Source organism: Varanus komodoensis, unplaced genomic scaffold, assembly GCF_004798865.1.
Source record: "Varanus komodoensis strain SLA01 unplaced genomic scaffold, ASM479886v1 scaffold40, whole genome shotgun sequence".
NCBI lineage: Eukaryota > Metazoa > Chordata > Lepidosauria > Squamata > Varanidae > Varanus > Varanus komodoensis.
The window spans coordinates 2609864-2754042 of NW_025335942.1; the positions used below are offsets into that span (position 1 = coordinate 2609864).

At 42.3% G+C, this 144179-nt stretch overlaps 4 protein-coding genes across 7 annotated transcripts in view; 2 read left to right on the top strand and 2 right to left on the bottom strand.

Moving 5' to 3' along the window:
• Positions 1-12390: 12390 nt before the first annotated feature.
• LOC123029638 (carboxymethylenebutenolidase homolog) lies at positions 12391-19014 on the top strand. Its single transcript, XM_044442818.1, has 5 exons — positions 12391-12605; positions 13760-13867; positions 16338-16480; positions 17136-17227; positions 18731-19014. Exons 1-5 carry the CDS (start codon positions 12391-12393, stop codon positions 18914-18916), a joined length of 744 nt encoding a protein of 247 aa, XP_044298753.1. The 3' UTR covers positions 18917-19014.
• Positions 19015-22412: 3398 nt separating this feature from the next.
• LOC123029724 (carboxymethylenebutenolidase homolog) lies at positions 22413-39808 on the top strand. 2 transcript variants are annotated; one of them, XM_044442955.1, is made up of 7 exons: positions 22413-22654; positions 26904-26967; positions 27487-27701; positions 30826-30933; positions 33849-33991; positions 35469-35560; positions 38453-39808. In XM_044442955.1, exons 3-7 carry the CDS (start codon positions 27487-27489, stop codon positions 38630-38632), a joined length of 738 nt encoding a protein of 245 aa, XP_044298890.1. In that variant the 5' UTR covers positions 22413-22654; positions 26904-26967; the 3' UTR covers positions 38633-39808. The 2 variants fall into 2 exon arrangements, with proteins under 2 accessions (XP_044298890.1, XP_044298889.1); XM_044442954.1 differs by lacking the exon at positions 26904-26967 and having other exon boundaries at positions 22415-22654.
• Positions 39809-48105: 8297 nt separating this feature from the next.
• Positions 48106-108781, bottom strand: NFX1 (nuclear transcription factor, X-box binding 1). Of its 3 annotated transcripts, XR_006415966.1 has the most exons (26): positions 108729-108781; positions 106094-107092; positions 104579-104740; positions 104273-104350; positions 99966-100071; positions 98828-98899; positions 96188-96327; positions 94922-95003; positions 94607-94824; positions 93725-93822; positions 91836-91866; positions 90137-90219; positions 88091-88199; positions 84290-84409; positions 83420-83499; positions 81660-81890; positions 80899-80972; positions 79075-79176; positions 78233-78274; positions 76358-76456; positions 74766-74832; positions 74308-74453; positions 72958-73059; positions 65450-65571; positions 51048-51398; positions 48106-50190 (listed from the first exon to the last, which is right to left on the bottom strand). XR_006415966.1 is itself a non-coding variant. In XM_044442859.1 (24 exons), the coding sequence occupies exons 1-24, from the start codon at positions 108754-108756 to the stop codon at positions 65499-65501; spliced, it is 3342 nt and encodes a 1113-aa protein (XP_044298794.1). In that variant the 5' UTR covers positions 108757-108781; the 3' UTR covers positions 62813-65498. The 3 variants fall into 3 exon arrangements, 1 of the variants encoding a protein (XP_044298794.1); XR_006415967.1 differs by lacking the exon at positions 65450-65571; XM_044442859.1 differs by lacking the exons at positions 48106-50190; positions 51048-51398 and having other exon boundaries at positions 62813-65571.
• Positions 108782-115778: 6997 nt separating this feature from the next.
• Positions 115779-144179, bottom strand: part of ANKS6 (ankyrin repeat and sterile alpha motif domain containing 6) — a 30329-nt gene continuing 1928 nt past the window's right edge. Inside the window, exons 2-16 of the mRNA XM_044442960.1 lie at positions 142791-143287; positions 137231-137275; positions 136406-136610; positions 134452-134558; positions 133720-133868; positions 133082-133286; positions 132143-132192; positions 131123-131326; positions 128503-128665; positions 125342-125511; positions 123848-124037; positions 122485-122552; positions 120564-120680; positions 119654-119747; positions 115779-117517 (exon numbers count right to left, since the gene is read on the bottom strand). Coding sequence (XP_044298895.1) covers positions 117468-117517; positions 119654-119747; positions 120564-120680; positions 122485-122552; positions 123848-124037; positions 125342-125511; positions 128503-128665; positions 131123-131326; positions 132143-132192; positions 133082-133286; positions 133720-133868; positions 134452-134558; positions 136406-136610; positions 137231-137275; positions 142791-143287 — 2314 coding nt within the window. The 3' untranslated portion in view covers positions 115779-117467. The remainder of the gene's footprint in view (positions 117518-119653; positions 119748-120563; positions 120681-122484; positions 122553-123847; positions 124038-125341; positions 125512-128502; positions 128666-131122; positions 131327-132142; positions 132193-133081; positions 133287-133719; positions 133869-134451; positions 134559-136405; positions 136611-137230; positions 137276-142790; positions 143288-144179) is intronic.

A 144179-nucleotide genomic window follows, 5' to 3' on the forward strand; every position in this document is an offset into this window, starting at 1 on the left:
GAGATCAAACCAGTCAATCTTAAAGGAAATCAACCCTGACTGCTTTTTAGAAGGCCAGATACTGAAGATGAAACTCAAATACTTTGGCCACCTAATGAGAAGGAAGGAGTCCCTGGAGAAGAGCCTAATGCTGGGAACAATAGATGGCAAAAGAAGAAGGGGATGGCAGAGGATGAGGTGGCCGGATGGAGTCCCTGAAGCAGTCGGTGTGAGCTTAGCTGGACTCCAGGGGATGGTGGAGGACAGGAAGGCCTGGAGGAGTGTTGTCCATGGGGTCGCGAAGGGTTGGGCACAACTTTGCGACTAAACAAAATTTGAATCAACATACATAGAGAATGACCATATAAAGCTGGCACATTTCTGGACCCTCAGACCAAGGAAATATTAATATGATGAACATAAGTTATTTTTCATTTGTGTACCTTTATTCAAAGAACTTCTATCTGGTTATGCCAAGTCAGCACACCATCTCTCAATACAGTCTCATACTTTGGACAATTGACAGCTGCAAAATGTTTCAGTTAAGCAAATCCAGGCAATAATTCATGATGCAGAGATGAGCAAAAATCTTGGAGATGCTACAGAACAGCACAATTTGTTTTGTGATCACCATCTTCAGCTTAGTCAACTGACTATAAAACAAAACAAAATGAATGGAGCCTCAGTCAGAGCACAAATACTGTTTGCTCTCACACTTAGATGTCTAGAATTAAAGCTTTGCTACCTTTAATGCCATTCTAAACTTAGATCTACCCAAGCAAGGGCAAGAATGAATTCACCAGGCTGCATGAGGAAAGAGCTCACTAAAGGGTTTAGCGAAAGTTCCCTAGCTCCTTTGTAGCAGCTACAATAAAATATGGGGCAAGCCCTTGAGTGGACCTTCCCTTTCTTCTCTAGAAGGGAAGTAAAATACAGTATATCTGGCCAGCAGAGCGTAATCTTATCAACGGAGCTCATTCATATCAATATTTGGGTGTTTAAGTGGGAGCCCATAGGACAATGTATTTCATCTGGAAGGGTGTTTTGGATTGTCTAGAATCAGGGCTGAAGAAGGGGGTGGAAGGAGGTTGAGGCACAAGTCATTGGTCTCAGTCTTCTGTGTTCCCTATGCTCCAGCATCCTTTTCCAAGATAATTTCCGACCTCAGCAATGCTGCCAGCATTATTATCTCCCGTAAAGACAATGTTAAAGAGTAGAGGTGCATTATGAAAACAGTGTCTGGGTGTGTGCGCATAGGCTTCATAATTTTTGAGAAACAAAGTTATGCTGAGCTATAAAAAGTGCTTGGTACTTAACTTTTGCACTGTTTACATCTGCTGATCTAGGAGGAGTCTTTGACTGGAATGGCCCCAGTGGCTAGAGGATCTAACCTTGAGAAAGGGCATCTGAGTATTTTGCTTGCAACAATTCATTCTGTGTGCATGAAAAAGCTCAATGCAAGACTGATAAAAAAGGAAATGTCAGAAAACAAGGCAAGATCTCTCTTAGATCAGATGCTTCCTGCATGGGTAACAGATTCCCTATTAAAATGGGATGCATACTCCTATAAAATGCATACTTGCTATAGAGTAATTAGGAAAGAGGTACTGCAATTCAGAATGGCTATACAGAGCAAACATGTAATAATTTTCTTCCATACAAACAGACAGTGACTTGCTAGTTCTTGATAATTGCTCTGAAGCCAACAAAGATAAATTTGGCATGAACCAGCAGCCTGTTTGGTAGATGCTGCCAAGTTGGGCGTTTCTGCCATAAAGTGTGATCAGGCCACTAGTCCTCACTTACGTCCAGCAAATACCAAACATCTTTCCACAAAAATCCTACATATGGTCTTAACCTTTTCGCATTATTCTTTAAGATTATTGAAAGGAAGATGTAAGCCAGGGTTTCCAAATGGGACCACCATATGTGACTTGGTATTTACATTAGTCAGTATTTTATGTGCATGATGCTTTTTGGCTGTACAGGTTCTAATATATAACAAGAACACAAGAACCAAAACAGTAAAAAACTGTCATGGGTGCAGGATCTGGCTCCTCATGTTCCAGAGAGTAGTAGGAAGCAACTGAGAATGAGTGCAAATAACTCTAGATGCCTTTACTATCTTGGAAGAACAAGACAATGGAAGAGGACCCAGTAATACCTGTACTTCTCCAATCCAACTCCACATCTCTTTCCTCTGCCTCCCATCCAGGAGCCCTTCTGGAACCACGTCTTCTCCATCAGTCAGAACTAATGGCTGTTAAATCAAGCTGTTCTCCTTAAATTGGAAATTGATTCAATTGCCAAAGCTGGCTTTAGGAAACCAGATGGAAAAGCAGTCAAGTCAAGATGTGGTTTGGAGTTTAGACCTATACTTTCACTTTGTTAAGCTAACCCTAAATCATAAGATAAAATAGGGCTGGCCATAGAAATAAATAGTGGGTGACCTCCTTAAAATATTTGCCAAATAAATATGGACCTGTAATAGCCTGATGTCTGATCGTAACATTTAACATAAGGAATGGTTATAATTTTAATCATTCAAATGGCTGAAGGTTGTTAAAACATACACACTTGAAAGGGTAAACGCTTACTAATTTGTCCAGCTGTTTGGGCAGAAGTTGGTCGCCTGTTGCATTTGCGCTCAGTCTGATGCAGGCACCCCCAAACTGGTGCTCTCCAGATGTGATGACTACTAGCACCATCAACCCCAGCAGTGACGTATATGTACAGTTCGACGTGCAGGCTCTCATGTGAGTCCCCACTGCCACGCCCTGAAGGAGAGTCCAGAGTGTTCAGTGCTTTTAAAACTTAGTATTCTTTTACTTGCTTCCGGATTTATCTTAATTTTATTATGTGTTTTTATTCAGTGTTGTTTGCGTCTTATATTTTAATGAACTGTACACTGCCTGGAAAATGTAAATTACTAGATTAGATTCTTTAAAAGCCCAATAAAGAAATAGAATGCAGCTGTGTTGATCTATATCTGTACATTATTGCAGAGTTTCTGTACAGACAGTCCCCGGGTTACGAATGAGTTCCATTCCTGTGAAAATGGAAATTAATCCTTAAGTGGGATTTTATGCAAGCTGGATCACATACAGTTGGCCCTCCATATTCACCTGGGTTAGGGGTGCAGGACCCCCATGAAATTGGAAAAAATCTCCAATATCTCTAGGCTGTCCCTGCACTGGAAAGATTGCCCTCTTCAGATGGGCAGAGCAGGAAGGCATGTTTTGGAAGCCTCCCTCTCTCCCGTTTTGCTTCCTCCCTCTCTATGGTGATGCTCTGGAGGTCTCCCTTGCTCTCCTTTCACTTCCTTTCTCTCCATGGTAATACTTTGGAGGCCTCCCTCTTTCCCCCTTTGCATCTCTAACTATGGAGATGATGGTTTTTCACAGTAATTTGTTTAATTTGCATGGCAGTTCATCTGTAAGTGTGAGTTCGTAACTCAGACGTTTGTAACTTATGGACTGCCAGTATATTGATGAACTTACACATAAACACACACACCCCTTCCCCAAACAGCAACAGTGTAATGGTACAATACTCATCAGCCAGCAGTTAAGAATACCAAGCTGGCAAAGGATGATGTAGTGTTGGACTTTGGCCAGAGAGACCTAAACTTGCATGAGAAAAAGGGAAAGGGATGCAAAATATTCCCAACCTGACCAACTTCATCAACCAGGTCAAGCACCAGCCAACTCAAGTCTTGGGTGGCAAATGACAAAATTGTCCCTATTGCTACTTGAAACATCCAGGCGCTTCACCCCGGGAGCCTCACCCCATGACACCACTGATCTGAGTAGTCCAACAGATCTGGAGGGTGCCAGGTTGGGGAAGGTGATTCTCATCCTTCAGAATGGAGCAAGGACCTTTCTAATTTGGGAGTTATTCTGCATCTTGGTTGACGCAGACTAGATGTCTAGGAAAGAGCCTTTTGTAGTTGGGGTACTGACCGAGTCCACAGACAGACTGGGGGCTGACCAGATGCTTGGCTACCCAGTCATGCCATCTTCATTAAGCCCCTCTTGGTGGAGTGGCAGCAGATGCAGGAACTTCTACTGTTGTGAGTTGCCGAAGCCCAAGGTGGACGGGGCAGGAGACCACTGTACATCAGTTCCCTGGAAATCCACCTCCCGCCCCACCCCCATGCTCCAAGACTAGAAACCAGCCTCCAAAGTTTTGCCAAATTTCAAGTTCCTTCTACAGCGGTCACAGGAAGACACACTGGGGATTGCATGTCCTACAGGAACATCATGTTGCAGGGCTTACTTTCCTTGCTTAAAGAGAAACAAGCAAAGCTGTGGGAAGAGAGGAAATTTTTTATTGTGTTCTTCTTGGCATTTCTGGTCTGGAAATTATTTCCACTCTGCCAAAAGAAAAAGAAAAGCACCAAGCTTGGGGAACAAGAGAAACTTGCGTCTCTGAATCATGCCTTCTTCCCTTTCCTGTCTTTCTGGATCAGGCATTTAAAACAGCCTCCTCCCCTTCCTTGGAACAACTTATATCTCCCAGAATATCAAGAGCAGAGCAGTTAAAAGCGGAGTAAAGAACGACAGAGTGCTTACTGCTCCCTTTAGCATCACTTGATCTTGTGCATGTTTCACCGATCAGCAACAAAGATTTCCTGGATTCAGATCAGAGCTGCTCCAATCCAGGTAAGTACAGGTAGGGCAAACACACTATCACACTTTCCTGAGGGAGAGAGAGACTGTGGGGCAAGTTAAAAGAAGCTGATCCAAGCAGTGGCAGAGGTTACAGGTGAAGGTCTGGGCTTTAAATGCCAGCTCTGCCACAAATTCATTAGGTGACCTTAGGTGAGTTACAGTCTTTTAACTTCAATGTGAAATACGGAGATAATACTGGCTTATTTTACAGGGGTGTTGTGTTATGAGGTAATATATCAGGTTAAGCCCTTTGAATACTCAGAAACGCTATAAAAAGTAATAATTCTTGAATTCAGTGGGATTTATTTCCAAATAAATATTGATGTGATCAAGATGCTAGCCTTTAAATATTTAGGAGTGAGAGTCGAGATATATTTATTTTCACTGGTATACTTTCTACACATGGGAAGGTTTCTAGAGTTTTTCAAGACCAATAAATGGAGTATTATTATTATTGCATATTTTAATAAGGAAAGTGGTCCCCAAAATTCAGAGATATAGCTGTGTACGTCTTCTGCGGTAAAACAATAAAGAGGCTCGTGGCAACTTTAAAGACTACCAAATCTATTACAATAGAAGCTTTTGTGGATTCTGTTCCACTTCATCAGATGCATAAAGTAGTATCCTGAGCTATGAGTATATATATATTCATATGATTGTATGAACAAACACTGCAACTCTCTAACCGCCTTAATTTTAAAAGATCGTGAACCCCTATTTTTACTCTATTCTCTCCCTAGCATCAATCCCATATGTGGGTTACTTTCTGCAAACAAATGATCCCTGACATAATTTAGATATAGCATGTTCACACACACACCCCATGTTGAGGATGGAAAGTGCAACGTTGATAATTACTTTCATAGAACAAAAAATCCAATGCTGAGTAAGGATGCAAACATGAAATGTGTCAAATGTTGCATCTCCTTTACGGAAGCTACTCTAGAGAAGGTACCATACCTGCCTTGGTGCTAGTTTTAGGTGAAGCCTAAAAAACCAGAGCAGGTATGATTATTCTATGTTGAAGTACAAGACAAGCTGCCATGCGCAAGGAGAAATAACAGAGGGAAGCCATCAGAAGCATGCTTTTGCAGCTATCGGTAATAGCTGGTGCTTGCATTAACTTGCTACAGGATGGCATAGTACTGCTCGCCAGTTCTATGGAAGACAAGAACAGAGGGAGAACGGTGGACACGTCTGAAGAGAGAGTAAGGATTAAAATGAACCAGCATTCTCCAACCTCATGCCCCCCAGATGTTTCGGTCCACAGCTCCTAGGGTTCCAGGGTGTTGCCCATGCTGGCAGGGGCGGAGGGGTGTGGAAGTCCACTGCATCTGGAACGCACCAACTGGGAAAGGCTGGAGCAAACTGGAACGCTAGGGATGACAAGAGCATTAAACTCCACCTCAACGTATATAAAATGGACATTTATGATGGTGGAATAATTTCTGAAAAGCAATCTGTGGGTTCCATGAGGCACTTATTGTTCACTGATGATCACCCATTTATGGGGCCTTTTCATCATGTTGTCTCCCCAGGACCTCCCTGTGTTTTGTTGTCTTCTTTGAGGGGGCATTTTAGAGCGAGCAAAGAATGTCTGGTATTACATTTTAAAACATCACAAGCTGGAGCAAAAACCATATGTATCATCACAGACTAGGACTGTACCACAAGCGCCACCTTGTGGCTAGTTAACAGAATAAAGCAGAGAACTACATATAAACCCCAGTCCTAGCAGGTCATGTGAATCTGCCCAATGTCTGAACACTTGAAAGTTCTACACAAACTGTAATGTAGCATTGCTCTAGTTTTTCGTTTCTGTTAGGGTTTCTAAAAATTATTATTCTGTTTTTCTTCCCCTGGCGAACTAAAAGCAAGTAGCATCCTAGAGATACAGAGAGAAGATAGAGTATAGAGTTTACCAGTAGAGCAACACATGAGATGGGCCACAACAGAAAAGGCCCTGCCCCTGATTGTCACCAGGTGATAGGACAACCAGGAGGCCCACGATCTGGAGATCTCAGCATTGCTGATGGAAGGTGTGAATAAGGAGGAAATAATGGTTGGGATGACGAAGAGGAAAGGGTGCTTCCAATTCTGGTACAGATAGGGCGAGGCCCGGGAGAGCCCAACAGGCTAGCACCAAAGTTGCCTAAATTACAAGGCATGGCTAAATTGCTTGATGGAGGCCAGATTAGAGTCAGCTGACTAAGACCCAAAAGCGGCAAGGACAAGGAAATGCAAGAAGAGGAGGGCACCCAAAGCCATTTCTTGTTGTGTCAGGGCTCTGCCATTTCCACAGGAGCCTCTCTGGACAGTTTTAAGCCAAACAAACGCTGATTTGTTATCTACCTGCCTCGAATCACTTATGCATCTGCGGCAGCCATTCCTTTGTGACACGAACCCCATTGGTCAAGCACTGGAAGCAGCATCGTTTTTGTAACTGCCCACAGCAATATTGCACTTCCAAGTGCGGAATGTCAATGCCTGTTGGCTGGAACAGCTCTGTTGTGCGCATGACTGTGTGCACCCTTGTGTAACTTCGGTTTTTAATCTTCTTCCAGTGCAAACCCACACAGGCTTATTCAGAAGTGAGTCCCATGGTATTAAATGTGGCTTTCTCACCAGTGAGCACATTTAGGACTGGGACTCTAAAGACTAAAGCCTTATGGTCCCAAAACAGCACCTGGGGGACCATCTCCTCCACACCCACAGAGAAAGCAACAGCCTGGAAGAGGAGACCCAAGCACGGCTGTTCCTTCTACCACACCCTCCACCCTCCGACCTGCCACAGAAAGTTTCTCTATCGTGGCTGCAACGGTGACCTTCTAAGAGGAGCCAGAAAGGGAGAAAATGGTTGGGTGAGGAGAGAGCAGAGGAGAGACCAGGATATGCAGGGAGAGAGGGACTCTGACTCCCCTCAAACCTGCATTTTAAATAGAGAAATGGAAACATGATTGCTTGCCCCCATCCTCCTCGTTCTCTGCCTGGCTCCTGCAGGCCACAGGGAAGGTGGGGAGCTTCAAACACAGAGCCCTCTGATGACTGGGAGTGTGATCCGTGGTGTTAACGCATTAGACATGGAGCAGGCGACTTTTGGCCCGCCAGATGTTTGGCCAGCGAAGCACATCATCCTTCACCATTAGCTCTGTTAGCTAACAGGGATGGATGTAGGCCAAAATATCTGGAGGGCTAGACTTTGCCCATCCCTGCTAAAGACAGTGTAGCCGGTCCTCAAGAACATCAGGGAAAGGTTGCTTCCATGTATTTGATGTAATACTTAAATTATGACTTTGCCTGATAAATGTGGTTTTCCTGGGAGCATTATCAGCCCTGTCCACACGCAGGCATATATGCACATTTGTAGCATTAGATGAGCACCAGCCTGGTGCCCTTCAGGTGCTTTAACTTCAACTCCCAGCAGCTCCAGTCAGCTTGGCCCACCATCAGGAATGCTGGTAGTTGTAGTGCTGAACTTTTGCGGGGTTCAGGCAACATACCAGATGCATGGGATGAGCAGAGGCAGGTGAGATACGATCTTACAGCCCCTCTATGTATTTGATTTACTAAATTAATCACATTTCACCCATGCATTTTTTGACTTCCTTAAAATCCTTCTGCCTTAACTACTTGCCTCAGTGCTGCTCACAATGAAAACTGCAATGACGAGGCATCGTAAAGCAAAGTAGCAGCCGCCCTCAAACAAGGCATGGATAAGCCTTCCTCCAGTGTTGGTTTCTCTTCAGCGCAAGCAAACGCTCTGTTGCCTCATATTCCTGATTTGAATTTCCTTTATCAGCTCCAAGATATTCCTCATAATAATTGTGCCTATAATTAGATGACATCAGCATTTCCAGGAGAAACCTTTTCATCAAACTTGCTGACTGGAAGTGGTTGAATAATAGCTGTGCACCAGACAATTGCAATAGCTCAAGTTTTCACTCAGCAGGACTCCTCTGGCTTGGAAGCTGAGCCACACCTTTCTGTGTCAAAATGAAAGGGATTTTGAGTGACTGTCTTTGAGATACCCTGCCCTCTCGCTGCCCACTCCAGGGATTACAGCAACAGTATTCTGATGTATATGTTGATTGTAATTTGTAGCTGCTATTCATTTTGTCTATTCCCAGTTTTTTAGTGTTGTTGTGTGCCGTCAAGCCACCTCCAACTCATGGTGGCCCTCCAAAACATCCTTTCCTTCACAACCCTGCTCAGTTCTAGTAAGCTCAAGGCTGTGGCTTCTTTTATGAAACTGAGGCACCTCATACTTGGCCTTCCACTCCTCTCAGCGTTGATGCTTTCTCCAGTGAGTCTTACCTCCTAATGATGTGCTCAAAGTATAAACACTTCACTTTCATCCGTTTTGCTTCCAAGGAAAGTTCAGGCTTACTTTAAGACACACTGGTTCATCTTTCTGTTGGTCCAGGGCATTCTCAAAGCTCTCCGCTAGCACCTCGTTCCAAACACATCAGTTTTGTTTCTGCCAGCTTCCTTCACTGTCCAGCTTTCACACGCACACGCTGTGATCAGGAATACAATAGTGTGGACGATCTTGGCCTTGGTCTCCAGAGAAACTTGATGATCTTTTCTAGTTTCTTCATTGCTGCCCTTCCAAGTCCAATTGATGACTGTCACCAAGGCATGCAAAAACTTTCACTATTTCAATTTCTTCACTGTTGACATTAAAGTTCTGTCATTCTTCCGTAGTCATGATTTTTGCGTTCTTAATGTTTAACTGCAGTCCTGTTTTTGCACTTTCTTCTTTCACTTTATTTAGGAGCCATTTCAAGTCATTGCTGCTTTCTGCCAGTAATATGGTATCACCTGTATATCTTAAATTTTGATGCATCTCCTGCCAGTTTTTACTCCTACTCTTTCTAATCCTAATCTGAATTTCCTTGTGATCTCTTTTACATACCGATTGAACAGATAATGAAATATAGCACATCATTGTCTGATTTCTTTGCCTATAGGAAACCCACCATCTGTCTTTTCACCATCTGTCCTGACACTCACTTCCTGTCCATGATATTCTTTCTTGCAACACCTGGAGCATCCCTTATTTATTTTTTATTTCTTAAAACATTTTTATGCCGCCCCATTCACCGAAGCCTCGGGGCGGCTTACAACAATAAATTAGATCCACATTGCTTGCATGGGGAATTAGTGCAATGGTCTACAGTTGTTACCCACTTTTGCATCTCCTTTCTTGGGGATTGGAACGCATATTGACCATTTCCAGTTCGTTTTCCATATTTGTTGGCATATTCTTGTTAGGATCTGGACTGATTCAGTCCCTGCAGCTTAGAATAGGCCTGCCGTTCTCCTATCTACTCTTCATGCAAGTGCTTTCCAAGGAGTTTTCCACTTCACTTTCTAGTATTTCAGGTTCTTCTTCATAGGATTCCTCTTCATAATAGACTGTTATCCTTTTGCCTCTCTGTATCATTCCTGTGTGTATTGTTTCCACCTTCTCTTTATTTTATCTAGGTCAGATAACACAGTCCCCTGTTGGTTTTTCAGCATTCCTAGTCTAGGTTTGAATTTCCCTTTGGTTTCTCGAATCTCTTGAAAGAAGTCTCTTGCTTTTTTTCTTTTTTATCTTCTTTTTCTTTGCACTGGCCATTCCAAAATATCATTTTGCCTCTCTGTGTTAGGTGCTGGAAAGCTGCATTCAGGCTGTTGGCCCTCTTTCTGTCGTCTATTGCTCTTGTTTCTCGTCTGTCCTGAACAATTTTGTGCACTTTCCATTGTCCATCTATGCTTTTTTTTTCCCTCTCTCCACCCCCTTCTTTTTGCTGTAGGCATCATCTCTTGGCAGCCTTCCCTGATAAAAGCTTTGATTTCAGTCTGTAGTTCCTCTTGTTTATGGACCATTGAGTCCAGTAATGCAAATCTGTTCTTTATGTGGCCTTTAAACTCCTTAGGAATCTCATTTAAGCTGAATCTTAGCAGTATGCTTCTGTTAGTGATCCTTTTCGGCTTTACTCAGATTTTTGGTATTAAAAGTTAATAGTCATGACTGCAATCTGCTCCTGGCCTTGTTTGGCAGTGAGAATACAGCTTCTCTATCTCGTCTTTCCAATGCACTGGGCTGCTGGGTATGGCCATGGCATGCACACACCAATTCACAAGCATATACACACGTGCCTGCACATGTACATATGCATAAACACATGCACAGCTCTGCACATGTGTACATACAGAGGATCACTGGACAGTGCGAGCTGCTTTAATTTCACTGCCACCTCACGTAAATTAAGATCGCTGTTTCCTGAGCCTCAGGAAAACAACAGTCACGCACCTCTCGCAACCATCTTGTGGGAGGTGATTGAAACCCCATCAGTGAGGGAGTTCAAGGATAGGCTGGACATGCACATGGTAGGCATGTCATGAGCGGAGCCATCTGGAGCCAGGGGTCAGACTAGATGGCCCGGGAGACCCCTTCTGGCTCGCTCAGTTTCTGTGTTGTTGGGGGAAAACAGCATTTGAAGGGAGTCATCCTCAAGCACCCCGTTTCCTAGCTGAACGAGCTCCCACTAACTCACCAAACAGCTGTTGGGAGCCTTGCTTTACTGGGAAGCCAGGTCTGTAAGAAAGTGCACTGACAGCTGTGGCGATGGGAGAATTAGTGCCAGTGCGCCCTGCAGTGCTTTTTTGGTTTAAAAAAAAAAAAGTGCCGGAACTCATGTCTTGGAGTCACACTTTTACACTAAAAAAGATTTTCAATTCACCAACTTTTTTTGAAATAAAGAACTTATTTACCTTTTGGACGTAGGCAGTCACTCTACACACACATAAACATAATGGTCGCTGCCGGCAGTAAGCACTCAGCGCGCGACCACACGACCGATCCCAAGCCGAGCAGCGCCCTAACAATCAGCACGGACACACAAGCAGCCCGCAGGCAATTCAAAATCACTCCATTGGAAAAATCCGTCAAAAAACGGTGCCGGAACGCCGTTCTGGTGCGTTCTATGACAAAAAAAAAGCCCTGGCGCCCTGGTTGAGTAGGTCAGACTCCCTTCTGATCCCACCACAGCATGTCTGTGCAGAGACAGCACGATCTGCCAAATATTGGCTGTTCTGCATCTATAAAAGGTAGAAGAGTCCTCCGTGGAGATGAAGCTGCAACCCTATCAAGCAAATTTACGAAAGGGGGACCTCCTGATAAGGAGGTCAACATCTAATGGAAGATCCTGCCCTGCAGTGAGATACAGTCTACCCCAAATCAGAGGGATGAGTTTGTGACTGTCCCTGTGTACAGTTACGTTGCACAGGTTCCACTCCTTTCAGGGCAGGAAGGGAGGCCAAAGGGTTGACTGATGACTGGCACAAATGCTGATTCTGGGTGTTTAAGGCTGGCCTGCATTCTGCATCTCACTCTGTTTTTTTTATTCAGAAAGTTGCTATCATCTTATGATGCTCTGAAGAGGATTGCTAGGTGCTTGATCATCTAAGAGCTTTCATCGCTTTACAAGTAGCATGCATGCAAATATTTTGGCAGGTGTGGCTGTTCCTTTCAAAGTAACACTGAGATACGATAATGTTCATCTGGCAAAATGTTCCCTTTTGTGCAACTTTAAAGGGACAGGTCTTGACAAGTCTGATAACTGCCCTCAAAGTTTCAGCTTAATCTCATCTCTCCGCTGAGTGGCTTGGCACTTTTTACAAAAGCCTGGATTTTTTTAAACCATTCAAAACTTATTAATAGGCTTTTGTTTCCATTTCAGTTCTCTAAATGACTAGTGAAGATTTGTCTTTCCAATATGATATTGGAAGGAGAAGCAATTATGTGGGAAGCGGCAAGGAAGTGCAAGTCGAGCGCATCAATGCTTATATTTGCAACCCCACTTACAACACGAACAAAGCTTTGATTTTGGTTCATGATATATACGGATGGCAGTTCTCAGACACCAGATATGTCGCCGATATTCTTGCATATAATGGATATGTGTAAGTTGCTGCTTTTATTATTACTATTCCAAGTATTTGTAGCTCTTTTTGGAATTCAGTTCTTACTAACTAATGTAAATAAATGAAACAAATGTCAAATCATGGAAATTTATACTAGACACAACAGATGTAATGAAGAAGCTGGTTCAGCTCACACAAGGCTTGCTACACAAGGCCTTTATTCTGCTACATCTGCTTTCAGGTCGGTCAAGAAACTAGCCTCAGAGAACTGCACAAGGAATGTACCCTTTTCTGTTTTTCCACTACATAAGCTCTAGGTGGCACTGTGGTGTAGCGGAATAGCACAAATGCACAAATGGAAACAACATGTTCTTTCTGCCTTCCAAAATAATTGTTCATTTTTCTATCATCTAAAAACTCACAGGAAGTGGTGTCTATAAACATAATCAAAATCAAAAGATCAGAACCCATAAACAACCACAAGCAGGAAATGAAGAACACACAATAGAAAAGCTTTTCTTGTGTAGAAAAGCTTTCAACCATCAATTCTCTTAAAGAAATTAAGCCATTTCAAGGCCTTGTTAAAGGTCTACTCTGAAGTAACTAAGTAAATGTGAATCTGTTCTTTTTTACTCTCTTCAGCTTCTCTGTTCAATACGATTGACCCGGCCCCTAGTGGTTTTCATACATAATGGTTATTTGTGAACTTTGTCCAGATGCTCTATTGAACGCAACCTCTGTTGAACTCCCCCAAGTACATATCAGGGAAGATTTCCTGCAAGTCCCAGGTGTTTAGTACACTGTTTGCACAAGCCCATAGTATGTCTGAAAATGAAATGGCTTCACAATGTGTGAAGCAGAGTTTTCTATCATAAAAGCTGTGCAATCCTATCCATTTCCCAGCGAGGGTGAGTTCCAAAGGGTGAGGCATCATTGGTAAACTCCTGGGTTTTGGCTTGCAAAAGCCCCTTTTTCTCAACCACAACACTGTTCTTTACACAGAGCATGCAAACATTCAAGAGACATTGCCTCAGGATGCTTCGTGTGCATGCACCACATCTTCTAGGCAAAAGAACGGAGGGGGCTTTGCCCAGTGACCAAACACCCTCATCAAGAAGTAGCCGGCCCTCCTTGGTACTAGAGTCTGAATTGCACAGAATTGGCTAGTAACCTTTTGCTTTTGCCCCATACAGAACCATCTGCCCAGACTTTTTCCTGGGAAAAGAACCTTGGAAACCCACTGATAAATGGAAGGATTTTGCGGACTGGTTAAAACACCGAGATCCCACGAAAGTGAATAAGTAAGGCTAATATTTATTTCAAAAGTATAAGAAATTGCTAAGTGTCAAATGAAGAGATTACTTAATTAAGTAATCCTACAAGGACATACCTAGAAAGCAATCCAGTGATGAAGCCTATAATATTTCAGACATGAAGGATTACAGGTGTCCAATGAAAGGCAGAAGAAGATGGAGGTAGAAGCTGATGACAGATTCCTTCAACCCATCCTGACAGATTCCTTCCACTCTTAGATTCCAGCCATCTAAGCAAACACCTTCAGGATAGTTCATATGCTGGCAGAACCTGCCTCCCCTTCTCTCCATCTCCTGGGATGCCCCCAGAAGGATGCCTCTGAGTTTGTTGTTGTGAAAGCTCAGCCAGCACAGGTCTTTCTGCAGCAGGTGTGAGGATGGAGGGAGTCAGAGCAAGTTTCTAAGGTTGGAGCTGGAAGACCAAAAAGCCCTGTGACCAGTTAGAGGCTGCCTGGTGGCTAGAGGATTGCCCTGTTGATGGACTTTGGGTTGTGATGCTTCATGTTTCAGCTGGTCAAAAAGCACAGGTCTGCAGCACCTCAAGACCAGGACACCCCCAGGGATCCCCAGAGAGCCATGCTGCTTTCTACTGGCTCCACTCCTTTTCCCTAACCATTGACTGTTGGCAGTTTTCCAGCTTTTGTACAATATTTCCCATTCTCAAAGGCTGAAACAAGCCTTCAGCTACAATGTGGTGGCACTTTAGGTATTTAGGACTCTGCCCCCACCCTTCCCCTTTACTTTCAGCCACACACTCCCCTAAATTGCGGCCCCTGAACGTTTTCCAAAGGGGAATGCAGCCACTGAGTTGAAAGAGGTTCTGCACCCCCGATGTAGCACGAGCCTATTTGCCCAGAAGCTGACGCTACTGAGAACAGCACAGCATCATCCATGTTCTGTAAGAAGCCTGCACCTGTGACCTATTCAGCCAAACTCAATCCAACAGCTGCCAATGTGGGTACATCAGCTTGGCCAGGAATTAATTACATGAAGAGCAGAGCTGTCAAGCACTTGTTGGTGGCCTACGATACCTGGTGCCCGCATTGATCTGGGATGCTTCCAGACTGGGGACCAGTCATTGTTCTGCTTCTCAACTCCAGGTACAATTGCAGCTGGCATTCTACACTTCTGCAGCTTTGGGGACAATCTAATGGGAGTTTAGACAGAAGCAGCCCTGCAATACCCAGCATTCCCTAGTCTAAACATGCACGGTCAACATGCCTCTATGTTTTGCTTTCGCTAGCAGTTTAACATAGTATGGTAGAGAAGGGCCATTGCATACAATTTTAGCTGTATGTTTACCTGTTTTCATCCATTTTAAACACATTTTCATTTCAGTACCACTTATATAGAAATATACAAATCTGCATTTTCTTATGCAAAGTGCAAATGAAAAAGTATTTTAGCACACAGTTTTAAAATCGATCACAACATTTGTTTTATATTTGACTACAGTGGTGCTGACTGGCAACCTAATAGTGAAGGTGCGGCAAAGTGAACATACAGAGCTAAAGGTTCCCAACCACCCAGTACAGCTCAGCCATCAGAAATGTCACTGCGTCTGTCAGAAACATGTCTCTTTAAAAGCACTAAGGCAATCTACATCTTCAGAGATTGCTTGCCTGCTGTTCTACCTTTGTTTAAGTCAGCTTGTCTGGGCTCCCAAGAGAAACAGATTCAGAGAATATTTTTTAATTTAGGGTAGTTTTATCCTGTCCTGTACCAATTGTCTCTGGACGGCTTACAATGTAATAAATAAACAATCAATACAGCAATCAATAACAAGATAAAATACAACTGAGGATGTTAATAAAACCCGATTAAAATATTTAAACTTTAAAATATTGGGTAAATAAAAAGGTTTTAACCTGGCGCCGAAAAGCATATAAAGTCAACGCCAAGAGAACCTCTCTGGGGACTGCACTCCAAGTCAGGGTGCCGCTGCAGAGAAGGCCCTTCTCCAGGTGTTCACTCCTAACCTCCTTCAAGGAGGGTTCCCGGAGCAGGGCCTCTGCTGCAGATCTTACAGGGTGGGAGGGTGTACAGGAAAAAGACATTCCTTCAGGTATCCTGGCCCCAATCCTGGTCACGTGTCCCTACCATTCTTCCATACTCATTTGTCTTTCCATGTGTGCAAAAGGCGGACCACTCTCAGATATTCCTCCCACTTGTTTGTTTGCATGGACTCTGACATGGCGTCTCAATGCTCTCCTGCCGGCTGCTTCTTCCATTTAGTATAGGGAACCCCAGACATTGCAAATGCATGCAGTTGGTTTCTGAGGACACAGTATTCAGTCAGTCTGAAACTGTCTTCTGACAAACCACATGGCAGAAATGCAGCAGGACAGTGTGATAAAAAAGTCAGTAGGGAGGGGTGCAGGAGCAAGTTCTAATAATGTTGTGATTTCTTTTTGGACATTTGCACCAATGTCTTAGTTCTCTTCTGTTTATGTCCTAGGACAACTGCTATTTTTGTGAGGTATCTAAAGGAGCAGTTCAGTGCAACGAACATTGGTATCGTTGGGTTCTCCTGGGGTGGAATGGCCGTACATCACTTGATGCTGACAACCCCTGAATTAAAGGCTGGGGTATCCCTCTACGGTAGGAAAGAACACCTGCTAATTTGAGCCGGCTCATGTGCTTTTAAATCTTTAAACACTTCTAGACGAACTCCGCAGAAGGGTAAATGGCAAATTTTAATCTGACTTGTTCTTTTCTGCTACTACAACACTGCTTTGGCCAGGAAAGAGCAGGATTCCCATACATGCTTGTGTGTGACATACTTCTTGGTGCAATCCTATGTATGTTTTAGAATGAAAAAGTTACTCGAACTCCCTGCCTTCCCCAGTCAAGCTTACTAGGGCCTTTTTTCTGTCTAAACATGCCTAGCATTACACCGTTAGGGAACTGTGGCTTCTGGAGGCTGTGAAGACTGGCACGAAGCTATATTTGCATAAATAAATATTAAGGAGGAAATAAGGGACTTCGCTAGACTCAGATTTCATGCTTGCTGAACTTTTGAGTCACTGCGTGTAGCGTTGTACATTAAGCTGATCCGTGGCTCAATACATATTTATTTATTATATAAATATTTGTTTGAACAGCTTTAAACCTGATATCTTTTTATACTGAGACCATGTGGCATAACAGGAATACATGCTACTGAAGTAAGCAGAAGTCTTTGTTCTTTGAGTTTTCAGCTCACCTTGTGCATCATCATCACTTCATGTATGCGCTTTGTTCAAATCTGTTTTAGGAATCATCAGGGACTCAGATCAGAGGTATGACTTGCTGAATCCCACCTTTTTCATATTTGGCGGAAAAGATCACACAATTTCTCTCGATCAGGTAAGCAGCTGTATTCCTTGAGGACTGATAGGCCTGCAGGGCATAAACGAGAGAGGATGCAGTACCCAAAGCACACCGACTCCCTATTCTCATGTACTACTTCCATTCCAACATCACCATTCCATTCGGAGAAGGAAGTGGCAGGATCTGTCACCAAGGGATCTTGCAGAGGCGGCCAGTGTGTGTAGACCCGTCCTTGCCCACGCTTCTTCGCAATGCATGACTAGAGTTATAGTAAGCTAATACCCTTTGCCATTCTAAGAAGTGATGAGAATTTAACCAGGCATCAGGTGCAGAGAAAGAGGTTAACATCTGTGGGAAAACCACCATAACCTGTATGCTTAAAATACTTGTCGTAAAAATAATTAGCCTGTCTGCTTAGAATACTGTTGGGAGATGTCTGCAGGCTGCCTGAGAGCCATCTGCCTTGGAACCTTCTCCATAATTCTACATCTTTGCGATCAAGCTGCAGCTGCTTAGTGGAGAAGGACAGAACATCCCCGGAGATACTTTTCTTATTTAATATCATTTTGCATGTGTGTAAAGAAGGATCATCATCACAGATGGGGAAAGAGTATCACCACAGTGCTGTGGTTGGTTGGTTGGTTGCTTGCTTGGTTACTTTTCTATACTGTCCACCAAGCCAAATTTCACAGGCAGTTCCCATCAAGTAAAGTAGAGGAGCTCCAGCCAGAAGGAACCTACTGCTGTTTAACTTGAACTGAATTTAGCACTGGGTTTTCAAGCTTCAGTGAATGCTACTTGCAAGCCTATAAATAACTAGGAAATTTGATTTTTAACTTCCTGTAAGAAACTAAGATCATGGCATCTGGTCCTATCACTTTCTGTCAAATAGATGGGGAAGACATGGAGGTAGTGACAGATTTTATTTTCCTGGGCTCCAAGATCACCGCAGATGGGGACTGCAGCCAAGAAATTAAAAGATGCTTGCTCCTTGGAAGGAGAGCTATGGCAAATCTAGACAGCATACTAAAAAGCAGAGACATCACCCTGCCAAAGTTCATATAGTCAAAGCTATGGCTTTCCCATTTGTAATGTATGGCTGTGAAAGTAGGGAAGGCTGAGCACCGAAGAATTGAGGCCTTTGAATTGTGGTGCTGGAGGAGACTCCTGCGAGTCCCTTGGACCGCAAGGCGATCAAACTGGTCAGTCCGAGAGGAACCAACCCTGACTGCTCTTTAGAAGGACATATACTGAAGATGAAACTCAAATACTTGGGCCACCTAATGAGAAGGAAGGACTCCCTGGAGAAGAGCCTAATGCTGGGAACAATAGACAGAAAAAGAAGAAGGGGACAGCAGAGAATGAGGTGGCTAGATGGAGTCACTGAAGCAGTCAGTGAGAGCTTAGGTGGACTCCGGGGGGATGGTGGAGGACAGGATGGCCCGGAGGAATGCTGTCCATGGGGTCGTGATGGATTAGGCACGACTTCGCGAATAACATAACACCAGAAACAACCTATGAACTGGGTTTATCTTACAGGTGACTTTGCTGGAAGAAAAACTGAAAGAGTACTGCAGGGTGCCCTACAAAGTTAAGGTGTATCCTAAACAAGTTCATGGTTTTGCCCAGTGTAAGCCTGAGGACATGAAGCCGGAAGACGTGCCTTACATTGAAGAAGCAAGAATGGATATGATGAGCTGGCTGAACAGATACATGATGGTTTGAAGCCACAAACAGCCCCTCTGCTCTGTTCTTGACTCTCAGAGTTGAGGAGCACAGTATTATCCATCAGACTTTGAAGTAGATAAATGACGTCGGAAAGAGCTTGAGATGATATATATGAAATTATTTGTACCTTGCTGTCCTCAAATATTGTTGTCATTGTCTTAGGAAAGCACTAGTTAAAAGCTTTCATTAGTTATTGAAAGCTTAGTGAAGCATTCAATACTGGAAATCTTTTTCTGATGCCGCACATCTTATAACGAAGTCAACCTTTTAAAGGTTGCTCAGTTCTTCTTGGTTCCCCACCCCACCCTGCATGTATGTGCTGCATTATCTTTCTCTGAATGTGTTAAAATGTTCAGAATCTCGACATGCATTATATACAAACGAAATTTGGGATTTTAATCAGGGATCCGCTTTTGGGGGAAAGATGGACATCCATGGAAGGCATGAGGCATGCAGAAGCTCCCCTTGTCTTCCAAAACATCTGGAGGGTCAGTTTATTCCCTCCTCAAGAGGAGAGGCTGAAATACCACTGGGATTTCTTGGTGGATGATGATGACTGGTTTCACCCCACCCCACCTCCCAGAATGCTCCCCTCCCCTGTGCCAGCTGGAGATGGTCTTCCATTCTCAGAGCCTAACTAGCTTTGAAAGACTCATGTCCTCTGTGAGGGTGAAGAGGGGCCTCCAAAGTCAGTCATTTCCCAGGTTGGAGCCGAGACTCTGACCTATCGGATCCTCCCTCTCCAGACAATGTCATTGCACCCTTGATTATTTTTTTCTTTAAAAAATTCTGGGGCTCTGTGTGCCTTGCAGCCATGCTCTATTTCGGAAACCCTCCATAAGTGGAGTTGTCGTGGTTATTCCTTGCAAGTGGAGAAAATTACTTTTAATACTGAAGTAAAGTAATAATAATTAGTAATACAGAAATGCAAAGATGGATGATGGTTCATGTTAAATCCTGTCAGTTCTCATGAAATGAAGATATTGAATTGAAGATTAAAGTAGAAAGAGATCAAACATGACACCCAAATTGCAAGCTTGGAAGGAAAGAGAGCTCGCGCTATTGTCAAAAAACAGTGCAGAGTCTGCATGGCACACATCTGAGACAGCTTTTCAGGAAGATACGGGGACCGCTCCCGCCCAGTGAGACAGCTGCGCCATGCAGAGAGACATCTCAGAGAGTCGAACTGACTTGTGGTCATGAACTCTCCTCCCTCCATTGAGAGAGCTGTGATTAGAAAGCCTAAAATTGCACAAACCTGTATAGAAGAGATGGAGTACATTGCCTTGCCTTGACGTAGGGGTGTTTACTTGAAGACAAAATGGAAATAAAGTGTACTATCACACTAAAAATCCTGAGCTTTCTGAAAAGAAATGATAATTTCAGGCTTCCAAAGAGGTAGAGAATAAGGTTAGATCATTTGTAGTACTGGGAAAGAAGGAAGGAAGGAAGGAAGGAAGGAAGGAAGGAAGGAAGGAAGGAAGGAAAGAAACTAGATACATCATAAGAAATGAAGTTCTCTTTCGCAAGCTTCTCATGGGTATAACATTTCCAATTTCCTCTCTCGGGTCTCCTTTTGGAGATCTGGATGGGAAAAACCTCCAAAGAACTCCAATGTTCATGGTGTTCCCAGATATTCTGGTTTGTGAGTCTACCATGGTTTCAATTGGGTTTCCAAATTTCCAAGAGAAACCAGTTCTTCCCATTTCCAACAAAGACGACCAGTATAGATTTCAGATTGGCTAGTCCCTGCAGCATTCATGGACCCATACCTCCTACTTGGAGCAGAAAATTACTTTCTTTTAAAAAAATGGATCGATAAGAGCCTATGACGTTGAAGTTCTTAATTAGAGACATTGTATGATCCATCATAACAAAATATTCTCTGGGCAGTATATACTAAATAAGCATAAAAACAATTTAAACACAAAATAAAACTGTAATATAAAACATCATAACTATTTCGTGTAGAGTGGTAGTAATACCTCTCTTGATCTAGAAGCCACGCTTCTGGCTATGCAACCAAGGGTGGCGTTCGCCCTCTTGACTGCCGCATCACACGGCTGGCTCATGTTCAGCCTGCAGTCAACCAGCACTCCGAGGTCCCTTTCACAAGTGCTGCTCTCCAGCCACTTATCACCTAACCTGTACTCATGACACCTATTCCTAGAACCCAGATCCTCTGAGCCACATCTCATGCTCTTAGCCACTCCACCACACTGGCTCTCTACATGCTCTGTGAAATGATCCGCTTGCTTTCTGGAAGCTGAGGGAACAAGATGTTCACTGCACCCTTCTAAACGCTAAAAGACTGATATTACAAGATTGGAAGGATAAATGGTCGCCACCTGTAAAGAGATAATTATTAGGTTTGTTCTTGTTTACATACTTCACAGAAATCTGCACAAAGACACATACACGTTGAAACGGTTATACTTAAATCATTGTAACCACATTGTTCTTCCCTTCTTGTCACTGCTGACTTTAAGTTGATTTACGTACTGAGCCAAGGTCAAATTTTATTTTGTATTGTTACTTTTACCCTGTATTGTTATTGTATAGGCAGAGCAGGCAAAACAATGGTGGCTACACAAAAGTTGAGAAAGAAGGCTATTTATTTGGAGAACTGACAAAATGATCTATGATATATAATGTATTGATTTTAGTATATTATACAGAATTGAAACATAGAAACAGAGTGAGTCAGAAGGGGCCTCCTGGGCCATCTAGTGAAAGAAAGCATACTGGTTTCAATTCTGTGAATTCCAGACTTGCTTTATAAAGTACAGTATTTTCAATATTTAATTTAACAGGAATGATTATATGAAAGCAACTCAAGTGATTTCTGAAACTCATAAAAAAGAAAAGGCAATGGTGCAGAAGAGCATAGCTTAAAATCTCATTTAAAACACCCCCTTCCTAACATTTGGAGAAATATTGAGGAGAGCAAGGAAATTCCATCACTGAAGGAGCCCAAGCACATGGTCTTTTTTCTCCCAGGGCTTTTTCAATAATTTATACAGTCTGCACCTTTCACTATTAAATCTGTGTTTTAACTTTGCCATCAGGTTTTTTAATGTTATATTTCTTTTGATCTTAATGTTTTATCGAGATTTTTCAGCAAAAGAAAAGAAATAAAAAAGGAAAGAAAAATGGGGTTACAATTATTCTGATTCTAACAATTCAATGATTGAATTCAATGTTTCTAACGTTTATTTATTGCTAATAGAACAGTGCCACATTTTTTCAATCTGTGTGATTTGAAGAAGACTGGCTTTAACTGTAAATTATGTGCACTATATAATAAAGCAGGCAAAAGACCTGTGCAAGAACAAAATGCAGAACCGCCAAAAGGAGTTGAGCAACAGTGTGCTGAGTCAGGCAGTGTGTTTTGCGCCCTGCAAAAAAGCCGAAAAGGGTAAAGATTAAGGAAATCAAGGGCGGCGTGACTGGGCCAGACCAGCAAAGAGGAGGAGCTTGATGGGCTTCCCAGCGCCTGACTGGGTCACTTTGTGCCAAGTCTGGCTGCTGTTTCGTAATGAGCGAACTCTTTCCTGCCACTTCTCAGCAAAACCTCAGCGGGAATCTCCGAGCGTTGCCAGAGGAGCTGCTTGCGAGAAGGTGAAGTTCTGCTCTGTAGTGGCCAAAGAGAATTCCTCCTCTTTTTAATAGCCTTCAGAGTAGCAGAAAGTCAGCTGTTCTTGTCTGCCTTAGGAAAAGAAGACTTCATTCCAGGTATGTAGCAATCCCATGCTATAGGCTAAGCTGCTTTCCACGAAAGGCAGGCAAGCTTGGAGTACCTTTGCAACAAGAGCTGGGTGATTGTTCTTCCAAAAGGCAGGAAAAATCATTTTTTCCCCTTGAGGGAAGGACTGATATGTTACTGCAGTGAGCTGTGATCAGAATGTGTGAGTTCAGGAATGCGCTGGAGCAAAGGTTAGTGCACATGCTGAGTACTGTGCTGTTGTGGTGGCCACAGCTGATTGTGTGGTGCAGTTAGGTGTGTCCATTGGCTCCAAACTTACGATACAAGTTTTCCCTTGGTGACGTTAAGCCTTCCTTAAAGGTTCTGCTTCATGTTTAGTGTCGTGTAATGTTTGGAGTGTTGAACTGAGAAGACACATGCTCTAGTCCCCACTCGGCCATGAAGATTTGGGCCAGTCGCCACCTAGCCTACCTCAGATTGTTGTGAAGATAAAATGGAGATTATGTCCCATTATGTCCCAGAGAGGAAGATCAAGATCTCTTCTTACTAATGCCAGAATTCAAGCTGCAGCAACCCAGATTCAGGCTGGACTTCGGGAAAAGCTTCCTCAGTGTCAGAGCCATACGACAGTGGGACCGGCTGCCTGGAGAGGTGGGGGGCTCTCCCACACTGGAGACATGCAGAAGGAAACTGCACAGCCCTCTGAGTGGGATGGTGTAACTTGGTGTCCTGGAACAGCAGCGGGTGGGACTTGATGGCCTTCACGGTCCCTTCCAGCTCTACTTTTCTGTGATTCTATGCTCCAACCTAAGACAAAAGATACGCCAGCTTGTAACTAACTGCAAGAAACTTTTATTGCAGAAAATCATTGAAAGTGGGGATCAATGTCCACTCCTGGATGGGTGTTTTTCAGATCTCAGGTACAGAATCCTAAATGCCAGGATAGAGAATCCGAAGTGAGATTCCTATGAAGCACGAATGGGAGACCATTTCCAGCCAGACCTGGACTGCTTCCATCAGAGAGGAGGCTGAGTCTGAGCCAAGGGCTATCAGCAACTGCTAAGCTACTTGCTGGTTTGACTTGAGTGCTTGAATTTGTTTCCTAAGGCTGGCCTTTTGGAATAAGGTATTCCTTGCTGAGAGATTGGCCACTTGGGCTGTGCACACTGCCAATTGGCTCTCCAAGCTGCCAATCTCTTCTCTCATGCACCGTCATTGTCAGTCTGGCGTATCTGGGATTTTAGTAAGAAGTCACTGGACTAAACTTGGAAGGAATGGTGCTTGTCTGGCCAAATTTTCCAGCTCTTCAGCACCTAATTTTAGCTCCTCTGTGTTCTGGCACAACACCTGCAGCTTATACACAGAGGCTTGTCTGGCATTTTTTTTTTTTTTTTTAGCAATATAGACTTTGCACTCTTCATTATCTGGTGCCTTGAAGCTGTGCTTCTTGTTTTGTTGCTCCAACTTGTATCTCTAAAACTCTTTGATATCACACTGCTGTCCAAATTTACCCTACAGCTGCATCCAGGTTCAGTGCTTGTTGCTTTTCATTCTCATTACAGAAGCCTAATAGATCCTGCCAAGTACTGTACATAACTCTTCGCAGATATCTTACATGGATCTCCAACTTGGCAAAACCCCTTTCCAGTTCTGAGGGCTCTTCCTTGAGCCATTGAGCGAGTTGGCCAGACAATAGTCCCACTGGCTGCCCTTCACCTGAAACATTCAGGAGAACAGCCTTCTCACCCCAGATAATGTAACACACAGTTGACACATGCACCAACCTGCTGCAAAATTTAGCTTTTGCTCGAACGAAGGGGACCCCTTTCCCCCTTTGATTTCCATAAATGTTTTTCAAACAACAGCCCTAGGAACCAAGGAAGGCTCAGAAGCAGCAGAATCCTAAGGCTATCTAGATAGAATCTAGCTGGCCACACGGTTTTTGGAGTCCCAGCATCAGAGACTTGTTCTAAAGACTCTGAGCCCAGTGACCCTCGCAGCAGGTGTGGAAAGAAAGGCTCTGGTTGCAGCTCGGAGGGCTCTTGGAGATGGGCTCTTGGGTGTGAGGAGTGCTCTGTCTCGTGAAGTCGCGCCTGCTCCATTCCTGCCCATTCCAAGGCCGCTTAGATGGCTGAAATGGGCTGCCTAAGTGTTTTGCACGGCGAGAGGAGCACAGAGGCGGCTTCTGCCTCCATGCTTTTCCCACAGCGCACGGAATGCCTGTTGCTGGGAATGAGAAGGATGACTGCTTTGGGCATTCGTGCTCAAGGGCTGCTGGCTGGACTCCAGAGGAATCAGAATCGGAATGTGAAGCAGAACTGTGGGGAGCTGGGAATGGAGGCCATTCTGAGCCACTGAGATGAGAGAAGCACTTATCTCACGAGGGCTGCAGTCTCCAGGTGAGCAAGCAGTCCCTGGGAATAACCAAGATGCACAACTGGCAGGAGAAGAGTTGGAGCAGACTCAGCAAGCACGGCTCCTGACCCCAAGCAGAGAGGGCGGCCCAGGGAGAGGACCAGCATGCAGCAAGGAGGTGCGCTTGTATTCAGAAGGCCCCGCCCAAAGGCATGCTCGTAAGGAGGGTTCCTGGAGAGGAGAAGTAGATTGGGCTCAACAAACTGCTCTGTGCATGCTCAGAGATTCATTCTGGGGGCTTTGTGCTTTTTGATCAATAAAGAACACTTTGCAAGGAAAACAGTCTGTGGCTTTCCAACATGTGAAGGAGGAACTCTGTCTCACAGCACCTGTAACCTTCCAAAGCCAGAGACTTACAGGCTGTCTCATTGGATTTTGTCCTGTGAGTCTTTGGATGAAGCTTCTTGGCTATATTCACCACATGTTGGGAGCTGAATTTCTCTACTTTCTTTTCAAGCAGCAGGAAGTCTGTTTGCTTATGAGCTCTTCAGTTCTCATATGCAGCTAGCGAACTATATAGCCTCCAGAAAATGAGCATCTATGCATGAACAGAGGGATTTGTTGAACCCAAACTGGAAACTACTTCTGGGAACCTTCCTTTTCAGTAACCCTGGGCTTTATCTCTCCAGGTGGGCTGCCCTGGAGAAAGGCTAATCTACACAGGCGCTCTAACAGGTTAGCCCTGCTCTCCTGATGCCGCATCATGGGGGTCAGTGACTGGACTGGGCTTGTCCTCCTCCTCTCCTTTGTCCCCTTCCTGCACCTCCGAACCCTGTTGGTTCCTATGGTTGGCCTGAACACCTGGAGATGGTGGCCTTGAGGTCACTCAACCTCCTCGGCCATCTCTCTGTCCACATTCCCAGCTCTTCCAGTCCTCATCTAGAGAGTCGGAGCCACCCTAGCCCTGGGAAATGTGCCGAAAGCTTCCTCTTTCAATCCCAGCACTGAAGAACATGTGTATACAAGTCCTGATTTGGGCCATTTAGTTATCTACATTGTCAGCCCTTCCCAGAGATTTAATCTTCTACAGGGAGATATATTTACCTTCCAATTGATGCAGGTGCAATGTAATGTCAAAAAGAAATAAAGAAAGCTGCACTAGTAAAGAGAAAATATTTCAAGAAACTATAAAGCAATGTTAGCATGTGATCATATCTGATGAGCACAAGTTGGATTTCCATCCAATCATCCGATAAGGTATTTCTTAATCGATAAGAAAGTCTGCTTAGGCCGATGCTATGCCGAAAGGCCCCAGGTTTCTTCCTCACTGTCTGAAGACACGGCCCTCTTCAAGGTACATGTGAGCGGGGCTCAAGTATATTCCTTTTTCTGTCTAAGCATTTAGATACAATGGCATGGAAACAGAGAGCAATGGCCCCTTCCTCACTGAAATCGTAGCCATGAAAAGCAATAGAAAGTTGCGAACACTATAGGGAAAGCGTTAACTGAAGGGAAATATGCGTGCATCAGCTACACATGCTGTTTATTACTGTAAGAAAATGCCATGCATGCCAAGGAACAGAAATTATCCTGTGGTATTATCAACAATCAGAAGGCGTTTATGAGAACTGTGCCTATGAGGCCTTTTGTTAATTAACTAAAACTTCCCATAGTTGTGCTAATAAACAGCAAATGTTAATAGCAGATGCTCTAAATAGATACGGTTGACTCTGCATGGTAGGGCCGCCTTGTTTTAGCAGAATAAGCTGCAACGCTATGCACACTTACTTGAGAGTAAGCCCCATGGAACGCAGGTATTTCCGAGTCAACATGCTTCGGAGTGCATTGTCATTTTACCTGATGCACAATCAATTCTAAGTTGCTTCTGCATTCATTTCCCACCAATTCTTCTTCTATCCATAGAGCCTGGTATCATATCCCACAGTATTTCCAAGGATCCCTCCAACTACAAGGGCAGATTTTGAAGGTAACAATTTAGAGGGGGCTACTAAGGAAAGGGGATGCAAGAAGATTCTGTTCTGTGAAATCAGCTCCTTTAAGAGAGTCCCATGTCACTGAGATTTCTTTAAGAAGAGATTTTTGCCTTAACAGTTAAAATCCAAGTGCTGGATCGAGTCTTGCTTAGAAGAGAACAATTGAAATCAATGATATTCAGTATAATCGGGACGAACTTAAATCCGATTAATTTCAGTGGTTTTTCTATAAGCATGACAAAGTCTGGACCCATCTCTTAGTGTGTAGAAAACATTATCCTCTCATTTCTGCTAGCTTGTCTTAAAATATATCATCTTTTGGGGGCATCCAGGAGTGCTCCCTTGAAGTTTTGGCTACTCTAGTAGAAACTCTCTACCTTTGAAACTATAAATCACAGATTATTCAGACACACCTAGAAACAAAAAGCACCGCCAAGGACAGCTGCCCTCCAGCCATGTCCAAAAGCTTGATCTTGTATTAACCATTGTGAATTTTATTTTAACATTTACAGATGGCGAAAGAGGCGAGTCCATGCCCATGTGACCTCGGAGACAAGCTCGAGTACACAGGGGTTGGCCGTGAGGTCTCTGTGGGGCACATCAAGGCCTACTTAAGCCTGCCCTCCGTCAGCACGGACAGAGCCATCGTAGTGATTCATGACATATTTGGCTGGCAACTCCCAAATACCAGATACATAGCTGATATGCTTGCATGCAATGGATTCATGTAAGAAACTGCCCTTCGTATTCTCAGCCTTATCTCGTCCAATGGGCCCCTCCTACATTATGCCGGTGTACATAAAGTCAGCCTAATGCATTTGTTTAAACATACTTTCTGTGGCGAAGGTCACATGCATATAGGCCAGGGGTCCTCGAACTTTTTCACCAGGGGGCCAGTTGAAAGGGGCTGGTGCTGCGCACGGGCCGGAAAGGTGGTGCCGGCAGTGCGTGTGAGCCAGTGAGGGGGTGCGGGTGGGTGTGTGTGGCGAGGGGAGGGGAGGCGAGGCGAGGTGGGGGGTGGGCACGCACCGCAAGGTGGGCGTGCGAGGCAGCAGCTTGCCCGCGTGGAGATCATTTTCTACGAGTGAGTCCAAAGCGATCTTCGCGCAAGCAAGCCTCCACCTCCCTGTGCGGGGGGCAAGGTGGGTGGCAGCGGGTGCACGGTGAGCCCAAAACCTCTGAGGTAGGCCGGATAATGGGCATGGCGGGCCAGGTCCGGCCAGCGGGTCGTAGTTTGAGGACCCATGATATAGAACAATGTCTTTTGAATAATAATACAAATTGTGGGCCCACAAGGAATTACAGGAGCAATAAACAAACTGGAAAGTTCCCCCATAGCAAGCTACAAGAGCATTAAGCTATTATTATTATTATTAAAAAATATTTATACTCCACCCTATATGTAAAAATGTCTCAGGGTGGCTTAGAAAAATCGAAACAAACAATCCAACAATTAACAATAATTAAAATGTGCATAAAACCAACAATAACATTTCACAAATGAAAACAAAAACAAAAACTGGAGCAAAATCAAAATGTGACTGTGAAATAGTTAAAACCAGATTCAAATTCCTAGCATTTAAAATGGTGGGCAAATAAAAAGGTTTTTACCTGGTGCCGAAAGGAATATTAAGTTGGCACCAGGTGAACCTCTCTGGGGAGCGCATTCCATAGTCTGGGCACCACCGTAGAAACGGGGTAGATGAATGGGCCTCATTCACCTGAAAATTAAATTAGACATAACGGTTCATGCTGCTTTATGTTTTATGTGCAAATTTTTAAACATAAGGATTTCTCCCCACTCAGAGGGATAAGGGCTTTGGGAAAAGGGTTCAGTGAGGTGTCTCTCAAGCCATATGGGAAAGCACCATGGGCCAAACTCAGCCAAAGTACCGGAAGTTCCCCATTCCTGTCCTACAATCACCCAATACAAAATATTTGGACTCCACAGCAGTGATCCCACTTAGAGGGATGCATGGAAGGAGAATACAGCAAAATTCATGAGAAGAGTTTACAGGCATTACTGCCAAGGATTTTGAAAAAATACATCTCAATCCCAGCTCATCCACGTCCCATATCGTTCTGCCAGTCATTTTGCTACATTTTTGGTTTTGCTTCTGCAGAATATTTTTAATACATACATCTGCAAGCCCTCACCCCAAGCAAGGAGAGATTTCATAGATTATATGAACTGTTCATCCCATAACTCAATCCCAAGGGCTGGAGAGCCAGAAAGAAGATTGCAGTCCAGGGTTCAAGTATTCTGCCAGATCTTGTGTTCTCTGCCAGGGAACTGCACAAGATTTTTGCATTTTGGACTGCACACAGAAAGGAAAGTGACTGCAGTCTTTGCTTCCCTTCAGCTGAATATTTAGTTGGCAGAATTAAGGGTTCTTCCCATTCAGGACTGCAGGAAACCAGCCTGCAACAGAAACTTGCTAATGCGGTTCAGAGATTCTGGCGGGGACAGATTTAAGAAGGAATAAAAGAGTAGTTTGTTTATGATGTATTACTGATACCAATAAACTTGATATATAAACATCTCTAAGCTGCTTACATATAAATATTAAAACATAGCATACATGGTGTGCTACTGAAAACCATTCCAACTGTAATAACAATAAAAGCAATTAAGAGAAGAGTAGCCTTGGAGCTGCATATGAGCTGCATCTAATTCAATATAAGCCGGAGAAGAGCAGGGTGAATGAGTGGTTTTCAAGAGGCATTCCAAAGATAAGGCATTTTCTGCCTGGGGGAAGGTGGGCACTTCTCTTGTCTTTGCTTTCCTTCGTGTTTAGGCACCGGAGTCTTTAACCTCTGCACAACCCACAAGCCTAATTCTCACCTCCAGGATACAAAATACGTATTTTTATCTGTTTCATTTCTCTATTGCCTAATGGCCAGACCTCTTTGAGCATGGCTCCTATGTTGCCAGTGTCTTTGCTTTCTAGCGCATACCCTCAAGACTGCAAGAAACAGCTGTTGGGACTTGTGGCTACCAGTATTTCTGACCATACATCAGGGTTGCTGGGTCTGATGGGACTTAAAATCCAAAACACATGGAGAGCAGTAGGCTGGAGAAGGTTGCCATAGGTTCTGAAAATTCTCAGATCTTTGTCAGGCCATTTGTTATACTTGTTTACATGTTTGCTTTAGAATGCGAATGAATGGATATTTTCATACTTTGTGGGGGGTCCTCCAATAGGTGAAACTGATCCTCTTATAGGTGGTCCCATTTCAAATTGAAAGGCACATGGTCATTGAAGGTTGCTACCTGAAGGTGTGTCAATGACCTACATTTTTCATGGTGTTCCCATCCTTCTAATTTTCAGCTATTACAAAGTAAAATCAGTTCAGAAATTAATGAGTTGTTATCCATTTCAAATAGATATTCAATAAGTAAATAGACCTGAGCACAATCGATACCATGCCTGGCCAGTTCATACTCCCATCCAGAGGTGGGCACTTATTCATTGCTGACTAGGTTTACCACCTGATCCGTGCACAGGAGACTTGCCAAACATCTTCCACTGCTTTAAAAATCAGGAAACTGTTCCATTAGGGTGACGCAGCAACCTGCAATGTGCGCATAGAGCAGCATGCACAGACGCCTCCGATTCTTCTAAACTACTTATTGAACCAGGGCAAGTATTTTTAACTAGTGCCAGGTAATGTGGCTTCTGTATTTAGCATACTATAAATGGCTTTCTCGCCACGGTACACTGAAAAAATGTTCTTGGTATTTGTACAGTTTTTAAAAAGAAATTTTGAAATAATTGAAATTGGTAATAGGGAAGGGAGAAAGCTTCTGTGGTAAGTTAATATTAAAGCTACATTTATGCTTTATACAGAGCAATTTGCCCTGACTTTTATAAGGGACAAGAGCCTTGGAAACCATCTAACAACAAGCAAGAATTCAACGATTGGCTAAAGTCACGGGATCCCAACAATATTAACAAGTAAGAGTTTATTCTTTGTACTGTGACTATTTGAAGATGATTGGATGACTGGACACTTTAATGTGTACATATCAATACAGGTCTTGATTAGGGGGGAAGGTACATACCACTTCTTGTTGTTGTTAGTCACGAAGTCATGTCCGACCCATCGCGACCCCATGGACAACACTCCTCCAGGCCTTCCTGTCCTCCACCATCCCCTGGAGTCCACCTAAGCTCACACCGACTGCTTCAGGGACTCCATCCAGCCACCTCATCCTCTGCCATCCCCTTCTTCTTTTGCCATCTATTGTTCCCAGCATTAGACTCTTCTCCAGGGAGTCCTTCCTTCTCATTAGGTGGCCAAAGTATTTGAGTTTCATCTTCAGTATCCGGCCTTCGAAAGAGCAGTCAGGGTTGATCTCCTCTAGGACTGACCGGTTTGATCGCCTTGCGGTCCAAGGGACTCGCAGGAGTCTCCTCCAGCACCACAATTCAAAGGCCTCAATCCTTTGGCACTCAGCCTTCCTTATGGTGCAGCTTTCACAGCCGTACATTGCAACTGGGAAAACCATAGCCTTGACTATATGCACTTTTGTTGGCAGGGTGATGTCTCTGCTTTTTAGTATGCTGTCTAGATTTGCCATAGCTCTCCTTCCAAGGAACAAGCGTCTTTAATTTCTTGGCTGCAGTCCCCGTCTGCGGTGATCTTGGAGCCCAGGAAAATAAAATCTGCCACTACCACCATGTCTTCCCCATCTATTTGCCAGGAAGTGAGAGGACCGGATGCCATGATCTTTGTTTTGCACTCTCCTCCTTCACCCGCATCAAGAAGCTCTTTAGTTCCTCTTCACATACCAATTAGAGCTTTTTTATTTGTTGTCTGGGCAACCGAATAGTATCCACTGGCCTCAGGAGGCATCTGGCAGAAGAAAATTTAAGGCTTTAAATCCCAGTCAGTCTGTTGTGTGTGTTTTGACAAGGTTTGGAGAATGAGACAGGCTCGATTGCCATGGTAGATAAATTATTCTGGGGATAGATGGTCAGGATGAGTACAAAACTGTTATTTGTCCAGGATTTCTCAGTGTTGCTTAATATTAAACAGTAATGTATCCTCCTGGACCCCTCCTTCTAAAGGCTTCTCATTTGGAGTGCTTTTCAAACACTCAGTATTGCTCCTGAATGCTCCATTGACAACAACAGTGCTTTTTACCAGCCTAGGCTGATGTGAAATCTGTGCACTCACTTGAGAATGACAAAAAGGGTTGCCATTTCTGTCGCAGTTTGATAACATCCAGATTAGGCTACTCGTCAGTAATAACAGTAAGCAAAAGACAGCAACTGATTCATACTCTTGTGTGTAACTTCAATGTCACTGGCCTCCAGTTGATTTCTCAACACAGTTCCAAGTGCCACATTTGAGCCTTTACCACCATTATTACTGCAGTACTTTAAAGTCTTGCAGAATCCCTGCATGCACCGGTTGCTGACTTCGCTCAACTTTAGGGCAAGTGGGGAGCTTGCAAGGATGTGTATGTGGCACTAGGTAGGGGAGTTGGTGTAGCCGAGCGGAAGACTAACCCGGTTGCACAGATCAGTGAGAGGAGACTTAAGGAGAGCGGTTATCAGGAAGTGACCAGTGAGAGGAAGCCTAGAGAGAACAGCTACAAGGAAGTGACCGCAGAGAAAAAGTACAGAGAGATCAGCTGATTACTCGTGGCAGATACGGGCCACCAAAGATGTAGAATGAGAGTCAGGAGGAGGTTTCTTAAATAAAGAATTCTTCAGTGGCTGCAAACACCGTTTGCAACACGATGGCAGCCGCTTAGAAAAAGAACCGGAGAAAGAGATTCAGAGTGCTGCCCGGTTTTTGCTTTGAGTAAGAAAAGCGAGGGATAAAACTGTGATGCCACCCTGTTGGAAAAGGGGCGAGAAGTATGCAGGTCCCTTGGCTTCGGCTGTACCCTGAGGGAGGTATTCGAGATGTTAAATCAACACTGTATACTTAGGTTGCAGTATCAAGGATTCTAGCAGCAGCTTGCAGTTCTGGAGAGCAACTCAGCAGAGACAGCATTGTATGTGCAACCAAAGAGTGGCAGCTCTGCCAGCGACTGTTGCCAACAGCAGATTTAATATTGAACGCAATGGCCGAAGCAGCAGATCTTTCTAACAAGAATAGCAGCAGGTGCTGACAGTCGGAGCATCATTATGAGTAGGGCAGGAAGCCTAGTGAATGGGCAACCAGAATAGAACAGTGTGGGAAAGAACAATAAATGAGGAAGGAAAAATGCCCGACCCGTGGATGTTGTCTTTGCATCCTTTTTCAGCCCTGCTGCCTCTGTCGTTGTCGTTGTCATTGCCAGTGTGGTGTAGTGGTTAAGACTGTGGGACTGGGACTCAGGTGATCTGGGTGCTAGTCCCCACTCAGCCATGGAGCCAACTGGGTGACTTTGGACCAGTCACCAACCCTCAGCCCAACCTACCTCACAGGGTTGTTGGGGGATATGATTCAGAGCAGCAGGAGAATGATGTAAGGCACCTTGTTTTCATAAGAAAAAAGCAGGATATAAATCTAAAATAAATAAATTTGTATTGTTGTTTTATTATGTTTTATAAATAAAAGATGCACCAGCATGGTGTAATGATTAAAATGCTGTACCCAGGTTCAAATTTTGGTTCAGCAGTTACATAACAAACTCTCAGCTTCTAAAATTGTCAACTATATCTTATTAAATGTGGGCCATGTATCTATACTTTTCCTTTTAAGAGATGTGCCTGCCAACTTTACCACTAATTGTCTGGGAATTTCCGGCAACTGCTTTGCCTCCGTGAACAGTACTAACCTGTCCACGTCCCCACTCTCGTATTTTCACGCCAGTCTATGAGTTCCCCTCTGGATGAGTGGTTTCTTCGCTCACATACATTTTCTGTTATAGGGAAGCAGATGTTGTCTTGGCATATCTGAAGCAACAATGTAATGCAGAGAAGATAGGTGTCATTGGATTTTGTTGGGGTGGAGCTGCTGTACATCATCTGATGTTGCATTATTCCGAATTTAGGGCCGGCGTGTCAATCTGCGGTACGTACTGAATACAACAGGGTCTATGTAAATTGACTCATCTGCATGCATTACAAATGGAAGGAAGGCAATACTTCCAGTCCAGAACATGTTTTTCTATGTATGAGGAAGCAGCCATTGAGGTGTAAAACTGTCTCACTCTCATGGACCAGCTGTTCAAAGAATATATTGTGTTCCTTGTATTTTTCCATCGCGCTAAAGTAGTTCATATTCAACACATCATGGAATCATAACCTGAAGGAATTCTATCTAGCGTGGTCTTGGTCTTTGTTCTAAGTTTTGTCTTGGCTAGCACTGACATACACACTCACATAGACACCTTCCAGAGATGATGTACAAATATACTGATGCACAGCTTGCAGCACACACAGAAAACGGGGTCGTGGGTGCGGGAGACTCTTCTCTTCACAAAGTCACTTTGCCCTTGCTGAGGGTGACCAAAGCAGTAAGAGAGGGGGCAAAGCTAGTGCATTTATGCTCCTCCTGTGCTTACTGTCATTGGTTTCTGAATGCCCGCACAAGACATCCCCCTCCTGAATGGACCCTCTTCCCAGCAGGCCAGCAACAGAGCTTTAACGGAGAAGACTGCTCATACGGTTGGACTGCCTCCTGGCAATATCCAAGAGGTCACAGTTCTGATTTTGGGTTTGGCATGAAGCAGTGAAGCGTCCTCAGAAGCTGATTTCTTGCAGCTCATCTGATGTGGCTCCATAGCCCACCTCTGTGTCACCACCATGGGTTGAAGACTAGGTGATTCTTGATGGTCTGCTATTCCAAGACTCCTCCTATATCCTTGTGTCTCTATGTTTGAAAAGCCCTTTCCACTCAAACAGCAAACCTCCTCGCCATTTCATAAATTGATTTTTAAGTTCCCCATTGTCAAAAATGGCCATCTGGCACTGCAGATTATCATTTGCGAGAATGACATTTAAATCTCCCTAGGGCTTACAGAGTTTGTTTCTTGGTTTTTTGGATCCTAGACTCCATCTCTAAAGCTAGTGAAGTGACATATCCCTAAATAATCAGTCAAAGGTTGCACAGCTGTCTCATGCAGAACCATTATTTCACTACTTTTAAGAGAAAAACAACTGTGATATGTCTCATGAAGGACAGCCTGAGGATGGGGTGCTGCAAAATCCTGTAAACAACTGATTAACGTGGCTTTGCATAACCTTTAATAATGGAGGGATTCATTTTAAACCAGGTCAAAATATTTCATGGTGCTCCTGACCTGGAATTTGTGAGTCAAACTTACTGACATCAAGATGTCTTTTAAAACCTTTTGACTCTTCATTTTTTATAGGTATAAAATTTACTTGAAGCAGAAAAATGACATATCTGTATAACTTTCCCAATTTTGAACCCTGGCACAATAAAATGTATAATCAGATTTCTGTGTTGCCAGATGTATCAATATCATTCAACAGAAGTATTATGCTTGATTTCAATCTTCTTGTTTTTGTTGAATGTATTCTAGGAGTTATCACTTTAATGGAGGATAATTACAGCTTGAAGAAACCAACATTTTACATTTTTGCAGAGAAAGATGACATCATTCCTCTTTCCCAAGTAAGCTGTTTGTTTCAAAAAGCAGATGTTATGAGTTGGTCAAAATGACCTCTCAAGAATTCCATTTCCCCATCACTACAAGCTTGAGAGTGAGTGGCCGTAAAAAGAGGTTGCTAGAATGGATCAAACCAGTTGGTAATTTTAGCCTGGCAGATTCCCTGTCATTATGAATATTAGGCGAGTGCAGACACTTGTCCTCAGAGATGGCCATTGATTGCAGGTAGATGATATTTTTGAGCCCAAGGACAAAATTCAAATTTGGGAAGGTTCCTGAGAGTCATGTGCATGAAGTAATAAACAAAGGGAGGGCTAATAAATGGGCAGAACAAAAGGGAGAGGATCATTTGGGGGGGGGGAGGTCTTCTGTTTAAAATCTGGGGAGAGCTAATATCCTGGAAGGCAGAAACAAAATTCAAGGTGATCTTGACAGGCTGGGCTGCTGGGCTGAAAGCAACAGACTGACATTCAACAGGGACAAATGGCAAGTTCTACACGTAGGAAAAGGGAACCACGTGCACAGTTGCAAGATGGGAGGCAACAATGCTGCAAGCGAGAAGGATCTTGAAATTGTTGCAGATTAGAAACTGACTACGAGTCAGCAATATGATGTGGCTGGACAAAGATGAATGCTGTTTTGGGGCTTCTTCGATAGAAGTGCACCCTCCAGATCACATGAGGTATTGGTGCTCCTCTATTCAGCACTAGTGAAGCTCCATCTTGGGTCCAGTTCTGGGCTCCACAGTTTAAGGAAGATGCAGACAAGCTGGAAAAGGGTCAGAGGAGGGCAACAAAAATGACCAGGGGGCTGGGAACAAAGCTCTACGAGGAAAGATGGAAAGACCCGTGCATGCGTAGCCTTGAGAAGACTGCGGGGAGATACGGTAGCATTGTTCAAATACTTGAAAGGCTGTCACACCGAGGAGGGCCAGGGTCTCTTCCCAGTCATGCCAGAGTGTAGGATGCAGATTAACGGGTTCTGGTTACGGGAAGCCAGGTACTGGCTGAATGGCAGGAAGAATGGTATGGCGATGGCACCAATGACCTAGGGAGGTGGTGGGCTCTCCCGCACTGGAGGTATTCAGGAGGCAGCTGGACAGCCATCTGAGAGGGATGGAGTCCTGCACTGAGCAGGGGATCGGATTCAATAGCCTTATAGGCCCCTTCCATCTCTACTGGGTCATGACCTTTTTCCCCCTGCAGTGGAGAGCAGGACACGTTCTAATGGAGAAAGTTCAGGGAACCAAGATCTAGGGTGGATGCCAGGAAGTACTTCCTGATGGTTAGGACCCCGAGGGTATGAAATGGGCTTCCACAGGAGGTGGATGAAGCCCCATCGGTGAGGGTGTTCAAGGATAGGCTGGACGTGCACATGGTAGGCATGTCATGAGTGGAACTGGCTGGAGCTGGGGGTCAGACTAGATGGCCCAGGAGACCCCTTCTGACTCACTCTGTTTCCATGTTTCTACTATTCTATGATCTAATCTACATTACCAGTTAGATTCTGCTGACTATGACCTCCACCCCTACAAACCAGGCTGAAATAAACCAGGTGGGCCAGCAATGGTTTTATTGGTATAACTCAATTTTCAAGATTTTAATATTGTATTTGCTCCTTTCTCCCTGTTCTTGGATGCACATCTTAATGTGGCAACTGTTTGAGAGTATCAGAGAAGCTGAGAGCAACCTCACCAAGAGGCCAGACTCATTCTATTCACCACTGAGAATTCTGTTCGACATAAAGGAGCGTATAAATCTTGCAAAAAAATAACCCATCTTATGATCATTTTGACGTATTTTCTCATAATGAATATCAAACCTCAGACCCGTGTTAAAACTTTGTTCTCTAACCTGTTGGGCTGGTTCACATGTTAATGGCATGTTAAATTGAGGATGGCTGGGTCACAGGTTGCCCCAGGACGTGCTCAGCCGTGCCCCTCTATTTGAATACGCAGATCCAATTGGCCTAATTGAAGATTCCTCTGACATGCAACGGAGACATTACAGGGCCGCCTGCATGCAGAAGCCACTCATCTGTTAAACGTCACTGTTGCAGGAATACAGGCATGCTGCCTTTATCACGTCTGTATCTCCTATTTTGCCCTGCAACCCAGAGTTGGCTGCTTGTAAATTACACGACATGTGAACTAGTGGTTTGTTGTTGGATTAACCACCTCGGCAAACCAGTGGTTGAAGTTCTCAGATTCAGGTGTAAAAGTTACAAAATAGTTGATGCATGCAAAAGCAAAAGAGGCATGCCCACTCCTGCTTTTAAACCAATGGGCTCTCATTACATGCAGACCAGATCTGTGGGTTAATCATGGGTTAAGCAACCCATAGTTCACCTAACAACCAATTGTAGGTTAACTTTGGACTCATTTAACCTATAATTAAACCATAGTTTCTGGGTTCACTCATCATGATGCAACCTCCAGCCAGTCTGACTGGAGGATACATATGCAGAATGGGAACAGCACACAGCTCTTGTGAGTTAATCCAGTTGATCCTAGGTTTCAAACTGATGCAAAAAATGGGCTGTGAATCCAAGCACAGTAGTCATGAAAAAGATGCATCTTTCCTCAGTCCTGTGAAAAATTGTTTGATGCCTGACCATTCAGGAGAAGGTAGAAGGTAGGGAAATGGTCCATATGAGGCAGGGCAGTTTAATTCTCCATACTGCAATACAATGTGTTTAACTGTTTGGACTGGAAATGGTATTGAAAGCCACAGCCTGACAGAAATAAGATTTCATGACCTCTTATAACATAGGATCTGCGTATGGACTGACAGGTCATGCAGCTCTAGAAATTCACAGTATTATCATTTGTTTCATTTCTATACTGCCCAAGATCCAAAGCTCTCTACTGAATTCATGTAGGGCATTTTCTGTTACAGGTTGCAGAGCTGGAAGAGAAGCTGAAACAGCAAAGCAAAGCTGATTTTGAAGTGAAAATTTATCCCGGACAAACCCACGGTTTTGTGCATCGCAAAAAAGAAGACATTAACCCTGAAGATAAACCTTACATTGAAGAAGCTCGGAAGGACATGCTGAGTTGGCTCAGCCGATATGTCTAACATGCCACATAAGCTATCAGAATGTCAGTTCACCACAGAAATGTTAAAAGTAAGGACACGAGAGCAGAAGCAAAGCCCTGCTGGATCAGAGCAAGGCCCATCTAGTCCAGCAGTCCATACACACACCAGCAAACCACATGCCCTCAGGATCCCGCAAGCAGGATGGCTGCAAGACTTCCTCCTGCCCAAGTTCCTCAGCATACTTTTCAAAGGTCTGTATCAGCAAAAGGTAGCACTGATCCCATCTCCCACTGTAAGCCATTTTCCCATTGCATGTGCCCAGACACACGAAACACACCCACCGTCAGGCTTTCATTCATGCAAAAGCGTACAGACGCAGACAGATGCAGCTGCTGCTAAAAGCAACCTCCCTGGCTAGCTCAAATGAGGCTGAGTAGGAGTTCTGCATTGATATCTGAGAGACATTCAGGATGTATGAGTGGCTGTGGGTGGGATCGCGTGGGAGAAATACAATGACAAGTGCTGATGACAAAGACAAGGGTGCTGGCAGCCAGTGTGGGATACTGGTCGGAATGCTGGACTGGGACTCTGGAGAACTGGTTCTAGTCTCTGCTCAGCCAAGCAGCTCACTGGATGATCTTGCCACAGCCATTAGTATAACCTTCAGTGCAGGGCTATTGTGAGGATGTGAGGAGGAACATTATGTAAGCCACTCTGGGTTGCTTGGAATATACATGTAATAATACATATTAAAAACAAGCCTCCGCTGGAAAACTTGGTGAAAGTCATAAAGCATCACCTGATCTGCTCTGGCCTACAAGTGAAAGGTGGGTTTCTTGGCTGGTCTCCCTTAGAACCTGTTATTTGGCCAATAATGGGAGGTGGGGCCCTTGTATTTAGTGTTAATTTCTCTGTGGTGTGGTGACATTTTGATACCTTGTACCTTTCAGGCTGCCGGTTCAAATTATACAAGGGGCTTAAAAAAGGGGACTACAAAAGATAAATATAATGTAAGCATTAGAAAATCAAAATAAGAGTTTAACAAGACGACAGACCATTTGGGAAGACTATGAAATTGTTCTGTAATTTATGGCTTATAGCTCTTAAGTGTTTCATGGGTTGTTAGGTGGAAGGCACAAGCTGCAAGATAAGGAAATAACTTTGCTTATCAATATTCCATGCCTCCTCCTTTATTAAATAAAGTTTTTAATGATGGCATGCATCTTCATTGGATAACCAAGGGGCTTTATATTATTTGTAGTGAGGCAAATTCAAGTGTAAGAACTGTTACATTCCTATTGCTTGCTGGTTCACATACTTGCTCTCTGAAGAGCCACAGCTATGGGGCGGTGCAGAAATGAAATAAAGAGCATAATTTTGGGAAAATCCTTCAAAACCTATGCTGGATAGTTTTTGTATAATTTAACAGGCATGTAAACCGGAGAATCTGAGAGAGAGCCTTTCTTGTTTTCTATCTGTATATACCTCTGACAGAACAGTGGAAGGATTAGCCATTGCCAAACCTGTATTTTGTCTCCTAATCTCGCCTTCCTTAGAGTCCTACTTTCCTATCAGGACTTGGTTATACCAGTGAAAAAAATAACCTTTATTCTCTCACAGTCCTTGCCGCCTAGTTGCCCATTTAGTCCTGAGCAGCAGCTCCTACCTTATCCTCAGTATCATGATATGGGGGTGCTGATCACAATGGAAGAGAAGATAAACGATACCCCTGAACGAAGCAGCCTTGCTGCGGCTGTGCGAAGCAGAACCTGCCACAGGCTATCCCAGCTGTGAGAGGGCTAAATGCTGGGAGGAGGTCTGCGCGGACAGGGCATACTGGTGGGGGGAAAGATATTGGAAGTTCCTTTGTTTCAAGCAATCCTGGTGGGGGAGAAGGGCACCTGGGAAAAATGCAAGTTCAGAGGATGGGTTGAAGGAACTAGAAAACATCCTTACTGCCTCTTGCTAACCTAGCTCTACAGCTCTTAAGGGATGCTACCCGGTGACCTCAGCAGCCAGGTTATAAGGACTTAGTGGCTGATGCCATGTAGATGACAACGTTCACCCACCCAAGTCAGCACAGGTCAAGGCCTGACACCAGGCAACTTGTGACCATATGAACCCAGCTTATCAGTGTCCGGAGGTTTCAGAACCTTATCAAATTAAGGTGCAACCCTATACATGCACAGGTGGATAAAAGTCCTACATTTCCAGCATTCCGCAGCCAGCATACGGAGAGGTGGGATTTGTTTCTGTCAAAACATGCATGGAATTGCACCCCTCGCTGGTCAGGTTCTGAGGATGAAACCAGCCTTGTCTTTAAGCACCTTCCTGCTGGTCATAGACCACAAGAACTGCATGCTTGTGAATGCTGAACTGCTGAAGGAAGAATAAAGGATTCTGGCCCTTCTCTTAGCATGGAAAAATGCTCAAGGAGGAAATGCAGCCGGCTTGTGAAAGAGGAATAGCAATTCCTTGTCCTTCCTTTGCCATCTTCAAAGAGGATGGTAAAAATGGTGCCATTTTTGTGGGCATCTTTACAAGGCTGTGCTTGCACCATGTAAATCGTTATGACTGCATAAACCTAGTCCAGCTGGACTCATTCCCTGAGGACACCACGCAAACCTGTATGAGCTTTCCAGTTGTGCAGTTCAGAGCTCAGGGACTGACAACTTGGAAAGTGTTACAGTTTTGCAAGCCTGCTTAAATGAGATTTTAGCAGGTGGTACCTTGTAAAGCCTTAGGGCTTTCTCAACCCAGCTTACAGTTCAGGCTGAAAGCTGGAAATCATTATCACCTCACCAGCTATGATGAACTGACCCAATACCATGCAAATCATTACCAACTCAGTTTACCATGGTGCTTGGACTGGCAACTTGAAAAGCATGAAGACCTCATTATCCATAGCTTCCTTAGTGGTAGTCTTGATCCAAGGACTTATTTGCAATGTGGGGTTTCATAGCCTTTCTTACTAAAACTTGGTTTTCCTTTTAAGAACAATTCTTTATTTTCTCCACACTGGGCACGATTTATCCAGCATTTATTTTTGTGCTGCAGACAGTGGTCTTCTGGGTTTGAAACATTTTGGTGACTTGATAGGTCTTGACATCTTTGTTGTTGCCATGGAAATGGAAAGAAATTCAAACTTGTAAGGAATTACCATCTAAAGAGATGATCAGGAAGAAGAGCAATTGGCAGAGATAGCGCTTTTTCAAAGGGTAGAGCAGAGATGGAAAAATAAAAAATTTCACAGCTCTTTCAAAAAAGAAGTAAATATTAGCCAAGGATAGGGAATGAAAAACACACAAGTGAATCTATTAGTTGGACTAAGATGGCGACTTGCTAATATACCTGTCAATTTGAATTGTACTTTTGAATGAAATCTCCTTACTTGTCTTTTTATGGACCTGACTGCAATTTGCTTCCTTAGTTGAACGTATTTTATATTAATTCTAGAATTCTGAGCATACAGAATCATAGAATAGTAGAGCTCGAAGGATGAGAAGGAAAAGTGTGTCCAACCCCCTGCTATTGCAGAAGACTGAGTTACACCATCCTATTCACATAGATGATATATTAGCAATGACTTTACAGATATTTCAACGGCAATTCTTATTGTATAAGTAGGTGATTTGCGTCTGTGTGTAATGAATTCCTTAAGACCACATTTTCTAATTATCCTCTCACAAAGCTTGTCACTACTTCAGCAACATGAGGCTTTACTTGTGGTAACTTTACATTCCATGGGAACAAGTGCTTTCCGCCACATGGTACAATTAGATTCACTTACCTGGCTCCTTTCCAAATCTATTGAGAAAAAGACAGGTTGCTTACCTGCACCTTTAAGTTTTGTGCATTCACACAAGCAGGTACACAGCCTGTATGTACGAATCCGCAAACGATCCAAGTGGATTTTTGAATCAATATCGTTACTGACATTGACCTGAGCATGCTGAGTGGGTATGAACAAACAAAACTACTTGAAGAACTACAGGTACAGGTAAGCAACCTGTCTTTCTTGTGACTCACACAGATAGGTGAGTAGCAAAATGCGTTTCCAGCAGCAGTTCATCCTCTTACTGTAACACCACAGAGAGAACAGAGTGGTCCACTATGGCTTGAGTCGAAAAAAGTCACTCTGGTTTGCCCAAAAAGTCTGTAATGGCTGAGGAAAGTCAATGGTTCCACCTGTGCAGAGCCCAAACACTACCTCCTCAAGGCTTTGCTCCACAAAATTGCCTGCAGCCTGCTTGAGACTTCACCTCTCCCATTCTGCAAGGGCTAGACAATGAGCACAGCTCTTCACTTCGTACCCTTTCCTAGGCTGAAAAAACACAAGGGGTGTAAGGACTGGGCCCACTTCTCCCAGAGTACAGCATTGCAAGAAAGAAAGTTCAGCCTCAGAAGGTGAACTATTGGAAAGCAAGGAGGGTGTGGGGGAAAGAGTATGAGTTAATCGACCCTGAGATCCATCATCAAGCCAAATGAGCCAACCAAATTAACAGGTGGCGTTCCCACTGGTTAGTCCTCAAGCAGCATGAGCCTCTTTGGTGGTGGAGCCAGGCCTTTTGGCGAATGAAAGCAGGAAGGAATCTTATATTGCATTTTGCATAGCATTTATACCCTACCTTTCTTCCTTCAGCAAGGAACCCAAGGCATCTTGTTCTGGAATCAACTTCTGACATGTGCAGAAGCTTCTCCCTTAAACCAGAAGGACTGTTACTTTGATTTACATTACTTGTTAACAATTTCTATATTACTTGGTTTAACAGAAGCCAGTTTAGCTCAAATAAAGGCTGAGCTTTTAGAAGGATCTCAACTTAATCTGCTGGAAGAGGGACATGCCCTTGGTAAGGGGCTTCTCTACAGGAGGAATGCATTGTGCCCTCACGATCCCCTACAGAGGTTTATGGGGCCTTTTCATGGCATCCCACTTCAGGGCCTTTCCCATGTTTTCCAGCTATTTGCATTGTTTTTAGAGCAAGTTAAGTCAGCTACAAATACTTAAATTGAAACAAAAGCTGGTGAACTGTCCCCAAAGTCCCACTATTCTTCAGCTATATCATTGCTGTTTAATAGAGAAATGCAAACCCCAAGACTCGATTCCTCAGCTCCCTCGCAAAGGACACATTTCTCTGCTCAAACTTTTAACAATCCAGCAAGTTAAAAAGAGCCAATAATGGATACATCTATAATCATGTATTTCTTCCAGATTCTGGGGAAAACAACTGATGTACTTTTCCAGTCTTGTCAAAGAGGTGTGTCTTTCATTGCTTCTCTGCAACTCTGAGCAGTGGCTTTAACATTATCACGGTTTTTCTGCCCTGTGAAAAACTGTGGGACTGACTGCAGGCAGAACTATGCCAGACAAGCAACAAGGCACTGAAACCTGAATCATCATTCCATCCTCCCCATCTGGATTTGGGCCGGAAAGACGAAGGCACAAAACAACGTGTTATCTTGCGACAAGAGGATTGCTAAACATGCGGCACATCAGCCAAAGCTTCCAACTTTATGCAAAAGTTTTAATGTTAGTCTTGGACAGGCAGTTTAACAAAATCAGTGAATACGTGTGCACACACATACGTATGTCCATATGTATATTCCAGATAGAAGTTATAGAAAAATCAGTCTTCCACATACTTCATCCACAAGTACATTGTGAGAAATGACTTATTTGTCTCCATAGCAATTTTGAAAACTTTAGGTTAGAGAAACTGATGCACGCAGAGCAGTGAGTAATCTGAGCCATTCTGAATGCATGTAGCTATTATTAAGCCTCGGTCTGAAAAGCCATCTGTTATGCAAACAATGAACAATTATCTTGTTCATGACTGGGGATAAGAACTGTTTGTAAAACATATTGTAAGCCCCAAAGAAAATTCTTTAGGTTACAAAGAAAGAAAGAAAGAAAGAGAGAGAGAGAGAGAGAGAGAGAGAGAGAGAGAGAGAGAGAGAGAGAGAAGCCCAGTCAAAAGTGAGAATTTTTTACCAAGAAAACTTGATTTGAAAGCAGTAACTTGCAAGTTCAGCTCGTTACAAAGGCCAGATGTTGAAAAACTAGTAAAGGGAAATGCACTTTGACCACTTTTCCTATTCCAGGAATAGCTTGCAAAGACTTAGCAATGACTAGGTAATTTTATCTATTATTCTCCTAATTAACTTTGTTTCATTACCTACTTTTTTTTTACAGACAGTAAGATTTTCTCTTTTATGTGCTTAGCTATGAGTTGAGAAAAGTGGTGTCCATCAAGACCAGAGCACAGTTAAATCAGTAAACATGTATTTATGAAACATCACCTCCAGAAGTCATAGTCATTTGATCAAGTGTTATGGTTCTACCTGATAACCTAATCCAACCTAGCTGATTCCCCATTTCAACAGCCATGTTAAGTACCCTCCTTTTACCTAAGACTTCTCTCTCCCCCCATCTCTGATCACAAAAACTTCTATGCTTGCCAATTCCCATCTTTTATTCCCTCGCCTCTCATAGTCTCTCACCCTAACTCCACCCACCATTCCATCTCACTTTCCTGATGTCAGTCATTCCTCTACCTATTTTTATTTATTTATGCATCTGTCTTAATGGTGGTGTGCCCTTTTCCAGGCTTCCTCCTGTCCAAAGTAACGTGCATGTATAATACACCCATGTGCAAAGAGGAAGAAAGACTATTAAATATATCAGGAGAGCTGAAGAAGGAAATTGTGTGGGTCAGACCCTGTACCAATTACTGGCTATTTTCCAGCCAGCTAACAATTGTAGCAATACAAAGGAAGTCTAGAAGATGACAATTTGAGAAACAGGTGAAAGAAATCGTCCAATTTGAAGATGATCAAAGAACAAGTACAGGGGAAGAAGTAATGATGGCTGGAAGATCAGAGACAAATGCCCTGTCTCAGAACTGGATTCCAAGGATTAATTGCACTGCAAAAGGTTGTTTGCTCCTCAGGTCAGCAAACTAGCTTAATTTGGGAACTTTAAAATGAATCTGAAAGTATCACCTAATGTGTCAAGCAAGGAAAATTATGTGTATGTAACAGAAGCAAATGATGGATTAATTAATTTGCTCAGGTTATATGTCCCTGCGGTTTCAAATACAAAACTTCGGTCAGCCTAGTGAAGGTTGTTTCGTGGATCTGGGTACTAAGTGTTAATCAAGGTTTTAAAAAACTACAGTTAACCTAGGATTAGCTCTCAGCTCTCCGATTTTAATCCAGAATCATCCAGAATCCCCCCCAAACGTCACAAACTAGCCTCCAACTGGGCCACTTGGAGGTCACATATTCAAAATGGTGTTGACAATTAACCCATGCTTTGCTCCCATTACCCACAACCAGACACTGGCCGATGGCCATGCAGTCTCCTCAGAGGAGGTCTGACTCCTGCCTGAACATCCTTCATCTCTATCTGCACCCTTCAAGTCATCTAGGAAGAAGGGGCAAGGAGATAGGTTGAATTGTGCTGAGATCGTTTTAACTGTAAGAACGATTTACCAATAGGGCAAGCCAGTTAAAATGGTGCAGAAGGAAACCCTGGAGTGCACATCTCATCATGACCGTCCCCACAGCCACTCCCCCAAGGAAGGTCCAGAAACACATGTCAACGAACCAGATCTAGCAGTTCACCTCTACCAGGAGCAAGTTTTTCATAAAGCTGATGAATCTTGCAATCGCCATTCAGGACCAAGCCTCCACCAGAGATATTGCTTTACAATAAGAGACAAAATTTATGCTCCCCAGCTGCTGTGAGAGTTCGAGCTCAGATGGAGCATGGAAATCTGAGGGGCTGGCAGATGCCATCAGCATTCCTGCTAACCAACACATGCCAAGGCTGTATCCCTGGGAGCACTGGCTCCTCTGAACCCTTGGCCACCCAAGAAGAGTTGTCTTCTGTAAATCATGATTCCAATGATCACCTCCCAACCTTCTCCAACCTCCAGATGTTGGATTATGGCCCACACCAGTCCCAACCAGCACGGTCAATGGCGTCAATGGCATGGTCAATAATCCAACAGAAATGCTGAGAGTCCTAATCCAAAACATCTGGAGGGCAGCTTTGGAAAGGCCCTTCACAGGCCTGTTATAAGGCTCATACCTTTACCTTTTCCTACTCCTCACCTTTCTTGAACTTTCACTCTTCCTATCAGCACATGCTTGCACCAGTGGTGGGGGGGGGGGCGGCACTCCTTCGGAGTAGTCCTTATCATCTGGCCACTCATGTAAAAACTAATAATACCACTTTGTCAATGTCACAGTATGTGGGGCTGATCACAATGGAAGAGATGCAGGTAAGTGATGCCCTTGAGGGGAGTAGCCTCATTGTTAGCTGAGTAGCTGTGTGGGGCAGAAGCTAGTTTGACTAATATTTTTTTGGAGTTCTCCTGTGGCAAAGACAACTATCTATGATTTTGAGAGCTATTTTCTCTACACTTCTAACACCATGATGGAACAGGAAACAATATCTGTGACTTCCACATAGGGTAGGAATCAGGTAAGCTGGTATGGTATGGATGTGTGTGGCTAGATATGTCCTATGTGATAAAATAAGAAATTAGGAAAGCCACTCAAGTCCTCAGACATTTAGCTTCAAAAGGCAGTTGGGCAGAAAGAGTTTCATTGGCTGCTGGTTTCCGTGTTCAACTCAAAGAGCTAGTTTTGATGCTTAAATCCCTGGAGTCTCAGATCAGCAAATTCTCATTATAAAAAGTATCATAAGTGTAATCACAAGCACTAATCAATACACTTGATTAAGAAGAGAAAGAGATAATCCAAAATACCCAGAGCAAAAGACTTTAAAAAGATCCAAATATGTTTTCACCAAAAATTGTATGGTCACCAGGATGATTTGAACAATTGTACAGTAAACTATTTAACCTAATGTACATTCCACTAAAATGAAGCTTATAACAGCCATTCCTGCTCCTTTCTTTGCCTATTAAAGAATACTTTCAAGAAATATTCTAATACAGCTGAGTATATGATGTTTTCCTATGCAGTACTAGCACGCGAGTTTTTATGTGGGATTTTCACCAATTATATATGTTGCTGTTGGGTGCCCTCAAGTCATCTGATTTATGGCAACCTTGTAAATGAATGTCCTTCTCTTGACTGTCTTCCTCAGCTTTTTTAAACTCAAAACTCTGTCTTTCTTTATGGAAACAATCTATATTACAGTTGGACTTTCTCTTCTTATTCTTCCCTTGACTCTACCTTCTCCAGTGAATCTTGCCTTATCATGATGTGCCCAAAGTACAACAATTTCAGTTTTGTCATCTTTGCTTCCAGGGAAAGTTCTGGCTTGATTTGATCTAGAATCTAGAAAGTGTTCACCTTTCTTTTGGCCCAGGTTATTTGTAAGACTTTCCTCCAGCACGATGTTTCAAATGTATTTTTTTCCTGTTCGCTTTCTTCTTTTACTTTCATGCCCATACATAATGATTGGGAATACAATATTGTGGATGATCTTGGCCTTTAACTTCAGTATATATAATAGATGCAATGTTTGCAATACATTTTCCTTTACAAGCTTTTATTTTGAAAAACAGAAAACATCAGGATCATTTGATTAAGATTTCATTAACATTTTCTGTGTTAAAGTTTTGGACTTTCCCTCTTCTTTCCTATTCAGTTCTCAGCTGTATCTCCTCAAGACCTAGTTCATTCCCTCAGAAACTTGGGGAGGAGGGGTTGTTTCAGAAAGCTTATGATGATGCATGATGATAATGGTTAAGACTGTATCTTATTTTGTGGATTTGGGCTGCTTAGTTGGACTTCGTTGCCACCAAATGCCCAGCTAAATTAAAATGAAAAATTAAAATCAATTCATAGAGGAGAAATAGGAAGATACTTAAGTAATTAAGATATAAAAAATGGCAGCTAGCATCAGATCAGTTGAATCAGGTGCTTCAACAAAGGGGATGACCAAGGCTTTGTTGGACTGATACCATGCAAGTCAATCATTATGACCTCATCAAGAGGGCTGAGCTGTGAATTTCCCTAGTGGTGGTCTCACATTTGTAATGACAGTCCTGAACAGCACCCAGAGCTGCCACTAGTAATATTTATATGCCCAGTTCTGAATTATCCTCCTTCCTCTTCACTCAGAGGGTCATTTACCAAGCATCTATCGCTGGGGTGCAAATCACGTTCTTCCAAATCGTGAAACATTTCAGCGACTCGACTGAACTTGACATCCTCATGATGGTCACAGAAATTGAAAGAAAATTACATAAGAAATCCATATGGATAAGCAATTAGATTGTACAGACAGGGTAACTGGGAAGAAAAGCAACCAGATTTTATTATTTATCAATTTCCCATGGCTTTAAGTAGAGGCTGAAAGAAGCAGATCACATAGCGCTCCCAAAAATGCTTTTGTAAAAGAAAGTTACAGTTACAATAATTATTGGGAATGAAACAACTGACGCTGTCCTGTTGGTGGGACTGAGGTGGTGTCATTAGATTCAGTATTGGTTTGAGATGGTATCTCTGAAAGGGGTTTGATTGATTTATATGTGGATTGTTTACTGGGTGGGATTTTAAAACCAATCATGAGCTGATTCTGTTAAAACTATATAAAGATAATGATGGAAAGGTGTTGGTTTGGAACCTAACTCAGTTTCAGTGAATGGAAAAGGCTCTTGTATTCAATGTGTTGCTACCACATCAACACTATATTCTGCAAGAATGTTAATATGTTTTCTATGTGTTCATTCTTTAGCGTTGTCTATTGCCTAGTCTCTTTCTGTGTTTTCCTGGCAATTATGATATGTGTGGTCTCTTATTTTTGCCTCCTTTCCTGTGTCTGCAGTCACAGAAAAATTCCCATTTATTCAAGTGAAATGTACAAGTCCACCTTCATTAGGTTAACCAGAACAACCGGCTGTTTCTTAGGAATAGCTTGGAATCCCTATCTTGTCTAAACCAGATTTCTATTCAAACCTGGCCAAATTAAAAAGAAACACATTCCCTTCTGTCTGCAGACAGAACAGCAACAAGGCATGTTTTAAATCCCCACTTAAAGATAGTTTCTTTAAAGCAGGAGTGCACAACCTGTGGCCCTAGAGTCTTGTGCAGGTTTCTTAAATTTTGAAAGCCCTCTGCATGGGTTTGCACTGCTGGCAAGAGCTATCTGTCCTTTCTCTAATAGCTTGCTGCTTGGGAAAGAAGAGGCAGGGGATGATTCTCTTGCTTCTGGCTCTGGCTCTGCCCACCTGACAAGGTTTGCCTCGTCCATCATGGAATATGATCTGTCAACAAAGAGAATCCACCCTAGTGCCATTTTAGGGAATGTACAACCTGGCTTGATCCATGTTTCCTCACAAGAACATGCAATGAATGTTTCATTGCATTCGGTCACCCTAGCCACACATAAATGCACAGAAGACTGCAGCCTCATGAAAGATATCGATATAGAAGCTAAACAGCACTGGGGAAAGACAATGCCCGGTGGCACCCATAGCCAGAAGGCGGAAGAACCCTTCCCCAACACCACTCTCTAAATCCAATCCAGTACATAGGAATGGAACTGCTGACATAACAGTGTTCCCGATACTCATCCCAGGGATCTGGTCCAGGAGAATCGCATGGTTGATTCCCTAGAGAGATCAAGTAAGAGAAGGAAAGTTAGAATCTTCTTTTCTTTGTCTTGATAAAGGTGATCAAGAGAGACCGAGTCCCCAAAACCACATTTGGAACAGGATAATTGGTCTCACACAACCCTGTTGACAGTTGCCTCACCACAACCTTCTCAATCACCTTCCCGAAAAATGAGGGTAGCTGTGATTAGATGATAGCTATCACAACTCCTTGAGTCCAAAGGGGGCTTCTTCAAGAGTGCACGGGTATCTCCCTCAGGTTCCATTCCTTCATACACACTGCATTAATCACACCCTGGACCCACCTGGCCATGCCCTCACCAGCACTCCTTAAGTAGGAACAAGGATGGAGAAGACTCTCAACAAGGTACGTATCCCATTAAGTACTGTGCCAGGCATTACTACCCTGGCAGGAGAAGACAGCCCATAGACATGCCAAACCAACTTGTATGCTGCAGGCCGGACCAGGTGGCTTTCCCATTACAGTTCAGCCCTATAGTTTAACACTGAGAGCAGAGATAGTGCAGAGACCAAGAAACCCAAATTCAAATCACACCGTACCCATGAATAAAACAGACTGGCTGTTCACTCTCATCTTTCTCCATTCTCTATATCTGCAATATGAGGACACTTTTACTGGTTTCTTCCAGGCTTTTTGTCAGGATTACTGGAATACAGTATTTTAAGTGATTAAAATGAACCCTTCCCCCAAATAGTTGCAATAGAACAAGTTTGTCCTCTGTGATACATTCCACAGGACACATGGAAGCATCTTCTCAGTCCCTTATCCCTTATTGGGTTCATTTTGCTAGTTGATAAAAACAATATTTTTGGATTATAAGAAATCTAGGAAGTACCTGCTGAGATCTTCTTCTGATTGCTTCCTCTCTTCAACTTGCTAAGACAGTCTCAAGCGAACTGCTCCGTTTGTTCCTTTTGGTCACTTCAGTTGTTGAATGATGGTGATGTGATCCATGTTGGTTGTTGAATTATGTATCAATGAAACATCTAAATTCTGCTTAGATATAACTTTTTCTCTTCTTGAAACAGGAAGCCTTGGTATTTGCTGTTTCATTTATCCTGTGGTTGCTTTTTAATTTTTTTTGGCAAAGTATCAAATAGCAAGAGCTCTCTGGGTGTAAATATGCTAAGGCAATGGAGAAGGCCATCTATCTTGGTAAGAAGCTCGTCCATCAAGTGCAGTTTCACTAAAATCAATACAATAAAAGGTTATTTGCAAGAGCCACACAGACGCTTCCCAATTTTTAATCCATTAATAACTTGATATCGCCCATAATTATTGTTAACACCCTTAATTCCAATATATATATACAGAGCTTTTCCATCAGCAGAAAGTCAATTTGTTAATACAATGGGCAATTGTCTATACAGCAATTGCCTTCACAAAAGGGGCAGTAAACCTTGTTTATTAAAACTAAATAATAAACTATCCATTCCAGAACTGGTGAATGCTGGCACAAAGCAGTAAACAGCTCCTAAAACATGTTTGTCCAAATAACATTTCAATTTCATCCCCATTGTTATCAATTCAATTACTTTTTCTATATTAAGTACATGCAATGATGACATGCATACAATGCATTTAATGACTTTTCCTCTCTTTCATCTCCTTCATCCAACAGGGAACCTTTCAAAATGTCATTAGGTTCGCAAGTTGTGTGGCTGTTTCGTGGGCTGCCCACTTAACTTGAGGAAGCTTGTTTAATCAGAGAATTCATGTGGGATGTTGAAAAGACAACGGAACCTGAGAGCTTTTGGGGTAAGAGCATTTCAGCAACTGGACTGGTAGCAAATTCAGAACCAGTAAGAAAAACTATGAGGGATGGGGAGAAATAGCCAACATCTCTCTAGTTATTGCAATACAATTCACTTATGAAACCCCTAACATCACTGTTAATCTTGTTTAACCTGTGCATCCCAAATGCCAACACTGGCATTCAGGGGAACCCTGGTAACAGGTGAAAAGCCCAGTGAAGCAGCTCCAGAATGGGCACCAGCTGCCACAAGTGAGAGTAAAACAAACCCAATCTCCTCAGTGCCCAAGTGCTTTTGGTCCCTTGGGAATGACTGGCTGAGAATCCCACCGGGGTCTCCTGTGCTAAACTTCTTTGGAGGTACCTTAGAGGAACACAGCTAGTTTACAGGTTCTGATCCGCATGTTACATGCATCCTGGCTGTTAGTATGGCCAGCAATGTGTGTGTCCCCTTACAGGCCTCCACCCTTTCACCCCCAAAGCATACAGTTCGGGTTTTGGTGGAAACAGGCTAACTGACTGATTCGGGATTCTGGAAAAAGTACAAAATGAGAAAAATTTTGGTCAGATTCAGAGTACAAAGTAATGAGCCATTGGAAGTCACAAGGCAGTGGCAAATGACAACTAGCTACCACAACCCTGAGCGAGCTGCCCACCTGGTTCTTTGAAGACCATGATTTCTATAGCAAAGTTCTGTTGCTGCCTGTGTCAGGTCTTCCCCCCACCCATTTTGGGAAAGCTACAACCAGGCACCTGTGCTGAAGAAAAGCCTTGGTACAATCTCCTTGGATGGCTGTACCAAGTTCTACTTTCTTGAAGAGATGCTCGTAGCATCAGTACTAAGACAGAACTACCCTCAACTTACTTTTCCAGTGGAATATAACTTCTTCTGTCCTTCCCCCTTGCTTGAGTAGCTATTCCAGAATATCCTGCTCTTTGTCTGCTTTCCAGTAATTGTTCTTCCCTAGGTCTAAGATAGACTTTAGAAGGTTCTTCATTGTTTAGGCCCCTGGACAGTTTACTATTCAATAAGTGGAGATGCTTCACCTTGAGGTGAGCTAACCCAAGGCATCTGCACTGCAATGCCACCATCCAGATGACGTGAACTTTAGCTTTATCAAAAACCTGCAACTGATTGCAAAAGGCAGGTTTCTTTTTCTTAAACCTGGGTAAGATAGAGTCAGCATGGACTGGCTGAATGGGCTACTTGGTACTGACCAAAGCACTTCAATTGTATCTGTGTGAGTGAGTCAAGATTTATGTAGCAATTGTGGTTTTAAAGGGCATGAATGCAATAGGATTCTCTTTTCTTATTTTTATTACTGTGTTACATATTTTGTATCCACTATTGGAGACAACAGAATATAAGTATTTTGAGCAAGTAAGCAATAAAAATACAAAGGTATTGACATAATGAAGGAAACACTACCCATACACACACTACAAAAGTTTAACAGAAATTATGTTTACAATGAGAAGCAGAACAGTCCAAATGTGGTGTAACTTGTCTTTCCCAATCAACTTCACTTTGGAGGTGAAGTCCAAATTATAACACTTTTTAGCTTTTATGCCTGTGGGAGAATAACTGTTTTTTTCCCTATAGAGAACCTTCTCCCTTAATTTAATTTTTATCTGCCCCCATTCTCTCAATTTTGGACCTCTGGAACAGGATAGTAGGAAGGAAAATCGAATACAGGAAAGAAATAGAAGAGCAGAAGAGTATGTCAACTGGTAAACCTTCAGTGATTGGGATAGAAAATTCAAAATAAAAAACCCAAGGGGAAGTCAGGAGAAAGCCAAGCCTGCAACCCAGCTGCAACTCAGGCCAAAAACTCCAGGGAGAGAGCAGTGAAAGTGTAAAAACTGCTGAAGGGGAAGGGTTTGCAAGGGGTGTTGTATCAGGTAAAAAGGTCAAGAGAACACAGCATAGGAAGAAAAATTTGGAAAATTCCTGGGGAGTGCTGTTAAGAGTAATTTTGTTACTGAGGAGAACCTTGGGCTAAAAGTTTCTCTCACTGGTGCTACTGGTTGAGAGTACTAGCTTCCATGTTGTTGTTGTTGTTAGTCGCGAAGTCATGTCTGACCCATCGCAACCCCATGGACAACTTCCATACATGGTGTCTAACCATACAGATTGCTAATATCACGCCAACAGCAGAAGCCCAATCAGACAGCACAGAGAATCACAGAAGAGTAGAGCTGGAAGGGGCCATGAAGGCGATCAGGTCCAACCCCCTGCTCTTGCAGACACCAAGTTACACCATCCCACTCAGATGGCTGTCAAGGAATGAAAAGGATGAAAGGGCCAAGAGTGACTAAGCTAAGAATCTCCAAGGCCCAGTTTGCTGTAGCAATATACAATAGTAGGATTTTTGTCCAGTGCAGAGTATTGAGAAACACTGATTTAGTTTATTCCATTACCCTGAACTAAAATAACAATGTACTAAGTAGTTTTGATGACTAAAAATGTATGTATCATGCAAAGGTTGTAGAAAAGGCGTATTTCACTGCCTCCATTGCATCCTTGAGGAGCCATCCAGCAGAACTTGTCTGGGTGGCATAGGACTACTAACATCTACCCCAAGCAAGGTGATGCTGCAGCCCACAGAGGCTTCTGCAAGGTGCCTTGGAGACAAAATTGCTCACCTCCATGATGCTGTTACAGCAGGTGTTTTGCACACCATCTTATCCCATTTGGTGAGATCAGTTTCAGCTTCTGAGGCCTGAGGGTGCAGGCCAGATGCTTATAGCAACTTAACCTACCACATGTAGTTTTCTTCCTTATCCATCCTTGCTTATTACAGCCAGCTGAGTGGGTGCAACTGGGAGAGTGCAGGCAGGTCTGAATACATCACTGCATGCGGGCGGACGCCAAAGAAACAGATATAACCACTCCTGGAAAAAACCCCTTTATGGATCATGAGATCAAATGCTGTTTCAATGGAAAGTGCTTGAGAAAAGTTGGCACCTCAGCAGTGGGACACTGATACTCTATACCTATTCCAGCCTGGCTATGGAATGGAATCAAACCTTGATTGCCCTGAAGGATGAGCTTTACCAGGAGAGGGAAAGGAAGAATGCATCCCCGCCACTCATTTCCAGTGGCTTTTGATACCATTATTTGGTATCCACCGGGATCGCTTCTGTGGATAAAGGGCTGGGAACAGTTTTGTAGTGTTTCCACTCCTATTTACAGAGCAGGACCCAGAGAAGCATTGGAAACGGTATAGCAGTCCCGTGTCAACATGTCATTTTACCTCCACCGAGTGTGGTCATTAGGGGAGTTGGGGTGAGGTGTCATCAATACATTGATGGTACCCAACTTTATTTCTCCATTACATCTGAATCAGGAAAGGCCATGTACAACCTGGATCAGTGCTTGAACACAGGGCTGAGTTATGTAAGGATCAGTAAGCTGATCTGAATCTTGGCAAAACAGTGCCACTGTGGGTAAGTGGGGTTGCACTCCCCCTGGAAGACTAAGCTGGCAGTTTGGGCATGCTCCTTGGAGGCCCAAGCGATCCATCATATTCATGTCCACCTACCACAGGGTTACTGTTACAAATGTAAGAATAACCACCATGAGATAATTTACTCCCCTTGGCACTCCTAATAATGCTCTGAGAGTTGTCAAGCCATACTAGTTTAATTTTCCTCTTAACAGTGACGTGCCGTTAACATGCTCTACGTGGGGCTGCCCTTGAAGACAGTCCAGATACTTCAGATAGTGCAAAACAGAGCTGCCAGGATGTTGTCGGGGACCAGTCATTATTCTCACCTAATTCCGGTCCTCCATCAGCTCCACTAGCTTCCCACTGAAGTCCGGACCCAATTTAAGGTGCAGGTTATGACCTATAAAGCCCTAAATGGCTTGGGAACAGGATATCTAAAGGAACGTCTTTTTCCCTATAAGCCCTCCTGCCCTGTAAGATCTGTAGCAGAGGCCCTCATCCAGGAACCCTCCTTGAAGGAGATCAGGAGACAGAATACTTGGAGGGCTTTCTCTGTGGTGGCACCCCAGCTATGGAATGCACTCCCTAGAGAGGTCCACCTGGCACCGTCACTATATGCTTTTTGGCCAGGTTAAGACCTTTTTATTCAACCAATATTTTAATGTTAATAATTTTAATTATAATTATTTTTATCTGTTTAACTTATTTTAATAATCAATCTTATTTATCTCAGTCATGGGATGCCCAATTTATTATTGTTTGGGGTATGTATTTATGGATTTTATCGTAAGCTGTCCAGAGATGACAGTGATGGAAAAATATCATAAATAAATAAATAAATAAATAGGTATAGCTTGTTTTGCAGTGACGTGACATTCTTATCCAATTCTTCTGCAGATGACAGACCATATCTCTTTAATTTTGCTCTGAATGTTCTGGAAGCACCACTAAGTGCAAGTCTCCTACACTGCATTACAACACTTCACTTCTATGCACTGTAGTGTGTTTCCTCCCTGGCCTCTCACACTTCTTGGCATTTCATTGAAGGCACCAGCTGGCACCACTGATTCTGAGAGACTGGGAGGCTTGAATAAGACCTGGAACATCTTGGGGATTCTTCATGTGCAAGGAAAAAGGATAATTATTCAACCAGTTGCTTTCCTAGTAAGACAGATGTTAATGTAACTCTCCTGATGGATGAGTCTAACTCAGGGTTCAGACTGAATTCATGCTTGCAGGACCTCCTTTCTTTTGTATTAGAACCCCGACATCCACCCACCAGAAGCTTGTGCAAAGACAAGCATTTAGAACTAAATATTCATTTTGAGTATCAGAAGTCATGCGAAATCCCATTCCTAGTTCTCCCACCCTTTCAATGCAACAGCATATTTGAGGGTCAAGACTTGCTGCTAAATATTTTCACATCAGAAATCCTTGCTGATCTACTGCTAAATCTGCCAGATCCACAGCTACCTCTCATCTAACCCTGACCTGACACACAGCACCTAATCTACAAACCTCATGTGATATTTGAGCGACGGATGGAGAAACTGGCATTTTCTCTGTATGCCATTTTACAGAAAGCCAGGAAATTATCAATGGAAGTAGACGAGGGAAAAGTTATGACTGTTTCAAATTTCTTAGAAAATCTTAACTATCTGACCTTAGAAATAGGCAAAGGTTTACTTAAATTTAGTCCTTTAAGACTTAATGACAAGGATCCTGGCAATAGCCATCCACTGTATGCAATATTTCAATCATACTTGAATAGAGCACCAAGTATCATGTACTCCACTCAAATAAGTACTTCTGTGACAGAAACAGCCTTCATTAAATGGAAAGCATGGCTATGGCTCAGCATGCAGCCATCAGGATGTAGAATGACGACGTGTATCTCACCTGCCTTCACCAGCAACTCCATCTAAGGTAGGAACAACATTCTGACAATAGATTGAATTATACCTAAATTCATTGAAGTTACCCTACCTTTTGCTAGATGTGCTCACAGTTATGGAAAAAATGAGCGAATATATTTTTTCATACAGGGGTGGGAGTGAGTCTACTTTTAATATGAAAAGGAACCCTTCTGCACTGTTGTCACATGCTGTCACCTCCATCTGAATGGTGACCCTATGAAGGGATGGCCCTCCAAAATGTCCATTCCTTGACAGCCCTGCTCAACTCATGGGAACCCTTCCTGAGGCTACCCACACCCCGCCCCCTCCGAGCTCACTTCCATCTGTGAACTGTAAGCCGCCCCGAGGCTTTTTGCGAATGGGGCAGCATAAAAATGTTCTAAATAAAATAATAATAAAAATAAATAAACTGTTTAAAAGAGTAAAGCACAGCAAGGCAAGGTGAGGGAAGCATACAGATTTTGCTGCCTTCCCCAGGGCACTCATTTTGAAGTAGTGTATCTGGAATAAGCAGCAGATAAAGCAAGATGTTTTTATAGCAATAATATGGCACAGGTTTCTTGAAGGGAAAGAATACACTATTACAGCTGATGTCTTCTCCCGATTACAGATATGCCTTTAGCAACTTCTATCAGAATAGTCTAAAAGTGTTGTTCCTATTTATTTTGTACATCATCCAACACACCTCTTTTCTGTTCCTGGCATTGGTTTCTTCTTTCATTTTTAATTAGCTGAACTATTTAATATTATTTTGCCATTCTCTTGCCCTATTCCATCTTTATCATTCCCTTGTTCTTGTTCTTATGACTTCAGCTTTCCACATAATTGCACTAGATTCCTAGAATTCTCACACCACTAGAATTCCCTTTAAGCCCTTTACTGCTTCATTTAAGAAGTTACTGAAATACCCATCTCAGTTTATTTTCATCTTTCTCCTTTTTTTTTTCTGCCTGTATGTTGAGTCTCTGCAGGCTGGGCTTGTCTTGTTTTTAGATGCACTTTTAAGAAAAAGGAATAGTAATTTGTACAAACCAGAACAAGCATCTTCTTGATACTGATGCCTTTCTTGGAACTGCTGGCTGTGACTGGCCACTATGGTTTTTGTTTGTCAGGATTATGTCATCTTAATGCCTGCCTTTTGCACTTACGTATGCTTTGATGATTGCATCTAGTGAAAAATGAAAGCTTGGTAGGTAAACACAACATGACAATAACTCAAACCTTAATCTAGTGCAGGGGTCGGCAACCTGCGGCTCTGGAGCCTCACATGGCTCTTGAACCCCTCCCCTGCAGCTCTGTTGCTCAAAGCATGCGCCAGCACAGCGGCTGATCTGCTCAAAGCTCCACTCAGGAACACAGGGCTAACTAGTTAAGTAAATCAGCTGGTTAAGTAAATTGCTACATTCTGCTGCTAAACAAGCTTCCTGCAGCTCTCATGTTACATGAAACAAAATGCTGCTGAAAAGGTTCTCTGTCTCAATGTAATCTCCTTCATCTGAATGTTAAAAGCTGTACTTGGGACCTGTCACAATTCACATCACTTGACTGTTTATCTGCTAATCAGTCACTAAACACACCAGTATCTGCGACCTCCGCCTATTTACTGAGCTTTCCTCCCCTCCAACCATGGATAAATCCAAAGAAAAGTTTCTGAAGAAAACTGAACATTTAATGGTACTTTGGTAGATTCATTTGCTTTTACTGCTGACAAACTTATGGGGTTTGCTGTTTAATGCATGCAGCCCTTTAGCACTGACTTTGACTCTGCAGGAAACTGTTCTATTCAAAATATATGAAAGAAATCCTACTAGTTTATAATGTAAGATTAAAAATAACAGTTTTTAGTGACTGAACAAGAACTGCAGCTAAATCATAATGAAGATATAGATCTACTTCTTTGTTTTAAGAAGATTCTTATAAAAATTCCAGCAACATTATTACATTGGGAGAGGGATGTTTGTTCAGTATTTCACCACGTGATAAAAGGATGAGGGCACACAGAAGCAGACGGCATGTTTGGTTTGCTGCAGGAGGCATGTTTGGTTTGCTGCTAGTGGATAATATAAGTTTGGCTTTTTATTTCATAAATACGAGGAGGACTCAGATAGACATTGAGTATTTTATTTGAAAGTAACTTTCAACTCAGCGTCTTTTCGGAGTTCAAAATGTTTTTGTTGCATGCAGAAATAAAAATTTGTTTTCTCTGTAGCAGTTCATTGATTTCATAAATGCAACACACTATAGATTTTTATACATAGCATAAAGGTAAAAAACTATATATGCAGTGTTATCTTCATTTTAGATGTCAAAAGGGTTTTGCGGTTCCCGGTGTTTTCTTTTCTGTGGGAAATGGGTCCAAATGGCTCTTTGAGTGTTAAAGGTTGCTGACCCCTGATCGAGCCCAATGTCTTCCTATGATCTGGATGGGATTTCAAAGCATATTATTTACATAATCAACCACCATGTAGCTTGTGTATAGCCACTAGCAAGCTATCTGATGGAACATAATTGTAGCACTAATAGCAGTTTCCTGTGGAGAAACTAGATGTAGCCTTCACAGAACTAATTTTCTTCCGTCCTGTTCTTTTCTTGGCTTTCCTTATACAAGAAGCTGAAATGGAAGCTAAACTGTCAGCCCACCCAAAGAACAGACTCTGCCTCAGAACCTCTTTAAGACCCTTCAGTTCTACCATCCTCAAACTTTTGGATTCTGACATGCAGATGGAGAAGCAAATATACCACGACATCTTCAGAGACTGAGAAAAAGATTGTCTCGATGCGTCTTCCAAGGAGAAGCTGGATGAAAAAGATCTTCATGGTTTTAAGGAAGAAACTCCAGAAAAGGAATGCTTTTGACTGTTCAAGATGCTTCTTGTGCAGGACAAATTCTCAAAAATATACAGAATTTGTATATTAGATACTGGGTGTTTTGTTAGAGTGCCCATTAAGATCTTTGCATTATCCTTCCCCCGCCTCTAAATACTGCTGCTTCAGTGAGTTTGATTGTGTTGTGACAGTACAAGTGAATGTACTATCTTGAGGTTTTACTAACAATAGGGATGCTGACAGAAACCTGAGATACCACTGAAGATGGTCTAGAGATGTTCATTCTCTCTGAATACAGTTGGAAGTGTTGCCATTGTATAATTCTCATATTACATTCCTCTTAGTTTTCAGTATATTTGTACACTACCAGAACTGAGATCTTGAAAATATCATTCAGATGCTACACGAAGTATTGACTGCAGGAATGAAGTGAAGGTCAACTGCTACACCTTCATGCTAACAGACTTGTCTCTGTGAGTACTTGCCATTTTCTCTGCAACAGTATCCTTCATATCCTTCCTACAGACTTTCCACTATTATTTTACTATTCTTCATATTATTCTCTTAGTTGTTCTTTAATTTGAGGTAGTGAGTTTCTGGCAGCCATAATTCTTTTCTAGATCTGTGCATGTTTCCTTGCACACTTGTCTTCCAAGGAACTTCCTTTAATTCAAATGGCAAATGATAGTACGCATGTACAGAATGGTAAAGCTGGTCTGGAAAAAGAAAATGCTTGTTTTGCTGTTCCTAATAGATTGTTATATCTGAAATTACAACCACTACACCATTTTGACTCATTTGAATTTGGTGTTGAAATTTGACTCACATTTTCAACATTAAAAGGTTGCACTTGGTTTTCCTACAGTTTATGCTATATGCCATCAGATAACCATTTTAGTTGGCGAGAAGGAAAGAGAATAAGAACATTTTGCTTTTTCCTTGATAGAAGTTGATGAGATGCCCTGGAACATAAATGTGCCCCTAGGTATCTGTAAGCCCTCTCTCTTTATCCAAAAAATATGGTAACACATGTTATTTCCAACAAGTGGAAAGGCTTCAAAGCAAAGCAATGTCCACCTACTAGTGCCACCTACATTTCCCATGTATGCCTCTGAACGACACATGATTCAGAGACATTCTTCTTCAGAAATAAAGATGGGGAGCAGTTGCTTCCTCTGTCATGCACCGAGCCATGAAGAAAATGGGGGAAAATAAAATGGATACCTGTCAATGCTGTCTGGTAACCTGGAAAAGCTAGGGAGATGCAGGTGGGCACTAGGAAGGGCAGCTAGAACTCAACAGCAGGGTCAAGGAGGGAGAGGGCAGTGAAAAGCCAGCAGGGCTAGGGAAGAGTAACCTGGGGTGCTTATGTGCTTGAATTAATAGGGACTGTGTGTGCGAGAGAGCGCTTGGAGTGATGCAGTTAAGGGGGTATTTCGGCGGGCAGCCGAGTATGTGTGTGACTTTTCATGTGCTTGCAGTGAGAGCAAAGGGGTATGTGCATATCAGAGAAAATGTATATGTACATTTATAAATAATAAATATATATGGGTGCTAAGCCAGATGGGGAGATGTGAGAGGGTGAAAAGCTTGCTTTTTGTGAAATAATCTTCTTTTGGTACAGGAGTTTGTGAATTCAAAGAAACTGTGTGTGTTGGGGCCGATACCCCACTTCTAACTTGTAGCACAAGTTACTTGTGCTTTGGGGCTAGCCATACCTCCCTGACGAGCATTTTGTGGTGGTGCCTTAGTATTTTCTTAAATTGCCAAGAGTGTCACCAAGTCGCAGAAAGTTTGGAAACCTTGTGAATGAATGCCATTCAGTTCCGCAGCAAAAAATGCTACACCATATTGGGGGTGGGGAGGATGACTCTCCTGCAACAGAGGCAAACCTGCCTGCCAATCCAAACACCATTACAGTCCCATTTCCAGTGGCAAGCACCCTGCAGAGAGATCTATTTGCAGCTCAGTCATAGGGAACAGAAAATTTTCTACACATGGGGGCCTAAAAATAATTTAATGGGCACAGTATAACCCAAAGTGGGCAGTGGAATGGATACAATACTTATTAAACCCAAAATAAGAAATAATAATAAAGATTTGAAGTTATTTGAATATTTAAATCATAATAAGTACTCTTTATTATCCCTCCCCTCATTCATTTTAGTTCAACTGCCTTTGGAAAACTATTTAGTTAAATAGCACATAAAATTAAACAGACTTTAATTTTTTAAAGTTTTGTTTGCTAAATTAAATGAAGCATCTTAAATCAGGTCTCCATTATTTTAGGGTAGTGACATGTCAAGTGTTCTGTAAAATTTCAAGTGTTCTGTTAAAGCCACATCACTGGCACACAGTATATAGAAATACAGAAATTCTCCCTTTACCTAAACTATACTCATTTCAATGTGTTTTTTTCTGCTTAAAAAAGGAAGAAATTCAGCTATTTCTGGCAATAAATTTCTAAAGATTGCAGGAAAGTACATTTTAAAAATTATATTCCTGGAAAATAATTCAGATTTAATTGGGGACAGCCAGCAGTTGACTAGCAGAGTACAAGAACTTCTCCATTTATCTCATGATTGACTTCCTGCATCATTTCCACTGCCTCCCCATCTTGCTATGACCAACTCTAAAGAACATCCTTTTGAACTTTTGATTTTTATTACAGTTTATATTACAGATTTATAAAGTCAGTTCATTTTTACAGCATTGAACTTGAAAGCAAGCAAGTTGTATGTGTTTGTGTATATAAAGATTCAACAAATAAGGTATTAAAAACCAAATCATGATTCAATATACTTTCACTTGCATCATGAAGTACATCATGAGAAATGGCCTAATGAATAGTTTCCATGGTGACTTTTACACTTTCAGATTGCACACAAACGTAATACACAGAGTAATCTAAGCCATTTTACATATATACCAAATCTTAGTCCTGAAACTGTACCTGCACTGCCCTGTTCATAATCGTAAACTGTCTTCTAAGAGACATATTGCAAACGAACTTCTTTCTTTCAATTAAGTTACCAAAACTGTAAAAACAAATTAGAAGTGAATGAGTACTGATATTTCAAAATAACTGAGAGTTTATCTCCATATAAGACATATCAAGATTGTGCAAAACCAGCAAAGAGAAACACCATTTTAATTCCTTAATGTTTACATGGCACTTTCACCAAGCAACAGCAGAACCAATCACTTTAAGACCATAACCCACATAAATTAAAACCACTAAGTATTAAAAATGAATGACTGCTTCCTTACAGGACCTGATCAAGAGAAACCACAAACAGGGTTTTCCTCTTAATTAGCACCACTTGCAGGACACATCAGCATATGTGGATGTGAAAACCCTGTCTAGAAATGGACAGAAATGTGCGTCTGCACTATATTTGATTGGATGAATGCAGGAGTCCACAACCATGTGGGACCTGATAGTATCAACTCGACATGGACATGCATTTGCTGTCTTACCTATACATAGCATCCTTCTTTGTGCATACATTGGTAGGCTGCCAAGAAAATATTGGTTGATGGGCAGCCATATGCTTGAATTTAAAAATCAATTTCTATGGGGCATGAGAACAGTTGTGTGTGCAAAACAGGAAGCCAGCTCTTGAATTGTGGGTGACAGTGGCATGGCTTCATTTACACATATAGAAAAAGGAGTGGGTTCCCCACTGGGGATCTTTGGAAAAGGCACAGTTGTGCTCAATGTTTAGGCAATCTATGACAAATTCAAGAATTTGCCTGTGCTCTATGAAACCAAATTCACTATTCCATCTGATGAAACATGTCTGGACGAATGATAGGCTACATTGTCATGGGCTAGTTAAAATATGTGCTAATGTGTACAGCAGGTAAACCAATCTTCAAAGTGCAGAATATTAGGTGATAAACTAATACAGACCACTGCAACTTCACCCCTCTGTGTACAGCACCTTTAAAATTCTATTACAATTGTGGGTTTTCATGTTACAATGATTAGTATAAGGAACCCTGTTCATGTCACTCCCTTGGATCAACACAACAAGAATTTTTACAGGCATGTATGTATTCACAAGCCAAATACAAGTAACCCAGGTTTCTTCAGAAAAGTCAGGGTACCAACTCAGCCAAACAACCATGACTGACTCAAGTGTACCTTCTTATAGCATACTTCAACACTACATTTTCAGCAAGGAGTATCAACACTGGCATTACGGTAATTGTGAATTTTAATATTAGCTTGCCTACAGATAGAAGGTGAAACAGAAGATGGTACAGAGTGCATATATTTTACAGCAAGAGGATGTTAGCTTAAAAAAAAGACCTTTATATTTCAAGTGCCTATGGTCAGGGAACATTTTAAGTGCACCTGACCATAATTTCTTCCTTCACCAACAACCATCAATTTTTACCAGTTTATTTTTACCACCACAAGCAAGACATAATTTTACAAACACCCCTAAGTGAAGGAGAAACTAATTTCCATTAAAAAAGTAAACTATATACTGCACAACTTAAAATACTCCCAAACATAAACACTTACCATCCAAAAATATGTAGCACTGTAAAAGTAGATTGATGGCAAAAGAAACTAAACTTTAGAAACAAACTGTGGGTACAAACTTGCTGATTCACCAATTCTATTGCTGACCAACTTCACCGGGTATCTCTCTCAATGCTTTATGGTTTTAAAAAACTGACTCTATAATTTCATCTAGATCCATCATATGATCCATACTCTTCATTCACAATCATCTGACAATAAATCATTTACATGTTTCTTTCAGGTGACTTATGAATGACGCTAGTTCCTTTAAGGCATTCCATCCTCAATGTGATTACAACTGTGTGGAGAAAGTGAGACTGCTCTTGAAGGCCCTGCCCATGTCCTCATCAGGGCAGGGTCAGCAAGAGGAGCCCTACTCCCAAGTTGGGGGGAAAGTCTGGAGCGGAGAGCCTGGACCCCCACTCTTTTCTTCACAGGACCGTAATTGTAAGTGGTGATTGCTTGAGTGATTCGGATGACAAAAGGAGCCATTTATTTATTTATAGTGAAACCACTGGTTAAAATTGCTTGTTATTTTGAATTACTTGAAGATTTACTCAGAAGCTGGCTACGGATGTACATGTGCAATTTCTACTACATTCCATTACGATCATCCACTCAAAGTCATTTTGTTTCATCTCAACACACCGAGGATTAATGTGTGAACAATTTATTTTCACCTGTCATTTACATGATGAACTTTGAATACATCAAGTAAGATTCATTTTGACAAAATTGTACTTGACACACCAGAAGCTTCTCTTCCAGTTTTGAGCAGCGTAATTTCACATGCATCCCTTCAATCCTGTACATCAAAGTAGTCAATCACCGGTTCTTCTTTGAAACCCCTCTCAATGCTGCTATTCCCGTGCCTAAAAGTAACACAAAGGAAAAGTTAAAACTTATGGAGCAAAAAGTGTAAAAGTTTGGTGTAGAAAAGGAAAAGACAAACTGCTTACCTGTAACTGTAGTTCTCTGAGTAATCATCTGTGCATTCACATGTGTAGGTTAAAGTGGCAGCGCAAAACAGCATTCAGAACATTCTGGAACCTAGCAGAACTTTTTGGCAGGAGCCCTGCCCCACTCCCTCTGTGCATGCTAACAGGTGCGCTTCCCACCTGCACCTTAGTTCCAGGTCCACCACAGCGGAAGAAAGAAATCACAAGGCATCAGGCATGGTGAAGGTAAGTTGCAGTTGTATGTGAGCACACACATGACTGCTTAAAGAACTACAGTACAAGTAAGCAACCTGTTCTTCATGGTTTCTGTGACTCACACATACAGGTGACTACAAAGCTAAAGACTTACCAGTGGGGGCAGATGTGAAGCAAGGATAGAGAGCTCTGCCAAAGCATCATTCTAGTTTTGACATCTGAGTGGTAGTGCTTGATGAAAGTGGATGTTTGGGCCCAAGCAGTCACAGTGCAGAGCTGTGGTATTCGTATTCCATTGATGACTGCAGTCAAGCAGGCCTTTGGAGACTGCCCTCCACTTGCAGAAAGAGGGGCAGATGAGCCAGTTGGTAAACCAGATCGAATGGCTGCTGTGACCCATGTGGTCAGTGTTGGGATGAGACAGCGTAGCCATTTCTAGCTCCAGGGTAGTACACAAAAAGGCAAGTGGTATTTTTGAAACTATGACATTCTGACCACGTGGAAGATCAAAGCTAAATATGTCTGGTTCCATCTGGGGAACTGGGTGGGGAAGGAAGGAAAACGGCAGTACTATATCCTGAGATTTAAATATATGAATCCACTTTAGGCAGGAAGGAGCAATTGGGTCTGAGGATTACCATGTCTTTGTGAAGGTTGAAGAAAGGTGGATCACGTTCTAAGGCACAGAGCTCAAGAGGTTACAGTTACAAAGAACTAGCCTTTCATAGTTAGAAGAGTTCCATCCTGGCTAGTTGTTCAAACATTTGGTGGTTAGCCGAGTCAGTGCAACAGACTTCATAGGAACATAGCTGAAGGATATAAACTTGAGGATTTTTTTTGTTTGAGGATGAAAAAACATGGTTAATCCATTGTTGGTATTGCGTTAGGCCAATATTGCTCCCAGGAATATTCTGATGGTTGAGGGGGGTAAGACATAAGCCGTTTGTTTTTAATGATAGGAGAAAGTCTGGAATGCATAAATGCATGGTTCAGAGAGCGAAGTTCTGAATTTTTTTCCACTCGGATGCACAGGAAGTACAAATGGAAGGTTTAGGGGCAGCCCTTGACCCTCTAATATTTGTACGGAGAAGGCACAGTGCTGCATATTTTCCACAAAGTGAGGTGAAGGGATGGAAGGTTAGAGTGTTGGATCTGCCCACTGAGATGAGGTCTGGTCCGTGTGGGAGGTGGGTGAATATGAGGATGGAGAGTAGAAGGAAAGTACCACCATTGCTGAGGCCACCACAGCATGCAGTGTGCCCCATCATTCTGTGTCTTGTTTGCCACTTTCATGACCAGTAGAAATAGAGGGAAGGAATGGGTCAGCCATGACCTCCACTGTATGCAGCTGTCTCCTAGATAATGTGTATCATGACTCAACTCTGGTGCAGAACCAACACCACTCTGAGCTTTGTGCTGTAGCAAAGAGGTCTACCCTGGTTGGTGTACCCTGGTTTGAGTTTCCATTCAAGGGGGATGTTTTTGGTCCACTCAATGGGTCTGCCAGGATGTTAGCAGTCCCTGGCAGATGAATGGCAACTGGAGTGATGGAGCAATATACAAACTGATCCCAAAAGTTCAGAGTGAGGTTGCAGTAGCGAATGTGCGCTCCTTTGTTTGATATAAAAGACAGCAGCGGTATTGTCCATTGTGATTTAAACGGGATGGCCGTAACAGCAGTTTCAAATGCTCAGAGGATTTCTGCCACGGTTCCAGTTGGCAGGTGTGGATCCTGGATGACCAGAATCTTCTGATCATGAGGGAATAGCAGTGTGGTCCCAGAGAGAAGTGTCTGTTGTGGCTGTAAGTGTTGGTTTTGGAGTGCAAAATGGCAATCTTCGTGGTAGGTGCGGCAAGGATGGCCACCCTTCAAGGGAGTATCTTGTGATATTGGTGAAAAACTCGATGGTCTATTTGAGGGTTAGTGTGTTAGATGCACCAGAACTGAAGCTGTTGCATGTGGAGACAGGTGAACAGAGTGACTGCCATAGTAGAAGCTGGAGGACCTAGAAGACATTGGACTCCAATGGCCTTGCACAATAAGACAGCTGGGAAAAGTCAGCTGCTAGGAGCCGGATAGCATTTGCTTCGTCCTTCGGGAGGTCATGTTCTGGCATCTGTGGAGTCCACTAGTGCCCCAATAAAAGGCAGGGTGTAAGTCAGAGAGCAACAAAGACTCAATTACTGAGGAAGGGAAAGACAATGCCACCTGTCAATCTCAGTACATATCTTGGAAATCTATTGTTGTGAGTCAGCGCCTCTAAAGTGAACATGGTATGGTATGGCTGAGATTGTCCTTATTTTGATTTTTCGGGGAATTTGTAAAACTGTCAATGTTGTGACGGTCCAGTCTAAGGGGAAGGCTTCTATTCTTTGGCGCCTATGAGTCCAGGTGTCCCTTAAGCCAGGAAGACCCTTTTGATCGTGTACTTCACAAGAACGACAGCAATTTATCTTCTCAAAGTGGTGTTGATGAGCGAAGGGGCAGGTGCTGTACAAAATCCTTAGAGGGAAAAGATAACTGAACCTGATGCAAAACCCATGGGCAATGATGGATAACCATCTAAAGTGATGTGGTCCCACACAGGAAGGCGTCGGCAATTATACGCGGCTTATAAAGAAGGATGGATGGATGGAATGTTGTTCTGACTGTTCGCATAGCCTGGTTGTAGGAAGCTTGGAGCAGGATTTAGTCTGTTTGGCTTGGTACTGAGCATTGGCATCAATGGGCCAGCCTTGAGTTCTTGGTTCAAGGAGACAGCTGGAAGTTTTGCTATTGGATATGTGGAAATCCCTGAAGTAGCAGGTTGGATGGTCACATCCTCCAAAAGTTTGGATGAAAAGCTTTTGCTACTGTTGTTTTAGTTCTAAGACTGATAATTTCCAAACAGCTTCTTTCAGAGGGAGAAAGAAGGGAACTGAGACACAAAACGGGAGTCACACCTGGTGTGTGTGCAGGTAAAGGAGTGGGAATCCTGCCTCACAGCCCTAATTAGTCCTAGAATGTTCCAAATGCTGCTCCATGCAGATGTGGTAACCCATTATGTGTGATTCACAGAGCCTGGGAAGAAGCATTGGGTCTTACAAAGGAATTCCTGTTAGCAGTAAGGCATGATCATTCTTGACTGGTGTCACAGCACCTTCTCTTAGCAGACAGGGTCACCACGCAAATGACACTTAGGGCCAGACTTTCCCTCCCAGAATATGCCTGAAACTTAGAAAAGCCCTTGAACTTAAAAAAAAAATGATCCCAAGGAAACAAGATACAGTTTACAACTACAGGATACAACTAAAATATCACAGGCTAATAGGAGAATATGTCAGCTTTCCTCCTTTCCCTGTGCTGTGCAGTCCATGTGCATGTTCACATTTTATGCACGGATGGGTTGCTTAAGCTCACCATCATTGAAACCAGAAATTCTCTGCTCATACCAAATTCCATCTCTGCAGTGTTGTTGGACAGAGAACCAGTAATGCAGAGTTATACTGTGAAAACCTTTTGGAACAGTCTTCTGCAAAATACTGCATCAGCAGAAGAAAAGTCAATGCTGTGTACTCAATAGCTGTCTTACAGATGGCAAAGACTAGAAGTCTGATTCTACTACTGATCAGACAATTAAGTATTTGGAGAATAATGTGCAGATGGGTGGGGAGTAGCTTTTGTACATAAAAGTCTGCTCATACAGATTCCTCTAATTTTGAGAAGAAATGGAGCAACAGAGTCGGGCAGATGACTTGCAGCTTCAAGTTCACACAGTGAAGAATCTAAGTTTGCTCTGGAAAAGGAAGGAGACATTTCAGGGCTGGAGGGAGAGTTCCTTGGTGCTGACAGGAGACTAAATGCAAAGCAAGGAGACCACCAAGAAATGTCTAGCCCGTGAGCACCAGGAGCTACCATGAAGGTGCAGTCAGAATCTTTTCTGAAAGGGAGCGTATGTTTCCACTTGGATTCAACTCTTTACATAAGTTGATGCTTCTGACACATCTTGTGGGGAATGGCACTTTGATTTGTACTTTACTAATGCAAATAAAGCTCCAATAAAAAGGCTATGCTTCTAAATTCTCATCTGAGTCTGCTGGAGAGGAAAACAGGAAGGAAGAAACCCGCTCACAAAACTATGTATTTGTGGGTTATAAAGTCTGCAGCTGAGACCATGTCCAAAAATTGTACAGCATCCATAAGGTAAGAATGTTGCAAATCAGAAGAATTACTGCTGATCACTTTAAACTTCTCTGGGGATAATTATTTCCACAGAAATTAAGCTGCCTGCCCACCTATGTTTATGAAGCATCTTGCTGGCCCCAGAATCTTCAATGAGTTGCAAAGAAAGGCCCAGATTCTCTCCATGGGGGTATCTTGAGCAAGTTTTGTCACATAAATTCCTGGGAGGCCTCCCTTGTCAACCAGAACTATGAAGGCTGAGCACAGGGCGATCACTGGGGGACTTACGAAGTGAGACCTGAGAGACAGTGTCTAGAATTCAAGTGCTAATTTATGAACTATCAAACCACCTGAAGTATTTCCCTTCTAACTGATGACATTAGAAATAGAGCAGATGATTTTAATGATTTGATGTCTTCCTGGGAAAAGGCTGCATCACAGCGTCTGACCCACCGTCCTCTCACCTACTACTAGGGGGGTGATCCATAAAGGCTACATGGTCTGTTACCTGAAGACAAAACAGTGAAACTAGCACACCCATCCTAGAGTGCTGTGACGTGATCCCAGGACCAATGATCTGGAAAAGTTAAGAAATGACCTGCTGAGCTGCCGGTGGATCTGTTCCTTCCCTTGAGCACCTTGATCTGAGCGGCAACGCCTCCCAATTGGCTTGGGAACTCTGAGGCTAGGGACACTTCATTATCTGTATGACAGAAGGCACCCGGTCCAAGGAAGGAGGCCACACACCTTTTTCCTCAGATAACTATTTACACGGGGAGCTTGGTAATCTTGGTTGCAATTTCTGCCTTGATTCTGTTAACCAGGAAAGGCCTCTCTAAGAGCTGGGGAGAGGCCCTTCCTGTTGCTGACATGTGCATGTTGACCCTGCTTCCTAGACAAGAGCAAGCGTGACTGTATCAATTGGGACTGTCCACGACTGGCAAAAACACCAACTGTAAACTTGCCAGTAAGTAGCTTACAGACATGTCTATTTTATTTACATCTACATTTTCCCAGTGAAGAGTGAGGGTGCGCTGTAGTTCAAAACTACAGGGATGCTTGAACCAAGTACAGTTTGAACATGCCACAAATCTATACGCCAGGTGTTGTCGACTTTATCATGTCCCAGAAAAAATCAACCCAAGTATACAAAGAAATAACTATCGTATTGTTATGCTTCTGGTAACTGGAGAAAAGCAAGTATTTATTTACTTAATATATTTCTATACTGCCCAACAACCAAAGCAGTCTTATGTTTTGAAATTCAGTGTAAAATACTATAAAAAATTAAATATTTGAAAGGTACAATTTTCAGTATACAAAGAGATTCACAATCACTTAAGTGATTCATCATTCCAAAAAGTCTTTTAATACACATACCCCAAAAAGCATTCAACATGGAACCTATTATACAATGAGTATATGCAATTATATTGATGGAGATTCATACTTATGAACGTACTGAATAAACAAGTGTTCCCACCCTTGCCAAAGATGTCTGAGGCCCATTCAGCACCGCTCTCAGGTGGGAGCTTTGTTAGTGCCAACACCCCCTTGCTAAGCCAAGCTGTTGACACCATGCAGAAGAGGAGTCTGCGTGAGGCACACCTGCACGCACCAGGCAGCCGTGGGAAGGGCCAGGGCTGCAGCGCTGGGTGGGCTTCCCTTGAGGCCAGTAGGCAAGGTCCAACGGGGGCTGAAGGAGATTGTCACTGGAGCCTCTTTAATCGTAGGGAGTGGGGCAGACTTGGCTGTGCCGAGTCTTGGCTTTCCTGGCTATTTTCAAAGTGCTCACTTTGACAAAGTCCAAGGATAAGCCCTGTTGTGACCCTCAAGCAGGGTGGTGGTGGTGATGGCTGTCTCCATCTCCCTCCGCCCCACACCTGATCATTTGGTCACAGAAGGGATGGCCTCAACGGGAGCCATCTTTTAAAAGCTAGTGAAATGGCAAATACGTTAACTGAATTCTACCTATTTATACGAAAATAAAGCACCAAAGAAGTGACTAAGATCTCTGTCAAACAGCAGAAAAGTGTCAACCCTACTACCTGGTAGTTAGAAGGTACCTAATGAAGAGTTAAGGCATCCATTATGTACTAAAATATGACAAAGTATATAAAACATTATGTACATTATGCTATTTGGAAAATTGGGAGACCACTCCAAAATTGGGAAGGCTTGCTGATAAAACCAAGTCACGACTTCACAGGAGGGTGTAAAAACTTGTATAAGCATTGACTTCTGTTGGGGAGACGAAGGCACCACAACTTATGGCCAATGTGGGGACCAATTCTGTCTTTGCCCTGGAACCCAGTGGGGCTGCACCCGTCACCACCCAATTCAGTGGAGTGGCAGCACAAGCAGGAAAAGAATTGCAGTTTGCTGATGAAAACTGGTACCTTCTTTGCTGCTGCCCCATCACCCAATTTCAGCCGCACAGTCCAAGGCTTTTTCCTTTTGCTGCTGCAGCAAATTTAATAATGGTGGAGGCAGTGGGCTTTGCAAAGCACAAGAGCCAGGTCCCATACTGTCCACCTGTTATAGACATGCACTTCTTCACTATTTTCTGCATACCTGAGAGTGGTTTTTTATGCTCCTCCACAGACGGGAGTCACAACACAACATAAGGATGGTGGTCCCTTGTGGACAGCCCCCTTTTGAATTATTAGGCTCTGTGAGATGCATGGCATTTCCAGAGCAACCAGGGACACCTATTTGTGAAGCAGATTATTTCTGCACCGTCTGGAAGAAAACATGGGCCATGTGGCAACTCTTCCCTTCAGTAAGGAAATGCACTGCAGATAAATCCGTTCACACAAACTGACAGACCATTGTACTGCCAGCTAGGGTAACTGGCGTGGAAGGGCAACCAGTGTCAATCCGAGAGAAACCACAGGTCAAAATACATAAAGCCAATACAAATATCTGAAAGAAGTACTTACTTCTCTGACTGTTTGTGATGAGGCACTGGTGGTGGGGGCCTAGTCTGCCTCTCCTTCATAAGTAATGATGTCAGAGTAACTGTTGGGCAAACTGATTTCCCTCTAGAAAAAAGAAGCCGTCATATCAATGAGCTTTTTGTTAAGATAGCTGCAAGACACTTACTAGCCCGTAATTCTCGCTCCCTCAGTTAGTCCTTTATCTGCAAGAGGCTCTGATGTCACAGCACTTGCATACCAAGGGGACCTGAGGTGTGTCCCTTCGAGTTAGCCTATTTTTGAAACATATTCTCTTTAATGAATTCTCAATGTGTCTGCAGCCTAGAGTACCAACTTCAGTCACTAAGTGGGAAACTTTGCACATAGCTCTGTAGTTGGTACAGTGTGAAACTGGGAGAGTTGCCAGACAGCTGGTATTACACAGCTGCTCCCTCTCCCCTGCTGTGGACTCAGTTTCACATGGTTGGTAACAGTTCTTTGTTTGACACAGGGTAACCTGCAAGCAAAGTTTTCTGTCAGAGGTTACTCCATCTGCATGAAGCCATACTAGCACATTAGGCACCTCCTGCTATGGTGTAGCCAGAGGGAGAATTTTGCCTTGTTCCATGACGGGAAGGGACAGACTTCTCTTTCAAGAGAGCTGAAGGAGTGTGGGCCTCGGGCATTAATGAATGTGGCTTCTCTCAGATGGGCCACTACCAAGTCCACCTCAAACAGCTCAGTCATTTTACTTGAAGCCTTTGTACTGCTTAACCAAGGATTATTCCAACCTGTGTAACACAGCGTCCATTTCCTAGTTTTGAAACAGGAGAGTTCTGAAGGTAAGGGAGACAAGTATTTTAATACAAATCTATCTTCACACAAGAACACAGGTTAGGATAATGCTTTCATCGAAAGTTATTTATCATTTGAAAATGCTAATAAGCCCCTCTTCATACAAAGAAATTATTTGACAAACACCATAAAGTGTAATATTGAGACACAGAAACAGGTTTTATCAATGACAAGACAAGTTTACAGAGTCCATAAATAATTGGAGTTGCGGAAGGCTGTGTAACTAACTCATGGTGCTTTGGTTAATTGCAGCTTTAAATGACAATTTAAGTTGATGCCAACTGTGATTCTATTCAAATATATGAGGTATATGAACTGAACCAACATTTCTAGCAACAGAAGCGCTCATAGCAATACATTTCTATATTGTATTAAAAAACCTGATATGTAAATAATGTGTAAGATGTTCACACCATGTAAATGCAGAAATCAAATTGGTTTAAATACACCAAATAAACATATTATTGCATTTTAAGGTGATTATTTTGCCACTTATAACGAGAAAATGGAACAACATACTTCACCGCACTGATAACAACATTGCGCTTTGGTTCGTTATCATAGCTCACACTCTCAATGCCGTACGCCTGAGCAAGCTCATGGATGAGCCGACGGTGTTCTCTGTTCATAGGTGGGAAACAATGACTCTTCTTTGAATGCTTGCTCTGGAGTAGAGAGAGAGGTGACCTTTATGAGAAGACAGAAATACGTCCTCATAGAATCATCTACATATGAATCTAGTTGGCAACACAAGTACGTCCAGGCAATTTTCTTCTGGGAATATTTATCACTTTTTTGGTTCACAACTATTTAACTTTTAGCAATGAAATATTTTATACTGAAGTTCTTGTAAGAATTTTTAAACTTATACATCTTCCTCATAATACTTACCAAAAAGTCATATTTTTGAAAGTGACTGAAATGCATGCATATATCTTAAAATTAATGGAAATGACCAGATCTTTCCCTTTACTAACCTTATTGACTGCTTCTATCAGGGCTTTCATTTCCTTCTCAATGTCACTGATAAACTTTACATCTTTTCTGCAATAATGAAGAATTATAAAATTAACTCCAAATCAACTATTATCAACAGTGCTTGAAACATAATAAGCATTTTCTTGGCATAATTCAAACAGCATATCTTTCTCTGTTAACTGACATTTCATATCTTATATTAGAGATATACTATTAGTTTTTCCTGTCTGATTTAAAATATTTCTCTCTGTACAATTAATTACTCTGGAGTGCAAAATTCTCGGTGATTTTAAATGTCTACCCAACATATTTCATGCATATTGTGAATGCTTCATACATTTTCCCTCTTCAAAGGGGAAAACGTTATGGAAGAATTGGTCTAAAAGAACAAGCAGGTACATGAAATATAAAATAATCCCCACTGAATGTTCTCGCTATTAATATTAGGACTACCACAAATCAGCATTTGGAAGAAAGTCATTGTGACTCATGGGTGGGTTAAAAATCTAATAAACAAATAGTCCAAGGTCTTTTTCTGCCTCAATTCTGTAATAATGCTGTGTGTGTATACAAGTACACATAGGTATTAGAAATGGGTGACACACAGTGACATAGAGAGGAAAAATAGAGAAGAATTTAAATAGGAGGAATTTAAAAACTAACAAGTATGGACACTCTCCACATCACAAAAACTTAATAACCAAATACTTTTGTTAGACTTTATGGTGCCACAAGATTGCTAATACGGATGCAGCACACTAATGACTACTCTTCTGGAAATACTTAGAGCAGGGGAAATATTCAAAAGCCTCCAAAGTTTTCTATGTACTAGCAGAAAGTCATTGATGACTGGAATAGGAAACCGCAACAAGCACAGTTGCCCATGGTGAAGGGCCAAGCTACTTGTAAGACGGGCAGATTTGTGTGTCAAAGTATGGTCTAAATCAATCATACATAAACCACTGGGTGTAACAGAAGGTATAAAAGGTGGGTGTGAGCCAAAAGTTCTGAACCTTCCTTTTGCTCCTCTCACTGAGGTCCTTTTCCATCAAGCCCAACTCAGGTATCAGGAGCTGCTTAGTAGAAAAACAGCTACAGAAGAGAAAAAGCAAGCAGTATCCCAGTTGTGCTTGATGGCAATGTTCCTGCCTCAACTTGCTAGATAGCAAGGCAAATCTGCTTTTAACAACACTGGTCTGCCGCCATCACATGGGATTTGATCAGGTGCTCACTGGAGAAAACATAAGCTACTGCACTAAGTGACAAATATGCCATGCATAAGGGACGGCATATAACAGTTTTAAATGAATGAATGAATTTATTTTCCGATTTATATCCTGCCTTTTTCCTACAAAGGGCTCAAGGCAGCTTACATCATTCTCCTCCTCCATCTTCTCCCCACAACAGCAACCCTGTGAGGTAGGTTGGGCTGAGAGTCTGTGACTGGCCCAAAGTCACCTGGTTGGCTCCATGGGCGAGCGGGGACTCGAACCCAGATCCTCTGACTCCCAGTCCCACGCTCTTAACCACTACGCCACACTGGCTCTCACTGAATGAATGAATGAACGAACAAACGAACGAACGAACATACCTTCCATCCTCCTTCAAGCTGTCACTGTACTTGGGTGCAGAGGCACGAGCATTAAAAGGATCAGAATTATCATCAATATGAAGAGCCTCAGCAAACCGCCTAATTATTGAATATTAAAAACATATATTATTGAGCAAAACACTTACCATCTTGTCACAGGGAAACTTTCAAGTAATTCCCATCATTTATATGCCCCAAGAGACTACCCCACCCAAACTTTATCCTTGCCATTCTTCTACAGTCTTTACCTTGTACAGCAGTTGCACTATTAAATCTAGTTCTGGCTTTTTTGCAAGACATGGGGTTCTCTAAATTATTTCAGTAATTACTGACTCAAGCTTATGCCAAATACATGCCTTTCATTTACACAAGCATCAAATGCCTGTAGGTAGCTTTGTCATCGCCAAAGTACTTTCTGTTGCACAGCGCTTGCTTTTTCAGCCTATTCCCAGAGGTTGCTCAAGTCTGAGTGCCAGTGGTGAGTTTTCTGTTGGCATGACTGGCGCTCTTGTTGAAGTCCTGTTTCTTGGAGAGGACTTGAGTGGTTATCATAACTACTCCTAAACATGCTTTCCTGACAGGCAGAGTCTGATCAGAAGGTAAGGTAGTGGCTTGCATGCAACTGATGGAACTCTCATTGTGAGTTCAACTAAACACAGTTTAGCTCTTTATCAAGCTTATAACTGGGGCAGAAGCAACAGCAAAGAAGCACCACTGCACTGCATCCCCAAAGATCTTTTCTGAGTGGTTTAGGGCCTTTTCCAATGCAGACCAGCAAAGAACCTTGGAAGTAGCATGTTACCATACTTGCTAAGCATTTGGAGAATAAACTGTTCACATTTGCCATACGTAACACCTCTACTGTGCCAGATCAATCTATCCAGTTTCCTTTCTGTTTGTTTTATTGGACACATTCCAATTGCTGCAGTGTGGAGATGTGAAAGGGGTTATTTGATAACTACGACCTCCTACATGTGCAATCAACTCTTGCTCCTCCGAGTTTATAATACTGAGACACAAGATGGTAAGCACCTCTGGCAGGGGTGGGAAGCAGCTCTGGACACCTTGAAAAGATGATGATGAGGCCATCTTCTAATGCTCTAATATTCATTGATCCAATTCCCACTGGAAGGCTGGGCTGCCTCTGTGGCATCATGTGCCACTTCTGGACAGAGATAGGCTGACAAAACCTCTATTTTCAGGGGTGGTGCCAACAAGGTAATTTGTCTGATACCGACTTTAACTTTTTGGTGTTAGGTGATTTTTTCCCCTCTGGCTTTTTAATATTTTAATCCCCGGGACTGGTTCTGTAGTGCTTTTGTCTTTGTTCTTAGTTGTGATTACTTTTTATTCACTGTATTTTGTTTTAATCCTGCAAAATAATTATTTTGAAGGGTGGGGCAGAAGTCTGTTGAATACAATATAAATTAATTCCAGCACATTCTGGTTATATTCACTTACTTTGGCATTGTATGTAACCACTTACCCAGCAACCATTGGCAAAAAGGAACTGCACACAAACAAATGCATGGAATTCCATTTAGCAGAGCAAGTGGACTTGTAGAAGCAAAATGGGGTGGCCAAGCTCTTCCTCGGCTCCAACACAGAAACCAAGAAGGCTGCCAAAGGAAGGAAGCTCCCTCCATTCCCCATACGGAAATGCAGTGAGCTGCTGCAGGAAGGATGGGCTTTCCCACCTCTCCTTCCCCACAGGAAGCTGCTAACTTTTCCCTCTTTTTTCCCCTCATTAACTATCTTACTACCATTATTACTACAGGGCTGTCTTACTACTTTTATTATCATTTAGTTCTCTGTATTTTTAGTACAACTTAGCTGGCTTGTTAGTCTCGTTAAAATAATTGATAAGATGCCCACCTGTTTCTTTCAAGAGCCAAACATTCATCATCGCACTGCAGCCTAGAGGGAACAAGACACAGCAAATGAAGAGATGTTCAACTGTGTATTTTACTGCACCCATATACCAATAAATGCTTTTCCCAAAAAAAGCCAGGACAGAGCATCTTTGCTACGACTTATCAACTTGGCATGTCACAGGGGAATTTTAAGTGCTCGTGTTTGAGGTTACCTGACATTTTTACTGGAGCTTCCAAGAAGCACAGGAAGCTCTCCTGGTCACAGTCAAACCCCAGGCCGACCTAGCCACGTAATGCTGAGGCCAGCTGGCGGCAAGTCTCCTCGGATTCAGGGAGAATTTTTCTTAGCCCTACCTGGAGATGCCAGGGGTTGAACCAGGGGTACACTGCATGCAAAACATGTGTTCTACCACCAAGCCACAGCCCCACACTTCCTCTCTCACCATCCACAGCAGATGATGGAAAGCTTATGAGTGGCAATGTATGAAAAAGCAACTGCTGCAGGACATGCTAAGATCCATTAACAGTCAAAATAGTTGTCAATGTAAGTAAGGCTTGGCTTACTTCTTTTACTTAATTACTGTCTTTCTGTAAGAAATTGCAGTCAAAGGGGCAAATGCTAAAATATAAAATACAAAATTGTAATGAAAACATAAAGGCATATCAGTGCAAACCTATCAATAAAAGAATTACAACCCATCTGTTATGACCTACTGCAGCATACGGTATAAAATCAAAAGCTGCCTAAATAGAAACATTTTACGTACTGGTTCATAAAGTCTGTAAGCCCCGTAACAGTAGCATATAGTTTAGATTTACGCATCACTTTCAATATGGAATTACCTGTTTTGCTTCATTTCCTTTTTGGTAATCAATCTGCTTATCTCTACTGAATCTCCAAGCTGTGGATCTGTTAATTTAGAGGCTATAGAAATAGCAGCTATTCTGGAAGAGAATAATACTTTATGACATACGTAACAAGTGTTTAAATGGTGCTGCAAAGATTGCTGGGTGTGTCAGGAATAAAAGGAAAGTTAGCTTCAGAAATCTTCGCCATTCTCAAAAGCAAGAATTAATTTTAAAAGATGGTATAGATCACAAAAGATAGGGGGACTGGGCATCCCTAATATAAAGTTACATTATATAGCTAATCAATTGAGGTATATTCCAGATATTATATAACAACCTGATAAGTTAAAATGGCAAAAACTAGAAACTTCTCAATTAGAAGGTTTCTTGATAGATTTTATTTTTAATTATGGAAATAAAAATATTAAAAAGGTAGAAAATCCTTTCCTTAAGAATGCATTACAAAATGGAATACTCATAAGGGAAATATTTGAGAAGAAATATTAGTAAGGAAGATTGAGAAAATATTTGGACAAAGGGGATACTAAAACGTATGTCAGTAAGAATAAAGGAAAATTTCTACAAAATTGTATGGAAGTGGTACTTAACCCTAATGCACTTGAATTGTATAGATAATAAATGTTCCAATTTGTGTTGGAGATGTGATAGCGGATATGTATTCTCATATGTGGTGGAAATGTGAATAATGAAATTTTAGAAAGAGGTTTTTAAACAGTGCAGTAAAATGTTAAGTCTAAATATAGACTCATGCCCTGAGATAGCATTAGGTTCAATGTTTGATTTAAAAATGGAATAGAAATAGTAAAGTAATTTAATAACTGCAGCAAGACTGACTATAGCTAAGAATTGGAAAATAAGATTACCAATTGTCTGATTCTTATTGAGAAGTTTTGAACATAGCTATTAATGACAAATTAACATGGTATTAAAGTAAGAAAAGGGCACATAAGGAAAAATAAGTTTAATAAGATTTGGGGTCTATTTATCATGTTTTAAAGAAAGGGAAAGGATTGGAGTCATCAAAAGAATCGTTACATTTTTGAAGGGGGGAATATCCTAAAGTATTTGCAAGTTTTTCTTTCATTTGTGACATGTATCCTTGGTCCTGGGGAGCACAGTAGTGTACTAATTATTGTTTATTGTATGTTGATTTTTATGTTTCTATTTTAAATGTAGGATTTTTTAATTTATTTCTATTAAGAATAGAAAAAAATCTTTGCCATTCTAGAATGATGCATTTCTTCTATTGGGAATACCTGACAAATACATGATAACTTGCCACTGCAGATTGAACACTTGATATTAATTGCGACAACTGAAAACCTCAATGCAGCATCCACTACTCCATTCAGACAATTACATTCTTATATACCACACAATATGATTAAAGTGCCAACTTGTTTCCTGACAGGTTTTATTAAAAGTTGTATTATAAGTGCTTCTTTTAAAGAGTACAACAAGGTATATTAAATCTAGCAATATATTTGCAATTAATATAACTAAGCATAAACATTGACAAGTTAATACAGACTTCAAACAATTCTTCCCATAGGAAACCACCATCTTACAATAGTAAAGAGTAAAACGAAGTGAATATATTGCAGCAAAAGAACAAAATAAACACCCAGTTTGAAAGAACAAGAGAACAAAAGTAGATGAGGAAGAACAGCTTTTCCTAGGACAGCTGGATTAATTGCTACCATATTAATAAATTCAGAGACAAAGCAACAGGTAATTATGATTACTCTACAAAAACAAGACTATCAAGAAAAATAAGAAATCATAGCCTAAACATACCTTTGATAAGTGCTTGAAGCTTCTGAACAAATCATAGTTTCCTTTCTTCTTCCACATTCACACTGAAGTTCAACCTGTTATGTCACAAAAACAATCATTTCCCCTTAATATGACTATAATGATTAAATTGTACTGATTTAAAGCCATAACACTTTTATTCTCACAATTGAAATTTAATCATCTGCCTTTTTTAAGACAGTTATCAAATTGAAAGTCAAACTACTACATTAAGTAAATCAAATGATCTGCCGAACAGCCTGCTGAACTGACTGAAAGAGCTTTAAGTTCATGCCGACAACAATGGAGTATGCATTTTATTAATTATGCCTTGATTAAAACTGGATGTGGTTATGTCTGTAGTTGAAATGGCCAAGGTGTTCCAGTTTTCCACTTCCCCCTACAAAACGTATGCGACATACTCACTGAATGGATAGAAAATTTTAAAAAGAGAGGAAGGGAGGAGAATTAAACAATATTTAATGGCTCTGAGAAAATAAGGCAACAGAATTCAAATGCCAGTGAGGCTTTGATACATGGAACTGTATCAAAGTCCAAACTGTATCAAAACAAGTGACAAAAACAGCTTAAATAAAAAACGGCACCTTTCTATTCTACAGTCTGAAGCAATGCTTTAAGTTTAGCTTTATGTTTAAACAAATTATGCTATGCCATCAGTCAAAATGACAAGAGATTTAAACCAGTATTTAAAGAAATGCCTGATCATTGGCTGAGATCGGCAATGCCTTTCTGCTGCCACCTACCTTTGCGCTGCAAGACGTTGTCGGACAAGGCAAAGATGGATGGCACGGAGATGTGCACGGGTGATTACAATGAAGCCTCAGAATGGTACATGGCTGCCTGCACTCTTCATCGATGAGGCATTCTCCTTTGTGGCAGATTCTCTTACATTTGTGCATTCCACATTTTAACATTCGATCACAGGGAAGGCCACAGGAGATGTCAGTGAGGTAACAAGGAATATTGTTCCGCAACTAAATCAAGAAGGAAAAATACGGAGACGGATACTGATACCGAATGTATATTTACAATTGGACATACTTTCTACATACGACAGACTCAGAAAGTTCATCTCACACTGTGGAGTGATATTTGGCAGACTTATGAAGAGATTATCTATGCACATCCTAAGTTCCTGAATGGGTTTATCATATGTCAGTGAAAGCCAGTGTGGTGTAGTGGTTAAGAGCATGGGACTGGGACTAGACGATCTGGGTTCTAGTCCCCGCTCAGCCATGGAGCCAACTGGGTGACTTAGGGCCAGTCACAGACTCTCAGCCCAACCTACCCCACAGGGTTGTTGTTGTGGGGAGAAGATGGAGGAGGAGAATGATGTAAGCTGCCTTGAGCCCTTTGTAGGAAAAAGGCAGGATATAAATCGGAAAATAAATAAATAAATAAATAAAATGTCTAATTCAAAATCAGGCACTGGCGTGAGAGATATTTGACAAACCTAGCTAGTAAATGGCCTACAGTTGTCTTCCACTTCTGGATCTAAGCTAAGTTTCTTCAAGAGCAATATGGGTACTCCTCTTTTAAGTGGATAGGTTCCACCTCCTCTCTCAAGGAGGAATTGACTGGAGTCAACTGGCCACCCCTTCTTTATTTGATGTTAAGAAACCATGATGGGTCCTTCCAAAACAGAACTACCCTATAAGAGGAATCCAAGTCATGCCAGGTACACACAATTTTAGCTTCACATGTGAATTTATCAGTGAGATCCTGAGGGTGTGACCAATTTCAAATAAATGGTGTTGATAGAATGCTTAGAATTCTTATAGGAATCCTGAATATTTGTCAGTCATTATACCATTCCTTCCCCTAAATTCATTCATTCATTCATTCATTCATTCAATCAATCAATCATTCAATCATTTTTGGAATTATATCCTGCCTTTTTCCTACAAAGGATTCAAGGCAGCTTACATCTCCTCCTCCATCTTATCCATCTAAATGAGAAATGACATTATTTGCTGCCCACCAAATGATGTCGTTGCTCCAAGCAATTAAAATAATATATCCTTTGTAAGCTCTTCTAATTTCCTCTGTTCAAAAAAAGTAACGTGAGTTTGCCAAAATTGAAACAAAAGTTAATCAGTATTAACTCTACTTTCACATGCAGTTTGAGATGGGGGAAAAAAGAGCTCTGATTATGATCTGCCCTGCATAGCCAATCAGGTGAAGTGATATTGATATCTCTGGTCTGGATGATGTGCATTTGTTGCTTTATGTTTTTATTTAAGTTTACGATCAATACAATATATGAGTATACTTTTGCACATTTCTATAGGCATATTCACATGAAAACATTAATTACAATTTTGAAGCTGTCAGGATTGCCTACTATTACATAGTATTGGTATCGATCCACTGTTACTACTAAATATTTACAAAGAATGAATGTATACAAATGAAAATTTTTCTGCACCCCAACATGTCTGCACATAAGAAAATAAAACACAGCTGTAATTTAATTCCCAGAATAAAGCACGAACACACTTACTTCATGCCTTCCCATGCACCATTTCTGAACAAGGTATGTACACGGTGGACACTTCTCTTCACTATGACAGGAATGATACACTTCAGCCACAGAGTAAAAAGAGAGGATTAAATAATGGACAAAAATCTTTTGAAATAAAAACAATAATCAGCCATACTCAATCTTGAAAGGTTAAGAGAGTTCTAAATAATATCCATAATCTAGGTTATTATTTAAATATGTTTTTGCTTGTTTCTCTTCTATAGTGCCCCACAGCCAAAGTTCTTTGGGCAGTTTACACAGTCTATAAAACAGATGATAAAAATAGAATTAAAATATCATAAAATGTTTTTATTATTAATTTCATTTCTATACTGCCCATTGCCAAAGCCAAAGGTTAAAATCAGAAGAAAAGGTTTAAACAGCTAAAATGATAAAAACAGTCCACATGACTCATTGCACTATGAGAAAGCATTTAAAAGCAAGCTGGATATTAACTCAATTTGTACTATAAATTATCTCCCCAGAATAACACTACTCCATGTTAATTGAAAAATAATTATTAATGACAAATAGTCTACTAATAAATATTGGATATTTTATTCAACTCCCTTTTATGTCAAATTACATAAAATGCCTATTTTTAACATTACATTACAACATGTTACATAATAAAATACTACTAATTAAATACTTTGAATGGCTGACTATTTGCATATTAATGTAACAAAAATGTCATAGAATTTATAAGTTTATGAATTCTAAGTTTCAAATTCAGAACACGCATCTGCATTTGTTTATTTCTTATACCATACAGTTGACTACGCTCTTTATCTGTTTCAAAGTTCTGTTTTAAAATTCACTTTTCATAAATTTAGATGTAGGACTTACCTGGATGATCACACTCATGAGGTCTGGTACATGAATTTTTACATTCGGGTGGCCGGGTGCCACAGGGAATTGGAGGATAAATCACTGATTCACCACAGTAACAAGTTAATTCCTCAAAACCTGAAGTAAAACAAAATCAAAGCTAGTCCTCACTTTAATCATGCTTAATAATTAACAGCTTTCTGAGATGTGTGGTTGAACTAAAAGTTCAAATAAAACACAGGAAGATAAATACAGCAAAATAGAGGGCAGACCTTTTTTCAAAGAAACAAAAATGAATTAGACACCATGAATCAGCCTGGTGAAAAGCAGAAGAGAAAAAGAAAGATGCATCATGTAGAGAGCATAAGTAAAGCCATGGTTGTAAATTGGTTAAGGCTGTTACGGAAGACTCAGACATTGAACAAAAAAAATGAGCAAGCCCCTGAGAATCCTGCTAATTGTTGCACAGAGATACCAAGTGTTTCAGGTTATATCTAACTACAGAAACTAGAAGAACAATGCAGGTTTCTTGGGCAGTAGTTTGGCTTTCATAAAAATAGTAGAATTGAATGTGTAAAAGAAGAACAGAATTCAGCTCGCCTTTTTCCTGTCTTCTGCACAAATGCAGGGAGCAGCTTCTAGTCATGAACATAAAGCATAAAACAATGTTACAGAGAACCCTGGATCTTCACCAGGTTGACACACATCCATCCTCCTCCTGGTGTAAATCATCCATCTGGATGACCAATATTCTTTGGGTGCCAAATTCAGGCCTAAAGCATGTTGGAAAGAACCCAGATACGTAACATCATCAAAAAGTGTCTGGAGTTGCATAGCAACCACCCATTTGAACATCATGCCCAGAATAGCTTTATCTGCAACCAGCAAGCAGCAGTTACAATCTTCCAGGTAGGCTTCTTCAGAAAGGGCTTCACGAAAATACATACAAACACATGCAGGGATGCAGTCTTCAAGCATTATTTGGAGAGAGGGGGAAAATTCGTGTGGTTCAGTCCTATGTATTCTACAAAAAAACCCGGATGTATCAACACTGGATGTATCCCTATGCTATGCTAGTCGTGAAGTCGTGTCCGACCTATTGTGACCCCATGGACAACATTCCTCCAGGCTCTCTTGTCCTCCCCCATCCCCTGGAGTCCACCTAAGCTCACACCAACTGCTTCAGTGACTCCATCTAGCCACCTTATTCTCTGCAATCCTCTTCTTCTTTTGCCATCTACTGTTCCCAGCATCAGGGTCTTCTCCAGTGAGTTATTCCTTCTCATTAGGTGGCCAAAGTATTTGAGTTTCATCTTCAGTATATAGCCTTCTAAAGAGCAGCCAGGGTAGATCTCCTCTAAGACTGATTGTTTTGATCTCCTTGCGGTCCAAGGGACTCATAGGAGTCTTCTCCAGCACCACAATTCAAAGGCCTCAATTCTTCAGTGCTCAGCCTTCCTTATGGTCCAACTTTCACGGCCATACATTGCCACTGGGAAAACCATAGGCTTGACTATACGAAGTTTTGTCGGCAGGGTGATGTCTCTGCTTTTTAGCATGCTGTCTAGATTTGCCATAGCTCTCCTCCCCAGGAGCAAGCATCTTTTAATTTCTTGGCTGCAGTCCCCATCTGCGGTGATCTTGGAGCCCAGGAAAATAAAAGCTGTCACTAACTCCATTTCTTTCCCATCTATTTGCCAGGAAGTGATAGGATCGGAAGCCACGATCGTAGTTTTCTTAATGTTGAGTTTCAAGCCAAATTTTGTGCTCTCCTTTTTCACCCACATCAAGAGGCTCTTTAGTTCCTCTTCACTTTCTGCCATGATATTTCTCCTGGCAATCTTAATTCCAATTTGTGATTCATCTAGCCCCGCCTTTCACATGATGTGCTCTGCGTATAAGTTAAATAGGCAGGGCGGCAGTATACAGCCTTGCCGAACTCCTTTCCCAGTTTTGAACCAATCAGTGGTTCCATGTCCAGTTTTCACTGTTGCTTCTTGACCCGCATATAGGTTTCTCAAGAGACAAATAAGATGGTCTGGTACTCCCATCTCTTTAAGAACTTGCCACAATTGGTTGTGATCCACACAATCAAGGCTTTGGCATACTCAACGAAGCAGGAGTAGATGTTTTTGTGGAACTTCCTAGCTTTTTCCATGATCCAGCGTATGTTGGCAATTTGATCTCTAGTTCCTCTCCCTCTTCAAAATCCTGCTTGTACTTCTGGTACTTCTCAGTCCACATACTGCAGGAACCTAGCTTGTAGGATTTTGAGCATAATTTTGCTAGCATGTGCAATGAGTGCAATGGTGCAGTAGTTTGAACATTCTTTGGCATTGCCCTTCTTTGGAATTGGAATGTAAATTGACCTTGTGCAATCCTGCGGCCACTGTTGTGTTTTCCAAATTAGCAGGCATATTGAGTGTAGCAATTTAACTGCATCATCTTTTAGAGTTTTGAATAGCTCAGCTGGAATATTGTCACCTCCACTAGCTTTGTTGTTGCTCAGACTTCCTAAGGCCCATTTGACTTCACATTCCAGGATGTCTGCCTCGAGGTCAGTGACCACCCCATCGTGGTTATCAGGGACGTTAAGCTCTTTCTTGTATAGTTCTTCTGTGTAATCTTGCCACCTCTTCTTAATCGCTTCTGCCTCTGTTAGGTCCCTGCCATTTTTGTCCTTTATCATGCCCATCTTTGCATGAAACGTTCCCTTCATATCTCCAATTTTCTTGAAGAGATCTCTGGTCCTCCATATCCTATTCTATTCTATTCTTCTATTTCTTTACACTGTTCATTTAAGAAGGCCTTCTTTTCTCTTCTAGCTATTCTCTGAAATTCTGCATTCAACTGGGTGTATCTTTCCCTTTCTCCCTTGCCTTTCGCTTCCCTTCTTTCTTCAGCTATTTGTTAAAGCTTCCTCAGACTGCCATTTTGCTTTCTTGCATTTCTTTTTCTTTGGGATGGTTTTAGTTGCTACCCTCTTGTACAATGTTGCAAACCTCCATCCACAGTTCTTCAGACATTCTGTCTATCAGATCTAATTCCTCAAATCTATTTGTCACCTTTACTGTATATTCATCAGGAATGTGATTTAGGTCATACCAGAGTGGCCTAGGGCTTTTCCCTAATTTCTTCAGTTTAAGCCTAAATTTTGCAACAAGACGCTCATGATCTGAGCCACAGTCAGTTCCTGGTCTTGTTTTTACTGCCTGTATACAGCTTCTCCATCTTTGGTTGCAGAGCGCATAGTCAATCTGATTTCCATGTTGACCATCTGGTGATGTCCATCTGTAGAGTCGTCTCTTGGGTTGTTGGAAAAGAGTATTTGCTATGACCAGCGTGTTCTCTTGACAATATTCTGCCGACCTTTGCCCTGCTTTATTTTGTATTCCAAGGCCAAACTTGCCTGCTATTCCAGTTATCTTCTGGCTTCCTACTTTAGCATTCCAATCCCCCATGATGATAAGGACATCATTTTTTGCTGTTAATTCTAGAAGGTGTTGTAGGCTTTCATAGAACCGGTCAACTTCAGCCTCTTCAGCAACAGTGGTTGGGGCATAGACTTGGGGGATGTATCCCACTGGATGGCTAACCAAACAGACCATACTTCTACAGAAAATGGGCACTAATCTAGAAATAAATTTGTTGTAACTGAGCAAATGCTGTGGGACTCAGTCACAACTAACCTTTGCTGGACTGTGCCCTATGTGCTTAATCACAAAACGATGTGATTTTGAACAAAAGGATGGAATTTTGAACAAATTAATGATTATCAATCTGAAAACTTAAGACCAAACAATCCTACTGCATACTCACTGGTCTGCCAGCACTTCTGACAGTTGCCACGGTGGCAAGGTTCTTCACATCTATGAATGCCACAGTTGAGTTTGCGTCCACAAATCAAAGAGCACCTGTGTTCCTTATCCTGGGAGGAGGAAAGAAGAAAAAGGAGAAAGTAACTAAGGAACCTAAAAAAAAGTGTGTGGGGGGAGCTAATACTGTTTTCCATATACAGAGCTCTACTGGGTCAAAAGTATCACAGATGTCTGGTTTCCCCTGTTTGATCTGACAGTGAAAGGAAGCATTATGGGAACTACTTTTGTATATTGTAAGGGATTTATGTTCTACTCTTCCAAATAAATTTTCTAAATTTTATTCCATATAAATAAAATGCTATCAAAGATGAATTCAAGAATACAAAAACTGAGAACAAGAAAAGCAATTTCATCCAGAATGAACAGATATGGGGGCGGTTAAAGAGCCTGGGAAAAGAAAAAGGGAGCAGAGCCGCAGCAGTGCAGTGCCGCCAACTATCAGTACAGACAGCCTATCCTGAAGGACACTGTGATTGATAGTAACAAAAGTCTCTGAGAAGTCCAAGAGAACCAAAAAGCTAGTACCCACATGGTCCCTCTCTCAGCAAAAGACGATTTCTATTCTAAAATCAGGCCGGAAGCCCACTTAAATAGATCTAGTTAATCTGTTAGGTTCAAGAGAGCTTGGACTTGAATGGCAACCAACTATTCAAGCACCTGGTCTAGGAAGGGAATACTGGCTACTGGCCTATAGCTCTTATCATCTGCATTCAGATAAGGCTTTTTAAAAAATGGCCTAATTAGCCTCTCCTTTAAAGAGGCTGACACTATGCCCTCTCGCAAGGAGATTATTACCTCCTGGTTCCAACCTGATATCCTCTCCTTATTAGAAGTAATAAGCCATGAGGAGCAAGGGCCAAGTATACAGATAGTTGATCAGATCTGGCCCCAGGCCTTATAACTAAAATTCATCCAATTGACCTGGACCATATGGCACTCTGGACTACTAATGGAACTGCATTAAATGTAGCGTCGAACTTGTGATGGGTTTGAGCAACTTCACCTTCAAAACACTGTGCAAACTTGTCACAGAGTACTACTAAGGGCTCAATCTCTGCTCAGGAGTAAGTGTTCTGCTGCAATTGTGTCTACCACCCAAGTCATCTGCATTCTACAGAATGACCAGGTCTTTGCTGGGAGCATGAGCCATCAAGTAGGAAAATCTCCCAGAACACTCTGAAATCCACTGAACTCCATTAGTCACCATGGCTAGAGCATTTTAATAGGTCCTCCATCCTTGCAGAGTGAAAAGGACACCAAGAATCTAAAGCTGGATAAGAAGTGATCCTATCATGTGACAAATGTTAATTCCCCTTTCAGATCACCATCCTTCTGTCCAGTTCAGAAAATGGTTTCTACTGGTTTTTGACACCAAATCCACTTCCATCAGCTCCAACAGGGAGCCTGAAGGGTACTGTCTCGGATATCCAACACAAGGTACAAAACACTCAAGCTCAGTACCTGCATTAAAAGGAAGCCTAGACAGGGAGACAGAATTTCTGCCAGCCTCAGCAACCTGACTCCCTGCCCCGCAAATTAAGAGTAGTTACTGTACTGAGTATGTAGAAAGGCACAGCTGAGAGAGACCAACCTCTCCCTATTCCCCAACCCAGGTCTCAGTAAAGCACAGCAAGTCAACCCTGTCATCCATAACCAGATCATGCCCGGGGAAGGCCTGGCACTGAGCAGCTCTACTACCTACCCCCAAGGACAAACCCCCAAGGTAAGCCCACCAGGAACCAAATGGCTGGAGGAAGAACCAGAAGAGGGAGAAGAAATCTAGCCCTACTTGTTACTTCCTCAGCGCCACACTTCCCCCTACCCATGACTCCCAAGATTATCCAGGTTTCCCAGGCACATCTTAAAATAGGAATGCAAAACAGAGAGCTACAGCCTCACTGCAGCTGCAAACAAAGGGCAAGTGAAGTTCACAATTATTCCTCTTTCCCCAAGCTGCTGCCCTTGGATCTCATCTTCATGAACTTACCACACAACAAACTTCAGTACACTTGTGTCGTCCACATGACAGTTTCTTGTTACATCGCTTGTCGCACAAGAATGCAACTTCAACTACAAAGCAGAAAATTTACTTACATTATTGTTATGCATTGAATATTAATATATCTACCCTTAGGCTCCACACTGTATCTAATTCAAATAACAACTGCAAGATCTATGTAAGGATTGTATTCAAAACATGCAGAAAGAAAACCACACTGACAGGATAATGTAATATTCATGGACAAGATGCCTTTCCATTCAAAAGAAAACTATTATATAGTCAACATTTCTTGCACATTTGAATTCTAAGACATGGACCTTTTGCTTCTAATCTAACATATGACAAATTTAATGATGCCTCATACAAAACAGAAAAATGGTTTATTTTATCAGTTCTATGCAATGCCAGGGGAATATGGTATAATTCATACATGCGCAAGAATTTTATCACCTCCCATGAGATATTGTGTTAGTATAACCTTAATATATACCAGTATATTCTGAATACAATACAGCAGTATATATTCTACTCTGCATTTTTTCTCTGAACTAGCTAAGGCAGCCTTCCCCAGCCTGGTTGCCTTCAGAAGTTTTTTTGACTGCAACTCCCAGAATTCCCATCCAGCCGAGCCAGTGATTGGGAATTCTGGGTGCAGCAATCCCAATGTGTCTGGACAGCACAAGGTTGGCGAAGGCTGATCTAAGGTATGGAAAACCTCAAAATGACAAGGGCCACAATTCACACATCCAGCTCACAATATTGACTATGATCAGCAAAAATACAGGTGAGGATGGCTCCTTCTTTCTCCACAGCTAACACTTCAATCAAGTGACCTTGTGAATTGCAACCAGAACATCTAAATGTGAAGGAAGGAGCTGTAGGCAAGAACAAAAGATTCCTTAGATGGAAACATAGTCCTTTCTGTCCAATTCAGACTAAGCCAGGTGACTCTCAGACCTTACGTAACACCTTCAGGGCTTACAAAACAAAGATCCAATCCAGCACCTTCTACTTCAAAGTCCTAAGCCTAAAACCTTAAACAGCAGCAACAACCAAGAGGAAAGCTTAATCAGAACTAGACACACCCATTTAATGCTCATAGGGAGTAAGTTTACAAAAACGGAATACTTTATAGAAGAACAAGAGCAAGTATTGTTTTGAAACATGAGCAGGGCAATACCACAAAACTGACTAAACCTGTCTGTATGTTACCAACCGCATCAGACACCAATAGAGCAGAACCTCAAGAAGCCACCAATCCAAAGCAGCCAATGGAAAGGACAAGTCAGCACCAAAGAACATGGTAATTTTTCCCCACCCCTGGTCTGGTTTACACCCAAAAGACTTTAGCAAATCTGAGGCGATTCATATTAGCCAATCATGAGCTAGGTGGAAACACTCTTCCCAGGCTTTCTAAGGCAGCAGAAAGTTCTCACCCACGCTCAAGCTCATCCTAATTAGTAGTAGTTGTACTGTGGATTTGAAACCTGGTACAATCTAAGACAAGACACCCCCCACCCCCAGCCAAGGTGCCTAACAAAGACATGCAGGGCTAACCTTACCAAGTGGAACCATCTAAGCTGCTAAAACCCACAAGGGAACATAGATTTCTGGACAAATATTGTTGCACATAGTCCTGATCTCATACTCATAATATGATAGCAATTTTATTAAGAGTATTTACCTTGATTTTTAAGAGAGGCACATGGAACTTCCTAAAGAAAAAAATATATAATTCAACAGACATTCAAAGAGAATAAAGCATGCTACTTTAGCCTTTTTTAATCACTACAAAAATACTCTAAGCTAGCTTGATTAGGGATGAAGAGACTCAGCAGAGTGTGAATAGGGCACCTGATCTCAGAAGCTCTAATGAAGTACTCAGTGGGTGTGTTCACACAATATGACAAGCCACGATGGGCTTTTTTTTTTTTTTTAATCATAGCTGGTCTGTTGTGTCATCCAAACTACATTGTGCTATTTTAGTATGGTATGTTTTGTTTTTAGAAACCACAGACAATGTTTTTTTCTATGGCTTCTCATACCACAAAAGCTTGTTGTGTCACATGCACCTGGAAAACACAAACCTGGTACCAAGGCGTGAACCAGATGGCTGCTTGGTAAGAGTGGCCCACTGTTGCTCTTGCCAAGTGGCTGGACAGACAGACACATTCCTGCTATGCCTGCCTCCTGTCCAAAGTATCTTCTCTGGGGTAGGAGCAGGTTGGTCACTGCAGGGAAAGAAGTAGCACCACTCAGCTCCCCCCCACCTCCAAGTTTTTGCCCAAGTGTGGATCAGGTAGGCAGTGCCGGATTAGTTCCTCTGAAGGAGGTGGTGGGGGAGCCTGATCAGTTCCTTCATCCTCTCTGCTGTGCTTCAGGGCATGATCCTGATTGTATGAAAGAGGCTATCTGACAGCTACAATTGACCAAATTTAACTCTGAATTGTGTGAGCAGCCTCATTCCTTCCTGTAGTGCCTCCTGAGATACTGCCTGGAGGGCTGAGAGGGAAAGAAATGGCAGCAGGAAGGATATTTACCACCATGAGCCTGAGCATATTGTCAGGTAAAAACTGTGTGCCATGGTAACAATGCATAACAATTGCCTGTTATGACCACTGAACTCAGCCAGTTTTTGACATCAAACACTAACAGGTGATGAGGGCAATGAAGAGAGTGGCAGCTTTTTCACAATCAACAAGCAGCTTTCAGGAACTAACTCAGGCTGAAATGTCTCCCTGGAATTTCAATATATGGAAGACCCTATTCAAGTGCCTAAGGACAAGAATTTGCTCTGGGTAAATGAGTCAATGTATCAGGAATAGGTGGCTAGATGGAGTCACTAAAGCAGTTGGTGTGAGCTTAAGTGGACTCTGGGGGATAGTGGAAGACAGGAAGGCCTGGAGGAATGTTGTTCGTGGGGGTCACAAAAACATCAGGAATAGGCTGAAAAGAAATGTGTAATCTGTAGAAACACTAGCATCCGCAAACATCCTCTTTGTCTGAAAGCAACATTTACAGAAAATAGTAGGGCTCTTTAACAGGAGATAGTGTATTTTCCTAGAAACCAATTTGAAAATATATTTATGTTCCAAAACCTAAAAGCAGGGCACACGTAGAATCAATCATGGACTGGATGATAAATACACATTAGGAATCAAGGTTTTAAAATGTAGGAAAACCAGCTATCTTTGCAAGTTTACACTTGGGTATCACCTCGTTTCAAGATAGCTGCATGTTCAAGTAAATATTGGTTCAAGCCTAATCCACAAGTTGAGGTCACTGGCCTTAAAACTTTTGTAAAACGGAGGAGGAACAGCCAAATGATCTCTTAAGTGATACACCCATTTCCAATAATGCCTAGCACTCTGATGAACCATTTTGTAGGGATTCCAAGATTGCACATTATACAGAAGTATATACATTATACAGGACAATGGGGGGAAAACATTTTGTGAGATTAAAAGACACAAATATAAAAATAGAGGGATAACACATTTCAGTCTTTCATATGTCAGAGATTGCTATTTTTTTACTTTCAATATTATGTTCCTTTTCCTTTTCACAAATTACCTTTGTTTTTAAAGCACATCTGCAGTAAATCTTTGACGTGCGAGAACACAGTCCACATTCTCCTTCATGGCAGAGGTTTTCACATGTATGAACAGCATCTATGCATAATGAAGACTGTATTTTAACCGAAGCTTTAATAAATTGCAATAACACACTTCCTAACCAAATTAAGTAATCATAGAAGTCAGGCTTCAGAAATAAAATTAAACTAGATGCACAGTACACTACTTTCAAAATTCATTTTGAAACATTTTCACATTTATAATGTATAGATGGATAACACACTATTCATATACTAGTCACAGGCAGGTTAGGGTGAGAGAGTGACTGGCTAGAAGTCACCCAGTTAGCACCACAATTAAGTGAAGATTTGAGAATAGGCATTCCTGGCCCAAATCTGATACTTTAATTGCGGTCTTTCCCAACCTAGTGCTTTCTAGATGCTTTGGACTTCAACTCCCATCAGCTCCAACCAACATGGCCAGTAATCAGAAATGCTGAGAAATGTAGTCTGATACATCTGAGGGGTACCCTGTTGAGGAAGGTTGCTCTATCCATGTATCACATTGGCTGTCTGTATCATAATGGGACACAATTTATTAAGTCTTGTTCAGATTTTACTTGGAAAAAATATTGCCTTTGGAGATGCAAGAGGTTGTGCCAAAATATAAATATCTAGTAAATGATGGAGGAGCTTACAACTGTTTTTCCATCTTCCTCTTTGTATATAAAGTTCTTCTATATAGATTCAATTTGAATGTTTACCATGGAAACGAGGCATACTTTTAGTCAAAATAGGTTTTTTGAAAAAATAGCTTTAGTTCTGAAAATTGAAAAGTCCCAAGGAGTTTTAAGTACATAAGCAAGGAACAGTCTAATTACCATTGCTACTACAAGGTAGAGACTTTCCACATGTTCTTCCACATGAAGGGATGGGGTCGGTGCAGAGTTTGCGTTCTGTACACCCCAACTCTAGTAATTTACTAAGAGGTGTCTGTCCACAAGGACAACAGTGCACTACTTCTGGAAGCCGCGGGCAGAGCTGGCAAGACTGGGGATGGCATACTTGTGCGCAGCTGTGCATGCCACAGGATAACTTTCTGAAATGAGAAAGACAAATTGTGCTTTCTAAGACTACATAATTTCACCAGTGGTCACAAAATCAGGCTCTTGTTCTAAATAGAAGCTTTTCCTTACTTGCTGCAAATTCTCAGACAGGAGAAATGCTCCTCACTTGCTCCACACAATATTTCTCGAGAGGTACTCCCACAGTAGCACTCTGTACAGAAGGAGACATGCGGAGGTGGGAAGAAAGAAGAGAAAGAGGCTGAAAAGGACCTGCAACTTGAAAGGACTGCATCATGACAGGCGTGGTTTGCTTCTTGTACATGGTATGGTACTCAGATCTTCAGTTTGACCATTAGCTATGTTTATAATTCATAAAATAAGAAAAAATGAAGTACTGTGCATTTGCTGTTACAGCAACTGGTCATTCACCCTAAGATACATCATAAAACACTTGAATCATTTTAGTGATGATGAAGTTTTCTGGATGAATCTTCGTGGGTCAGATATTGCCTATACTAACTGGTGGAAGGAAGGAAGGAAGGAAGGAAGGAAGGAAGGAAGGAAGGAAGGAGAAAAGCACTATTTCACTGACAATCCTCTCCAACCCACTATTTTCCCCTGATGCAGAAAAGCTGCTTTCTTCAAGTCCAGTTCAGTGACTGCTAGGACCCCATGGAGCTACTTGCAGGAGGGATGGGGGAGGGAGGGCAGGGCAGTGAGCTGCAGTTAGAGCCACACTGACTTCAAAAGGCAGGCAAGCCACAGACAGTGTGTTGTCTGAACCCAGCAGCATGGTTTGCTATGCACAGGCCACTCTGGCCAGGCTCACACAACATGACAGGATGCTCCTGGCTTACCAGCCAGTATATGACTCTCTCTCTCTAGGTCAGGGGTCTCAAACTCAACTTACCTGGGGGCCACTGGAAGTTGAGGCTGGGTGAGGCTGGGCCACATCAAGTGCTGGGCCGCTCATCCCGCTGCCGGCCCAGGTGCCGCCGGCGCTTTGAAGGCTGCAGGGCCCCTCCCCCGTGCCCCACCTGTCCTGGCAACTGGCCCGCAGGCCGCGAGTTTGAGACCCCTGGCCTAGGTGAAGGGAGCCAGAGCTTTCTTCAGAGTGTACCAGTCCTCAGTCTTTTATAAGCAATTAACCTTGGTCCTATTCCTGTTGTGTTTGTTATTCCACTTCATTAGTGCTTCTACTTCCTAATACCAATGAAAGACAGGATATAGGAATGCTCGAAATGGAAATTCTTGCTTCCTAGAACTCAACGGCTCTGCTTGAGAACATAATCCTCCTGCACACTGATGTCTATAAATTTTAGAATTTTATTAGCAATTTAATTTTACACAAAAAGTATTAAAAATAGAAAAGCTTTCATGCCATTTCTTACTCACCTTGTTTTACAGTCAATTCACACGGCTGGCACTTTCCTGAGTGGCATATTTGAGTACAGTTATGTTTACCACAATTCAGAACATTCCCACATATATTAGTACACTGAATTGCATTAGAATGTCCACAGCGAACTGAATGGCTGTAAAGAAAACTGAATTAGTCATCAGCAATGGTTGAACAAATAGAATGTTGTATTTAACCCATCCCCCAAATTACCTCAATGATATTGCATATATTTATAAAAAGGGCCATTCATATTAATAGGCAAGAAACTTCCTTCAGGTTTTGATAAACACTCTTCTGAGGGTTTTGCTAAATTAGAAGGAACATATTTCCATAAAAGTGCAAACCTTAGGGAAATTTATTTAATCAGGAAAAATACTTCTGGCATGCCAGTTTTAGTGTGTTAAAACACGTACTTTTGCATAATTTGAAAATTCTAAACCATTATTTATAATCACAGAAGTGTAGCAGCAGCACACAGCAGGTTATACCAAAAGGTAACTTTAAAGTACTGTATTTTTCGCTCTATAAGACACACTTTTTCCCCCCTCAAAAGTAAGGGGAAATGTCTGTGCGTCTTATAGAGCGAATGTGTGTGTGCCCAATGCCCGGGACGCTGCTGGCCCACCTGCACCAAGTGGCACCACCTGGCCGGCACATGCTCGGCACGCGCTGCTCCACGCCCCCCTCCGGCACAGGTGAGAGCTGTGCCGCTCAGGGGGAGCGGTGTGGAAGAGGAGGAGCCACGGGCTTTAACCCGCTGGCCACACGGAGAGACGGACTGCTCACCCCCACCGCCTGGAAGACCACCGCCAGCACGCTGCCGGCCCGGCTGCACCACAGCTGGCTGGCAAGTGCTTGGCACACCCTGCTCTGCCCCCCTCCTCCGGCACAGGCAACCCGTCTTTTAATGAAGCCCACAGGGAAGTGATGTGCCTGTGATTCTCAGGAAGCTTTCCATGGATCCCTCCTCTAAAAACTAGGTGCGTCTTATGGTCAGGCATCTTATAGAGTGAAAAATACGGTAGCCTTTATTCAGAAGAATAGGTATGTATCCATTCTCAGATACAAATGTGTTGTCTGAGTTGATTATATGTGTAAGTAATCATTCATCCCTAAGTCAGCTAGACATACTAACTTTATTCCAAAAGAAAACACTTGGAATAAAACCCATTTTTTATTTGGTTCCACTTCACATATATGAAATGGTTTAAATTGTATTAAAGCAAAAAGGGATTAATATACTGTTTTTGTAAATACATCTGCAAAGGATTCAGCATAATCTCAGAAGAGATTTTATAAAAACTCACATGATGTAAAAAAAAAAAAACACCACGGGTACCACCAAATTATTGCTGCTTGTGTGAAAAGGGCTTGAGAAGGTGACAAATGAGGTGGGGAAAAATTGTCTTTCTCTTCTTACTAGCAAGACCCCTCTCCTGGAGCCAACACCTTCCTTGAATAGAAACCCTTCTGCTTGCAGAATGCCAGACCTATATACAACTCATTATTCTTTAAGATGAACTGACCTCTGTGAAAAGTACTGGATGGGCTTAACAGCAGTTTCTTTTTGTTCTCCCTTCCTGGCTTAAACATTAATATGAAACATGTTTTTCGGAAACCTTGATTTGATTTGCAGTATGAGAAGTTTATTGGCTCAACAAGGTCCCATTCTGTGACTATACTATAGACTATACTATTAACACTAGTACATTATAAACTAAACAAGAGGAGGATATAATGCAATTTGAAAAGCACAATTAATCTAATCTAAAACTGAATTGTAATCATATATGAATGATTACCTATCATACTACCAAAACGAAAAGCAGCATAAAATGGAAAACCTGATCCTAGTGGTCTTACAATATTTACCTTTCATTATTTTTCTTAGTTTTAATGAAAGGACATTTTTTCTTTCCAAGGACAACCTATGAATATACATTTTAAGAACAAATGGTAAAAAAAGTGAAAACTTTGTAGGTCATCTCAGAAATTGTGGTTTGCTTCTCAGCTATGCCAAAAATTATCTATAAATTGTGAATTGTCTGAACATTCTAACTTAATGGGAATCTCACACAGCAGGGGCACAATTAGTCAACAGGAAGAGTTATTTTTGGTGTGCATCACAGAGACACCATTGAATTACTAGGTAATCACAACAAAGGGTAGCATCTATTTCTGTGTGGGTTTAATTGTATAGACTATGGGGGTTATATTCACCTGCGCACACATAAATCACCCACAGAAACATTAGCCTGATCACAATATCCCGCTGAAAGTTCATTAAATATTCATATATTTCTCATGCATTTCTGATCAAGTAACCTTCTTCATAACACCCCACAGCACACTTCTGGGAGCTCCAGTTCTAGTAATAGACAGGTCATTGCTAACAGCACTTGCCACAATCCAGAGAAGAGCATTATGCAAAGCAAGTCTGGCCCATCTGTTTGCCACCTGTGGTCTGCAGGTGGCAAACAGGGCTGGAGATTCCGACCGTCAGAAAGTTTTAGCCAATTTCCTGAATTTAGCATGCTATATTTTAAAGTATCATTTTCATTTTTTATTCTTCAATAACATTGCAAAAATAACTTATTTGTGAAAAACAATCCAAAATTTAAAAATATCCTTACCTTGTGCGACCACATTCACATTTTTTGGTCATAAAAGCAGGACACGATGGGCAAGGTCCTGGGTGACAGAGGCTAAATGCAAAAGAGTACTAAAATGCAGTATGTGTAATATTTTCATTTCAATGTTATTCAGTTTTATTTAGCAGATATTCTCATATATTTAACACAAACAGGACTGATAAAGACAAGGGCTAAGCGTTGCTGATTTGAAACACTTTATATTAACCATGCACATGAACGGTGCACAGATAAAATTTTATTTCTGCATGTGAGTTAATGAAAAATTATCAAGCAAATTTGCACATGTTTACTTTTCAATATTGATTTGGAAAGTACTCAAGGATATATGAGTTTTCTTGACATATAACTGCAATAGCAAAAAGTTCAGGTAAAAGGCATGGAAACGGTAGTGGGCGGGAGCAACAGAACTATAGCAGCAGCAGCAAGAAACAGGAAGCTGAACAGGCAATGAAACTGTTCAGTTTGAGTCATTAGACAGCTTGCCTGTTTCAGCCCGTTTGTCTGCACAATAGGCGGTGCCTGCATTATAGCTCTTGTAGTTGCAGGGGATTCCCTCCAAATGAAAGCTGAACTTCTCAACCTGCCATGTGCATTCTCCTGAGTCACACTGCCACACCTAAGGAACGCCCACAATCTCTCCTGAACCTGGAGCAAACTGCACTCATCGCTCATTTGTGACTTCAAGAATTGTGGTGAACCTCCCAGCAGTATCAGATACTGGGTGGCAGAGAAACAAAATAAAATAACAATTTCAGAGGGAAAGTCACTTCTGATCTTCTAGTCAGACTTAAATGCAATTAAGCTCCCATAGTTCAGGTTAACAAGGAAAGGTTTGAGGAAAGTCCAACTGTAAAAGGAGCTCAGGAGGGAGAATTATATGATCCTGAGGTGCTTTAATCTCTAATAAAATTAAGGATTCCCCACCAGTAACATCTTCAACAACTTACAGAGTCCTAGTTACAGTCTCTTATTAAAAACTTAACTAGGGGAAAACGAACAAATGATAAACGTTGTAAAAATCTGATGAGATATGCTCTTCTCTATCCCAAACCTGTAAATATTTCAGGAATTCAGGCATGTCATTTAGTCCACTACACATTTAAAAATATATACTTACATGTTACATAAGTGAGGACAGTCTTGAGCTGATCTTCGTTTTCTACAGAGTTCTCCACAACTATGTGGAATTTCATTTCTGTTCCACTCAGGATTTTTTACCCTACCTGGAAAAGAAATTCAACATAGAAAATGTTTATATATTTTCCAAAATACAAAAGTAGGGCTAAAGTTAAAACTTAAAAGAGACTATTTTTAGTTCTTAACAGGGAATATTTTAAATCCTTTCAATATTTTACAAATTATTTAACTTACATGAAGATGGTAAAAGCATGATCAAATGACTAAATATCATCCCTGTGACACTCAGTTTGAACCACACTTTTCTTTTCCCTCTCCCCAGTATGTGCGCGCACATGCAAGTTGATACACAGAACTTTCCTTCATGTACCAACAAACACAATTCAGGCTTCTGTGTTTCTTACAAGCTTTGCCTACAACTTCCTTCTCACTCGCTTTTCCCCATCATTGCCTAAATCAATATACATCTATTAAAGATTCAAACAACATTCATAATGGTTAGTATTCCATTTTAACTCTTAAAATCTATTATTTATTTTATACATATATATTAAATTGCTACTGTCAAAGCTCTCTGGGTAGTTGTTAAATTCTTTAGAAAATAGAGCTGAATTTTTCCATAGTGACAACAGAATATACCATGGAGATAAGATCAATATGACAGGTCAAATGGTAGAAATCTATTTTTAAATACTTCCTATTTTAAAATATGTACTAAAAAACTATGTGTAAAAGTTCTTTAAAAATCATACAGTTTTGGAGCTATGCTTTCTAATCTAATTCCAAATACCTAGAATAGTCTGCTTTCCTAAATAATTTTCCTATTAGCTCAAGTTGTTGTTAGTCGCGAAGTCGTGTCCACCCATCGTGACCCCATGGACAACATTCCTCCAGGCCTTCCGGTCCTCCACCATCCCCCGGAGTCCACTCAAGCTCACACCAACTGCTTTAGTGACTCCATCTAGCCAACTCATTCTCTGCCGTCCCCTTCTTCTTTTGCCATCTATTGTTCCCAGCATTAGGCTCTTCTCCAGGGAGTCCTTCCTTCTCATTAGGTGGCCAAAGTATTTGAGTTTCATCTTCACTATCTGGCCTTCTCAAGAGCAGTCAGGGTTGATCTCCTCTAGGACTGACTGGTTTGATTGCCTTGCGGTCCAAGGGACTCGCAGGAGTCTCCTCCAGCACCACAATTCAAAGGCCTCAATCCTTTTGCACTCAGCCTTCCTTATGGTCCAACTTTCACAGCCATACATTGCCTCTGGGAAAACCATAGCCTTGACTATATGCACTTTTGTTGGCAGGGTGATGTCTCTGCTTTTTAGTATGCTGTCTAGATTTGCCATAGCTCTCCTTCCAAGGAACAAGCATCTTTTAATTTCTTGGCTGCAGTCCCTGTCTGCGGTGATCTTGGAGCCCAGGAAAATAAAATCTGCCACTACCTCCATTTCTTCCCCATCTATTTGCCAGGAAGTGAGAGGACTGGATGCCATGATCTTAGTTTTCTTGATGTGAAGTGTCAAGACAACTTTTGTGCTCTCCTCCTTCACCCGTATCAAGAGGCTCTTTAGTTCATCTTCACTTTCTGCCATTAGAGTGGTATCATCTGCATATCTGAGGTTCTTGATATTTCTCTTGGCAATCGTAATTCCAATTGGTGATTCATCTAGCCCCGCCTTTCTCATCATGTGCTCTGCATATAAGTTAAATAGGCAGGGCGACAGTATACAGCCTTGCCAAACTCCTTTCCCAGTTTTGAACCAATCAGTGGTTCCGTGTCCAGTTCTCACTTTTGCTTCTTGACCCGCATATAGGTTTCTCAAGAGACAAATAAGATGGTCTGGTACTCCCATTTCTTTAAGAACTTGCCACAATTTGTTGTAATCCACACAAAGGCTTTAGCATAGTCAATGAAGAAGTACAGTGGTACCTTGGCTCACAGACTTAATCCACTGCACGACTCTGGTGTGACCCAAATTGGTTTGTGACCGAAGTCAAATTTCCCCATAAGATTCAATGTAAATAACGTTAATCCGTTCTGTAACTATTTTTTTTAATCAGAACAATTTGAAACAAAGTGACAAAGAACAACAAAGTAACAATGTACTGTACAGTACAGTGGAGAACTCTAACCTGGGGGCGGGGGGGGGGAAGGTTATTGTTTTGAGGGAGGGTCTGCCTCCATAAGGACATTGGGGAGATATCTTTCAGGGGTTTCCTCTCTTCTTTGTCTCTTAGCTGCAGGGTCAATTTTGGTGAAAAATATGTCTATAGTCACTTGTTTTTTCCTGCGCTGCATAACCCTCCGGAAATGAGAGGCCACGTTATCGTTCATCAGATTCAACATTCTGCTCATTACAGTTATGTAGGGGTGGTGCTTTTCAATGAAAACCTGGCACGGGCGCGCTCCTGCAGGAAAGAAGGATGCAGCACAGCATAGCCACGATCATGCACATCTTCCCAGCATGAACGCGACTGCAATCGTGGCCATCTCCCCACTTGAGGGGGGCGGGGGAAGATGGCCGCAATTGTGCTGGTTGGGAGTGGGGAGATGGCTGAGATGGTGCCCATCTTTCCTGCAGGAGTGCGCCCATGATCATACACGTTGTTTATGTGTCCCTTCATGAACACAACTGCGATTGTGGCCATCTCGAAGGGGGGCAGGGGAGATGGCTGCGATCTTGGTCACCACCAAATGCAGAGTTTGTGACCCAAGTCAAAATTTTCATGAAATTTTTGTTCGCGACCTGATTTGGTCGTGAACCAAGGCATTCGTGAGCCAAGATACCACTGTAGATGCTTTTCTGGAACTCCCTAGCTTTCTCCATGATTCAGCGTATGTTGGCAATTTGATCTCTAGTTCCTCTGCCTCTTCGAAATCCTGCCTGTACTTCTGGTAGTTCTCAGTCCACATACTGCTGGAGCCTAGCTTATAGGATTTTGAGCGTAACTTTGCTAGCATGAGAAATGAGTGCAATGGTGTGGTAGTTTGAACATTCCTTGGCATTGCCCTTCTTTGGGACTGGAACGTAAACTGACCTTTTCCAATCCTGTGGCCACTATTTTTCCAAATTTGCTGACATATTGAGCGTAGCACTTTTACAGCATCATCTTTTAGGATTTTGAATAGCTCAGCTGGAATATGGTCTCCTCCACTAGCTTTGTTGTTGCTCAGACTTCCTAAGGCGCATTTGTCTTCACATTCCAGGATGTCTGGCTTCAAGGTCAGTGACCACCCCATCGTGGTTATTTTGGTCAAGTAGATATTCCTTATCATATTAAGGTTAACTATAATCTTGTAAAATTGACTTATGAGCTCCTCTAGGAGTCCCATTCGCTTGGAATCTAGAGCACTCTTAGTGACCCATATACACACAATTGGATATTTACCAAATCTGCCAGTATTAAAATATTTATCAAGACATTCAAATGAAATATGTGCATGTGTACATACACTGCGTATGTTTTTTATTCATACTGATAGTTTATCTTCTTTTTAAATGAACTTAATTAAGTATTGTACTTACTACTGTGTGGATTCTACTCATTCCATTTTTTTTAAGTTAGTAGTTTTGGGGTTTTTTAGTTAAAAGGAGGCTTGAAAATAATTTATTTCAAAATATTATCACTTGTATCCTAAGATAACTGAAGGAAGCTCATGGAAGGAAAGTCCAGAGACTCTCCTGAACAATGTGGGATGAGATATGGGTTGAGGGTGGATTGGTGAAATCACCCCAAAATGGGAAGTGAGCCATCCCTTACCAGCCCATCTCACATTTTTCAGGAGGTTCCTGTTGGTCCTCCAGAAAGTTGTTTCAGGGGGTGCAGGCAGCTGCAGAAAGATGGAAACATGTCTTCAGTGAGCTTCCTTACATGGCCTTACCTTATGATCCAAACCCATACACCTAAACACTTGCACAGAAAAGTTCAGCACAGCTTCAATACATCTTTTAAATAACTTCTTTTGAGTTTTCTGTTTGTGAAACTATTAAACCAGCATTTGCTGAAAAAATAACAACTGAATTTACTAAAGTGAAACTGTGTTACATTTTCTACTATTGTTAAAGTAGAAAGTTTAGAACTAATGTTAGAAGAAAATACAGTAGACTATGAGTATTGTTAATAAATATTCATTTTCACTTAGAAATGCACAGGAAGGTTCATAAAACTGAAGTGGAAATTTACAATCTTCCTAACAAGGGAGCACATTCCAACATGATGAAACTGTTAAAAACATGTCAGATCTTCATCAAGTAATGGCTAGGTATTCTAAATATGAAAGGCACCTACCACAGAAACAGGTATAAATATTAGGAACTTGGGATGAGACATTTTGACAAGCAGGGCATCGCCAACCACTGTTACCATCTGCAAGGGGAAAAAAGAGCCCTGCGTTAAAATATATTCAATCAATCTTAATGACTGTCATACTAGAAAAGCTGTCTTGAAAAAAGTCCCATACCCCACTCTTATAATTAAATTTCCTGAACATAAAATTAATTTGAGGTATTTACACTAAGCACCTTACAACTGTGCAGATGACGATAAGCATTGTGATTTTCTACATACATCAAGCGAGGAGGAGGAAATGCTAACCTTCAGTCTGTGCCGCTGGAGATCTCGCCCACTTCTTAATGCAGCTCAAATGAAATACATGATAGCAATTTTGACAGCTCCATACTGGGGCCACCACACGGATCACTTCACAACAGACCATACATTCATATTTTTCTGAGGTAAGCTGCTCTATCAGAGACCCTGAGAGAGATTGCAATACATATACACAAATATTATTTCAAGAATAAAAGAAGGAAATTATGTTAGGTTGCTGCAGCAGACACAAGTCCTGAGGCATATTGAAGCCTAATTAATTTATTGCTGTACTACACCACTGTTGACTTCAATTATCCATTCATGTGCAGCAGTTCTGCATTCTGGACAGTAATCCTGTCTTTCTGGACAGTGTCATGACAGCAAACAACTTTAGTAACAAAGAGCTGAAATCTGCTGCAATTCATGCATGATTATCAATATATCCTACACATTTTTTTGGGTTAGTGTCAGTGTGAAGTTAACAATTCTCAAAACTTTTCTTAATGTAAACACTGTATGGAAAAATACAGACAATTGTTTTTATAAAAAAAATGCAGTGTTACTCATATTTCAAGTACTGCCTATAAAGGCACCTCTCAGCCTAATATTCACATTTTTTAATCTCTGTAGCAGGTGTCCTTGTTTTCTGCAAGTATTCCTTCAGATATGCAGTGTGGTTATAACTGCCATCAAACAGCAGGCAGTGCCAAAACACTGGTCTGCACAGCAGTAAACAAAGCCAAAGGACTTCACACAACAGTACTGCTGACATTACAGTGTTAGTGTAGCTACTTTCTAAGCAATATTGTGCTGCATTTCAAGAAGTTAACTTATTACTACCAAGCAAACGTGATTTTATTCATATACTATGTTCGTTTTAAATTATTCTATATTTTGGGAATCCCCTTCATTAGACATTGATTCAACTGCTGTGGAACCTTGTGTACCTACTAGAAAACCTTGCATCCTGCAGGGAATTTAAGGCCTGTCCCAAGATGCTTGGAAAAATGCAGGGCCACCAAATCTTACTGCTGCCCCACATGATCTGGGAATACACACAGAGTTTGCCAATGAACAGAGAAGAACTGTCTAGGTGGGCAAATATCTTTCCCAGAAACTTCTTAGCCATGTTTGAGCTTTTCACTGAAAAACCTATAGTAAGTTTCCAAGGAGATAGAGATTCTGCAGAACAAATTTTAAAAACCTCTCATATCCTATTTGGAAGGCAAGTAAGGCCACTATGTACCATATCCAATTGAAAAATACTAAGTTTAAAGCTTCACCACCTAATAATCTATAATGTTCTGTCTCCTAGGGGTGCTTATTCAAACTTTATGCTCACGAGTCATGTGCCATGAAATACCTTTTTGCTCAATTATATATTCCAAAATACCTCCTTTTGGACATTTTGATATAATATCACAAAATCCCAAGAAAAATACATTTACCAAAGAAGCAGCAGAATCCAAAACTAGGATTTCAGTCCTTCAAACTGGATGAAGAACTACAAATGTTTACCTGTATGAGTTTCCTTGCTCTTTGGTGTGTCATTTTGCTTTTTCCAGCGCCTACTTGTATATCCCTCTTGAAGGAGGGGTTTTCTCCCATCTTGTGTAGCTGCCTCACAAGACAGTTGAGTCTGTGTTACACTCACAAAGTTCGGACCTCTTTCGTGCAGTGTAGTTTCTTTCCTCTTCTCACTACTGCGTTCTTTTGGAGGATGTGGCAGAGATGCATTCTTAACGTGCTTTGTATTTTTAGCTCTGGATGTATCTTGCCTTTTGCCAGTTTCCTTATTCCACATAGGCTCTCGAGAATATTTATTTGCGAAAGGGTACTTTCTCCGTGCAATGCTATTGTCAGAAAAACCATCAGACACTGCTTTTCCAAAAGATGCTTCAGAGGAGTCTGACTGAGTCAGATCCACTGCTGGTATGTTTTCGAAGGCTTTTTCCTTCCATTTAGATGCTATTCTTTTATCCCTTTCGGGTGGATGTTTCTCCTTCTCTTTCAATATTCTTCCACGTGAATGCATCAAATATGTCTTCTTCGGTTTTGCACCTCTGTTATCTGCACTAGCAGCCTCTTTTTCACTGTCTGAAGAGAAATCACTGTATTCTCTAGGATTCATCCTTCGCCCTGGAACTGACCTAGTATCTAAGCACCCAAGATTTTCTGAGCAACCTGCAGTTGTTTGCTTTACCTGGCTTTTGCTATGTGTTCTATCATTCCTTGATCTCTGCCATCGCTGGCCATGTAAATTGCGACCCTTCGTTTTACCCATACTGTTGAGCAGTGCTGGATCTGGTGGACATCTTCGCTGGTGCTCTGGACTGTAAGAAGTACACTGATCAGCAGAAGAACCATCATATTTACTTTGCCTGGGTTGAACAGAGGGTGGTATAACGTCTCTGCCTAAGCCACAATCAAATTCCAATCTAGATTGATTATTCCAGTTTAGACCAAAAGTTTGCCTCTCTCTTGGAATGAAGTCAGTTGCATCTGGATTTAACACACCTAGGAAAATGAAAAACATGTTTTAGCATATTCCTGTTCAAGAAAAAAATGAAAATACAGGGCAGATGAGGTCAGAACAGTATAAGCCCACTGGTATATGAGTCCAGGCTTTGGGGGGAAAGGCTGATGGAAGCAATGCAAAATGTGCTAGCATGATTTTTAATCCTAAAGACTTTTAAGTTCCCGGGTCTCATCGCTAAATATTAAGTAAATAAACAAATAAGCAGCATTGGCATCACCACAGCCAACTGATACAGGAAGATGCAGCATTATTTCCAATAACCATAAGCTATACAGAAGCTATTTTTTCATGTAGTTCAGCATGTGAACATATAATAATGTGTCAACGTATTTTATAAATTCTTCAGTCATATTTTATAAACAAATAAGCTTTAATTACCGCGCATTGTTTAATTTGCTTATTTTGCAGTAGCCCTGCATCGGACTCTCAGTGCATACCCTGCCATTATTTTATATGTGTAATTACTATTTTAAGAATAGACAAACCGGAGTTCCAATCTGCAGTCTACCCAGAAAATAATATATGCATGAAAGAAAGGACAAATGGTTGTTTTGACGGAACACCCACTCAGCAAGGTAGGCTGCCAGCACTTCCACCTCAATCTCAGTCTAGCCAAGGAAATTAACAGACCTCATATAGGAAACCCCTATGGGTTAGGAAATGGGGGTAGGACATGAAAAAACAGTTGACAAATTGCAGTTATAGAAAGTGCAGTGCATATATGCCTCCCCATTGCAAGCAATCTTACCACGACGCTTCACGATTGAAAGAAGAGAATTCTGCTTTGATGACTCTCACCACGGCCTTGGCCACTAACTGCACATGCCATAGGATCTCCAGTCTCCACCTACCCCAACCGCAATCTCTGGTGCAGACAGACGAGACGAGGCCGTCTATCCACACTGCAACGCAACCATGGGCAACGGCTGCGAGCGGGGGCTCCAGGCGGGCCCGCGACCGGGCATGTTCAGGGCGCGAGGTCTGTCCTCGTGCTCCGCCGCCCGGCTCTCGATGACTGGGCAGCCGCCCGCCCGCCCGCCCGCGAGGCCCCTTCCCTTTCCCCCTCGCAGGAGCGCCGCATCTGTTGATGCCCGCGGCACTGCAGCAGCGGGCGGCGGAATCACGACTCCCCCGCCCCCGCCCGACTGCTTTCCGCGGCGGATCCTCGGCGTCTCTCGCCTCCGGCGGCGTCCACCGCCTTGGAAACCGGCCGAGAGGCGGTGTGCGAGGGGACCCGTCCGCGCGCGCGGCCGCGGGACAACAGGCGCCTCACGCCGGGGGAGCCGCCGGGGCGGCCGGTCTCTCTCCGCGGCCGTCGGGGGAGCCGGGCGAGAAATCGCCCCGGACCTTTGGCCGCCCTCACCCACTTTCTTCCCCGAAGGCCTCGGGCGGCATCCACTTGCCCACAGGAAGGGGCGGGCAGAGCCACCGAAGTCGAGAAGGGAACTGCTCGGCCGCTTCCCGCGCCGCCGGGCCGGGCCGGGCGGCGGCGCGGGGGGCCCTCGTCCCGGGCCACCCTGGTCCAGGCACGCGAGGCTGCCCAGCCCCGGCGCGGCTTCCCCCGCAAGGCCGCCGGCGGCGGGCTCCCCACCGCCCGCCTGAGGAGCCCCTTACCTGAGCTCGGCAGCGCCGCCTCCGCCATGCCCGGCGCTCGGCAGACGACGCGCCACCGCCGCTCCCCGGGCGCCCGCCGAGCCGCGCGGCGACTGCGAGGCGCTCCCGGCGGCCCCGCCTAGGCGCGCAGGCGCCGCGCTCCGCCCGCCCCTCTCGCCCGCCGCCCGCTGCGCCGGAGCGCCCCCTGCCGCCGCCGCCGCCAGCTCTCCCCGGCGGGGAAGCCACCTGTGGCGGAACGCGGCTCGGGCGGGCCTCTCCGCGGGAATGCCCCCCTCAGGAGTGGCCCTTGGCTGGGCCCGGTTTCTGCCTGCCTCCCCGCAGGGTCTCTGCCTGAGAAGCAGACCCAGCCCAGCACCCAGGGGGCCCCGAAAGCCCCGCCGCCTCACTCCCGGCCGCGGCCGTTAGGTCGAGGGGCGAGCGGCCTCCGCGCAGGAGGGCGGGCGGACAGCCATGGCGTGAGGCCCACTGCCCTGCTTTGAAGCCAGCCTGCCGCCCAAAGGGGCAGTTGCCGCTGGAAATGACGGAAGATTCAACTTGTGCAGCCAGGGAGAGAGGAGATGCCGTCTTGCCCGGTGCCTCAGGCAGCCAAATGTCAAGGCCCAGCCTGCTCTGCCTGGCACCTGGCCTAAGCACTTAACTGGAGCGACGCCTCGGTGCAGCTGCATCGTTTTTCTAACCTCCGAATTCTGTAGAATTGACACCTTCAGGAAAAGCAGCCCTTGCAGCTGCAGCTCATGTGCATGCCAGAGCCCTCATTTTCCACATTATTGTATATTCCAGAGACCTTTGCCACATGCTTCTGTGTTCAGCCTGGCCTTCCTGCCTTCCAGTGTTTTCTGGCAGACATCTGTGGTGCGTTCCTCCACTAGAGCCAGCGTCCATTCAAATGCTAAAGCACTTCCTGCACAGAAGGAAAGTTGGACATGGAGAATGCTTCACCTGTTGAACATTTCACAGCCAGGCAGCTGTCTGCAGCAGGCAAGAGGCTTGCCAGAAAGAATGGTGACAAATCTAGGTATGGAAGAGAATATAGAGTCTCTCCACTTCTGCAGCATACTTTTTTTTTCATCTGGATAAGCATGAAGAATAATTCCATGGTTTAGCTCTGTTGGGGCGCTGCCTTTTGACCCTAAAGATGGTTCTGAACACAGATCATTAAGCTGTGCAATTCAATACCAGCAATTTGAATTCAATACCATCTTTAAAATAGGATTAGACTAACACGATCAATGACAAGCAGTATCAGTCTTTCTTAGCGATGGCAGTATACGTCTTTGTTCTACTTGTTCCTGAGTGCTTGAGTTAGTTGTTGTTCCATGCCATCAGGTCATCTGTGACTTCTGGCAACCCTATGACTGAGTGTTCTCCAAAATGCCCTGGACTGAATGGCACTGCTCAGCTTTTGTAAAGTCAAGGCTGCAGTTCCTTCATGGAACTGGCCTCTCTCATGTTTGGTCTTCCTCTCCTTTGACTCCTTTGACTTAGTATGATTGTCTTCTCCAGTGAATCTTGCCTTCTCATAATGTGCCTGAAGTACAACAAACTCAAATTTGCCAATTTCGCTTCCAGGGCAAGTTCTGGCTTAATTTGCTCTAGGACCCATTTGTCCAACCTTTGTTCTAATCCCACACGCTTCCTATGTTCTTAAATATCTTTTTTTTCTTCTCTTCCTCCCTTTGAAGGAAGAAAACCAGCATATTAGCAGTATTAGAGAGAGTTACCGTTTCCCTGGTTTTTTTACGGTTTGAAAGGATGCACTGCTGCATCCAGTCTGTCCTCAGTCTTGAGTACAACAGGCCAGGCAAGTGTGCACTACTTGATTATTCTGAATACGTGGAATACCGTACTCCAAATCTCAGTACTTGAACAACTAGAATTAAGGCTTCCAGACAAGCTTAAGCCTCAACTGTTCTGTTGTGTGTGTGTGTGTGTTTAGCAATTGAGCATTTTGAATGCAAATAAAGCACTAAGAAAAAATAACCCTGCCTCCCACAATTCAGTAGACTTCCACACATAAAGTAATCAGAAAGCCAAATATTGCACTCCTCAACTTGAATATAATTATTGCTCAAACGGCACCAATCCAATATTGCCAGGGACAGAACTTGCTGATTCAAAAATAATAATTTCATCAGAAATTAACCAAGGCACCCAAATTAAATCTGGATTCTTTTAAAACCACGTGAATGCAGTATCTGATGCCCAAGTTCCCATTCCATGCTCACAACCCAAGTAACTATAATCATAGGTTCAAGTAAAAAAGTGTAACTTTATCCTTAAAAGCGGATAGTGTCAGTGTATCTAACATGTTACGTTCACCCACATAAAATCATTTGTTTGAATGAAAATTTTCTGGTCTCCCAAATAGTAAGATCTGTGTTTTAGTAACAGCAAATCAGGACAACTTCCGTATTCTGTCTGCAGAATTAGGAGCATATTGCAGCAAAGATGGCACTAACAGATTTCCCTCTTTATTAATTGTATCAGGATGTCAATATATTTGCACCACAAAAATGACAAAGGGAACCATGAGTAGGAACAATCTGTAATTGAATCCAGACAAGATGGCATTTATGATGGTGGAGAATTCCAGATGGTTTCAGCAGCTAGATGGATCCATTCTTCATAGAGGCACACTTGCTGGGATCTGATTCACACTTGGTGTGCCTCATCATGAGTTATTGGTTCCCATGGATGCTGCTTTGGATATCCAAACCCTACTTGGGGGTGGTTGTGTCATGTGAACCCAGTTACATGAGGGTTCCTACTTTGCATTACATCAGGGAAAAATATGTTGTTCCTGGACAAATCCAGTTTCCCCCACTTACTGTGAGGATTGTAGTTAGGATCAGAAAGAACAGGGATGTCCAAGCCGGGGGCCGTGGTGATGGTGGCAGATATTGTCCATGTCCCTATTAATAAAATGTAGCAGGTACTGGCCACAATCCGGGAAACTACAGAGGGCAAAAAGCATTTTGTTGTCCAGAGCTGAACTCTGCAGCTTAGCAGGTTTTGAAGAATTGATATGGCCAGATACAACAATACAGAGAAAAACTTAAGCTTTATAAATATAAATTAGGAATATATAAGGTACTATTAGGTATTTTATGGTGATATCACAAGTCAACTTATTTGTCTTAACTACTAAACTCCTTTTATATTCTTCATTTCCCTCCCCACTGGTTAACTTCCTTGAAAAGCATACATCTTCCAAAGTGATTGTTTTACCAAGTGCGAAGTCTTGGAAAATAGGTATCGAACAAATTAGGAAACATGCAACAAATTATTGCAGTATGAAGTGCCAAGTTCCATGACTGTTGAGCACGCTGAGTCCTCATAGGACTGTTTTGAATCTTCCCCTCTACCCCATGTTGGGGAGTGTGTGTGTGTGTGTGTGTGGTGGACAAGTGTCGTGTCTCGGATGTATTAAACTCTTGCATTTATTCACTGACACCTATGTATAGCTCTTTCCTCTATTTTTGTGAACAGTTTAAAATAGTTTCTCAGTTGAACAATTATCCAGATACTGTCATATCTTTTACTTTTTAGAGATAACTGCCTCTTCCTTCCGCTTCTTTCCAGACAGTCCATTCTATTCCCCCTCCTACCCAGTTGTCAGGTTTCTCCCCCATCTTATTCAATATTCTGTGCAATTAAATTATTACAGGACTGAGTTGTGTGGGCTTGTTTTGCTCCCTTTGGTTTTGTTTTTTTGATTATCTGCAAAGCTTAGAATTATCCTTTTTTTGAGTGGGTAGTATAGCTTTCACTCCAGCTCCATGAGCTTAGGAAGACTTTAATCAATATTAGTATGTGGGCTTTCAAGTTATTTCAATGAACATTGTTCAGTGAGTAAGTTTACACAGAGGTCTCACAGACATTTTATAGAAAGTATGCTTTAAATGATACGTTGTGGATGTATATAATCTCAGTGTATTCCATTTTATGATGATCTGTTTGGATTATATTTCTGGCATTATCCTTATGTTGAAAAATATACTAAACTGAAAACCCATTAGATATACCCAGAAACTGCAATATGAGCACACTATAAACCATTAAAATACTACTGTGTTATAGCCATTAGCAGCCTTGTTCTGCAGTATGCTGGACCAGCTGAAGCTTCTGGAAAGTCTTTAGTGGAAGCCCTTGAGATGATTAAGGTCTTGCTTAAGTATGGACAAATCTTATTTTTCTGATAATTGTTGCAGTTGTTGTATTAGCCAAAGCTTGTAAAATGTCCTATGAGTTATACGGGGCACCTAAATATCCTCACTTGAACAAATTCTAATAGTGCATCTAAACTGAGAAGCTGGTCATTTGCAGAGAGTGCCAGATCTAAATTTCTTGTTTAATGATATTAAGAATTAAATGTACCTTGGTCTTATTTTGATTTAGCTTCAGTTTATTGGACTTTATCTATTACATGAGCATCTCCAGCCTCCAGTTCAGAATACCCACAATCACCCCTGAAAAAATGGAAAGACAAGAGTTTCATCAGTATGTGTTTTTACTCCAGATCACCTTTCCCATGGTATTAACAGAGATTTCAAACCAGCGTGGAGAAAACCTTGTAGAATTCCATAGCACAAGCACCATGGTGCAGAATTGCAATGTCCCAGAAATAACCCTCTATCAGTCGAACAGCCTAAAAGGATACCATGGATATTGATAGCAAAAGCAGTGGTGCCGTCAAAGGAGGGGCACAGTCCAGGGCAGTGTTTTTCAACCTTTCCACAGCTGAGCACCAGCAAAAACAGGAAAACCACCCCAGGGACTGCTGAGGCAGAAACAAAAAGCACTGTACACATAATACAGAATTCTGTATATTAGTTTCCAAACACAATACCAAAAAAATGAAAATACTTCAAAGCAACCAGAAATCAATAAAAAAGGCCAACAAAAGAACAAGATACCAAAATTGGCACAGCGTGGCTCCCAGCTGGCTCCCACTGAGCCATCTCTCACCCCCCGCCGGCCCCCCTGGAGGCACCAGCACACCCCCCGGCGAACACGATGCCATCTGAGGAAGAGGTGGTGGAGCACCACCATCCCCTGCACCAGGATGCAGCAAGCAGGATGTACCCCCACCCTCCCATGGGCCAGCAGAAAATCTCCTGTGGACAGGCACTGGTTCCCAGACTGGTGGCTGAAAAGCACGGGTCGAGGGCACTACCTAGCAGACAAGCCCCAAAATGCCACAGGAATGAATGGCTTACCACATTTTGAAACAATACAGCTTATCCTTAGCCTCTAAAGAGGGGGTGTGTGTGTGGAACCCCTTAAGTCCAGAGTGCAAAATGACCTTACTACCGACTGAATGCTATACAGGTGCAAGAGGAATAGCCCCAGTCACTCTCCAAGATCACTTTCATTGTCAGGACAGCCGGGCCATTCCCATCCCTTTCCTAGGCCCAAAACCAGGTTGGCACTGGTTCAGATAGACCGTCTTATCTAGAAACCTGGTAATATATGCATAGACTTTAGCATGGTTTTCAAAGCAGATGTCGCCGTCTTCTCCCAAGGAAGCACAGTCTCCTGGATCCAGTATGTTCCTCTTTCCCAGCATAAGATAATAAGGATGGGCAAAAGTCAAGCAGACAACTACCCTGGGTGCCTGCCCTTAGGGAGGGCTCTTGGGTCAGGCTCTCCTCCACTGGAGTGCCACCACTATGGGACAATTTCCCTAGAGATGCCTGGCAGCCTCCCTCATGTTCATGCATGTTATAAAAGCATCTTAATACCACAATAAACACCATTCATTCCTATTGATCTTAATATTGTTTTGACTTTTCTTACTGAACCTTTTTATATTCCTTATTTTTTTATCAGTTTTTAATTGTCTACTTTTAATTTTTATATTATAGCATATAGTCTGTATACTGCATTTAAGAAAATATATGTACATAAATAAATAAGTAAATAAATGCATTAATTGGTTGTAAATTTTAAAGAGTATATCTGTGTGCATATGTGTGAATAAATATTAGTGTGAGATATTAATTCCAGCAATTAAACTTATACACACAAGTGTATAAATGTCTGCACAGAAATAAAACCATAAATTCAATGGGACTTACTCTCAGGTGAGTGGGTACAGGATTACTCTCTGGGAATTATGCCTAGAACTGCAGCTTTAGTGACTCACTTTCACTAGATTTCGGCCAGGGTATTTAAAAGTACCATATTTTTCGCTCTATAAGACGCACCTGACTATAAGACGCACCTAGTTTTTAGAGGAGGGATCCATGGAAAGCTTCCTGAGAATCACAGGCACATTCCCCATCACTTCCCCATGGGCTTCATTAAAAGACGGGTTGCCATTTGAAAACACACACCGACCTGTGATTAACAGCTCTCACCTGCGCCGGAGGAGGGGAGCGGAGCAGGGCGCGCCAAGCACGTGCCGGCCAGGTGGTGCCACGCGGTGCAGCCAGGCCAGCAGTGTGCCGGCAGTGGTCTTCCGGGCGGCGCAGCAGCGGCAGGTCTTCCCGGGCGGTGGGGGTGAGCAGTCCGTCTCTCCGTGCTGCCGGCAGGTTCAAGCCCGCGGCTCCTCCTCCTCCGCACCGCTCCCCCTGAGTGGCACAGCTCTCACCTGCGCCGGAGGTGGGGGCAAAGCAGCGTGCGCCGAGGACATGCTGGCCAGGTGGTGCCACGTGGTGCAGGCGGCCGGCAGTGTCCCGGGCATCGGGCGCACACACATTCACTCTGTAAGACGCACAGACATTTCACCTTACTTTTGAGTGGGGGAAAGTGTGTCTTATAGAGCAAAAAACACGGTACTTTTTTTAATAGGATTGGACCAGCCATATGAGAACACTTATTTCTGCAGCGAGTTATTTCTCAAAACTGCTGATCAACAAATCTTTCTTTCTTCTCCTTAATGGCATTCATGCCTTTTCCACACACCAGTGGTTGCAGTAGCACACCACAAAGGTACACGCAAAACCTCTTTCCCTTCAGTTAGAGAAGAGCAAGGGGACATGATGTGAATCCTATTCTAGTGCTTTGCTTCCCATTGAAAGCTTTTTCCTGCACAGTAGCTCCACAAAGTGGCCCTCATATGTAAGAGCAGCTCTTCGTGCATGTTGGGAGAATTTATGTGGTTAGCTGCTCTTGCATTTTATAGCAACCTCTATGGAGTGGCAGCTACAATATTAGAATTGACCCTACGGAATGGTTATAGGAGGACTGTCACCTGTAACAGATGGAAATGTGGGAAAGAATATAAAAGAATATAACAATAAGGAATAATTGAGCAAAATAACTTTTCCCTTGGCACATCCTGTATTTTTAGATATTCTGCTAATGCCAGCCATTTCAATTGCTACTTGTTTTCAGAGGGCAGTGGGAAACAGACCTCTTTCCACAGAACCTGTGTCAAGCATGGAGAGCAAATACTGACTGCCATCCATGATGCTGAATGAGGTCTTCAAACATAAATTAACATCAGCGGTCAATCAAAATTCATAGGTTCCTCCTACCACTGCTATCACCCTGTTCAAGCTCTTCAGCTTCCCAAACCATTTGTAACTGACAAAGCATCCATCTTACTACTTTGGCTGTGAGGATGTTGTTGTTAGAAATAATTTACTGCTGTTACAAGTACCATCCAAGCAATTGGTTAAATTTTGTACCTGTTTGGTTCCACAATGCTGCAGCCCTCAATTTTTTTTTATTTTATTTTTTTGCACAAATGTAACTCTCCTTCAAGTAGGTTGGAATGTTACTATCCTGTCATTCACTGAAATTGCAAAATTCACATGCAGCCATTCCTAGGCACGCTTCCTCTATAGACTGCTCTTCTTTCCTAATTTACTATCAGAAGTATTCTCTAAAATGTGACTTTAACTCTTTTGGGCCTTCTGTGGATCTGTTGCTGGCAGGGCAAATCTGGTAGTCAGAGATATTAGAGGCCTTGCATAGGTGCACAATATTGCATTATTGTCATTATCCTTCCTCCAAGAAACCTGGGCAATATTTTAGCCTTAAGCCACATTGGACCCCTGTTCTTTGCCTCCAATGTTATGAATAATGTATATCAAGCTGTGTGCCCTCAGATATTACATTCCAGGCCTGAACAAAACAGATTGGTTCCAAATACAAGTTGCCTTCAATTAGAACAAAACGATTTAAATGTTCATCAATATCAATTGTATTTGCTCCCGAATGAGCAACACGCCTCAGACAGAATTCAATAGCATCATAATAGGCCTCAGTGCACTTGAATTTTTTTCACAAAACCACTGCCGTTTCTTTTAAATTTAGATACTTCTCTTTGTTCTATTATCATATTATACATAATCAATTCACAGACTCCAATAGGTTGTAGACACTTGGGTGAGTCATTCCTCAGTGCTCTTTTTCTTCGCTGTGCCCACACAGGTTGTGTAAGATTTTCATCCTGCAATTCCATAAAATGATCTCTACGTCTTCTTGTATTACTTTTCACTTCTGACAATCTTCCACAGCCTTCAAACTATCAAACGGCTTACATGTGTAATTAACTTCATCTCAACGAAGAACATCATTAAAGCCAAGTGTAGAAGAAAGGGTGTAACATTAATAACACAGCATCTTCCGTGCACATTCTGCAAGAAGATCTTGTTAATTTTATTATTTTTGTTGTACTGTTGGGTGGTTGTTGCAAAGGCCTGCTTGATACTACCTCTTCAGGATGCTTGGATTTAGTCATCTGCACTCCAGATTTCATGAGAGTAGATCATCTTAGTTCAAAGACTACCTCTTAGTAGAAGAAGGTTCATGTGGCCTTATCCAGCATCCAGGTGCTACAAACAGAAAGCCAATTGCTTTTATGTGTATTGTTAAGCTACACAAATAGTGCTAGAACAAATTTAAATTAATCTTTGCTTTGCTAATGAATGTATCCAATAAGGGTACAATCACACAAAGTTAATAAAAAGAGAGGAAGAGAATCAGGATTCACTATATTTTTATTATTGCTTACTATTGATAGATCTTTATCCTGCCTTTTTCTTACAAAGAAAGAAAGAGAGTTCTAGGCATATTTCCTCCTCCTGATATCAGTCTTATCCCCACAACAACACCCTGCCAGGGAGGTTGAGCTGAGAGTGGCCCAAAGTCACCCAGTTGGCTCCATGGCTGAGCTGGGACAAGAACCCAGCTTGCCTGAGTCCCAGTCCCTCACTCTTGACAACTACACCACACTGGCCTTTTTTAATTAAACAGGCATGGCAGCAACTCTCCTAATGACTATAATTTTGTTACTGAATGAGAAAATGCAGCAGCCATGGTTTTGTCAGCCAATCCTACTATCCCTTTCTTTCAGTTTTTCCCCGCTCCCACTGGCTTCTACCTCTTGAATGGAAGATTCAGCATTCTACTCACTATTGCAAAGTGAGCAGAAAGCAAAGAAATGGAAGGAACAGGTGTAAGAAGCCTGGCCTTAAATCAGTGGAAAAATTAAAGTTACAGAGAAAATGTTATTTTGTGTCCTGCAGTGGAAATAGAGTTTTCTGCAGCTTATGTTCCATGTCCATTCTCTATCTGGGATAAGGCGTTCAACAACTGTGTTCTCTAGTGGTTACCACATGGTCCATGGTAATATTTTTTTCTTTTTCTGTCTCACATGATCGCCATCAAGATAAATGAGAGGCAGCATGGTGCATCGGTTTTCCCGTTGGAGTGGGGGAATTTGGGCTCTAGTCTCCACTTGGCCCTGAAGCTCTCTGGGTGACTTTGGACCAATCATCGACTCTCTCTTGCCCTAACCTGCCTCACAGGATTGTTGTGCAGATAAAATGGAAAGGAGGAGGATGTAAACCACCAAAAGATCCCCGAAAGAGGTGGAATGTTAGGACATGCATGTAATAACTGATAATAAGAATAATACAAATGATAATCATAGCCACTGCAGGCATTATTAGTAATACTGACTATCCAAAGTGAGGCATTTTGTTTTAATATGAGCCCACTCTGCATTCTGTTTGCAAGTTTGTTTGTAATGCAACAACTTAATTGAACAGCAAGATTCAGTGGCATTATCCTACTCAGCACTAGCACTAATTAACATTGTGCTATTAAGTTTGTGGCAGAGGTTGCTTAAACTAGTACAATATAATTTATGTTTAGTGCAGAATAACATACTGCTCACTGGAATGAAATTTGGTACAGATGTTCAGGCTACAAATCTGCCTTTCAGACCAGCACAACAGGAAATACATACAAGCAGTCCTCCAGTTATGAACAACTTCTGTTCCTTAGAAAATGGAAATTTGTCTTTAAGTCAAATCTGTATGTAAGTCAGATCACATATAGTTGGCCCTCCACATACATGGGGGTTAGAGGCACAGGACCCCCATGAAAGTGGAAAAAATTGTGAATAACTCTAGCCCCCTGAATTCACCAGTGCACACTCTTTGTAGAAAGGAAATGCTGGAGAGATTTCCCTATCCAATGGGGCAGGTCCTGCTTTGGAGGCCTCCCTCTCTCCCCTTTCATTCCCTTTCTCTCTACAGTGACAACTATTTTCCACAGTCATTTTTTGAAATGAATAGGCTGTATAGCAGTTCATTTGTAAGTACTTGGACGTTTGTAATGCGGGTGTCAACCATAATTCAATGCAGTATCTCCTTTGGTTGAGAAACCAGAGGAAGGGGTGGTCTGAACATTGTAGGGCAACCTTCTGCATTTCATGGACAAGTTTCAACTTGATTTGTTGCATCTCTTTTCAAGAAGGCTAGCATATATGGTGTGTGTGTGTTTGTTTGTTTGTTTAGGCGACTTCTATGCCGCCCCATTCACCGAAGCCTCAGGGCGGCTCACAAACTGGACACAAGCGCAAATTGCCTCTAACCCCACCTCTGGATCTGGTTTCAAGAGAGCCACATGCTTGTGATTTGTCCCAGACGCTGCAGTTCTAGAAATAAACATCCCATACTTACACTGTGGTTTCCCAGGACTTGTGTTGCTAACACTGCTTTCAAAGGAAGAGTGAAAGTTATGTATGGTCTCCTGTAAAATTTTTCTCTCTCGTCCCTGTTGAAAACCACAGTTAAAACAAGAAGCAAATGCACAGTCAATTAAAACAATCAATGTTAAAACAATCGGTCAGAAAGAGACTTCAACTTGGATGTTTTGGAATGCATCCTGATACCTCATGATGCTAAAGGAAGCTCACTGTGGCAGATATTGGTAAGAGGAAATTGGCTTGTTCATTCCAATCTGTTTGTGGCACAGTATACCCTGTATCAGGGCAGCACAACTGTGCGGCCCATGGAGTTATACACAGCTCTCCGGCAATATATCATGACCTGGCAGGAGCTTAGCAATTCCTCTATTTTGCAGTCCCAGAACCAGTTGTGCTGCTCTATCAGGGTGACAAGTTTTTGAGCTGAAAATACTGCTGCTGTCACCACACAGATGTTGCCCTGCTGGAACTGTGAGTGATGATGACTAGGTAACAAAGACCTGTGCCCGCTGGCCTTGCCCACCTGGTGCTGATGACCTTTCAAATGTTACGGCACTGTTGCGGGCTGAAAATGTAGGCAAGGAGCTTCCACCCTACAACCGTAATTGAGGGTTCAAAAGCTCCAAAGCCAGGCTTCTGATGGGCCAGAGCTGCCCACTGTAAGCTGCAACTATCTCACAATTGTAGACAGTGTCCTGAGTGAGCTCAAGAGGACAAAACATCTCTTCATCACAACAGTTCTGTATAGTCACTAAGCATCCCTATACTGGGGCATAGACCCACACTCTCTCACACACACAGATGCACACAGAAAAACCAAAAAGCCTTTCCCTTAACATTTAAACCCCAGTGCTTGCTGCGGAAGTGTAAGTATTCTCAAATACCTTTCCTGCATTCAGCTCAGAAATAGCTGCCAGGATTTGTTGTCTCGAACCATCTGTTTTGATGCCCAGTTCCTTCAGATCGCCATCCGTAAGGGTAAGGAAAGCTTCCATATCCACCTAAGGAATCGTAAACCGCAAATATATAGTTTCTCCTCTAATTGATGAAGTAGAATAAGGATTAAAGGATCTGCATTGACTATTAATTTCTCAATTGCCTGAAACATTCATGTCCTAGCATAACATTTAAGGACATTCTTTGTTCTAAACTTTATCTGAAGAGAATTCAGTAGGTGAACTCCTTCAGGTAACTCTTGGTCTTGTTCCCCCACCCCACTTAAGAGATATTATCTCTGTTCTACTATACAGGGTTACTGTCAAGATCGCTGAGAGTACATAAAGTACTTTGCAGCCCTAAAGTGCTGAATCAATGATATATATTATCTATGCTTCGGTTCCACTTAACCATATGCAGGTCAATACATCCTGACCTTTTTGGAACCAATTAGGAAAACATATTTAAAATGCTACATTAAATGGGGATTTAAATGTCATTGTATATTTGATGTTCTTTGCAAAGGTTAGACAACTGTTTTTATTTTGGAACAGTTTCCAGGAGTTTCAGAGAAAGTGATCATAATTATAGCGCTATTAGCTGAGAAAATAACAAAGTGCAACCATTTTTCAAAGGGAACTAAAAATGTTTGTTACAGTTCATTCAAAAGGTTCTGTTACAGTTCATTGAACACCAAACTGTTATTCTGCACTTGCTGAAAGGCAGAAAGCAGCATATGCCCAAAGCATTTGTACTCGTATTCCAGGGGCACTGACCTGGAAAAAAACTGTACACATTCCTTCCTTATCTCCTGAAATCTTGCTTAATTCACTGTGTAATTTTTGAAAAGGCACTAATCTTGGAAACACCACACTTAAGAATGATGGAAATCACCAAGTGTGAGGAGGTGCTCCAAGGAGGAAGTACCCTGGTTCCAGGGACCAACCGTAAGATAAAAAGAAGTAAAGCACGAATGCAATTTAGCAATAAGGTGAGTTGGGGAGCGCAGTCAACGCTTCCCCAGCTTCTGATCATAAATAACTTGCAATCTAACATGGCTTCCTGTAACCTCTGAAGAATTTGGGCAACCCATGGAAGGCAGGAGGAACACAGAGACAAAGGTCACCTCCATGTTTCTCTTGACCTGCAAAAACACTTAGATGGCTGATTCACCTGTCTAAGTGTTTTGCCCCAGAGCACGAGGAGGGGAAGCTTGGCACTGCCAGGATACTATTCATGCTGGGGAAGCCCGTTTCCTCTCTCAGCTGCCTCACAGAACGCCCCCAAAAGCCTGTCTCCAAGCTCTTTTCCAACTTTGGAGCCACACTACTGCTGTTTTTTCCATGCTGGCTGCAAGGACTGGCACAAGACAAACCAGGGCTAAAGCAAAAATTGGAATCTCCCAATGTTCGAGTCCCAGCTCTGCCCCTGCTCTGCTTTTCCAAGGTCAGAGATGGAATTCTTAATTCTCCTATGGACATCTATGCTCTGTTCAGCAGCCACAGGATAATACCCTTAGTGTTCCAAATAAACAACCCAAAGGTCACAATTAAAAACAGTTATGGAGGTAGAAAACCAGCAGGGGCATGGGGGCTTTCCAGTTTTCTGCACGGTGTGTCACAGGTACAACTGTGTGTCTGCAGAAGAGTTGTGGGTGTCAATTCAGTACAAGGAAAAGGAGGTTATGAGCAACATATTGCTAATTATGTTAAGACTTGCAATGAAAAATACATTAAAAACAAGAAATAGGCTAAAAAGCAGTTAGATCCTTGGATAAATACCGAGAGGATAAGCAGTCTGCAAAGAAGCTGAATTTGTCTGCAGAGGATATAGGACAAATAGAAACAGAAAGTTTATACAAATTTTTACCTCTTGCTCCTCAAAAATAGGTTGATACTTCTCAAGTGAAAGCTTTTTAAGGATGCCAGTGAGTTCATCTTTAAATAAAAAAAGGAAACTACATTAAATGCTTTGCCATATGAATGGTTGAGAATTGTACACATGTTCATTGGACTAATCCCACAAAAAGATTCTAGCAAGTATCCTAACTTTAGCAGCCACATTTACCCTAAAAACGTTCAGCTATACACATACAAAACCCTCAGTGCAATGTGGAATAAAATTAATTTTGTGCTTGTCTTTTCTCTTGCGTGTACACAAATATGATGTCTGTAGACAAAAAGCTACTCTGAAAAGAGATTTTAGGGTATCCCCAGGGATTATTATGTCCTCCAGGATCTCTTGGCTCCTCAGGGTGCACACACATTTGGGAGAGACAGCAGGGTGCCTTCAGAGTGTCAGTAAAAGGGGTGGCCTTCTCCCACAGCAATATCAGCCCACTTGCTTCAGAGCCTCTAAAGACCTTTCTGAGAGAGCAAAGATGGAAGAGCAGGAAACAATTCTCCAGTCCAGTTGCATGAACCCTAAACTTGGGCTCTCGCATCCTCCTGAGGAAGGTGCAGATGCAGAAGAAATACAGACTTGGCTTCTTCATCACCTCCTGCTGGACAATCCCAGCTTAACAATATGTCCCTCCCAGCTACTTCAGGTTTAGAAGACAAACATCTAACACTATTTGCAGTTCTCATTCCATCCACACTGCAGAAGCCAACACTTGTGGAACGGCAAGAGCACTTTACCTGTTTGGGACAACTTAGGTGTGACTCCTTCCACTTTCCCTGGAACCCCAAGTTCCAATGCAATATGGTATCTGTCTTCTCCTCAGTTTTCTTTTTTGATGGATGGAAAAGTCCTATCTAGGTGGTTTTGTATTTGCCTGAGCTAACCACTGGCATTGCAGAGTACTGAAATGCAGAGAGACTGACTTTTGCTTCTTCTGACAATCAAAAAACATAAGATACCCTCATAGTCAGGGTACTAATATGCCAGGGATTACTTAGATAATCTTAGTATGTTGCAGTGACTAGGCTATACAATTGGGAGAATCTTTGATAGTTTGGTAGTTCTGCTGGACCGCACTACTTCAGACCATATGTTAATGGTACTACATGCTTGAATGGAACCCAAACAACTACTACTACTACTACTTCTGTTACATCTCCTGTATATTGAAAACTAGCATGCCCGTGAGAGGGGTTCTCCCCTTGCATGCTGTGTGCAGAGCTTTCTGTAGGGAGAACATCCAAAGACACGGTCCACCTTCTAGAGTGGAACAGGCCAACAAGAGCTTCATCACATGAACTTGCTGACTGTGTCACCTGGGACGACTTACCTTCATCCGTCAGAGTCCCACTGCTGGAACCACCGCTACTTCTCCCTTGTCTATGAGAGGAGGAGAGAGAGGACTCGGCACTTTGGACCTTGGGCGACAGGGACGGTGATGGTGATGGTGTGAGAGTTGGGGACGTGCTCTTAGATGTGGAAGAATTCTCAGAGGGAGGACTTTTGTTCCCATCCAATTTCTGTTTTAGTTCACAATAATACAGAAATATTCCTGTTATTAATGCCATATGACCGTGCCATATGACTGTTCTTTTTTCTTAATTAAATGCTTAAATGAAGTAGAGAGCTTGAGCACATCTTTATCCTGGATATTTTTATCTCCTTATATAAGTTGCCTTGATGGTAATTAAAATGTTCCTACTGACGGAAATATATTTGGAAAATAGCTTCACTGGGAGAGCGTTGTGGTGATTCATATAGCCAGAATTATGAAGACATCCGGTTACGACCTTTTGAAGAAGCTGCATGTGTTCAAGAGCAGAGATTGCACTGCACCACAAACACACATGCTGCACGACTTGGATCTGACCTGCTCCTCCAACTAGTACTCAAGACTTCCTGTATGGATCCATGCCAGGAACACCCATATAGTTATTCTTAAGAGCTAAAGGAGTTTGGTGAGTATTTCAGTGGATATAAAGTATTTCCTTACATAAAATTTCTCACACTGAGTATTTTTGGACTATACCAGCAGATCTCCTGTCTCAAGTAAGGCATAACTCAAGTTAGCTGGATATGGGCAACTTGCAAGGAGTGTGTGACTATTTCCCAGCATTGTTCCTTTTTTCCCAATCCATTTTTACATAATATTAGAAAGGGCATTACAATACAGGGATGGACAACCCTTTCTATTTTCCAAAATGTTTACCCTGCTTTTCCTCTTTAGACAAAGATGCCCAAAGCAGGTAACAACCATCAGAACATGTGTGCATCATTTCACATCCCAACAAACTTTGATCACTTTCCAATGGCATGGGGAAATCAGGATATGCTACTGAAATAAGAACCACTAAAATTTCAAAGGCTTCTGGCAGTCATCATTTCACAGCATTTCAGTAGTTACTGAAAAGTCTCCATACATCTTTAAATGGTTGGAGAGGTCTCTTTAATTAGAATCCAGACTAAACGAAGAATTGGTTGTGCTTATGAACCTAGGTTATGATCCAGCATATAGTTTAAACGTGTTAATTTTAAATGGATTTTTAAATGATTTTAATGGACATGGTATGTGCCCAATTGTGTTTGGCATCCTGACGTCACGACTGGAATAGTAAGTTTCCATACAGTGCTAAACTTCAGACATGCTAATTCTTTTTGAAGAAGTTCTCAAAAACAGAGCTTTATGTAGTTTTTTGGCTACAGGCCCTGGTGCAGCATATACCTGTATGTTGCTAAATGAAAAGGCTACAAATGAGGAGTGCTTCATCACTTCCCTTGTCCAACAAGAATAATAAATAGCCAACAAGAACAGTGAACTCAGAACCTTTAGAATGGATCCATTGCCAATGATTTGTGTATTTTCCACTTCAGGAGGAGAGGGTGAAGGAGCAGAGACGACCGGTATTTGCTGTTGGCTTAGCTTCGGTTCAGGTATACCAGCAGCTTTCTTCCTTTGAGCTGCAATTTGAGACAAAACACTATCGGCACTACCACCTAAAAAACAATCCAAATAGGTTGAAACTTTTATTCATTTATTAAAAAAACAAAGAAATGCTGTTTCTACGTTTTCAAGTATCTGTTGGCAAATAAAAGAATATCTTGTTTCTTTATGTGAGGAAGGTGAATTTTGTAACGTGTACTTTTGAAAAATAATAGAAAGGAGAATAAAGCAGGATCTCGGTTTTGTGTGAGTGTGTGTGCGTCTTTGTGTGTACATGTGAGAGGGAGTATCTAACTGTAAATTTATGCATGGCATGTTTTAATTGCCTTCAAAGCTAAGCAGCATTTGAAGGTTTCACATATAAGGTGGAATCAGATCCAGGGCAGGTATACAAAGAGCATGTAAATAAATAAGTTCGAAAAGTAGGCTCTGAGAAAAAATTAAAAGAAGCTTCCAGGATACACAGAAAGAAAGGTCTGAAATAGAAGTTTGGCTCTCCAGATATTTGGGGAGTACAACTCCTATCTTCCTGCCCATTGGCCTTGTTGGCTGGGGCTAATGGAAGTTGGAGACCAACAACATCAGAACCGCCCATGGCTCAAAAAGAGCAGGACATGTCAGGTTTATGCCAGCCAAGGTTGTTGTGACACACAGGTAAGTTGGTCATAAAATAGTTAATGTCATCTTGCTTTGCTTTACAGGGGCCGCTGGCAAGCTGGGGTCTCATCCTAAGCTAATCAGTGTTGAGGACAAAGACTCTGACATAATAATTGAATGGATTAAAGCTTAACTTTGTAAGTATTATCGCACGTTATTTATTTAACCAATATGAAATCAGATAGTGAAAGGGCTTAATGCAGCCTTGTGTTTAACCACTTTCTGGATGGTAAGTAGCCACAAGGGACCAGGGCTGCCATGTAGGCAAGGAAGTGTGCTCAAAGAGGTGAACAGCCTGCTTTTCCATCTGGGCTATGGACAAAGGCTAGGAATGCCAGCTAATAGGTTTTTGTTTCAAACAGGCTGGTAACTTTTTTGGGCCTACGTACAAGACTGAAGTAATGCACATTTTGTAAAACACTATAAATGATTAATCCACCTTTTAGTTAATAACTGCCTTGCAAAGCCAACACATGTTTCTTTTTTAAACGGACAACCAGCACTTAAGCGAGTAACTACTACGTTTTTCACTATTCCCTTCTGGCCAGCTCCCGAAAACTGCCTGACAGTCTTGCTGCTGAAAACTAATGAGAACATATTCATAGCATCACACTGGTATTACTCTGTGTTTGGGTCTGGAAAGAACACGGACAAGCCAATTTTCAATTTTTAGAGTTACACAGTACAAGAAGGACCTGCAACACAAGGTGCAGGTGTAGAGGCGCTTTCTAGTGGAAACATTCCTTTTCAGGGTGCCAGTCCTTCCGGCAGGCTGTTTCATTCTCCTCACCCCATTTTCCTTTTTTTTTCCAAATGCCAGCCAACGATCCGTGGCTTCCAAGCATTTTCAGTCCTCATCGGGCTATGATTGTGAGGAGTTGTACTTCTGTACTTCTGAAAGTCTTAGAGCTTCCCTGAAGAGGCTCTCATGTCTCAGTGGCCCTGTCTTTGCTATGATCATGTGGACATGCATCACTACTTGAAACTACTGTTGAAACTCAAGGAATCTGAACTTTTAAAAAATAACATATATACGAGAAACCAGAGTATCTATTACAATGAGTATGGGAAGGCTTGAAGACAAGCGGCAGCTGAACCAAGGGTGATGAAAGTATATTTCTGATCCCGGATCACCATGATCAAGTTAAGTGAATAGTTGCACTGAACCTGTGCGATGGACTATTTCCATCACTAGTAACTGATTAGAACATATGGAGCCCACTCTTCCTTTAACTTTCTGGTGTTCTTACAGAATTTCTGACCACACTCATATTCTCCATTTATGATTCACAGGGGGTAACCTGAGAGATCCACCCTCTTTAACCACTGTGAGAAAGGATACAGTCACAAGTTCTCTCCTTCTGCCCCGTCCTCAGTCCACATCTCATCCTGCACTCTCCTTTTTCTTCTAAAGCAAACAGGACTTTGTACTGACCCACAACAGATCAGAGTGGATGCAGGGGAAACCAATTTTGAAGCACAAAAAGAGGAAAGTTGTGGCAGCACAATGACCTGGTAAACTGTGCAAATGCCATGATGCCCCAGGGTGTTCTTATACTCTGGGTTTTGTGAACAATTGGGAGAAAGTGAACGTGCTGGCTCCTGGGCGCTCAACTGCTTCTGTTGTGGGAGAGAGAAAGTCCCAGGTTCTAACTCTGGGTAGTCCCTCTCAACCAGAGTTCAGGGTTCAGACTTCACAATAAACAGCCAAGGGACAAAGTGGCCCCGTATAGTTAAATGCAACAGGAGCAACTGAGCTGACAGCATCCAACAAGCCAGGTTAAGAAACACAACAACTCTGCATTGTCACAACGCGCAACTAAGGCTTTAATGTCCCACTGCCAACTGATCTTATCTACCTACTTCTATTAAGATGTGCTTTTCCCGCTCTGCAATGGAAAGTTGAGAAGGCTCAAAGTACAAGTCCTTCCAGATCAGGCCTAGGTTTGCCAGTTTTTTGTCCTGAAAGGGCTTCCTGCCTTTAAGCAAGCACAAAGCCATCAAGGAAATCTTTTCCCATCACTATCTTTAGACTGGGAAAAACTTAGCAAGCAGAATTTCAGCAGATGAAGTGCTAGGAAAAGCTTTACTTTCTGGCTTTCTGCTTGTTATGCAGTTCTTAAAGACACAGAAACCCTGCCAGAATTCTAAGCACCGAGACACAGATGGGCCTCTTTCAAGACACCTTGAAATAAAATGCAAGCTCAGCCCCAAACTTTAAACTAAAAGGGATACTGGCTCAGATAAGTGAAACCTGCATTTGCAGAAAGTAGATTCGATGTTTTAAAACCAACATATTAACTTTGCATCTAATGCAGATTTTGCTTGAATATTCGAGTCACTTCAAACATTATACTTGGTTATATTTAGATTACATATGTAATTACCTGATTTGTTATTCATTTCTCCACCATGCCTGCTAACTCCTATACTGTTGGATCCACCAGAGGAGTGGGGAGAGTGGTTGAAGTTGATTGAATTGGAGGGAGTAGGTGGTCTTCTTGCAAAGGTTGACAGTTTAATAGGTCTAGAACCTCTATTCAAAGATGCCTGGGAAAAGAAATAGAAATACCGCTTTAACTAAACCTTTTGACCAGTATTTGCAAAATGGGACCATTAGTTCCAGTTCACTTCAGTACACGTTCAAGCCACTAAGTGTTTATACAGGAAAAAATGTGACTTGTGCGGCAGCAAGAGTCAGGCAATTCACGTGACTTTTAAAAGCATGACCTCATTTTAGGACCATCTGAGAGCCAGAGGGGCACGATTCTTAGAGTCATTGGACTTAAGATTCTGGATGTCTGGACTCAGATTCCTAGTCAACAACGGTGATATTCTCTAAGCAGCCTTTAGTGATGGCCAGACATTTTTCACCTGCAATTACAATTGCATCACATCGAGAATAAAATCTGCAGATCTTGCATTTTTGGCGCAGTGGCATTCTTATGCTGCCCCTTCAGAAGAGCAGGGGGAGAAGGAAGCAGCGCTGGGGACTGGTAGCGGGGACAAGGACGGCACCGTCACCCCCGGTCACCTGGTGATCGCCATCCGAGAGGAAGTGCCTGTTGCCATGGCACAGCCTCTGAAAATTCTGCTCAGTCGCACAGAGTCGGATCCCAGCAAGTCAGGATTTCCAGCAAGGCAGGAGAAACTGGGGTGGAAGACGGGGAGGATAATTTGAGGATTAGTTATGTATTTATTAGCTTTAAACCCTGCCCTCTTCCTTACAAAAAACTCACAGTGGCTTGCATCATTCTCCTGCTGTTCTCAATCTTACCCCCACAACAACAACCCTGTGAGGTAGGCTGGGCTGAGGGTCTGTGACTGGCCCAAAGTCACCCAGTCTGGGATTGGGAAGGCTTGCTTAGTTCATCCACTGTTCATGCGGCGAGTTCTTTTCTGAGTGGTTGGTGGCTTGTTTCCCAACAACTGATCGCTTTTAGAATAGTATTCCCTGCCCATGAAGTGTATATAGAGATGGCACAAGCCCAAAATAGGCATGTAGGCGAATAACAGTCTCAATTTAAATTTTGAGCAGAAAACGATTTTCAGGTTTTTTTCCTTGAAATACGTTAACATATTGCAAGTTCAGCAAATGTGCATGAATACTGTCATACTGGGAAAGTATTCTCTAGTTCACGGCTTGTGAGTTAAGTTAGGATAAGCCTATGTTTGTTGGTCGGAGTTTTCCATAAGAAGAATTCCAGTGTGATTTTTTATTTTAAATCACCAATTTCTTGCTGATTGTGCATGGGCTTCAATTGCTTTTATGTTGCAAGTAAAGTTTATACTTTTTCCTCAGAAAATGCACTGAGTAAATGCTATTTCCTTTCCTCCTGTGTGCCCCTTGCTTTTCTAAGGTCAACACAAGACGACCTTGTACATCTTTACTTAGAGGTAAGCTACACTGGAATCTATGGGACTTACCTCTAGGTAAGCAAGTATAGGACTAGAGAATACAGGAAAAATCTCTATAGTATATTTAAGCACTAGAAAGTGCAGTATGTTGCTTTGAAAGATCTCACATACCCTGCAAAACTTCAAAAGGTCCTTTGAGATAAAGGAGAACAAGACAATGGGCTAAATCTAACTTTGCCGGAGTAGATTTCCATTTCCTCCCATCCAGCCTTCAGTGCAAAGCAGATGCATGTTCAGGGGCTGCAGAAGGGATGGAATACCGAATCAGTCAGCACTCTCCATTCCGCCGGTGGGCAAGCAGCGCCGGCGTCAACCCCGTGTGTTGCAAGGCGTGATTCCGACTCCTAGGCAGCCTCAGAAGTGCCGTTTGGCTCCCCTGTGGCAAAGATCTCTGCCCTCAAAGTGGGGAATCGGAGAACTGACTCAGGTCCCCTGTCCTCTTGTTGCTGGTGCAGAAAGACCTCCACTGGTTCCCCTCCAAGTCACCAGTGAGCTGACCTCCGAGAGGGGGAGAAGCAAGTAGGTCATGGTGTAGGGAAGGGCGGTGACTGGAGTGGCCAGGATACCACCTATCCCAGGGGTCCTCAAACTTTTTCAACAGGGGGCCAGCTGAAAGGTGGCGGCAACCCCGAGTGGGCCAGTGAGGAGAGGGGGCCTGGGCGCGAAGGGCCGGTGAGGCATCGTCGGGCGTGTGCGAGGCGGCGTCAGCGTGGGCAGGGGACGGGGGTGGTGGCTCACCTGCGCAGAGAGAACGAGTCCAAAGCCATCTCTGAGTGAGCAAGCCACCACCTTCCGCCCGCATGGCCAGGCAGCGGCGTGGGCCGAGTAAATCGGCATGGTGGGCCGGATCCGTCCCGCGGGCCGTAGTCTGAGGACCCATGAGCTATCCAGACACTTCTCCACTCTCCTTCCTTCACATTGCAAAATGTTGCGGGTGAAAAAATGAAAGACACAGGGTGTGTGGATAGGGAGGCAAAGACTGCTTCCACCATTCTCCTTGCTCTGCATAGGACGGGTGTAAGGCTCTGGCAGCCTACTAAAGAATAAATGAAACTATATGCAATATTACTTTATTTCTGAGTCTCTTACTTTGTCAGAACTCCCACTGCCATTGCCGTCAGGACTGGTAGTTCTGTGCGGGTGGCCAAGCCGGGTCTGCTCACTGCCGCCATCTTTGTTTGTTGGCGTCCTGTCAGAATTCCACAGCTCAAAACTTGAAGGAGGCAAGAAAGGGGGAATAACAGCTTTCAGTTTGTCATTAGGCAGTCTTGTAAAAGGAGCTCCGCTTCTTAACTGTAGAGGGAAGGGAAGGGAAAGCAAAGGAAAGCCTTAATAGAAGAGAATTTTGACACAAACAGCAAGGAAAAAAAGGATACAACATACGAGCATCTCATCATTTAAACCAGGCCCAGGAGCCCCTTGCTAACTCTCACAGCACTCACTCTTCCCACTTCCATTCATTCTGCTCTACCGAGGAAACAAACTGAACATTTGGATACCATCTAGGACAGTGTTGACTAGTTTCTTCAGTCCTGGGAACTGGATTCTTCCAAGCCTTCTGCCCCATTTTCATGTCATTATCACCTTCCCAGCATTCAGCCTGCCTGTGCAAAAAATCTAGTCTGGACCTTCCCTTCAGAAGGCCTCTAAGATAACTTCTCATTTCTCAATAGGAAGGCTACCTAACAGTTTGAATGTGGCATTTTACCACCAAGCTGCTTTTGATCTGGTCTGTGCTGATCCAAGGAGGAAGAATTTCCCTTTCATCAAAATTTCCAGCTTCAAGTCAGATTTATGGGTGAATAGATGATCCCTTAAATGGCATCCTGCCAGAAAAGAAATCATTCCCAGTAGTTTCTACCAAAAACTATTTGGACCAAGAAACTGCTCCTTCCACTCATTACTGGGAAAAATAATACACAGCTACTCATTGGATATTGCAACTGCTTTTTCCTGTTAAGTCAAAAACTCTGTGGTATTGTATATCTGAGCAGCTATTCTAACAGCTATAAAGAAAACTCTTGATTCCGTTTGGATCAAATATTTTTTGAGCAAATGGACCTGGACAATCTACCAAACACTTGGTACAGTACCGGCACTCTGACTTACCACTGTTGTCAATAATTCATCATCCTTTCCTGCCTTGGTACTTCCTATTCCTGAAGAAAAGCAAGGGCACACATTAATAGCACTACTTTAAACATACCAAATAATCCATATAAAATGTAGCCTATATTATGTCACTACCATTTCTCCCAGGAATATTAATAGCTCAGATTTTCTGCTGAATAAGTCTTCTTCTTTTTGACAAAACAGTGTGCTCCAATATTCCTCTTTATATTTGCATACATGTGATATTTAACAGTTTTCATTTTTTATCTCTGCTATCAAAAGCATCCCTTCACATTAGACAAGTCCTCTGCAACCACACTGAAAAGCATTTTCCTGCAGTCTCTGTTGTTTCTGGGAATTGCTGTAGTCTTCCATCCAAGGGACTAATCAGATCCATACTTGTTGCAGTATTGAACATTACCAGACCAATCACAGCTTTTCCAATCTCCACTGTTTAAACATTCATTCAGATAGGACATTTTTCCTGAGCATAATTTCCACCAGATAGGTGGTCATTTTTAGCAGCTTGCAGCACAAGGGGAAACATACCATCTCATCCCAAATTACAGCAATTGATTTACTCCCCAAATGTCCCTTATGTGTGAGTGGAAGCTTTTGGGGACAGCCTAGGGCTGGATTCAAAGGCTTTATGGGCTACATCTGGCCTATGGATCCCTATCTCCGACTTGGAGAAAAACTGAGGATTCACATTTTGATTGAGCTAGAAAACCGTGTATGCTTATTACCTGATATGCATATTAAATTCTCCCTGCATAATCCCACCTTTTACAGATTTTCACATAAATACAAACAGTATATGATACTACATTAAGAAGATTCCAAAATCTTCCCATAAATTGGGTCAGCTTCAGATCTGTTTGAATATGTGTGTGATTATATAAATACTCAGGTATAAATATGTTTAAGAGTTTTTACCATTGGACTTGCTCTTTGTTGCCCAAGTTGTAGTAGCATCATGCTTTACAGAGTTATCACTTTGTAATGTGGCCTTCATTGTACATTCAAAAGGTGAGATTGACTCTTCAGGAAAAGGCACAGATGGATTTATGGCAAATCCATGATTGAAAGTTTGGGTCAACTTCAACTTGCGAAATCGATTGGACATCCTGCTCCACCATGACTAGAAAAGAAAACATAGCCAGGTGTTTTTTTTTCCTTAGAAAATAATTATGTGTGACAATAATTAGCAAAATGACCAGAAATTCATTGAGGTTAATCTAAAAAGCTATTGCCTCAAAAACTCTGGACACATTCGCATCCTTTTTGTCCTGTTTTATAAATCTAGCCACACATTTAATTGCTTGTTCCTTTCCTGGAGCCACCGCTCGCACAGAAAGTGAGTCTTGGCCTGGTAGCTTTCGACAACCAGGTGGAACCATGTTCTTCCATTCTGTCACTTGATGTTTGCCCTACTCAAGCCACCCAGTATTGTTGCTCCCGTGAGCAAAGCACATCAACCACTTCCTTCTCTGGCAAGTTTCCTTCGGCCTGCTGTCAGATTGCCCTGATCAAGACAATGACTTATTGAGAGAGCACATCTGAAATGCAAGTACCTTCAACCCTCCCTTGTCATCAGGCAACATCGGGATATCGACAGATGGTTTGCTTCGGGAAGAGGACACCGATGCCTTGCTGCTCTGCTTGCTTCTTTCTTTGTCGACTTGCATGCAGGCGGATGCTAGCAATCGGACAAGTTCTGCATCTGAAACATTAGGATAAAGGGTGTATTGGAAAGAATTTCCAACCCCAAACATACCACTAAGGAGAAAAATCCCACCTTATGAGAAAGACTGCTAAACCTGAAATTTTCTTGTTAGGCCATTATACCAGAAAATATTAGCAAACAAGACATGTATTTGATGCTACATTTAATCACAGCGGCCAGGACTGCGCTTGCTCAGTACTGGAAGAGTGAGGAATTACCCACTGAGGAATTGATTTTAAAAAGGATTCTGGACTGTGCAGAAATGGACAGATTGACTCTATTACTGAAGGAGACAGAAGATACTGACTTCTATTAAACTTGGGACCTTTTTTATGATTGGCTGGAGAAACGGGACTTGGCTTAGATTTAAAGATGTTTTTAATTTTTTATAAATCGATTTGAATATGATTATAGAATGTTAAAAGATATGTTATAGGGGGCTGACCCAGTACGTCGATGTATTTGAAGACTGATGTTTTTAGTTTTTAGTTTAAAATTTTAATAAAAATTTTAAAAAAAGAGAGAGAGAGAGAGAGAGAGAGAAAGACTGCATGAGAGGGAGGAAGGGGCACAGAAATACCTTGGTCACTCAGCAGCATTATCAGGTCAAAGGCCGTGTATCCATTTTTAGCACGCAGGTTGACATCAGCTCCTTGATTTAATAAATACTTAACGACTTCTTTATTTCTTTAAAGAAAGCACAAGGCAAAACATAGAAGTAAGATTAGTAGATTAGAAGGAGATATGAAAAAGCAGTGAACTTTACCTAGCCTTGCCCTCTAATTCTTTCTAAAGTGTTTGCTTATTTCTATTCTATTAGCAACTATTTTTCTTCTTAAAGGAGCCTGCAGTGACCTAGATGATTTGTCTCCATCCTAATCGATCCAACCCTGCTCAGCCAGCTCAGAGCATTAGCAGTAGCATTCTTCTTGTACTGTCAAGTCATCTCTGATTTACAGTGTCCTCCATAGCCCTGTTCCACCTTGTGTAAAATCAAGGCTGTAGCTTCCCTTATGGGATGGATCAATCGAGCTCATATTTGGTTGGCAGCAGCACCTACTGTTTCTTCTCCTTCTGCTTCAACCATCTCTACCTTGATTGTCTTTCCCAGTAGCTTACCTTTCTCAAAGTGCAACAGCTTCAGCTTCTTTAACACAATCACTATCCAAACATTGCTGTTTCAAGGTTGGGGTTGCGCTAAACCAACCTGAAGCTCTATTGTTGTTGTTATTTAATTCAGTTTATGAGTTGCACCGTTGCTGACATTCTCAATGTGTTGTTCATAATGGAAACAAACACAAACCAATAATGAGAGCAACAGCAAAAAGAATTTAAAAGAATGTGTAAGGAACAGCAACAATAACAATCTACAGAAATAGAAAATTCACAGTTGTCCAGTCACAGCTCTTGCTATCTATTCAGTATCTGATCATCTTGAATTTTACCCATCAGCCTTGCTGTTAACGTGATCACTTATCCTAGGATGGAAGAAACAGAAGAATGTTATCTTCTGAACTTGACAGAGATTGCCAACACTCATTACTCTACTCTGATTAATCTCTTTAATATGTACGCAAATCAAAAGTTGTGCATTCAGGGACTGTTATCACACAATAACTGCTTCAGTAAAGATAGCTTTATTCTACTTAAACAGCGTAATGATCTCTTGGTTTTAGGCAGTACATCTTCAACTTGGACGAAACAGAACTTTGTAAATATTGAGACGTTCAACATTCTCAGAAATTGAATCTATTCTAACAACTGCACAACAGTGACAGCTTCTCCCTACTTTGGCCTGTTTTGGACAAACTTGAAGCGTTACAAGTGATAAAAGTGAAACAGTGGCTACCTTATGGCTTTCCCACCTTCATGGTGGACATCCATGCACTGGATGTAACATTTGTATGTATGCTGTAAATTCCAACACAAGAGAACTGGACTTTTCATTCATTTCCTTACCATATGTCAGTTAATGACCTTATGGTTTGAGGCTACATAGAAACAAAGTAAGTCAGAAGAGTTCTCCTGGGCCATCTAGCTTTGGATATTAATGGTGCAGGTCCTAGCAAAATGGTATGCCTAATACATGATAACCAGACAAGCTGAGTGGTGGATGGGGCAGCCAAACACTCCCCATTTGGCTCACCCTGAGCACTTATTTAGCTAGTCCTGCTCATGATTCTGAGTGGAATGGTGCAAATTGGTGTCCTGCAACAACAGGGACTTGGACCCGATGGCCTTCATGGCCCCTTCCAACTCTGCTATTCTATAACATCCAGGGCTTGAATACGGATAACAGTGATATAGCAAACATCTTTGTGGATAGGGGAAAAATACAAAGGAGCAAAGGTATCTATAGCAACTTGCCTTGTATATGCACATGGCAAAGAACTGGTAAGATTAGGAGAAACCCTGTACTATTATCCCAGGAACAATCTGATCAGGTGGAGTTAATAGTAATAGAGGAAAGAAGGAAGGAAGAAGGAAGGACGGACGGACTTTCTTACCTCAACCAAGGAAAATAAGATATTTACCCATGATATGTGGCTTGCATTAGTGCTGTCCAGCCATGGACATTATCTTGTTTGTCAATATCCACATTTCTTGCAACAAGGAGCTGTACAAGGGACAACTGCCCAGTTACAGCTGCTATCATCAGTGGAGAAGCACCATCATCATTAACAACATTGGCTTGTGCTGGGTCATCATCAATAATCTCTTTAACCAACTGGAAGTTCCCTGTGAAAACAACAACACCATCAATAAAGATCCCTGGCAGTGAAAAGAAGGTTATATCTTGTTCTAGTGCTGTTGCTTATAAGAATATGAACAATACAAAAATGTGTGCAAGTCAAATTTAGTATAATAGGGTGAAATGTTAGGTTTTGCAAGCTTTCATCAAGTGTATTTAATTCTATAATTGTTTTAGTCTGTTGGAAACGGAAATGGGGACAGATACGCTCCTGACAAAGAGCTGCTCTGAACTTAAGGTCCTCTTGCAGTGACCGGCTAACCGTTTCAGATCTTACAGGAAGATAGAGAGCAGGAAGTTACAGGAATTGTAAAATGCAGCAGGCACAATCCAAAGACAGTTGTGGGCAGGTGTGCTTTGTGAAGAGTTGGGAAAGTCTACATGAATGAGGGAAGGAGGCCTCATGCCTGTCAGGAGAAATCAAGCAGAAGGACAAAGAGAAGAACTACACATAACAAGCCACCACAGAAAGAAGAATGGCCAAATCCACATAATGATTTCAAATAATCAGTGAAATCTTTGTCTGCAGCACTGCCGTACCCCCAGAGGTCTGTAGTAACCACGATCTAGATGCAGCAGAGACGTTAAGACATTTTTAAGGACTTACCCATTTTCAGAGCATGGAATATGTCAGGTTGCCTCTTCTGTTTATCTTGGGGATGGGGAAGAAAAACATACAGCTTTAGCATAGCAGTAATATGGACCCCAACTCTAAGCAAACCATTCTGCACTGAAGCTTACTTTTGGATTTCTAAGTTATTGGAAACAAAAGCAAGGGAAAGGCCTCAACTGCGCCCTGCAATGGTGGATCACTGAGGTGCCACTGCCCTGTCTTTTACTGGCCTCTAAGGACTGGGATTACTGCCTCTGGAAAAGAGCTCTAGTGCTTTTCCTTTGGCCAAGAGAAGCACTGGAGTACCATTTTCCTGAACCGAAGGTGAAAAGTAATAATACGTGGAAGAAAAAAGATAGCAGTAACACGCTTCTGACACAGAATCTCTGCAAGCATGCACAATACAATACACAGCATGGTCCTCACACGCATGGACCAGATGCAGACGTGCGCCTGCATGCCAGAAACCTCAGGGCAGGCCAGGGCAGGCCAGACCATGTGGTTTACCCTAGCCTTCTCCAACTTGGTGGCCATCAAAGGCAGTTGGACCACAATTCCCAGAATCCCCATCCAGCAGGGCCATTGACTGGGAATTCTGGGTGTTGTAGTCCAAATGTGTCTGACAAGGTTGGTCTACCCTAAGCGTAAAAGCCTTCCAGACTGGCATGCTCTGACAATCTCAGATTCAGCCTGAGGATTCTGCTTGGGTCAGCTCCTTCCTTCTAGAATCCTGGCCAAATCCCCAGTAAGTACAGTTATCTTGGGAGAGGCTATAGGGACCACTCTAGGTTTCGACTCAACCTTATATGCAGCCTTGACCTTATATGCAGCCTCAACAGGGAGAGAATGTGGGACTGGGCTAACAGAACTCACCGGTTTCAGTCAGGCACCTGCTGAAAAAGACACTGTGCTTTGATATGATATGTGCATTTCCCAACACATAGCAAATCTTTCCAGAAACCAGCAGCCCATGTAGAAACTTAGTCCTATATTCCTGAGAACCATCTTTTGCACTAATGAAGCCAATAAGACATCAGGCTTGCTGGATCAGAGAAAGGGAAGGAGAAAAGGAGAGGAAATACCAGTATGGAAGAAGGCAAAAATTCTGATTGCAGAGATGGAAATAATAAGAGTTGGCTGAAAGAGAAAACAAAGAAAAGGATTGTAAAGATCAGCCATCTGCACCCTTGCTAAGGTAAAGATCAAAAGCTCTACTGAAACACAGGATTTGATGAACTGTACAGGGTGGAACCTGGTGCCCCCCAAATATTTTGAACTACCATTCCCACAACCCTTTACCACTGGCCATCCTGGCTTCATAGAATCATAGAATAGCAGAGTTGGAAGGGGCCAAAAAGGCCCTTGGGTTGAACTCCTGCTGCTGCAGGTCACCAATTTACAGCATCCCACTCAAAGGGCTGTCCAGTTTCACCTTGAATGTCTCTCATGTGCAAGAGCCCACCACCTATCCGGGCAGCTGGTTCCACTGTCCTATTGCTCTGACAGTGAGCAAGGAAGCTTTTCCTGAAATCTAGCCTGCATCTGGGTTGTTGCAACTTGAATTGATTCTTCCGTGTCCTACACCTCTGGTATCAGTGAGAAGAGATCTTGTCCTTCCCCTTCAGGTACTTAAAGAGAGATATCATGTCCCCCCTCAGCCTTCACTTTTCAAGACTTACCATACCCAGTTTTCTCAGACTCTCCTCATAGGGCAGTGTTTCCAAACCCTGGATCTTTTTTATTGCCTTCCTCTGGTCTCTAATTTTTTTGCATCTTTCTTAAATCTTGGTGCCCAGAACTGGACGCAGCATTCCAGATGAGGCCTGACTAGTGAGGAGTATAGGGGAACTACTACTACTTGTGATTCGGAAGTAATACCTCTATTAAGGTGTTCCAAAATAGCACTTCCCCTTTTTGCAGCCACATTGCATTGTTGGTTCATATTTAGCCGATCGTCCACAATAACTCCAAGTTCTTTTTCTTTTTCAGTTCAGTTGAGCCTTGCATTCCCCATCTTGTATCGATGCCTTTGGTTTCTTTTCCTTAACTGGAGGACTTAGCACTTGTCCCTATTGAATCTGCTTTCAGCCAAGCGTTCAAGTTTATCAGGATCACCCTGGATCTTGATTCTGTCTTCTAGGGTGTTTGCTATTCCATCCAGTTTTGTATCATCTACCAATTGATTATTGTTCCTTGTGCTTCCTCATCTAAATAATTAATAAAGATGTTGAAGAGCACTGGGCCCAGGACTGAACCCTGCAGCACCCCATTGGGTACCTCCCTCCAGTCTGAGAAGGAGCCATTGATGAGCATCCTTTGTGTCCAATTTGGTGGCCAATTTTGGTCCACGACATAGTTTTTCGATCTAGTCCACTTTTTTTGCTAATTTGCTTATCAGAATGTCATGGGCACTATGTCAAAAGCTTTGCTAAAGTTGAGGTAGATTATGTCCACAGTGTTCCCTCTGTCCATCTGGGAGGTCACCCAGTCAAAAAAATGAGATTAAATTAGTCTGACAGGGTTTATTTTTGGTTTGGTGGGCGTTGTACCTAGAAACATCAGGATGCCTGATGGAAGCGATACAATCTAGGCTGTGAGGAAAGAGCAGGTGATCCAGAATCCGCTGCCAAGAGTGGATTCTGCCAAGGTACTCCAAGGTACTCCACTGGTCAATTTACCCTAGTATTGCCTGACTCCCAAGATTTCTTTGGGGTTATATGAGGTCTTTTCTGCTTCTACTCAGCGATACCAGTGATCAATCCTGGGCAATTCTGCAATTCTAGGATGCAATTCTCTACCACAAGGGTCCAGATCTAATTGCACCTGTGCCTCCTCAACTCTTCTACCTTGACATTGTGCTGATATGCCCTCTTTTTCTCAATCTTTATGACAATTTCTTGAAGGTGTTCTCAAGAATCATTTGAAAATAGCAAGGGGGAGCTCAAAGATTTCAAAAAGTGCCAGATGGCTAAAGACGGGGAAAAAGAACAAAGTGGAAATAGAATAAAAGCAAAAACTTGAGGTAGAAGTAAATGATTGAAATCCAGCAATGACTATAGTGAGCTCTAAGAGATGATGCCCAGTCATTCTAATCCAGCGATGCTTTGCAAATGGGGGGGACGGGACCCTGAAATGGACCTGCCCCCCCATCCTGAAAAGCATTTTCATGCGCCCTTTTGTGTACGAGACAGCATTGCAGATCCTCAAACAGAGCTGCCCCCTCCATTACAGCCAGCGATTAAGCCCCTTCATAAAGCTGGTCTGTAAGCACCAAAACTGTGATTATTTCTATTTCTGGAAAAGATCTATCTCGTTGATTGTTCATCATGTATAAATTGTCTTAAGAGGGCAGGAAAGACAGCAGCAACAGTTCAATAGTCAAGACCCACTCAGCAGAATAAACGTCTTGTTCTATTTGTGGAAGTCAACAAGGCTGGCCAAAGAGATTTTGCTGACAGAGACGAAGCGCAGAGATGCTGTCCCCCCGCTGAGGACCACGGGTCAGGCAGACTATTTTATTTTAACACTGGTGATGGGGCACTGTCCTTTCCTGCACCCCAGGACACCAGGCTAACTTAGGGGAAACAGGACTTCTCCATGGGTTTTGCAGATACAGCTCTATCCATCAGTACCAGCGGCCTAGCAGTATTTATTTATTTAAAATATTTGTATGCTGTCCAATTGTGCCACAGCACCTCTGGGCAGCTCACAAGCGCAAGATAAAAACACAATTAAAACATAGTAAAAACCAGTCACACATTAAAAACAACAATAAAATGTAGCAAAAAATACAAAACAAAGGTCCTATGGCAACGAGTTACTGAAATATTTTTCAGGAAGGTCTTCCACCCCAATAGGCCTGCCCCTTGGTTTGTTTTCTTTACCACTCATCTATATACCTTTCTAGAAGCATGTAGACCTATTACCTAACTAGAATACCATGATCTAGACCTAACTATTATAAGTTGTCTCTTCTGTTTTGCTTTTTTAGAATTTACATTACTACATTTGTGCTGATTTCTAATTTTCTACCACATTTGCAAGTGATTGCTGAATCTTCCTTGGGGAAAAAAGTTCAAAAAATTACAAATTACGCATTCAGTGGGGGGGGGGGTGAATACTAGTTTGTTTAAATGTCCCAATTTGTCAGCTGAGTCAAAGAACCTTTTCCTGATCTTTATAAACATTATTTAACTGTTGAAATTATTTCTTGGAGGATACAAAGGATGGACGGCTGCTTGGCACTGGAGCACCTCAGAAAGCTTTTGCTATTTTTAACATCTATAGCAATGTTTTACCACCACAGTTTTGCAAAGCAACATCTTGCTCTAATTAATGTAAAGCTACAATGCTATGCACAATCACAAAAGAATAAACTTCACTGGATAAACTTATTTTTAAGTTAATATGCTTAGGCTTGGCCTGCAGGAGTGCAAAAAGTTTTCTACAAGATTGTTTTGAACAGAAAGGATGGGTAGGGAAAGAATATTCTAGCCTATCCTGAACATTTGGGTTGACTTATTGTTTTATTAAAGAAGGGTGAGATAAAAGTGTAGCAGTAACATAAATAAATGTAGTATTTTATAGTTAAGGAATTTGTTACTGTCAGGATTTCCCCAGATTCCTCTGACGCATTGTCTTGCTCAAATCTTGGCTGAGCCACTTGGACCCTGAATATGGTTGGGCTTAGGAAAGTGGAAAGGAAAATGCACGCGCCCGGGTGAGTGGAAGTCAAGGGTGGGAGGATGAAGCAGGCTGAGGGAAGCAAGGAGGCCTGGGAAATGAGAGCCAGGACCTGAGAAAGGCAGTGCTTCAGAAGGAACTGGGAAACACAATAAACCCAAAAGGATAAGTCCAACAAAAGAACAAAAACTAGGAGAAACAGGCATAGAGCCAGGAGCAGCAGTGTTTTGAAATAATCTGCTAAAACCATTGGCTACAAATGTGTAATTTGCTTGGGTTTTGTTAAACTGATTGTACTTTTGTTCTACTCCATATTTATTATAATTAATACAGTCAGTTAGTCTCTGATAGAACACTATTTTTTAATTGGAGGTTTGTCAATAATTGAATATGTTAAAAGACTGAAATATGTTATTTGGAGAAATTTTGCTGGCAAGCAGAAGATTTTTTCTTTCATTCTTTCAGGAATAGTTCTGGAGTACACTTGAAAGTCCTACCAAAGTGGGCCCATGGTTTCTGAGACACTGAGCCAAGAATAGTGGCGTCCCTCCAAGATTACCCTTCCAATTGCCAGTCAGCAGTTTGGGTCCTTCTCTGTATAACCAAGCACGCTCTCTATCTCCTCTCCTCTGCCACTTTGGCTGGGCCTGACTTCTGGGACAAAGCCTAGCTGGCCCATTTTTATTGTCAGTCATCAATCCTGCAAAGGACACCCTCTGTCTGTCTGTCTGTCTGTCTGTCTCTTTCCTTCCTTCCTTCCTTCCTTCCTTCCTTCCTTCCTTCCTTCCTTCATGCAAGGATTTCCAAAGTCAAGAAAATAATTATTTGGAAATCCATAACTCAAGTTAAAACAGAGGGGAAAACTCCATACCTGTCTGGGGTCTAACTGTTGTTAAAGGTGCCAGATAGTTTTTCATATCTTCATGCTTGATGTCCACAGCTATTTCATATGGCGTTTTGTGCAGCATGTTCAGATGATCCGGGCAGGCTCCTTTGTTCATAAGCTGCTGGGCCAGACTCACTCGTCCGCTGACGGCAGCCAGCATCAGGGGAGTCCAGCCCATGGGCTTCACCGTGTAATTACAATCAGCACCCCAGTCTAGCAGAAGGTGGACCACTGCTTCGTGCCCGTGCTGGACAGCTGCCATGAGGGGCGTGATGGCTGGCAGTTCCTCCTTACTGTTGTCCAGGCTAGCACTCAGGGGGTCGTAATTGTCTACGTTTGCTCCAGACTCCAGCAGCAACTTGACCACACTGATATGGCCTCCCCGAGAGGCCACGGTGAGGACACTGGCTCCCAATTTACTCTGTGCATGAAGGTCAGCACCGTTTTCCAGCAAGATGCGAGCCACATTTAGATGTCCAAACCTTTGGTTGGAAAAAATATGAGAAGAGAAAGTCATGATATCAACTTGGATAAAAGAAAAGTCCTCTTTTTATTTATTTGTTGCCTTAACAATTTAGAAAAGGAGTGTAACATAGCAGTCAGAGAATGCACTGTGGGCAGTTCAAATCTCAGCCTGACTGTGAAGTCAGATAAACCACTGTCTCTCAGCTTCAGCCCACACATAGAAAATGTTTTTTTAACATTTGTTCTGGAACATCTAAGTGGAGGAAGAATTATATATAATTCAAAGCTTCTGTCACGCATTGCACGTTACCTGGTCCCAAGAAAAGTCTGAGAATTTGTAATATAGGAATAATAGCTCTATCCTGCCTGCATGGTTGTTGTAAAGATTCCCAAGGCACAAACTGCACGGGATAGGAGCATCCACAATTTTTTATTTGCCTCTATTGCAAACATTATTATTCCATTCCATTCCATTCACATCCTGCTTTTTTCCATCCTGTGAGGATTCCAAGGCAGCTTACATAGCTCCATCTTATCCTCACAACAGCCCTGCGAGGTAGGTTAGGCTGAAAATGCATCAGTGATCCAAAGTCACTTCATGACTGAGTAGGGTCTAGAACCTGGCTCTCCTGGTTCACCAATCCAACCCTCCAACGACCACACCACACTGCCCTTAAATACAAAGTGTATATTTGTTTTTTGGCGCCAGGCGAAGACCTTTTTATTCAAACGTCATTTTAATTGCTAATATTATTTGCTTATTTTATTCTTTGGCCAGGGCAACTTATTTTATATTGTTAATTCGTTTTATATTTTTAATTTTTAATGTATTATATTTTAATTCATGTTTTGTGAGCCGCCCCGAGGCTTCGGCAAATGGGGCAGCTTAGAAATTTTCTAAATAAATAA

Coding starts and splice junctions, on each gene's coding strand:
- NFX1 (XM_044442859.1), bottom strand. CDS start 108,756: ATGGCGGAGGCGGCGCTGCCGAGCTCAG. Junction 98,900..99,965: donor TGTCCTCACTTATGTAACAT/GTAAGTATATAT, acceptor TTTTGCATTTAG/CCTCTGTCACCCAGGACCTT. Junction 81,891..83,419: donor GGTGCATGGGAAGGCATGAA/GTAAGTGTGTTC, acceptor TTCTTGATTTAG/TTGCGGAACAATATTCCTTG.
- LOC123029724 (XM_044442955.1), top strand. CDS start 27,487: ATGGCGAAAGAGGCGAGTCCATGCCCATGTGACCTCGGAGACAAGCTC. Junction 27,702..30,825: donor CTTGCATGCAATGGATTCAT/GTAAGAAACTGC, acceptor TGCTTTATACAG/AGCAATTTGCCCTGACTTTT. Junction 30,934..33,848: donor GATCCCAACAATATTAACAA/GTAAGAGTTTAT, acceptor TTTCTGTTATAG/GGAAGCAGATGTTGTCTTGG.
- LOC123029638 (XM_044442818.1), top strand. CDS start 12,391: ATGACTAGTGAAGATTTGTCTTTCCAATATGATATTGGAAGGAGAAGC. Junction 13,868..16,337: donor GATCCCACGAAAGTGAATAA/GTAAGGCTAATA, acceptor TTTATGTCCTAG/GACAACTGCTATTTTTGTGA. Junction 16,481..17,135: donor GGCTGGGGTATCCCTCTACG/GTAGGAAAGAAC, acceptor AATCTGTTTTAG/GAATCATCAGGGACTCAGAT.